The 142199-nt window shown below is 43.9% G+C and overlaps 4 protein-coding genes across 10 annotated transcripts; 2 read left to right on the top strand and 2 right to left on the bottom strand.

Moving 5' to 3' along the window:
* Positions 1-23213: 23213 nt before the first annotated feature.
* TMPRSS3 (transmembrane serine protease 3) lies at positions 23214-41387 on the bottom strand. The gene is made up of 13 exons (XM_063354868.1): positions 41370-41387; positions 40164-40308; positions 38110-38220; positions 37117-37233; positions 35386-35509; positions 34294-34419; positions 33520-33563; positions 32619-32784; positions 30887-31056; positions 29121-29216; positions 27815-27957; positions 26246-26398; positions 23214-23343 (listed from the first exon to the last, which is right to left on the bottom strand). The coding sequence occupies exons 1-13, from the start codon at positions 41385-41387 to the stop codon at positions 23323-23325; spliced, it is 1434 nt and encodes a 477-aa protein (XP_063210938.1). The 3' UTR covers positions 23214-23322.
* Positions 41388-43477: 2090 nt separating this feature from the next.
* Positions 43478-66721, top strand: UBASH3A (ubiquitin associated and SH3 domain containing A). Its single transcript, XM_063354756.1, has 14 exons — positions 43478-43603; positions 47061-47114; positions 48730-48916; positions 51228-51426; positions 52129-52298; positions 53199-53407; positions 54263-54389; positions 56350-56458; positions 57727-57849; positions 58640-58732; positions 59753-59897; positions 64070-64176; positions 64668-64774; positions 65665-66721. Exons 1-14 carry the CDS (start codon positions 43491-43493, stop codon positions 65800-65802), a joined length of 1881 nt encoding a protein of 626 aa, XP_063210826.1. The 5' UTR covers positions 43478-43490; the 3' UTR covers positions 65803-66721.
* Positions 66722-77179: 10458 nt separating this feature from the next.
* RSPH1 (radial spoke head component 1) lies at positions 77180-85029 on the bottom strand. Its single transcript, XM_063354637.1, has 9 exons — positions 84639-85029; positions 83974-84087; positions 83747-83852; positions 82481-82571; positions 82108-82243; positions 81734-81805; positions 79756-79972; positions 79180-79323; positions 77180-77345 (listed from the first exon to the last, which is right to left on the bottom strand). Exons 1-9 carry the CDS (start codon positions 84690-84692, stop codon positions 77296-77298), a joined length of 984 nt encoding a protein of 327 aa, XP_063210707.1. The 5' UTR covers positions 84693-85029; the 3' UTR covers positions 77180-77295.
* Positions 85030-95062: 10033 nt separating this feature from the next.
* On the top strand, positions 95063-133809 carry SLC37A1 (solute carrier family 37 member 1). 7 transcript variants are annotated; one of them, XM_063344895.1, is made up of 21 exons: positions 95063-95134; positions 96208-96272; positions 99271-99552; positions 101240-101321; positions 102161-102284; positions 104213-104291; positions 105165-105300; positions 106836-106912; positions 108717-108883; positions 109634-109671; positions 115263-115346; positions 118395-118526; positions 120135-120225; positions 121683-121745; positions 123484-123569; positions 124217-124265; positions 125883-125956; positions 127455-127533; positions 128100-128197; positions 130545-130597; positions 131218-133809. In XM_063344895.1, exons 3-21 carry the CDS (start codon positions 99497-99499, stop codon positions 131231-131233), a joined length of 1584 nt encoding a protein of 527 aa, XP_063200965.1. In that variant the 5' UTR covers positions 95063-95134; positions 96208-96272; positions 99271-99496; the 3' UTR covers positions 131234-133809. The 7 variants fall into 7 exon arrangements, with proteins under 7 accessions (XP_063200965.1, XP_063200975.1, XP_063200949.1 ...); XM_063344905.1 differs by lacking the exon at positions 95063-95134 and adding an exon at positions 95378-95514 and having other exon boundaries at positions 99276-99552; XM_063344879.1 differs by lacking the exon at positions 95063-95134 and adding an exon at positions 95378-95514.
* The last annotated feature ends 8390 nt before the right edge of the window (positions 133810-142199 follow it).

Raw genomic sequence — 142199 nt, 5'->3', positions numbered from 1 at the left:
CATGTTGTTTTTAGATATAGGTCTGTTGCAAAACACACTCGAAAATTTTGTTTCCCACATAGCAGGCAGGAGCTGTGCGGCAGCTTGGAGATATCCATGCAGACTGGTGTGAGCTGTGCCCCTTGTTGGGCACGGACCGGGGCTGGCTTTCCCTTTTTCTATCAGGGTGGCCCCCATTTCAGAAGCAATCAGCCAAGCCGTGCTTCACGGGGAAGCTTAAAGATACCACGTCGGGAGAAACACAGCTGGGCCTAGCTACAGTGCATGAGACTCAAGCTTGAAAGTGTGCATGTTGTTAAACGCAAGCTAAAATATGGGACGGGTGAGATTTTGGAAAAATTTAAACACTTGTTTATATACGTAAGCCCCCAGGGTCCAGCCAAAGGTTTTGCAGTTCTCCCCTTGCATGGTTGCTGCCTGGCTTACTTTTGCAAGCCATGCTATGGAGAAACCTGTTGCACAAAAACATCAGAGCAGGGGCAGATGTGTGTCACGAGGGAAAACAGGGGAGGCATTTAGAAGGTTTAGAGAGGAACTCTGTGTGTGACCCCCACCTACACCAAAGTTTGGCTATAGATTCCTGCAGCAGGCCGCGTCCCACCACACTTCTCGTCTCCCCAGGCTGCTAAACTTACCCTCAGTGGAACCAAAATCTGAACAGGTTTTGGAGGAAAAGGTCTGGAGAAGAAACTACAGAAAGAGGAAGAAGCCTTGAGCTGTAAAGTTAAAAAAAAAAAAAGAAGAAAGAAGAAAGTAGTAGGGATAAAGGGATAAAAGGTACTATACAGTCTCTGACTACCTGTGTTGTGTAGGGTGTGTTGATCCATGCGTATGGAGCAGTTGGGAAAACCCTGGCATTTCTGGTGTAAACGAGGGAGGAGGCTGTTAGCCTCCCATGTATTTTAACTAGAGGAGTTAGCACACAAAAGCCCTCAAATCAGGATGTTATCTGCCTAATAATGCTGTGGCTTCAAAAAAATTAATAGAGAAAACCATATGTGTTAATTCTGGGAATGGCCAGTTCAGAGTAACCATTGCGATTCACTGCTTTGACAAACATACCTCCCTGAGATACAATAACGCACGTGTCAAAACCAACTTTAATCTGACGTGTACAGACTCCTTCAGGAGTCATCTGAACAGAAGTGAAAATACCGGGAATATGTCATTTCTACAAACCACAGACAGTGATGGAGGAGGGCTTTTGTTACATTTCTGTGGCCAACATCCTTGCACAAGGTAAAATGAAAAAAATAATTACCTGAAGTTAATGAAATATATAACTCAGCGCTGAGTCAGACCACAAAGCCTGAATGTCAGCATCCAATACATTGCAAAAAGTTTTGGTTGCAACTGCGGAAGTCAGTGCCGATTTAGAAATACGGACCCAAGCCTATTATTTTTCCCAGTGCTTCTGGGTTGTCCAAGCAGCACGTGATACCTGCATTGCCAGCATTCGCCTTTTTTTTTTTTGTGAGCACCAAAAAAACACCAGAAAATGCTTATTGGTCCTCAGGTGAGGTGGGGACCAGCCTGTGGAGAAAAGGACGCGCTGGCTGTAACCAGCAAAGCAGGGAAAGATGCATTTCATTTATTTTCTAGACCTCATCATTTTTGCAGTGACCGAGAGAGGGAAGATCACGTTCAAGATGTGGCCATTGAAAGGTCTCTTTATCTAGTGATTGTGATGCATTCCAGTTTACCACGGCCCAAGCAATAAAAAATGCCCAAATCCTGATCTATTACGTTCTGAAAAGGGAAACATACAAACCAAGGCGACTTATTAAATGGAACTTAAAGGAAGAGTAAAATGAGTGAAACGTTCACAAACAGCAGGGTGCTATTTAAAGACACAATATAAGGGAGACAGAGCAAATATCTGCCATCAAACAAAAAATATGAAAAGGATGTCCTCAGGCACACGTATATACCCAGAATAATTAAATGGCAGAGTAATGGAAGCTACTAGAAGAAAAAAGACTTTTTTTTCAAAGCCAAAGAAAGAAAACAGAAAACTTCCCTGCCTGCAGGAAAGTAAAATCATAAAGAGGTAAACAGATAATTTCTTTTAAGATAGGAGACAAAGGTCAGCTATCACCACGGAGAGAAGAGGATTTTTGTTGTTCAACTTATTCATAATCGATTGGGAAAGGTTGGTGAATAATTAGGCGATGAATATGCTGATGATTCAGAATTATTTTTCATATTTTTCAAAAGTGCAGGTAACTGAGGACATGCAGAAATATCTTACAAGGCTAAGTGACTAGGTGATAAATGGCAAATGAAAGTCAGAGTGGGTAAGTGCAAAGTAAAGCTCATGGAGGAAGAGTAACCCAATTATACAAACACAAAGATGGGCTGCAAATTAGCTATTGTCACTCAGAGATCTTTGTATCACTGTGGACTGAATATTCAGAGTGTCAAAAAGGCAAATTGAGTTTCAGCAGTCATTAAGAAAGGGCCTGAGTACAAAGCAGCAAACATAATTTTGGTGCCATCGCGATCCCTGCCGCTCCCGTGCCTGCATTGCTCTGCAACGTTGTGGTTGCCCCAAGCTAAGAAGGAGAAAGTGTAATTAGAAGAGATGCTGAGAAGAGCCCTCTGGCTCATGGGAGCAATGAGCTATGAAATAAAGATTTTGAAGAGTGTCTTAGAAAGTAAGGTGCCACAGGATCAAAGGGGAAATTTTCTCCTGGATAAATACCGGGGTAACAAGCAGAGGGTGGGAGCCAGTGGATGGTTTTCACTGTGGGGACAGGCCATGAGGAGGCTCCTGCAGGGAGCTATGCTGGGACCTTTCCAGCTTAACAAACTCATAAACCATCTGGAAGGGGAGGCGAGAGGGTAAAATTTGTTGACAACACAGTATTTCTGTGGTGGCAAAGATACAAGCCAATTGCTCAGATGGATTGTGAAAAATTGAATGACTGCAGAATAAGATGGCAGATGATGCTTAATGTCCGTAAATATGAAGTGATGCACACCTGGGAAAGGAGCAATCCTACCTTTTCAAATAAAATGATGGGCCCTGAGCTGATTATGATCACTCAGGTACGTGCAAGTGCAACGCAAGTATGACATGAACATATGGAGGACAACAGTTTTATGAAAACGCCAGCTCAGTGCTTAGCAACCGCGAGAAAAGCAAATGGCAGATTAACAATTATTGGGATAGAAAATCACACAGATTCACACTGTTATGCCATCTTATAAACCCACCGTACTTCCACCTTTTTCAGGCTGTGTTCTCAATTTCCAGCCTGTAAAATGTCCCGTGACGGGGATGGCAGTGTGGGACAGCATCACACCAGGACTGACCGCGTACACGAGGTGTCTCCTGGCTGTGAGGTCTGCAACGGTCACAAGAGGCTGAGCTCATTGTCTCATCTAATATAAAAGTCTGACCGCCTGAGTGGCAGGTTTAAAGCATGTGAAGGAAGACAGTTCTTCTCCGAGCATGTGGGTACAATGCATTTCAGCTGTGGAGCTCCCTTCTGCAGAACGTTGTGCATGCTAGAACTTCACACAGATCTGAAAAGCAATTGGATGAACTCAGAAGGAAACTTGCTTGGGGCTGTTAAACCCCCAAACTATATATCTATCTCAGGAAATGTATAAACTGCACATCACTGGAGGTTGGAAGAGTATTCTGGGGGAGTATCACTGCCCATATGACTACTCTTGCTGCTCTTGAGGACAGGACATTGGCTGGCTGGGCTTCAGCTAATGTTACTCATCATTTCTCAGAATACAACAACCAGAAGGCATTCAATGAAATGATGAGGCAGGGGTTGTAAAAGAGAAGTATATGGGGCAGATGTGGTGCTTAGGGACATGGTTTAGTGGAGGTTTTGGCAGTGTTAGGTTGATGGTCGGACTCAATGGTCTTAAAGGTCTCTTCCAACATAGACAATTCTATGATTCTATGAATCTATGATTGTATTCTCCATACTCTTTCTTGAAGTTTTCCTGGAAGCACCTGTAACTGGCCATGTACGACATGGGGAACTGGGCTAGGGATGGCTTTGGCTTAGTCTGGCTGGTCCTATGATTTCATCATTGCATCTTTTGATTTTCATCTTTTTTTTTAGGAGCATCTTTTCACACTGTCCTTACTTGATGAGTTTAATCATCTGGTGAAAGTCTTGAGCTCAAAACCAAGATAATCTAGTTTCTTTTTAATACTGAATCTGGTAAAAATATCCCAGTTTGGAGAACGGAAAATGCCGTGATGAGTGGAGTTTCACAGATGCTTCTGAAACTCACCAAAACCCAAAGCAAACCCACCCCCTGTGGATCAGTTGTGATTACCCGAAGAAAGACCCCAATCTAGCACCGCTCATGAAGCTGGGAGGGTTTCTGAGTGTGTTGCCTCCCTTGGTGACTGTCAGGAGGGAGGGATGCTCGCAGGTGCAGGGAAGTGCATCGCCCATGGTGCCACCAGCAAGGGGTATGAGGAGGCCAACACCTCTCACCTGTGCCCGGGACAGGGGATGGGGGAGGCACTGAGGACCGGTCAGCAGCTCCAAACACTGACGCGCTGAGGGCAATGGCATGGAGCAGCTGATAAATATTGCCTGTATTGTATCATTTTAGCATAATTCACTCATTAATGTCAGAGCACTTGGTAACATAAATAGGAGCACGCAGGGGTAGGCAGCCATTAATCCTGCAAACTAAAGGTAAATGTTCCCCTTTTATTTTTCTTGCAGCTTCTTAGAGCGGACTGTGAACTCCGGTTTTCACCTTACATGTCAAGGACTGAATATTATTCAGGACAGATGAGGGAAAAAAAATAATCTGTAGTTCTCATTTCCTACTACGAGAACAGTGGGTGATCAAAACTTTGAAAACCAGGCAATGCAGGCAAAAGGGTCGTGAGGTTATTTTGGGCACAAATAGCTAAAGAGATAAATACAAATGAGCAATTCTTGAAATAGGAGAAGCAGGAAACCTGGGAAATAATAAGTGAGCCCAAGACATCATGTGGGAGGAAAAGGTCATTTCAGAGAAGTTTTGCCCTAGCCATTTCAAAAGCAGGTAGCAAAATGATACTGTCTAAACTGCTGTCTCTAAATAACGGTGAGGACGGCAGAAGGCAGAGAGGGAGGTACAGTGTGGCAGGGTCTGTAAAAAAAATTAGAGGGCAGAAAGTGACCTGGACTGTCTGAGCTGAGCTGCTAGCAAAAATTACCTGGTGTTGTGGCAGAGAGGAGTCAAGACAGTTGCTGCTTTTAGCAAGTTTCAGTCATTGCACTTTTCATTGCTGACAGTGAGTGGAGGGAATACTGGCCGGGAAGTGTTTCTTCTGTGCCAATTAGATGTGGTTAAAAATAGAGGGAGAAATATTAAGCTCTAATGTTAGCAAGAGTATACAAGGATTAATGGGAAAATTACTTCAGGGGAAAACCATCTCTCTATATAGTTAAATTCTTCAAAGGAGTTAACAAAATAATGAAAGAAAAAAGTAGAAAGTAGAAAGAAAAAAGTAGATGTTTCAAAAGAAAAAAGAAGGCTAGCTATAGAATTCCTCCGAAACCTTCCTTTTATGGATTTTAAAGAGAGTGAGCACATGAAGTGAACCGTGAAGTTTTGGCAAGAATCAGAAAAGGAGAAAAAATATTTTCCTCCTCTTGAAACTAAATAGTCTTAGTAAGAACATTTTTCTTCACTGCGTTTTTTATAATATGTTGCTGCGGGTGAGAGAACTGCAGAATCCACAAAGGTCTTTATCTCAGGTCTAGACGAACATGTTGGTGGTCTCCAGCTGGGATGAAGGATGCCACGGCAGATGAAATGACACCTGAGGCTGCCCTTGCTGTGTCCCAACACAGCTTACCCAACAAAAAGCTGATGCTTACCCAACCAAAGCTGATGCAACCTGCTGGACTACAGCTCAGGTGCAAGAACTAGATCAAATGCACTCAGCAGGATTAAAACATTGCTCACTACAGTTGGCTGGGATTTTTTTCAACATAAAGTTTTGTCAGGATGAGTAGATTGAAACAGAAACTTGATGCCTGCAAGGATTGCGTTGGCAAAACACCACCACGACAGTTCTCCCCGGTCTGAAGGTGTTTTGGGATGGATTAGACAGCAAGCAAGAGAGCTCTCTGTCAGCTCAACAAAAAGCCATTTGCAACAGTTCGTGGAAGGCAAAATCCATCCGGGGTTTTTGAAAAACCCCAAAATATCACAGTCGGTTCATGAACTCCTGAGTCAGGAATTCCCAGGAGCTGGGAGTGTACTAGACATGAATGCTTGCCCCCTTGTTGTGACCATGGAGGCTGGCGTCTAGGGCCAAAGGCAGCACAGCTCTGCTCATTCACACTTGTTGAGGAGGTGGCACCAGCTCAAGTCTTTTCCCCTTTCATATAACGCCCTATCGCAGATCTGTGAGATGAAGTGAGAGCTAAAGCCAGAAAAATCCTTTAATAGTGAGAACATACAGCCTTTGGGTGCAAATAAGAAAGCAATCAAATTTTGATGATAAAAGATACTGTTCACATTTTCTGTGTATGTCACACAGACAATACATAGCCCAGGAAGACGCTGTCATTGGATCACTGGATTAGATCCCTCATTTGTAGCACAATAAAGTAAATTATCAAACACATTTCTGTCCACAGTAGCAAAACAGCAACTGATTCATGCCCATAAATACAGGGAGGAAAATGTTAATATTGCAGTAAATCAAGCTGCTTCTCTCTCTATCACATTTTGCTTTTCAGAAGTGAGACCTGAATTGTCAATGTCTCTCTGCTAATGGAAAAATTCTAAAACCTAATTAAAAAGTCTCTATTCAATGGGCTGGGGAGAATTTATAGCAGTGAAACTGTCTGTGTCAGACAAATATGCTATTGATAGTCCTGTGGGAACTAATGATGAAGGGACTACAAATAAGAATAGAGAGAGAAAAAGGAAATGGGCAGTACGCTGGGCGCCGTTTCAGACAGCTGGGTGCTGGTGCATGGGGAGGCCGAGGAGGGGAGAAGGCTGGGGGCATGTGCTGGTGTCAGCGCTAACAAATGCCACTCTGGGAGAGGTTTTGGTGGGAGAATCGGAGGTGTCCTGTGGGCTTTCACCTTGTCTCAAGGAAGGGGCTGCATCTGTGGTTTTGGTTAACCAAAAGGGCAGGAAACCATCCCACTAGGCATCACTGTCTGGTAACATCACAGATCCCTCCCGAAGGGTGAAGACAAATACTGAAACACAGCACCAGACCATCCTGGGACACTCTGCTTTCTCCAGTGACATTTGGCCACCTCGACAGTCAGGAAACAGGTAGCTGTTTCCTGACAGCACGTGCCATAGCCTGGCTCAGCTCCAGCTCCATAGGAGGTTTTTGGGGAGTTCCAGGGGCTGCTGCTTCCCTGGGGCTACCCCAGGGCCACAGGGATGCTGGGGGTGACCTGCACCCTGGGCTGAAGGAGGACATCGTTGTAGATGGTGTGGACAATTCTGCTGGGCTCAGCTGTGTGCGTGCCTTTGGCCGTCCCCCACGGCCGCAGCACTTTGCAGCTGAGGGCATTGCAACGGCAGCACCCGTTGCGGATAGGAGGGCCAGCAAGGTTTAATTACATATAAACTGGAAGAGGAGTTTCTTGTTGCCGGAACACACTGTTACTCCTTTCTACAAATGCTGTTTCTGGGTTTTACTCTTGGGCTGGTTGGACTTTATTCGGAGAAGTTCAAAACCCCTTTATTCATCTCCTTGGCAACAAAAGAGAGCTTTAGAAATGTGGAGAACATGAGGCCCCTACAAGAAAAGGCCTGATTTCTCAATAACAAGCCAGGTGCCCTTACCTTCCTGACAAATGTCCTTCTCATTAGGCAATAGGATCAGCCACTTTCACCTAATGCGCATTTAATTGTTTGCATTAAGGAGGGCCACCTGCAAGGGCAGAAACTGAGAGAGGAACCATGTGAGTCAGAACGAAGCCTCAGAAGTTGGGAGACCCGGCCAGGTGCCCTCACCTGAAGTTTTCGGGGTTGGGGGTTTTTGTCTCATTCCTTCCTCCAGCCTGGACTGGATGTAAATTCCTGGCTCAGTCCCTTTGCTCTTTTAAAATACTTTTCTTTAGTGAAACCACATTAGTAGTAAGAAAAAGCTCTGCCAATAATGTAATTCAAATTATTTGTTGCCACCTATACAGCCCCTGGTGTTTGTGTTGGGATCGATTCAGAATAACTGTTATTTAGTAAATGCTTTGTTTGCCATTCTTAACTGTATCTTTATGTAAACTTTGATTAGATCATACCCTGCCCGGATACAGGAGCCAATGCGCCGGTCAGAAATTCTCAGTCAGAGGTTTGCTTCCCATGCTGTAACTAAACTTGGTCATTGTGACTGCATAATGTAATGAAATTGTTGCTACTTTAAAGACTAATTTGGTAGTTTCTTCGGTATCACCTTAGTCTCAGAGATTTTCTGTGTTCAAAACAAACGATCCCTATTGTTGGCCCTTGGGAAATGCAGGCCTGGAGATGCTGTGAAGCAGAGGCCCCAATGAGATAAATGCTAAAACGCTCCTGAAAAAATAGCTTCCAGACTGACTTCATACAGGAGATGCCATCAGGCAGCTGGGAGGTCCTGCAGAAGGAAACCTTGGCAATGAGGCTTGATCCTCTTCTGAAAGAGCCTGTCTGGCCACAGGGGGAGCCAGGAAGTTGAGCTTCACTGGCTTTAGATGGCCCCAGGGTCAGGGCTCCAGCTCGGTTCCCATTCATGTTATGTGGGTCATCCTAGTGCCAACAGGACTTTCTGTTACTGGCCTGACCTCATTCACTTCACCTTTTAAAAGAAAGAAAGAAAGAAAACAAGTTCATGTAGTTCTTGAAGAGACCAATTCCCATACTGTGGTCGTAGCAAAATGGGTGGATAAGGGTAGGATGAGGACAAACTGCTTTATATGCTTCATCTGTCACCTTTATGTTCCTCTATGATATAGAAATGCAGGTCACAGAATCACAGAATGGTTCGGGTTGGAAGGGACCTTAAAGATGATCTAGTTCCAACCCCCCTGCCATGGGCAGGGACACCTCCCACTAGACCAGGCTGCTCAAAGCCCCATCCAGTCTGGCCTTGAACACTGCCAGGGACGGGGCATCCACAACTTCCCTGGGCAACCTGTTCCAGTGCCTCACCACCCTCACAGTAAAGAATTTCTTCCTGATATCCAATCTAAATCTCCCCTCTTTCAGCTTGAAACTGTTATCCCTTGTTCTATGACTACCCTCCCTGATAAAGAGCCCCTCCCCATCTCTCCTGTAGGCCCCCTTCAGGTACTGGAAGGCCGCTATAAGGTCTCCCTGGAGCCTTCTCTTCTCCAGGCTGAACAACCCCAACTCTCTCAGCCTGTCCTCATAGCAGAGGTGCTCCAGCCCTCTGATCACCTTCGTGGCCCTCTGCTGGACCCGCTTCAACAGGTCCGTGTTCTTCTTGTGCTGAGGACTCCAGAGCTGGACGCAGTACTCCAGGTAGAGCCTCACCAGAGCGGAGTAGAGAGGCAGAATCACCTCCCTTGACCTGCTGCCCACGCGTCTTTTGATGCAGCCCAGGATGCGCTTGGATTTCTTGACATAGGCAGTAAAGCCCCTCTGCAAGAAAGGAGCACAAGGAAAACAGATTTCGGCAGGTGCTTTACCCCACTCTTAAACTTAGAATATGTCTTTCCTCTCCAGTCCTCCGTACAAAGCCTCCTGGGCCTAAAAGTTAGCAAAACTGCTTTTGAAGTTCTCTTCCACGGGCTGTAGGGTAGGGTTAATTATCCAGAGTCGAAATCATAGGAGCAAACCCCTTCTGAAAAGCAGGATGCTTGCAGGAGATGGAGTGGGACGGGGTCACGGTGTTTGTATTTGGCAGGTTCAACCCAGCGGCCAGCACACAGCTCTGCTGCCCCAGCCTTTGCCCAACACCGTGCAGCCTGCAAGAGAGCACAGCCAAGACCGCAGGCTCCCGACTTCTGGGGCTGTCAGCAGACCCATTTGCTCCTTGAGCTCTCTGAGCCTTTTTTCCCCCAATTCCCCTGAAAACACAAGTGTCCACAGGTCAAGCGGCAGAAGTTCAGCTCGAACTGAGCCACAGGGAGGGCAGAAGCGGCAGCAGCTGTTGCTGGACCCTCCTTGCCCATCCTTGCTTGCCCACAGCCCTGGGCCTGGGGCTGTCCCTGCCCCAGGAGAGCTGCTGCAGCTCCGCAGAGCCGCTCCTGCCTTGCCAGCCCGCAGGCCTGCACGAAATAATTGCAAACCCACGGTTTTTCCTCTCGTCAGCAATTTTGGGACAGGAAATATGAAGGGACTAATTACCGGAGATAGAGGTCTTTATTTTTACTTTATAAATTGAGCACATTTGGACCTGGGAAGCGCTGATCATCCCGAGCGCTGTGCCCTGCTTTGTGAATGAGCTTTGTGCTCCCTCTTCTGGCACACGGGCCGGGAGCGCAGGGGGAGGAAGAGGAGGGACGGTGGTGGTGGTCCCCTGCAGAAAGGCTGCTAAGGTGCTTGAGGGTGCCAGCAATGGAGGACCCTGCCTGCCCTGAGCCACTCTTGGCCCCGCTGCCGCCAGCCCAGCTCCCCCCATCCATCCCCACCCACCCGGAGGGGATTCGGCTCCTCTCCACAAGGGAAACCACTCGCTCCTCTTTTGACAGGAGCCTCCTGCCCCAGCTGCCGAGGTGCAGACCCCGGCGGGAGGGTCTTCTTAAGCAGAAACCCCACTGTGTGGGTTGTGCTGGGGAAATGACCCTCATGGTGTGCTTTCTTGTGGGTTTGGGCATGCCAGAGTCCCTGCGAGCTTTGCGTCAGGGCTCGATTTGGTTGTCTGCACCCCTAGTGCCGGCTGCAGTACCCCATGGTGCCTGTGACGCTCCTGGGTGCTGGTGGGTATCACACAGGACCTGGGGGAGTTGCTACAGGGCACCCAACACCCAGCTGTGAGTGACCCCGTCCAACTCTCAGCATCTCTTTCCCAGTCATGGTTCCTGCTCACAGGTGACCCAATGCTGCGTGTTTAAATGGTTCCTCTGATCCAAACACCAGTGGTCCCCAAGGGTCATCCTCCTGTTTCCCCTTTCCCCTCCCTCCCTCCACCACCAGCTGAGCACACCCCCGCCTGAGCCACCCCATAGTGCTCCATCTTGCTGCAAGAGAAAGAAATCGATTGTTACTGGTTAGTCCGTGTACTTCATGTCCTCGAGATACAATTATTTCCCTTTGGTTTGGTCCAGTGCGTGGATAACCCTCAGTTCCTCCTAGCACTTGCTCGTGCTCCACAGTTGCGGTCGCTTGGAGGAGGAGATCTCTGCTATTGGCATTTGCCTCCCCGGCATTCCCAAGTGCCTCCTCCCATACCACAGCCCTGGTAGATCAAGCATCCATGTTGCACCACACCACAGGCTGTCTCCTTGGCAGGTCCTGAAGAGAAGGTTGCATGTCACAGGGCCCTGGTGTCAGCAGAGGGGAGGGGAAGGAGCAGCCTCTCCTTGGCCCCCTGTTCATGTCAGGGCTGTACCTGCCCTTGCTGCGGTGCACGTTGGCAGGTAGCCAGCCATTTACCTATATGCCACATAACTGCTTTCCTTCAACCCGTGGTGGTGTGCTATCAACCAGAGAGCAACCGAGCTGCAGGTGGTGTGGTGTTTCATTGAGCCTGGGACTCATTCTGCAGGGTCCAGCATGGACCTTACAGTGCAGCAGCCCCAGTGCTGAGCCCTCAGCACAGCACAGGTCTGGAAAAAAGCCATGGCCACAAAGGTCTGTCATTAAAAACTGAGGAGAACTGGCAGCGCTTCTGGTGGATACTGACCACCTGGAGACAGGTCTGAAGCACCAGGGCACAACGTGAGATGGTTGGGTCAAAGCAACACATCTGTTGTAGAGTATTGTGATGACTCTGTGGCGCTTAGAAACCTGCGGTTTTCGCTTGCTTTTAGGTGCGCACCACATTAGATGCATTTTGTCTAAAGCAAAGAATAAGGTAAACGACATGTATATAAATCTATATGCCACACAAACATATACATACATATACATACATGCGTTTATATAAAAAAACCCAAAAGCATAAAATACATAAATATTTTTTCTTAACCAATCAATGCAGCCACTCCAGGGTTACATTCGATATTTGACCTGCCCAGCAAAATATCAAATGTAGCGGTGAACACAGAGGTGTTTTGCCTTCCACTATAAATAGGCCCAACAGGGGTCAATCCTTTAAGCAAAGTGCTACTTAGTGAAGTAGGTTATGGTCTTGGCCTGCTATCAGAAGCAGAATATGCTAATCTTCACAATTTAATAGCTTCTCGCTCTTCACGTTAGTCCCTAGCACCTGTCTGTGCATATGGCCGTAACACTGCTGTGCTGACTGACGTCCCTCTAAACGTCGCCCGAGGACCCTCCGAGGGGTGACGCTGCGCTGCTCTGCTGCCCTGTGGAAACAGCCTGCTGACAGCGGTGGCAAGTTGTTAACATCAGGCACTAAAAGCTGATTAGGTGTAAACATGAGGCAGGGGATGACTTAGCCGTAATGTGAGACCGATGCCACCAAAACTGTGGGCTATGTGTCAAGGACTGTTTGTGTCAAAAGCGAAGGGGGGTCATGTGCACCAGTGATGATGGTGGGGTGCCTCCAGCCGCCTCCGAAGCAAAGCCAAGCCTTTTCCCCTCCATCCACTGGAAATGCTCTGCTGCAGCCGTCTCGCTGAGGATGCCCCAGGGACCAGAGGTCAAGCCGGAGCTACTTGCGTGGTCCGGAGGTCTGAGTCACAACAGCCTCTTGCACCCTGCCTGGGCACTAACACCCTCAGCAGGAATCTTTCTTACAGATTTTGTAGAGTACAGCCCATACATATGTCGGGCCGCAACTGCGACCGCCCGAGAGACCCCCTGACTTACTTGATGGCTCTCCTCTGACAGAGGAGATGAAGGCACCTGCATAAAGAACATCTCTGAGCTCTGTACAGCAAGGATTATACAGGATGGTGCCATAGAAACTTATTTAAATAAATCTTACTTATATTATTAACAGTAGATTAACTAAACATTTAGAAAATCTCCTTTGCATCTGAATATTGGCTTGGTTATGGAGTTCATTTGGCTTGGAGAATGAAAATTGATTAAACCTTTTGTAAAGTAATCCTTTGGGGACGTTCTCAATGCCATTATATTCTTCCTGATGTCACGTACATAACGGAGTGAGGGGCACCCATACACTATCTAAAAGCAGCTGCGTATCTTCACTCCCTGAGTCTCTGCTAGTAGAATGGGGCTGCTCCCTTTGAGCTGCTGAATGGTTTAAACCCAAAAATAAATCTGCTTTTCATGAACTCAAGAAAGAAAAAAAAAAGTAAAGAAAAAAGATTTGCAGTAATTCCTGAACAGATTCAGAAAAATGTTAGTTTTGAGCTGCTCAAAAAACAGCGCTGCTGGGAAAGCAGACCTGCCTGCGGCTGCGGTACCACAGCTAGGAGAAACACAAATCACTGGTGTCCTGATCTCTCCTCTCCCAGCTTCTGACAGGAACAACATGGGAAGTGTCTTCATTTGCTGTGTCCGTCATGCTTTTCACGATCCCATACCAAATCATGTTTTACCTCTGCACGTAGCTTTGCAACTATGAGGATAATATTCTTTTAATGTCTAGTGTATCTTGATAATGAGCAAGCCCCCCATGAAAGATGTTACTTAGCAGCACCCCTTAATAGCGCAGGCTCATTTCAGGTGGCTTGATTTTACACCCGGTACAAGTGCTGGATGCTGATATGCAAACTCCTGCGCTTACTCTCTGGGGTGCTGCTGAGCCCCACAGCCAGCCGGGTGGTGAGAAGCCACAGCAACATCTTCTGCACAGCTGCCCTCCGTCTAAAGACTTCAGGCAGGATGTGTGTCCACAGCAAAAAAAGTCACTTTTGAGGCTTTTGTTTTGTATCAGTTGTGTTTGTCCAAACACTCCCATTTACATTTGCCTGAGGAGGAGCTTTTTGGCTCTTTTATTTTTTTTAGTCACTCTTGATTAACTTTTTGTTGGCGCATTTGGTGTCCTATAAACGGGCAGGTGGCTGACCCTGGGCAAAGGCCCATCGTTTGAACGATACCCCGTTCAGTGTCAGGCCTGTGGGGTAGGGAGGTTTGACCATCAAATCAGTCATTCTCACCACTGCTAGCCTGGCTCTCGTTTATCACCGGGTATGTGTTCTGCCAGTTGCTAAATAAGTTATCTTCAACACAGTGAATCACCAAGTCAATGCTTTTATGTATGTGTACAGCAATATTTTTTATTTACTTCTTAAATTATGCAGGTGACGGGGAGCCTTCAAATAATGCTCAGTCCAGGGACAAAATGAACAGGGGCTGCAAGTGCTGGGGAAAAAAGCAAGAAATGCGGTTTCTTCTTTAGTGAGGTACAGAAGCACAGAGCCAAATGGGAATGGATTTGCAGAGGGGCTTGTTATTACCCCTCCTTCCTTTTAACAGTGTCTGGTAGATATGAACTCCCAAGTAAATGGCGGGGGAGCAGTCGTGCAGCCCCTCTGCTCCTGGCTCTTGACACCTCGCTAGATAGCATACACAGCTTGTCTGTAGCACAGGGGAAAATTGAGATTGTGGGTCAGGTGGAGCTGCACTTCTCTCCTTCATGCTGCAAAAACATCATTAGCAAAACAGCCCGGAAGAAGTCAGGTTCCCGCGTGTGTCTGTGGTTTCTGTTGCTTCCCGTAACAGAGACTGAAAAAACGCCTTTAAGATATTGCGCTCGCTGCAGTTGCAGGGGCTCTCCACAGGGACTGATAAAGCCTCTGTCAGCATTGCAGAGCTGGGGACCTCCCTGCTGTAAAAGGGGTGCCACACGGTGGCTTGCTGCCCAGCGAATGCAGAGGGGTTACAGGGGCAGGTACAAGCCGCGTACAGGCAGCCCCGGGGTACAGGCAGCACTGAGTGAAGGCAGCCCTGGGGTATAGGCAGCCCTGGGGTATAGGCAGCCCTGGGTGCAAGAAGCCCTGGGGTACAGGCAGTTCTGGGTGCAAGAAGCCCTGGGCTACAAGCAGTCCTGGGTACAAGAAGCCCTGAGGTACGGGCAGTCCTGGCTGCAGGTAGCCCTGGGGTACAGGCAGCCTTGGGGTATAGGCAGCCCTGGGTGCAAGAAGCCCTGGGGTACAGGCAGCTCTGGGTGCAAGAAGCCCTGGGGTACAGGCAGTCCTGGCTGCAGGCAGCCCTGGGGTACAGGCAGCCTTGGGGTATAGGCAGCCCTGGGTGCAAGAAGCCCTGGGGTACAGGCAGCCCTGGCATATAGGCAGCCCTGGGTGCAGGCAGTCCTGGGGTACAGGCAGCCCTGGGTACAAGAAGCCCTGGGGTACAGGCAGTCCTGGCTGCAGGCAGCCCTGGGGTACAGGCAGTCCTGGTTACAGGCAGCCCTGGCTACAGGCAGCCCTGGGATACAGGCAGTCCTGGCTGCAGGCAGCCCTGGGGTGCAGGCAGCCTTGGGGTATAGGCAGCCCTGGGTGCAAGAAGCCCTGGGGTATAGGCAGCCCTGAGTACAGGCAGTCCTGGTTACAGGCAGCCCTGGGTGCAGGCAGCCCTGGCAGGGCTGCAGGAACCCTTCTTGGAGGGAAGCTGATGCTGTGGGCTGAGGGGTTCCCCTGGCTCCAGGTGGGCGCTGGCCTCCTGGGTCTCTCCCTGCTCTGTCGTAGTCTTCACACCTCAGCGTGTGTGTGTGATTTATGCGATTCCAGCAAGTGACAGATCCCCCGTGACACGCAGGTCTCCGTGAGGATGGGTCTCACAGTTTTGTCCCCGGTGCCTCCTGAAGGGATGCTGCCAGTGCTCAGAGGACATCTGGGAACAGCAATTGCCGCTCTTCCCTCCAGCTCACCCATGTCTCAGGCAGGGATGAGCAGCTTCAAGTCCCATGGGGGTTGGTGGTCATTTTACCAACCTACTGCAACATGAAGGGGAATTAATTAATGATCTGGAGCAGCATTTCTGAGCCTCCAGTCCCAGTCCGTTGGGGACCAGTGGGTGATCTGCACAGCAGCTGCCAACAAAAAAAGGAAAAAAACTCTCTATAAATATGAACACATCCCCATGCATATAGGTGGGTGATCAGAAAAAGGAAACTAGCATAAATAACAAAGCATCTCTACTTGTAAATAAAAAATCTTTTTGGGTGCATGGTGAGGGGTGGTCCCTGGCTTTGTTTAAAATTTGCCTTCAGACTGAAAAAGGTGGGAAATGCTGATCCCTGTGTAGCACACGTGCACTACATCTGTCATTACACAGCAGGCAGGGCTGCCAGCGATAAAGACCTTGTGTTTGCCGACATATAAACTGGGATGCTCCCAGTTTGCTCTGCCCGATGGTGACTGCCCGAAGCAGTGAGATGTGCTGTGCCTGTGCAGCCACTGACCTGGGCTTGGCTTTCTCTGTAGAGTCCAGTCTCCACTAAACACACTCTGTGGTGGTTCTCCTGGGCTGTGAACTGGGGGAGCGACAAGGTCCTGGAGGGATGCTGGAAATGAACCACAGCCATAAAGCTCTTAAACTTTTCCAAGGCTTTTTTTGTTTTGTTTTGTTGGTTTGCGGGCTTACGTTTATTTTCAAGCCCATCTGCCATTTTGAGGCTTCTTTGCTTACTCCCCTTCATCCAAGAAGACAAACATCCTGAAGGCTTGATTCCCCGAGGCTGAAGGATGAGGCGGCCCAAGGGCTTGGTTGCCCAAGGAAGGAGGGGTGCATGGTGCCTGGGGGTTGTGGCCACCAACGGGGGCTGCATGTGGCCCCTCTCCTTGGAGCAGGGGACTGGGCTCTGCCGTGCGTGGGACCATCAGGAATAGCATGAGGATACCCAAGGACTGACCAGGGCAGCGTGAGCAGAGGCTTTGCCCCAGGGGATGAGGAGTTGAGGAAGAGGAAAGACTGCTACCTTTGGGAGGGAATGAAGGCTTGAAGCTCTCCCATACCTTGGGGATACCTGTGGGGTTTTTCCTTTTTTTTTGCAAGCAGGCAGCACCTCTGCCCTCCTCCTGCCTGGCTTCCAGGTCCCCTAATGGCTCCTGAGCCTGTGGGACATTTTAAATAAACTTGAGGGAGAAACTGGAGGAGAAACTATTGAAACACTCCTACCAACTTCTGACAAGTTTTGGGCAAATTTGCAGCTGGGAAGAAGAAAGAGACCTGAACGACTCTTAGGGATCGGGGGGGTAGAGAAAGCAAAGGGCTTGTGAGGCAAGAAAGAGGTCTTGAGAGGTGGAGAGGATCTAGGGGTATTGCAGAGGAGGCACTATAAAAAGCAGGGATTATCGTGGTGTGGGTGGACATGGGGACGCACAGCCGCGGAGGGGCAGGGACACAGAGCCTGACCGTAGCCTCCAGCTGGCACGGCCGTGCCTTACTGCTGCAGCAGGGAGAAGGAGGAGGTGAAAAAAAACCTCAAGTAGGTGATCATCTTCCCCTTCACTCTTGCTGCAGCCACAGTGCAATGATGTAATTTCCTTCAGGAGAAGCTTAGCTTCCATTTTCTTACCAACTTTAAGGTTTGCTTAAAATTGAGCTATCTAATGGGTATCTGCACATGGCTGTAAGTGTCTAGCACTGGGTACCTGTACAGAAGTATTTTTATGTGACAGTTATATTTTTGCCCTGAGGCCTGTAAGTTGTGAGACCATTGTAGTCCTAGTAAAAGTGCTAGTAAAAGGGAAGGTTGCTAAATGACTAAATAAACTTCTTTCTTTCTGCCATTGTAGGGAAAAGGTTCTTTTCCACTGTTGTTGTCCAATTATAGCTTCAGTCTCAGCTGGGAACAGCCTAGCCAGGTGGTTGGAGATGTGGATAATATACTGCTCAACAGATCTCTCTGAATCAAAACCAGCTCTGCAGTAACAACTTACTGCTATTTCATTATAATTCTTTAATATTTTAAAAATATCAAATGTATCGCTTTTAAACCTATCGAAGCATGAGAAAGCCTGAGGCTGTGATTTCCAGGGAATCCCACAGCATGAGGAGCCAGCAGCACAAGCACGCAGCACAGCCACTCGGTGTGGGGACCCAGGGCCGGCACCCACCAGAGGAGACCTGGGGAGGCTTATGGATGCTCTGACCACGCTCCTGGGTGCCTGAGAGTCCCCTCCTCTGCTGGGGGAGTTGCACCTCCCCAGTAACCTCTCTTCAAATAGCCAAGAGTGCAACGGGGACCCTAACTGTGTTCACATTACCCACTTCTGGTGGCTGAGCCATGAACTGTTCAGTATTTATTTATTTATTTATTTTAAACAGAGGATGTAGGCAAAATTTTGATGTATGCTGCCATCTGCTGTGAGCTTAATACTATCATAAGCATTTCAAATTCGTTTCTGAGAGAGGTAATGCTACTGAGGGTAAGGGTGCCCAAGTAAATGATACGCGGCAGTCACACTAGTTTTATAAAAAGGATCTAAAACTCCCTTCCACTTGACCCTCTAAGCAAGCGTACTTCAAAAAGTGGGAAATCCGTAGGAAGGAATTACAATTTACTGCTGATTTTATTTTTAAGTGCAAATGATTTCCCCTGAGTGCTTTATGCTGTGGTGCTTGTTCTTTACTCTTCCATTCTCATTTTTCACTCCCTCGCTGCCCTCCCTCTCTCACCTGAAAGCTTCAGGAAGATGATTTATTTTAAGACCACACCTCAGAGAAGGAGGCCTCATTCCCACTATTGCCATTGGGAGTCACTTTAATTTAATTCAGCAAGAATTAAGCAAATCCTTTCTCGGGAAACCCACAGGCAGTCATCCAGCCACCGGAGTCCCAGCAGCCTGCCCTGCGCCAGGCTCAGCAGGGGACGGTCCTTGAAAAATGGGTGCACAGGGCAGCATCCCACTTGCTGCAGCTCATTTCCATTTATTTCGTCCTCTGCTAAAGGATTAAAGCAGTTGCTTCGGCCTTTTCTTCTAAGGATGCATTTTGCCAGGCTTTCTTCCAGCGTGCAGCCGTACCCAGCCCTGGCTATGGGGACACAAATATGGGTGCTGGCAGCCTCAGAGCAGAGGTCTAACGCGGGTGCCCGAGGCGAGGCCGGGCTCCTCGCTCCGCTGCCACTCCTGTGCCAGCATTTGCCTTGCGTAAACGCACTCCAGCGTTAGGAGATGGGGGATCATTAGTTTTTTTCCTCGCCTGTTGCGCTTTGCACATTTGTATTGCTCAGACTGGCAGCTACCAACGCGCTCTTCAGGAAAACAGATCAGTTTAAAGGGTCAATTTTCTTTTAATCAGGAAAAATTGGTCTGACTATTTTGTGCCACCCACAAGGCTGCATTTTCACCTCTCCTCTGCCAAATCTTGAAGCAAACTGTTCAAAATCCTACCCGTCCAACCGGTGTTGATGCTGTGGACACGACCTGCTGTCCTCTGCTGGGGCAGGAGCTCCACCAGCAAAAAAAAACGCGTGACAAAAGCAACAAAACAAACTCAGAAGCCTCTGCTCATGTAAAATACAAAAAAACAGAGATTAAAGGCAATGATCAAGTGTGCTCTTTCGGTTCAGATAAGAAACATTTCCTTGTACCTTCCCTAAAGTCAAACAGCTGAAGTAAGCTCCCTTCTACTTGTGCTTTATGTGATCTCAGACTCCTGCTGCCCACAAGCGTGATATTGCTTTTATTCGTTGAAGAAAAGAAATTTGATCTGCACATCTTAAAATGGTATTACACTCACAGAGATGCTGGAGGTAGGTTTGTCACCACAACAACAAGATTTACAGTGCAGCACTTAGAATATAAGATTTCAACCTGCTTTGTTCAGATGTAGAAGACTCTCAAAAAATTGGATGAGGCAAATCTATTTCTTTTTAAGTTTAATGTGCAGTTCTTGGATTTGTATTTACAGACTTATATAAAGGTATAGGGTTTATTATAGGGTTTGTTATATTTCAAACTGGAAGAGACTAGATTTAGATTAGATATTAGGATTTACTGTGAGGGTGGTGAGACACTGGGACAGGTTGCCCAGAGAAGCTGTGGATGCCCCATCCCTGGAGGTGTTCAAGGCCAGGCTGGATGGGGCTTTGAGCAGCCTGGTCTAGTGGGAGGTGTCCCTGCCCATGGCAGGGGGGCTGGAACTAGATGGTCTCTATGGTCCCTTCCAACCCAAACCATTCTGTGATTCTATGATTCAATGATTCTATGAATCTTACCAGTGAGAGAACCACTACAAGCAGAGCTGTGCAGCATCCCCTCCTCTGCGCAGTGATTGCTTCCTGGTGCAGGATGTGTTAGCACGTGAAAAGCATGTCACCTCTCAGGAAACACTTTGGCTTTCTCGGGCACCAAACCCATGCAGTAATTTTTTTTATGCTTATCTCTGTATCTTTACAGAAATTGCCTTTTTATTTATACATCTCAAGTGAAAAAAGATTCATTTCAGATGGGTCAAAGGAGAGTTCACCTGTGTGATGTTTTTGTTTTTTTTCAGGGAAAACTGCATATTGAATAAAATTCACATCTGGTTCGTCCAAACTTAGCAGCTTTGTCTCAGTTTCTGGGCTTAAATATCATGGTGATGGGAACAGGTGATGAATGGCAAAGGAATTTTTTTTCATGTGCTGGGCATTTCTTGTGAAGTTGTACATGGGATTCATTTTCTGAGAGTCTACTAGATGTTGACGGAAGTTAGCTCCACAGGCTGTGCATACAAGCAGGTTCCATTTCTAAGGGATACTATGGCTGTAACGTAATCCTGTGTTAATGCAACCATTTTAACCAGTGATCTGAGTTCACAAGCTAGAAACTGTTTCATCAGCCTCTTTAATAATGTAGCGGATATACCCTCCTCTAGTATAAAGATCTTAAACACTTCCAGGACGTTTACCGTGAAAGTCCTAATCAGCATTAGTTAAACTAGAGCTGCCTTCAGACCCATCAGGTTTGGGAGGCCTCTGTACATGCACATGCTGTATAGCTAATTATTATCTTCATTGAATAGAGAGAAGGAAATCCAAGGAAAAGGATAGGTTCGGTAACCTGTCATATAACCTCTTTGAAAAGTCACTTTATTGTCTACCAGTTTACTCCAGCTGTAGCACTGACTACCTGTAGAGACCATCTCATTGATCCCACCTCTCTGAATAAAACGCAATGCTCATCTCTACACAAAACCCTCCCCACAGCAAATGTGCTGAAACCCCACGTACCTTCACCCGGGCTAACACAAACAAATATGCTAATATTGAGATTATATTTATATATATTATTACTTCTGGCATGCATGTTAATGGCATAAGTTGGGAGAGGGACATCCAGCTTTATAGAGTGACTCTTTTGTATTCTGCCTATACCCAAGACAACGCAGCAAGGGGCATAACAGAAATCAGAAAAAAGATTTGCAGCTCAGTGAGCCTGGACTACGTCTACCCGTAAGCGACTATCATTGATCTGGGGGTCAATGTGGCTTCTTGTTGGGAAGAGTTCGCTAGCTTTCTACATTTTACATTGGATTTGTCTTTAATATAAAGGCAGACCACGATGGATACTTATTGTACAGAGTTTTTACGGAAATAGAAGGAGTTCAAAATTAATTTGCTTTCCGAAATATGAAATAACAACTCTGTGAGCTCAGAGAGCAGTGCCCTCCTCTCCAGACTGCTGATAATATTAAAACACGAGCCATGTTGGGCTGCAAAAATGTTATGATAATGAACAGTGAACATTAAAAATCCCCTGAAAATGTCTTAGTTACACAAGGTTTCAACATACTTTATTTTAATTCTGTCATGGTTCTGTCAAGTGAAATTTCTCATTTCATTCCAGTTCTTGTGTCAGCTTTGCAATAATGCTTCCTTCTTCTTTTTAGCAACGTGCTGTTTCTGGAAGTGTTGTTTCCATTGCACTGCAGTTTCTTTAGCCAGGGTGAACAGGTACTACCCAGTGTCCTCTGAGATCAAAGTTTGTATCCACGGAACAACGCGGAAGTTGACAGTTTATGCGGGTTTGCTGTTCTCTCGCGATTTTGACCGGACGGGTTGCAGTGAGGATGCAGTTCCAATTTCACCAGTGCTTAAGAAAGCTGCAAGAGCAGCAGTGGTGGATGACAGTGGCGATGCAGATACTGATTTGGAAGTGTACAGACTGCATCCAAAACCACATTTCAAGCAGATCAGCAGCACTTGATTGGATGATAAGATCAATTTTGTCTGATATTGAAAAGCTCTGGCAGTACTACCCATTATTCAGCCTACCTAGTTACTGGCAAGCAATTCTAAAATTGACAGCTTTCATCCCAGGAATTTTACAAAGGGCAAGCACAAAATGATCAGGCGTTTTCCAACCTAACAACATGAAGCTGTTATATTAAAATGGCTTGTAAGACAGGAAACCACAGCAGCACTTCAGATATTTTGTCCCCTGCCTGGCTGGCATCAGTTCATCTGCACCACTGATGTCACCAACAGGTACAAAGAGCGCAGGATCTATATCATCGCGTTCGCAGAGAAAGGGAGGGAAAGCAGGGAAGGCGGCTGAGCATGAGTGCCTTGGTGAAGTGTACTGCGTGATGTGAGCTTGGGGGTATTCGATGGCTGTTGCACCGCATGGTGCATCACAGACAGAGCAATGGTTTGGGCTCTCCAGCCTATTGAAAGGCAGTAAAGAAGCTCCTCTTCCCTTGAAGACTGTTCAGTAATCTCAGAATTTTTCAGTAAGGTTACATCTGTATGTTGCTCATTTCAGAGCTATCTACTGCAAGAAAACGCCTAAAAATTCATTTTTAGGGACTCTGTTCACAGCCACATGATAAAAGATTTGAATCCAGAAATTTTCTTCTAACAAGAGTTGAACATACTTGCCAAACGCTTGCCAAAATTGCCAACTGCTTGCTTCCTGCTTGCTTTATGGCTTCAAAGATAGCTGCTGCTATCTGTGCAACAGAGTGGACCTTATATGTGAACACTTTCAGGAAAAGTGTTTTTGTAGACTGGTTCTTGGAAGGTAAGTACTAAACTAATAGCTAGCAATCTGATCTGAAGCTGCTCTAGTCTTTTACTCATGGTGCCTGCAAAACTTTACTGCGATAGCATTCTGGGTTACCAGTCTTAGCACTTTTTCTACATGTGAAATTTGTAGCTGACAGTAAATACACATGCCCATCATCCAGCGTCCAACTGCCTCTTCCATCCGAAAGAGGGTGAATGTGCAACAGTTTTCATTAAGCACAGTTACCGGTACACAAAACAAATGGTAAAAAGTAGTCTGTGAAGGTACAAAGCTCAGAGCAGATGTCCAGAAGAATGTGATGGGTCCTTCTGTGGCGCTGGAGCGTGATGTGAGTTTTCAGAAGCCCAGCACGTCGCCACTCTCCTCAGGTCTGCAGTTCTTCTCTCTGGGAAGCAAAACCAGTTATGCATCTACTCAAACACTCATGTTGCCACCTATTGAACTCTGAAAAGGAATGACTTTTTTTCCCCCTCTGTACTAGTCACCAAAGGACTGTGGGGCTGCTGCAGCCAGTCCTGCCAGCTGAAGTTCTTCAGAAAAACACACCACCTTGACAAAAGAGGTGGAGTCCAATTTCCATCGCATGCACTGTGAACCCGAGCAAATGCCACCAGCTCCTCTCACCGCTTTAGTTCACTAGTTCTCAGCCTTGCATGAGCTGAGACAGGAACACGAGGCTTATAAAGACGTATGGTTATGGGGGATGGAGGAATATATTAGTAATAGTGGTAGATACTGCATGCATGGGACACTATGCAAAGCTAAGTAGGCTTTGAAGAGGTTTATTGTGTTTCCTCTTAGTTGTTCCATTGCTGGTTTCTTTTTTTTTTCTTCTTTTTCTGGGGTGGGAACTTTTCATGTCTATTCAGGAGTAATAGTTGAAGCATAATACTTCTCAGGCAGTAATATATGTCAGTCACTGTTACGCCCCTTAGTGCTATAAATTTTTTGCTTCGTCCGTAGTGGGAGAGCTGTCCAATATGAAGACAGCAGAAATTCTGTTCACAATGTAGGAGAAACATCAACTGCTTTTCACCACTTAGTGGAAAGCAATAAAAAACTTTTCTTTGCACTCACAGGAGAGAGCCTTTAGCAAAATATTTGTATTCTCCTTAAAAGTTGAGAGACAGAAGTGTTTTATTCAGGTTTCCAAACTGTAAATGGAAGATCAGAAAACACAAATGCCTCCTTTTCGATCATGTCTTGCATTAGATCATTGGCCCTGATGGGTGAGCTGTTAGAAAGCTAATTGCCAGAAAGAAAGCCTTTAAGGGCCTGCTGATGGCCAAATTCCTTTTCTTGCAATTTTGCATCTCTTAGATCAAAATTGATCTCTTTCCTAATTCCTTTGCTAAGCCTTAGCTATGAGAGTTAATTTTGTTTGGAGAAAGCACAGAAACTTCTGGAGAGACCAAAAGAACCCCAGTCCACCCCGGGTAATAGCAGGTAAAGAGCAGATCAGGACCGTTGTGCCACACTACAGATCTGCCAGGTGCAAGCCATTCCCTTGGTCTCATTTTCAAAGGCACAGTAGTTCTAATTTGTTTTGATTTGTTTCAGCGTCTGCTAAAAAGTGTCCATGTTTCTATGCTGCAGTTGAAAATCCTTTCTAAGAGGATAAATTTGATGAATTAATGTTTACATCTGAAGGATGTCCCTGAGAAAAATGGTAACATGTTAACGTTTAGCTAAACAAAGATTTAGCTGTATTTTTTCCCCCTTGATCACTTCTTTATAATGGAGATCTGTGCTTTCATTAGATATGAACTCCTCATCTGAAATGTCTGGGCTTTTGCATCTGCAAATTAATCACAATGATATATATATTTTGGGGGAAGAAAAAAAAGTAATATTAGAGAACTTAAAGATTTAGGAGTGTTATCCTGTCTTCTTTAGCTTTGTTGACTGACAGATAGGCATGTGACAGCATAAATCTTCACATGTAATATAGGTTGTGAAAACAGTGTGTGTCATACAGTATACAGATGGAGGTCTGAAGTGAAATTGCACACACAACCTTATTTGGGGCATTTCCTTGTCTGCGAACACTTGATATTGGCACTTTGGTTTGAGGAGGACATCTCACATATTTCACAAATAAGATAGGGGCAGCAGCGGTTTCATCAGGTGCCTTCATGGTGGCACAGGCGGCTGCTGGGGCTGGGGGGCTGTATTGCTATTCATTCATTCATTTATTCATTCATTCATTCATTCCAGCAAACCGGGTGCTGGAATAGCAGCGCTGGCACCACAGTCTGTGAGGACTTGGCTAGAGCAGGACTGAATGTATGCTTTGGTCCTTAAGGTGGCTTTGCCATGAAGCTAAAAAAATGACAATTAAGAGCTTGTGCATAGGTGTGTACCTGTGAGCTATGTGTCTAGGCTCCTACCAGGGCAGTGGAGGATGGCTCACTTGCCTTGCACATGCACCATCTAGTGCCACCTGAGGTGTCAAAGTGCACTTTGCCTGACCTCCAGTAGCTGGTCCAGAAGGCCTCCGATCTCCCATAGATCCTCTATCATATCTAGCTGAGCTGTTGCAGTGTATCGGAGACATCCCCATGGGGTGGATACAACCCAGGGCTAGCTGCAGATCCTTGCCTTTCTGCAGGGACACCCATGAGCCAGGCAGGACAGACTGGCGTCTCTAAAATGGCTCTAGATGCCTCTGCTCGAGCAACGGATTCCTGCCTGGGAGTCCACCTGAAGCACAAGGACTCTCCTGCACAGCTAAACCTGCTGAACCCAGCATCTCTCTGGCAGCGCTGGTCTACGAAGAGCGGGCCACCTTTGGGGCAGGTGAAGGTGGCTGCAGCGTCCCCCCACTTCCTTGCCTCTGCTCTCCTCTCCTTCTAGCCAACAGCGTCTCCCTCCCTCCCTCCCTAATTTCTTTGTCCCTGCACAGCTTCCACTCCCCAGGCTTTTTTGTAGCAGCCTCATGGCTTCAGGTAATGCCCCTTAGCATCAATTCCCTCGCCCTCCCCTCACCCCCCCACCTCCTTACTCAGCCCTTTCACGCTTCCCTGCTCTCTGCTCCGTGCCTCCAGCCCCGCTCCCCAGTCACTCACACGGTCCTCTCCCCTCCCTGTCCCTGCCCTCGTGCCCCCCACATCTTGTTAAGACCCCCCACACCTTGCCCTGCCTGGTCTGCACACGGACCTGCCCCCATCCCCAAACACGTCCTCGGGTCACACGCTACTCAGCTGCGACAAATATGAGCTAAACCCTGTGTGGCACAGGCAGACCAAAGCGACAACCCGAGGTGGAGAGACAGAGCAAAACCAGACCTCCATCTGCTCGTGTATCCAGTCCAGGAAGGAGGTGGTTCGGCTGTAGACGCCCGGCTTGTTCTTTTCTGCACAGCCCACACCGAAGCTGGTGGTCCCCACCAACTTCCAGACACTCATATCTTCGCATGCTAAAGGGCCCCCACTATCTCCCTGGAGATCAAAGAATTAAAACAAACATCAGTGCCGCAGAAATGGAGGCTGCTATTTCTGCTCTGTTCTATGTCCTGGGAAAAGCATAAGAGGATGGAGTCTTCTTAGAGATGTCTATTAGATCGTATTTTGCTTTCCCCAGTTACCGTACAACAGAAGCAACATTGAAGCTTGCTGTCAAACACCATTCAGGCGCTGGGGAGCGTGCCTCTCCTGCAGGCAGGACACCGCTAATCTGCAGTCTCCATGCCATGGGCTTGGTCTCTCCCAGCTGCTCCTCTCAGAAAGCGTCCGGCTATTGAGCTGAGCCGAGCCCAGGGTTGCAACAGCAAGCTTGCACCCCCCCTCCTTCCCTGCTTGCCCCTGCCTGCAGTCTCGCACGCTGCTTTTCTGGCCCTTCCCAGACACTTTGCTGAGCAGATTCGACTCATCAAGACTGACATCTAAGTACTGAAAACTCTCAATTTATTTTACCAGGGCAATTTCCTGCCCTATAAGCATCAAAGCCCAACACAATAACAGGAGAAAAAAAGGGAATTTGGAACGGGCCTCTCCCTTTGGCGAGTAGGGCTCATTTTGTCACGTGGAGCCACACGCTGAGCGTGATGCCTCTGGGCAGCTCTCCCAGGCACAGTGACATGCTGGTGCTGGGTACCTTCCTGGGGATGTTGTGCAAACAGGCGCTTAAATGAAGATCTGTGCAGCTAATGCCTTCGCTTTGTCTTGTCCCCCATGTAATTGGGACTGAGCAAACCTGGAAACATGAAGTTCCTCCCCAGCCCTTGCTCTTCATCCATGACTAGCTAGGTGAGTCCACATTAGTGTGTATGGGGATGAGACCTGGCACAAGGTGGGCGCCATCATGACTCAGACAATGATTTTGAATCATCACCGTCGTGTGATGTGAAGGATCTTCTGATCCACCACTGTTGGGAAACCCTCTCCCCCAGAGTCATTACCAACCCTCTCAGTTACTCAAACACCTCTCTCTTTCTTCCTTCCCCCTGCCTCACTCTACTTATTCCAAAATCACATGCTTCTGCTTCTCCCTTGATATATGCTTTGGCTGCTTTTCACCACAGGGTTTCTACACATTGCAGGTCTCCAGAGCTGCTCACAGTGCAGTGCAGAGGCCACAGCCAGGACAAAGAAAGGATGGCACCATGCTGTAGCACATGCAAGAAATCAAAAAATGTCTTAAGTAAATTTGGCTTCAGAAGTGGGTCCACAGAAGAAATGTAAGAAGGGAGTTGTAGCACATGAATGAGCGCACAGTCAGTGATTGATATTCACGGTAAACAGAGTAAATGGCACAAAATGAAATGTTTGCCTGGGAGTGCCTTCTGATAACTTATCACTCATGTTTTTCCATTGCTGCTGTTAATGAGCACAGTTGCAGTTTGGAAACTTCCATACCTGGCAGGTGTCTACCCCTCCCTTTAGGAACCCAGCACAAAGCATTGAAGGAGTTATGATCCCACCGTAGACATCCCTGTGATTGCAAATTGCATTAGATATCAGAGGAACACCTGCATAATTCATGGTGTCAGATGTATCACCTGTAAAAACAAAACAAAACAAAACAAAACAAAACAAGAAAAAACTCTATCCTTGAAACTAATCTGCAATTATAAACAGAAAACATTTTAATATATGAAGAATTGGCAAACAAGGGTTAAAGGAATACGCTTAAAATTACAACATACAAGTAAGGCAACGAGATGCCTCATCACTTACAGAATCCAGTAACTAACAACTCTGTAGAGCTGTGGATTACCACAGTATATCATATAAAGTTTATATTATATGTTTCTACTCAAACTAGACAGTCAATGAGAGTGACGAACTTAAAAGCTAGTTGGACACTGTCTTCAATACTAGCACCCAAATTTGTTTGAAATTTATCCCCTGTTCTGTCAATCAACAAAGTATCTGCAAATATCTCATTTATTTTATAAATATTTATTTTATTTTGTTCAGAGTCTGAATGAATCATTTCTACCAATAGGAGTATTCGCACACTGACTATTGCCAATTTATAGCTGACTTTTTATGTGGTAAACCTTGCTTTCATTTTTTTTCCCCACCTTTCGCTATTATCTGTAGGTCAGGTAACATACTGTTCTTGTTCTCTGAACAATGGGAACACGTTAAATGAGACAAATGAACAATGATTAAAAAAAAAATGACCTGAGAATTCAAGCATTTTCCTATGAAAGTGATTCAGTATATATTATTGACTAACATGACCTGAGTCATGGTAAAAAAAAAAAAAAGTAAATTCCTTTTTCTTTGTGATATTATTCACAGATGCAATTTCTACATCATCCCACCTGCCTGGAAATGCATACAGGCTTTCTCTGAAAAAAATGGATGGTTGATTCTTACATTCATGCTGTGTTTTCTGTGCTTGAAGTTACAAAGGACACAGCCTGTTCGACTGAGGCCGAGTACAATGCTCTGGATGGTGTTGCTGCCCACAAGTCATTTTCAACCTTTTCACAGAGTATAACCACCCATTCCTTGTGATAAGGGTTTGTACAGCACTTTTGCCTCCTTTGACCCCATGCAGTTCAATGTGAGCATAAAATTTAGCAATATGTCTTCTTTTTCCAGATATTCCAGAAAACTTAATGTTGAACAACGCTCTGACCAAATCCTGTATTTACTGTGTGTGAGACGTTTTCGTGTAGTGTAATCAACAGCAGACAATTTAAAATACCTCCTTCCACAGTTGCTCCCCATCCTGATACCCAACACATTTTTCCTTCTGGGAACTGTTCACCAAAATTAGGCAGACAAATTGGTTCTATGTGACCTATTAAAAAAAAAAAAAGAGAGAGAGAAAAAAAAGAGAGAATTGTTTTTAAGATTTATCAAAAAAAAAATCATATGCCTCAGTAAAACTTGAAGATTTGGCTTGCAGTGAACTTGTTAGGAACACCATCCACTCCCCACATGAATAGCCAGGCATCTCTGCAGCTCTTTTGTCTTATGGCCAAGGTTTGAAGGTTTGATACAATACCTACACCAGGCCTAATTAGTTTCAAGTATGAAGCAACAAAAGGAGGTGTTGGCATGTCAATAAATTGAAGAATGGGCAAACAAGAACCACACCACGTATGCAGCTGCTGGGCAGATCAGAGGAGACCCCACGGTGACCTGATTGGGACTAGAAATGGCCGTGGCTAACCACCGCGCGACTGTGTGGCACCTCCTACACCAGGAAACACCAGGTGTTTTCCAGCGGCACGTGCAAAGACCCGTGCGTGCCCATCTCTGCCCTCTTCTGAAAGGGCAACAAGATGTCTGGGGTGCTCTTTGCTTCCCATCCACCAGCTCATAGAGTTTCAGGACCTCTCTGTTGTGGGGCGCTGAATGCCGTGCAATATAATCAGTGTTTGATGCTCATGGGGACAAGCTGCAGCCTGTCAAGATGGCACATCGCAAAGGGAAGGAAGATAGGAGGCATTACCGGGCAATTCTTAGTGGCTCAGCTCTCCACGGTGCAATGATCCCAGCTCAAAGCACCAAGCCCCCAGCACAGAGCCTCCAAAGCCCCCCAGACTGCCCCCAGCGTCCCCCCGCCCGGGGCATAGCGGGTATCTGGCTCAGGTGCAGAGCCACTACTGTTCTTGACATCCTCCCAAAGTTATTCCCAAGCAAAAGAAAACAGCACTACCTGAGACATAAAACAGAACAAAATCAAGCTTCATTTTCATTCAAAGTGGAAGTTTAAAATATTTCAAGAGAATTGATTTAGGAACTGACGATCTAGATGCGTCAGAGAGAGCCAACTCCCCTTTGCAGAGAGCTCACAGTGATTAGGAGGTATTGGCAGGTGATCATTTAAATTCATACAATATTATTATACATTATTTCACTTCACTAACTGTGTCAGCTGTAGGTAGCATCCTGCTGAGAAAATAAAAGTGGTTTTAATTTAAGAGCGTCATTATATTTGAATTGCCTTTTCTTCTCTTTGAAATTTAAGCTTGATTTTCAGCTTTGGACACTGCTGGATCTCCCTATACTCACAGAACGGACATGATAAAAATCTCTGTGACCTCCAAGTAAAATGAGGTGGGGCGTTTATTTTAGATAGGAAAAATATTTAGAAAGAATAAAGCTAATGTTTGCCTATTATTAAATGCCTTTGGTAAGCCGATACCAGAAGGGACTGGGAACATTTTGCAGAGCCCTGTGACCCCCTGGATATCAAGTACAGAGGAGTTCCTGATACTGAGGCCAGGGTGGGTTTCTGTCGGTATAGTCCGAACGGGGTGGCTGCCTTGCCATCACAGCAGCAGGCTGGCTACATCTATGCTGCACATCTCATCGCTTTTAGAGACAGTGGGGATCCCCTCAATGGTCCTGGGTCAGGTGTAGGGCGCCAACAGAAATTTCCCTGTCTGTACTAGGAAAGACCCTCCACACTATTTGCTAGAAAGGTGAGAAAGTCAAGTGAAAGCTAACAGAAAAAATTACCATTGAGAGCAAGAGGTGCCGCCAGTTTCATCAGTGCTATATCATTTCCCATCGTCTTGGGTTTATAGTTTCGATGGTATATAATTTTTTCCACTGAATAGGGGTGAACCTGGGTGTCTTGCTGAGTCACAAAACCAACCTGCACACTCCATGAGCTCGGCAAGTACAGGCTGAAACAAAGAGGTCAGAAAGAGTGAAAAACCCTGAAGAAAACTCTCAGCTTTTCTAATTGTCTCCTGAGATTATGAACAACATAAAACTCTACACCCAAATAACTCCAGTCTGCTGTACTTGCTTACCTATCTACCAATATTGGCTATGTATTGCATCTAATTTCAAAAAATACAGAAAGGATGACTAATCTTAGCAACACACTGCTATTCACTGGTTTATTATCTGTGCAGCTTTTTACAAACATATGAGAGCTTTGCACTGGTCTACCTTGAAAAAACTGTCTGTCTTCCTATGTGACCCCACGGCAGTCGATGGTGCTGCCTGGCAGGCCTGTGCTCAACCATGTGGCTAGCTCAGAGGCACTCGTGGCAAGGCCGTTTTCAAAAGAGAGGCTTTCCGCCTGGAAGGTGCTTCTGCCCCCAGCTCATGAGCAGCCACATCGTTCAGCCTTCAGCTCATGAGCAGCTCCTCTTCTCCTGGCTTCGCCCCACCAGGCTAGCGGTGGGTTACCGACGGTGCTGGGAAAAGGCTCCAGGTGCTGGGAAAAGGCTCCAGGCGATGTGGGTTGTGTTGCCAGCTCCCATCCCCATCAGCCTTTGAACACACCACAACCAGCTGAGTTGTGCAGGACAGAAGTCCTAAGGACAGAAGTCCTAAAATGCTTGCTTTCTAAGTAATTCTTTTCACGGCGACACAGTGCTCTATATAAGATCTAGGAGGGGAATTTTTCTGTCCTGTCTCTTCTCTCCACTGGGTATAAAAGCGTGCTACAGGACTTGCTCAGAAGCAGGCATCTGTGCTGTGAGCACCTAAAAGTGGTCAGATAAATCCCATTTTATCTGTCTAAATGTCTTTGGTGAAAGTGGCCTGGAGTTTGTAAGAGTGAGAAGAGCTCTCCTGCGCTATTGGCAATGAAAAGCACCGCAAAACCGCACAGCTCATTATAAATAGGAGAGAAGGTTATGTTTATAATTACACAAAAGAGTTTAAATAACTGTTTAGCATCTATTTACAACTCAAAGACTACTTGAAACAGCATAAAAAGGAGCAGTGAGTATGTGGTAAAGGGCACCAAGCACAGTACAACTCACTGTCACTGATTCATCCTATCAGCTTGAAAAAGATGGTGTGATTCATTTTGGAGCTCCAGGGTACCAGAGCAGCTGAGTTCAAATTCCTCCTGAGCTGTTAACCCACATGAAACGGACAGAAATTGCAGATCGGGATACCTAAGATCTAGCACTTAAATGTTGTTTTAAGCTGATTTCCCAGGAAGCTGTGACGGCCCAGAATATCTGAAAACTGGGGCCCCTGATTTGGACCACTTCTTGGGGAGACCTTTTCTCAATAAAGACTCACACGCACCGTTGCAAGAAGAGAGAGAGAGGTCATTTAAATGTTATGGAGGAAGCCAGTGAAATAAGGAGAACCCAGCCTCTCCTGCAGTTTATTTTGAGAGAAAGCACAGTGCATTATCCCTACCCTGCAGTACCCCAACCACAGATCTCTGCAAGCGGCATCACTGGGACACCCTGAACAAGGCGATTTAGGGACTTACTCGTAGACACAGTGGGCGGCTGTGATGATCCAGCGTGGGGTGATGACGGACCCTCCGCAGAGGTGGTGCCCATGGAACTGCAGGCTGACCTGCCAGGGCCACTGCCGGGGGGAGGACGCATTGCCCCCCACGATCCGTGGCCCGTAGCTGGCCCGGGTACCACATGCTGCCGGAAAGCAAAGGTTATGGTCCATGAGGGAAACGCAGTCATCGTTTTGGTCACTTTCAGCCCTTCTGCTCCCAGCCTTGCTGAGGTCAGATGGTCTCTGCAGCAGGACTGTCCCCATCCCCATGGCCTACGTCTCCAGCTGTGGCTGCCACCAGAGGTTTCTCCTCCTCTCTCCTGTACCTGCAGCATCCTGCCTGGCAGCTGCTATGGGGGCTGTGGGGCTCACATCTTCTCCCCTGCAGACATAAGGCCCAGCTGATCTGTAAAACCCACTGCTCTGCCCTCCTAAAATGCATGGGGTGCCACATAGGTAGGCTGAAGCATCTCCTCTCCCTTAGTGATGTTTGTGCTGTTGGTTTTTGACTTTTCATATCCTGATTTGAAAACTAGCTGACATGGAGTAGCGTGGGATGAAAGTTCGAATGTTAAGAGAGAATTTCCCTTTCCCCACAAAGATGGCAAAGAGTTGGGATTACAGCATCAGTCCACGGACTCGACACTCACAATCCTTAAACGTCTGCTTCCTACTGTGATTCTCACCAAAACGCTCCTGCTACCTGATGCTCCCAATCTGCCCTCCCAGCCTATTCTCACCTCCTGAAATTTTACTTTGGTGTGATAAATTGATGGTAAGGTATGCCCATGAGTACACACAATTCCTCCCAAAGCTTGTTCTGCAGTGGATGAAGAAGGACAGTTTCTGATTGTATTTTCACGTTTCCCATTTCTTACCCAAGCATTTTAAGATGATCACATTGCCAGAAGCACATTCCTCTCTAAGATGAAAAGACAGTGCAGTATTAGTTCCAATTTAGGAATACTGTTATTTTTTTTTTTTTCAAAAGCAACAACTTATATATTGAAAGAGACACAAAGTCATGTAGTCATCCAATCTAGTTTGGGCATTTAGTGGAAATACCTAAATTAGGAGCATTTAGCTGAAATAACTTCAGTCAGTAGCTTAAACACCATTGGGAGCCTGCAGACCATATGCTGCCCTGCTGAAGAGTGGTTCACTCTTCTGCAAGGGGAGGCTGATCAGCAATTTTCAACATGTGATCTGTAGTCTCCTTGGATCCATATCTTGCTTCTCAGTGAAAGGTAACTAAGAAAAACAGGCAATTGTCGGGAGGAAGAAATGGACCATAAAGGGTTCATTATCCCCATTGGGAAATATCTAGGGATCTGTAAACTGAAACAATCTGCTCCACAATGGGAAAAGATAAGTGCCTGGTGTCTATCCATTTGTAAAAAAAAAGGGATCATGGGACAAATAGGCTTTTTAAATAGCTCATTTTAAAGCCTTTGTAGATTTTAATGGGCCTTGGATCAGGCTCTTCATATTCCAGCAAGACTGCTACTGAACCTTGGTGTATGATGCATAACAACACCAACCACTTATGAAGTACTACGTGCCTGAAAAAATAGTCAACTATCTCAAACTATTAGTAATTCTCCTTCTATTGATTGGTCTCTTTCAGTCAGGATGAACAAGCTGAGGCACACCTGAGGTTTGTTGCGTTGTGCAGGGATGTCGCTTGAGCAGCTGATAACCAGTGGCTGAGGGACACGAAATGTCTTTGAAACTGTTTTTCGACTGCAGCCACAGGCAGGTAACCTGAACTCACATAACTGCAAATAAACCATAAACACAGCTTCCTCAGACAGCATTTCAGTAATCCATTTAAATAATTCAGCGCTTCTGCTAATGAAAACCCAGTGTAGCAACCACAATAATCACATTCTGACACTTGATAAAGTAATCCTACCCTCCCCAAGAAATGCTTCTTATAACGTGTGTGTATTTTTGCCATAATCGCGTGGAAATCACACATTTTCAGAAGCACTAGCGAGCTCATTGTCTGTTTTTTCTAGGGTTATGTTTTGCAGCAGGGAGGATGAACAATTTGTAATTTTTTCTTGTCTTCTGTGTTGAACAATTGAGATGTATTTTACCCTAAAGGTAACAAGAATTTATTTAAAGAATCTTTATACTGCTAACTATACTATGCAGAAATCAGAATTACAGTATTGTAAGAAATAACAGAGCATCACTGCAAGTCACAACTTCAAACTCTTTCTCAAGTGTGTGAAAGTTTGTGAGAGAAATGGTGCTTTTCCAGTAATGGGATCAATCCAGTAAGAACCACCTCACCAGGTGCTTCTGTAATTGTGAGGTGGACCTTAATTCCTAATAGATGTAATGGCATGATTGTATATACAATTTTCCCATTGAGGAAGTAAAAGAAATGGAAAATGTTCATACGTTTTTAGTGCTTTTTTGACAGGCGGTAAGCTACAAGAGAGACAAGTACGATTCAGGCACCTGCACCCCATAGGGAAGATTTAACCAAACCATCGTACTTAGGCCTCATCCAGGATTTAGAGCAGTAATAAACGGTATTTGCAGTGCACAGGTATTCAGGACTATTTCTCACATCATCTCAAATCTCCTCAACCGTGTCATTCACAAGGATGGATTTTTAAGTCCTTTTTTCTTTCAATGCACAGACAAATAGAAGGTTTCACTGGAAAGATTGAAAACTTCACAGTTTGTTCAAAATGCCAAATAAAGTTTCTTCCATTTTTTGTTCATACCTTGAGAAACCCAGGTGTTTGCAGGTAGTATTTCCATACTCCGCTTTCCAGTCGTCAGAGCAGACTGTTCGCCAGGACCCAGAAGTGAACACTTGCAGCACCGCTTTCTTGCCACTCAACCGGACTTTGAGAGTCAGAGGAAGAAATCCCTGAGTGAGTTGTGAAGAAGAACCACCAGGTACACAACACTTACACATCTGTGTCTACGCACCACTGTGGCATCCACATTTCTTGGCTCACTGAGTTTTTACACAGAGTTTTTCTGTGCCCCCCTGCCTCCACATACACACACACACACACTTAAGGAAGGGAACCAAGGTACACCGAGCTAGAACAGCCAGGAGAAAAAAGCCTGTGCTCATGGGAATGGATATGGGATGGTACTCTAATATAGATGGAGAAGGCTGCCTTGCCCTCCAGTGAGCCTGGGCAAGTCTTGCTGATCGCAGTGAGTTGGAGCTGCAGATGTCTGGCACTGAGAAAACCTATGATCAAGGTAAGTGATGAAAGGTAGTTAGCACCTGTGCTGAGGTGGATGAGGTGGATGCGCTTGCCCCCCGCCGCCCCTGGGCTCCCATGGAGCTTCCTGCCCTCTTCCCTCTGCTGACATAGGGCTGGCACGTCTGGGCTGATGGGTGGGTAAAGGGCGGGGAGAGGAGAGATGCACAAGTTGGGAGCTGGCCTCCCAAGGACTCCCTTCCCGCGCCAGCCTGGCTTTGCTCAGCTCAGCCATTCCCCATGGGCAGATCTTCACGCCAGCCTGGCCGCAGGGCTGAGCCGCCCCGGGGAGCTACCACTGCTGCCAGCTGTGCTGAGATGCCTCCGGATGAGAGGCCGATGGTTAAGTCCTGCAGGAGGCCCAGGTACATAACCATCACCCACGGTTCCTTCATCCTGCATGTCGCCATGTCCTCCTTATCCCTGCACCTCACACCATGGTCCAGGAGGCACCTGGACCTGGGAAAAGGCATGTCTACATGGTCTTCCCAGGGAGAAGGGAGGCCATGTACATGGTCACTGCTGGACGAGGGTTTCCCACAGGCGCCCCTGGGCCAGTGTTATTACTTTGCAAAGGCAGACAAGAAAAGCACACGTGTTGCCCAATGGCTCCACAGAGGCCTGAAGATTCTTCCCTGGGGAAACCATGTCAAAGGTGGAAAGCATTGCATGGGGTTAGCTGCAGCCAAAAGCTCCTGGTTCTTCTCATTCCTGATTTCACACAGATGTAAAGCTGTGCTGCCTCCCTTGCCTGTAGGTACAGGAGTGAGAATTACAAGTACACTGATCTAAATATCAGTTCCTCTGCTTACTAATACTAGAGCCCTTTCCCTCCAGAGGCAGAAATCACCAAGTCATCTTCCATAGCACAGGACAGGGAGGGATGATTTAAAATGGCCCTGTGATGCCCAAAACCATTACAGAGAGAAACTCAGACATGGAGGCATACATTTCACAGTAGTGAAAATCATCAAGACTTTTAACGGAGAAACATGCCCGATATGTCAGTAGCAGTATTCAGCAAACATTAAATTTATCTTAAGAGCCATTTGATTTATCACACATTGTAAATCAATACCTCAGAGAGATTGTTCCTCTGAAGTCGTGATTTAGATAGTCCATCAGTCTCTATCTTTCTTGTCTCACCCAAACTCTCTACAACATGCATTTCTTGATAGCGTGCCAGATGCTACAGGAGGAATTAGGAGGGATTTATAATCAAATTTAAATTACCACATCCATACTCATCCTCCCCTTCTTTACAGTTGAAGACACCGTTGCACCTGGCTGATTTCTGGATACACTTAAAGGATGATCGGCAGCGAAACTTCCCAATGCAGTTGTATTGGACTAACAAGAATGAAAGAAAACAGGGTGATGAGCATACACTTGGATATTAATTTAACACTTCTGACTTCCATTATCTGGCCAGATTTCTGTCTTGCTAAAAGACACCTCCCGCACTCTAGGAACTTTTGAAACACAACCTGTAGGTTGCTACATGGTGCTGCTAAACTCATCCATTAGTAATGACTTGTAGGATGAGTCAGCCTTGCTCCCTGTGCTGGCTCCTTCCCAGCTCCCTCACCCCTGCTTACATTTCACCCCAGGGCGAGTTTCTGCCTGGTGCTTCAGCCCCTCAGCAGCAAGGCAAGGAGACCCTCGTAAAATAGGCCCAGTGCGCTCCCTCCCCAGGGGACACCTCAACCTCCTGCAAGTTTACCCCTGTTGCAGGTGTGAAGACACTGCTCCAGCATCAATATATTTGGCACCTAGACCTGGGCAGGTCACACTAAACTCATTCTGCATTTTCTCCTCCTTTGTAGAGGTTGGTTGTGACAGGGGGAAGTTCTTTAGTTCTTTGAAAAAAAACTTAAAGAAGTGAATTACAGGACAAAAATATAGTGTACGCTACTTGAATCTTCCCCTGGTTTCTAAACTCTTAGCTCACCACCCAAGAAGAATCAGGAAAGTTTGACTCGAGAAAGGTTTCTTGGTGCTGCAGGTTCCCAGTGTTGTAAATATTACACCAACCCTCTCATGAGCGCCAAATCTATTTTATCCCTACATGTAAGTAAAATTTAAAGCCATCACATCAACAAGATTTTTTTACTTCAGCAAACAAGCCACAGTAGCAGTTTAATTCCATTCTAAGTAAAAGGCTCATGAAAAATTAAGCATTTGAATGGTTAAGCGAGAACTTAATGAATAACTAATTGTACTCACCACCCAGGCCAATGGCGACTGTTAAGATTACTGCAAGGAATAAACCACAGATATATGGAAAGTATTTTAGGGAGATAAAAGCATGGCATATTGAAGGTGGTTCGATATCTCCTAGAAACCAAACAGAGAGAATAGCTTCTGTGAAGTTAAACCAGCTTGTGTTTGCAATGAAAAAGATTTATCTAAATTTAAACTAGATGGCAGTAGTAACCCCTGCATACACTTTGTGAGCTGACCAGACCCAAGTGCTCTCAGAGACCTGTGAGGTGTCTGAATCGTGCCCTTACAGAGCACCTGGCCTGTCCTCAATGCAATTGATAATATGTGCTCTACATTTTTATTTTCACGGGCCACATCACACTGAAAGCTTTAGAAGTATACAAACACCTCTCCTGAAAATGTGAGACCCTGAAGAAAAGTAAAATTCAGAGCTGGTTTATTTGTGTAATCAAACCTGTGTGTGCAGGGTACAGACATACTCTCTGAGGACTTCACAAAGCTGAAGAGGACTAGTATATTCTTTCAGTGAAAGTAGCAAAGAATGCACTAGTTTGAGTCTCCTCATTACGATCATTCCTGTCTGTGATGCCTCCTGATTCTTGTTGGTACCAAGCCCATGGTCCCAGTGCTCCCTCCAGCTGTAGCCCCAGCCGGATGCTGCTCTGAGCACTGCGTCTGGGACTATGAAAATCCCGGGATGAGGCCAGCAGCCACATAGCTCCACCTCGTGCACTGGGGAGCTAAGTCCCACGCGCAATGCATTCCTACAGAATCAGGGTAACAGAGACACGGGAACAATTAAGAGGAGCCTAAAGATTTGAACAGGAGCAGGGGTGCTGGAAAGAAGACAGTACTAGCTAGCAAAATAGGTATTCGAGACAAGAAGGAGGAAAGTTAGTGGTCCTTTTGGACTTGGAAGCAAGGTTAACTAACAATGATAGAAAGCTAAATTTGCAAAAAACCAAGACTCCCCCAAACCAGAAGATAGCTTCAAAAATGTGGGGAAAAAGGATCTAGCCAAAGTTTTGCTATAAAGACAAGGACTGAACTGAGAAATGGCTCAAGGTTGAGTTTTGAGTTATCAAGGAAAAAAATGCAACTAAAGTTAAAGTATACATCTGTAGTAACTGCTGAATACATTTCATGAGCTGGACCTGTCCTGCTCACCCATAACCTCCACAGCTGACCTCAACTTAGTGGTATTTTCATTCTGGAAGACAACAACAGATTCCACTGAAAATAATGAATGATTCACTTGTGTGACATGTATTCTGATTATTCTGATATTCGAAGGGCAAACTATGGGAAAATAGCATACACAGCTTGGTCATGGGTACACACAGGAACTGGCGGAACCTTGTCTTCAATTTTAATTCATGCAGCTCTTCACCCCCTGTCTTCAAGCGTTGAATTTAAGATCGGCAGGAATTTATAATCAGTCAAGGATGAGGAGTGTCTCCCAGTGCTTATAGACTCACAAGCAAATCTCGGCCTGCACAGATCCTTTCAGCAGCAGTTGAGTAACTGGTTTTGTGAACGGTGTCTGGTGTGCTAAAAATCTTACACAGCTCTAGTAGCTAATGGACTAGAAAATTAAATTACTCTAGCTTCATCCTTGATGCTCAGCCTGCCTCTGTTGAAGTTAATGGGTACTTTTGCCATGAAACTTATGGGAAGTAGCAGACATGCATGCTATTCCTCCAAGGCTGCTGTATTGTATATGCAGTTTTTTTAATGAACCAATTTCCAGGTTGATAAAATTTCAAATAAGCCATTCAAAGATGTGTCTGAAAAGCGTGGGCAAATGTATGCTATGTGGCTGAGGTGTGTGAATAATCTGGCTGTGAAAAATGCTTTCATACACAAGTCGACACAAGATGTCATCACCTGTTAATATGCCGGCAAACCTCACGGCCGGGGGAGTGAGGTTGCGTTTCTTCTTTCTCTAAGTGATTGCTTTCTCTGACTGAGTGGGCAAGCATAGTTTTGCAAGGTTAAAGACCTACATTAGCCATTTAGATAACAAAGGTCAAAAAGCTCTGCAGTATCCCTACCAGATCCATCTGCACTGGGGTCCACTTTTGCTTGTGGTATGAAGAAAAATCTTTTGAAGGAAAACTGAACTTCTGGTACTGGCGGTTCATCTTCCGTAATAGAGATGATTTCAAGACTTCCAGTAGTGGGATTTGTCTCTTGTACCTGGCTCAACACGGTGGGGAGAACATAATATTTAAACAAATTGGTTCTATCAACTCAAAAAAAAATCTGACTTCCTTCTCATGATATGAAGGGACAGGTAGTTTTGCTTCATACTTAAGTTTTTATTCCATTTTTTCGAATGCAATACAGACCCAATGTGAATCCACCGAGACACTCTCAAGAATGCAGTGTTTGCCCAAAAGAAACCACTTTGTAAAATGTTGTCTACTTCACGCTCATGAGAGGAGCTCTTATAATTAATTAGCCAGCAAAGTACCGGAGTTAAATTTTGTTCAAGCTTGTCTAAGCACCAAAGCTACTTGTAATGACTCACACTAGGAGTGTGAATCCATCCCTGCTCTTTAATTGCAACTGGAAACAAGAGAAAGACTAAAAAGCATATGACACCTGCATAGAACCTGACAGGATCCTCACGCACTGGCCCGCTGAATTTTAATTCAGAAAACCTTTGATCACTTTCTACGCTATGAAAAACAAGGAAAATGGGATACACTAGAATTCAGAATAAAGAGCTTTGAAATACTAATTTCTGACTCTGGTTCTACTGTCACTGGCAAAAGGAATCAGATTTTCAAACCCACGCTGGTGTGAAATAGGTCCAGGTTTGTTAAAGACAGAGGAGCTAATAAGCGGTAAAAGCAGTGTAGGCGTTGGCAGATTCAGTCCCAGAAAATGCTTACAATGACACATTTTAGGCAAAGAATACATGTTCTGTCTGTGACACTGTATCTTTAAGTCACCTGGAATATCTTTTCACCTTTCATCAAACAAGTGCATTAAGGTCTCTTTCATTTAATAAAACTTCATGTACATTTCAATGAACATAAATTAAATTTTACATACAATCTGCTAGCTTTGAGGCAAAGAAAAGGACAGCTTACTGTGCACAGTTTTTAAATATTAAAAAAAAAAGACTTCTAACTGATGTGTAAGTTGTTCATAAGGAAACAAAACATCGTTGTGAAGTGTACTACATGAAAGCTAAACACTGATGTGTCGGTTATTTAGAGGATACCACATGCTCCCAAAGCTTCACTCACCTCTTCCTGAGAAGTCATAGTTAAAAGCAAAACTGTTTTCTTTCTTCATTATCAAAAGAAACCACAAGGAAATTCCAAGGTTGCTAAGCCAGTCTGCCCTGGAAAGGTTTCCACTGAGCCGTCCGCGGCTGCCCAGTCAGTCATCTGCCACATACGGCATTACGGCAGCAGCCCATGTAATTCAAGCTGGCAAGGGGTATCGGGTGTCCCCGGATGGCATGGCTACAGAAAGGGGAAGATACAAATTCAGCAGGCTTTTTTAATTAGCCTAAGAGAGTCAGGTAATATTGTCGTATTTGCAAACCTTGCTGTAACCCCTCAGCAAAGGAGCACCGCGAACGGAGCACCACAAGCGCTTGCTCATCTTCTACCAAAAGTCGTGCAGTGGAGAAGAGTATCTGCTGCTGGCTGTGGGCGGCAGAAGGCAGAAGCCCCAGATGCTTCATCTCTTCAGCACACAAGGCCTGTAGGCTCACCGGGCTCTTCCTTCGCTTGGTTTGCCCTTTGGTGTGTGCTTGCAGAGAAGAGCACACTTGAAGAGGGCTTTTCAAAAAGACCCATGCTTTAGTTATAGAAAACTCTTACTATAATTAAATATTGTACAATTTTTTGGAAGCACCTTGCAAGCAGTGTCATGTATTTCTGAAGTATCAACTCATTTGTACTCTGGGATTTAGAAAATGAAAATGTGTGCTCAGCTTCATAAAATGCTCAAAAGTAGCAATAATTTGGTTTGGTTTTTATTACTAAGAAGAAGCATGACAGCCGAGAGTGCGGAAGGAAGAAGGAGGAGGAGAGATGAAGCAAAAAGCTATGGCAGGCAGTGTAAGTGAAACAAGGTTCCTGAGAGGCCAGGGGAGAAATAGAGGTTTTCTGTGACAAAACCCACCTCCTTGGAATGTGGCCGCGGTGAGGGAAGCTGTTTAGTCCCTTTGCTGTGCCTGGTGGAAACCGGTGCTTCCAAAGGACAGGACGCCAGGTCACATTCCTGTTAATCATTCACATCTAGGCTGTGGCATCAAAAGTTCTTCCTCATCTCTTATGCCACTTTTTCAGCAGGCTTCCTTGGAAACGGGAAACGCAGGAGGACATTAAAAGAAAAAAAGAAAAAAAGAAAAAAAAAAGAAAGTAAATGAGGATGTGTAAGAAATTTGCACTTCTTGACTTGCTCAAAGTACTTGATGCTCTTCCCACCGGGTTTCAGTGACAGATGATGGGAGAGGCAGCCAAAACTGGCTCCCCCCTTTGGCTTCAGCCAAGGGGGAGAAAGTGAGGGCTCATTTCAGGACACCAGCAGCTCAGGTGACCCTTTCAGTCCTCCCCAGGGAGCAGTGTTACTTTCAATGAGGACATTCCAGGTCAGGCAAAGTTGGCTCCAACAATTTCACCAGCTCTGGCCATGCTGGTAACCCAGGGGACCAGCCAGCACAGCTCTGCAAAGGCTCCCATGGTGGGACTGGCATCACCAGGATGGACAGGCGTGTGCCTTCTGCCACCCTGAGCTGCCCCAACCCCATCCTTAGGGCACAATGTCTAGATGGGACATTGAGTTTGACCTTGCACAGTTGGCTGGCTCATTGCCTTTGGCTGAGAAGACCAAAGCAGGAGCCATGTATGATAGGGACTGGAGGATATGAAAATTGAACCCAAAAGGAAAGAATTCAGCCTACAGACTAATGTCTTACATGCTGCAGTACATCTCTGCTCACCTCCCCCATGCTGCAGTAGCAACTCAGGTGGATTTCTTGGCTTTCAGAAGACAATTTAAAATGAAGAGCTAAGGAGACCCAGTCTTAGACCCTTCAGCAGGTTCACCCTCTCTGTGGTGTTTACCTTTGGACTGCTAGTCTTGTTCTGCTGGGACAGATGGAAAAAGCCTGCAGATACCTTCTGCTTTTATAGCCACCCTAAGACAAAAATTCGGAGATGCAGATGCTAAGAAAACAGGATGTAAGCTTTTGTCGGAAAAGATCGCAAGAGGTTTGAGGTTTTGTTTTTTGTTTTTTTTTTAGCTGCCTCTTTTTCTCTCTCAGTTTCTTATTCCCTCCCTCCCTCGCACCTTCCTCCCACCTCCCAGTTTCTGTCAGCAGCCAGCGCACTGTCAGGGGAAGAGCGGAGGAGATGGCGGTGGCCGAGACACAGCTGTACGCAAAGGTGTCCAACAAGCGCAGGAGCAAAAGCACCTCTGCACTCCTCGAGTCTCTCCTCGCCAAAGGATTCCCGGCTCATATTGCGTGAGTAATGTGTTCAGCTGCCTTTGCGCCCTAAGAGGCATCTTAAGATATAAGAGGTATTTCTCATGAGGTCTTGAAAGCAGGCAGCTTGGTCTATTCATCAAGAGAGCCTGCTGCTTCCTGGGAGTGGTGTCCCTGTACAGGGATCAGACCTGTCTTGCTTTGAATTTCTTGTAGAACGGTGTGTATTGCTCACATTGCAAAAACAAGCTGCTCTGCATTCATTTTTATAAATGCTGTGTATATCTGAAGACACGCACCCTTCCATGTCTTCAGGTTGAGAGGCTTCACAACGAATTACGAAGTTGATGTCTGAAGTTTGCTCTTGGGATATATTCTCTTTCATTTTTTCTGCTTATCGCTGTTATTATACGGGAGCTCAATGTGGTTGTAAGTTCTATCCAAAATTTTTTTCAGGCCTGGCAAAGATCTCTTACAGGATTTTGTCACTGGAAACAGTTTTAAAAGAATAAGCTTTCCTTAACAAGATGCCACATAATTCTGTCGCTTTTTCTTCCTGTCTTGAATCAGGATCCTGTTCCAAAAGAACATCCCAGCTGCAAAATATAATAGTGACGAACCAGACACTCTTCTTGGCAACCCCAGTGAATGAGAGAATAACTGGTGTCAGCATTTCCAACCAAGTTAATAAAAAAGAAACATCACGGTCACTCCTCCCCCAAACATTGCTCTGGTCAGAAAGGGAAGTTTTAGGGAGGATTTTCAAACTTCTGAAGGGCAAGTATGGACACTTCAGTTCAAACTGTTAAAAAAAAAAATCTTTTTATTTAAATGTCAAAAACTCTTCTTAAAAATATTTTAAAAAGGAGAGCAATATCTTTGCATTTTGACTCTTCATTGAAAACTGAGCAAGCTGAAAGAGCTCCATCCATAAGTGCTGTGTTGCTTTTCTAGGAACATCTCTGTTCAGTGGAGCAACTCCAGACACAATGGGCACAGCTTAAAAGGAAAATGTGGATCCCTTGTTCCCAATTATACCCAGTGTTATTTTAGCTGTGCAGCTGAAAACCCAGATTATCGTTTCTCTAATAATGCTATAAGTTTGGACACCCAAAGTAATGGCTAGTTTTTGAATTTTTAATCCTGTGTGATGTGATGTTCTTCAAATCCCCTTTGAAACCCTTGCTGCTGTTACTGAGTTGGCTTGCTGCTTCCCAGGTCAAAATCAAGAGGCAGTGGCAGAAGTACTATGCAAATTGACATAAAATGACAAAATATCCAAAAGTGCTTTATTTTTTAATTTATTTGCTTTTACTGACTTTAAGACCTTTAAAGTTTTGATTGTGTTTTTATAAAACCTTTTAGCTGTGTCTGCCATTCCTGGATTGAACCATAAACGACCGTAGTGAAAAGTTGTTCTTTTGAGATGTCCTGGCCTGAGAAAAACAAGGCTGGGTGGAAACATTACAAAATCTTCCACAATGTAGAACCAGCACACCAAAGCAACATTTCCCCAAAGAACAAAACCAAAACATATGAGGATCGAGCCAAGCATCAGACACACAAAATGGGCCTCCCCTTGTTCTTCGGCAGAGCGGAACTGTATCAGCAGTTTTCTGCTTTAGGGAAGAGGCAGTTTATTCTCGCTGTAACGACAGTATTTTTAACACATATTTTCAATGGTTTATTCCTACTCTCTATCTCAGAGAATTTGGTATACACAGAATTTATTCTACGTGTTATCTTTCAGTCTTCACCGCTCATCTTGGTAGCATAGGATGCCTAGTTACAGCCTAATAATCTCCGGACGCCAAGGGCTCTATGAACCCTGGTGGAAAGCATCCCGCAGCCAATGTATACGCTGAGACAAAAGGTGGGAAGAGGCACAGAGAGGAGCACAAGGGAGCAAGGAGGTAGTACTGAGCAGCGTGACAGTCCACGGTCTCAGGTCTCACTTGCCTTATCACATTCATGATCGTGTAGGCCCTGTGGTAAAGAAAAGCTGAAGTCAAGCTCCATTTGGCTTCAGGGCTGTTTGCACAGGGCTTGTCTCCAAGTGGGAGGAGTAGCAGGGCATGAAGAGATAAAACACTTGCTTTGAGGTGTAACAAGCGGTTGACAAAGTTTGGCATCATTGGCTGAGTAGCAGCAGACACTGACATTTCAACGGGATACAGCAGGAAAGGCTGCGTGGGAAGAACGACAAAAACACAGTTGTTCGCTCTTGATGTGGCAGAGAAGGGGGAGCCAGCAGAGGGGCAGAAAGAAAATGTGCAGGACTATTTAGTCACAGAGGACACAGGCTAGTTTTAGACCAGCTAGCTCATGGTTTTGCATCGAATTGGCCATGGTAGTTGATTTACTTCATGGAGAAGAAAGGTAAAGCTTGAGTGGAAAGATTCAAGTTAGCCCTCATCCACGTTGAGCCCCCACTGAAGAGTCAGGCAGTGTACACACAAGTACATTTCAATGTTTTTAACAAGCCCATATGTAGTTTTTGCACTAGAGAGAAGACAGAAGGCTGGGAGGAATCACCCAGGATGAGCCTGAGTCCTGCTGTTTAATGTACTCGTTGCGCTGCTGGTGGTTGCTCAGGTGTTGCAGGGATGAATGGAGGATAAAAATGTGGGGAGACTAAACAAATCAATGCCCTCAAGACCCAGTGTCCAGAAAGGATGGCCTCAAGACAGAAGGAAAGAGATGAGCAGATGCCAAGCAATTTAGCACGTTTTCCTCCATGTCCACTCTCTCTACCTCCCCTCCATGTCTCTTCTGAGAAGTTTGTACGTGGGTTACAGGGCTGGAAATGGGGTTAATGGGTGCAGCTGCTACTTCAATACTCGAATCCTTCACCCATCGCCTAGCATTTAGTCACAAAGACTTGTTGATATGAAGCGCATATTTGGCATTTTGAAAGCTCTAGTGAGACCGGGAAAGGCAAATCAAATCCGATCCCAGTGAATGTCAATTGTATTAACAGAGAGAAATGTGAGATATTGTCCCTCATCTTGGGCTGAAATGGTGGCTTAGATCTGGCTCTCTGATGGCCTGTGGGAGATCTTCAATACAGATTTTCAAACCCCAAAATGAGCGTGTTTTGCTTTGGTTATATGTATAGACTTGGGCCTGTCATCTTGAACCAGAACATTATCCTATGAGTCGAGCAAGCCCTGCGCTTTCAGTGCGTGGATGGATGGTTTGCCCAACCCCAAGGAAATCCATATAGTCCGTAAGGCTGCTTAGGAAACACCTCCAGAACACAAAGGAGGACATCCTATGTGGAGGACAGGTTACCAATCTTCAAGGAATTAAAGACTTGCAGTGTAAAAAACTGTCTGTAGGGCGTCAAGAATGTTAATATTTGCCAGGAATAACCTAGTCATTAAAGGTCCTGTCTGTGCTGGAAAATAGACTTGGTGACCACAGCGTGTCCATTCTTTACTTTCTAGGAGTTTTGTTTCTGTTATTCTGATTAATCCATTTTGGTTTTTTCTAGGCAAAAAGCCTTGGCTGCTACTGGACAAAAGACAATAGAAGATGCTGCAAAATGGTAAGTACCTGTAATTTCTAGAGTGCTTTCACATTAAGCCTGTCTAAAAATCCTCCTTCATGTGCTGATTCTGTCACTGAATTTTAAGTTAGCTACCATAAAAAGCCCTGCATCTGGGGTTTTGGGGTTTTTTGTTATTTTAGTTTACATGGAGAAAGAAATAATTGTATTTGTACTGGTTATTTGCAGAAGGTCTAGGGTAACTCAAAAAAACTGGGGAGGCAAAGACAGTCTTACATAAAAGCAGCTGCTTTCGCAGCAGTGATGTTAGTCAGTTCATGGGACAGGCTGCTCTGGGCAGACACTGCTCATCAGTTTTAAGCCTCCTGCTTATTTATGGCTCTGGCCACTGAGGTCCCCGCACTGCCTCTGCAAGGGCTTCCCAGGCTCCGAGCCAGGACTGTGGTCACGCACCGGGGCGCATGTGGAAAGGCGCTCGGAGGCACCCCTGGGGTGAATGTCCTCCCTGCCTTGGCACAGCGCTCGCACCTTGTGGTGGGCACCCATGGGCACCAGGCACAGGGCCCAAGGGGGTAACCTAGACTCTCTGTCCCTATGGAAAAGAGGAAGAGAACTGGGAAAATATCTGTAAACCCACGGTTGCACTTAAAAACGCATGCAATAACAACCTGGGGGGAAACGGCAATGGCTGAAGGCAAACAGCCCATCTTCTTCCCCTGAGAGAGGGTCATTATAAAATAAGCTGAAAGGCTGATGGTCAGAGGGAGGTATCATTAGAGTCAAAATCACATGTTAGTCTTGATCCGTACAAAATTTTTTCCTCTTTACCAAGACTTCCACAGAGTATTCGTATGTTGATTATTGATTTATTTGCTTTAATCCACTCTCAAATTAAACACAGTCTTTCCTTGCATTCTCTTCTGGGTTTTGTAGTGCTTTTTTTGGGGCTTGATTTCATTCTTTTTTCTTTCTTTCTTTCTTTTTTTTTTTTTTTTGCGAGAAGCCAGAGGAGACATTTGAGAACGGCAGACTCTTCCCAAATAAGTTTTTGTCAGGGATGCCACCACACTTTCCAACAATCACTCCCAATCCAACAGCTGTGAAGCCAAACATAAGCATGTGCAGAACAGAGTGGAGGATACCATCATGTGGGATATGAGTTTCTGATCTTTGTTTGTGCATTTTCTGATTTGTTTTGTTTGCTTTTACAAGGGCTGAATAAAAATCGTAGCTCTTTTTGGTTATTTTGTTAATCTTCAGTTATTTTTCATTTTGGCATTCTTCAACTTTTTCTACCATTGCTTCTTTTTCCTCCTCCAGCCCTCTGTTTCCTGTCATGAAAAAGAGGGAAAAATAACCCAAAAAACCCTAAAAAAAATCTTTTTTGTCGTCTTCCATTTTCAGTCATTGAAAGACGTGAAGGCACATAGTAAAATATAAAGTACAGAAAAAATAAGCAGGAGAAAAATCCATTCTCCATTAGTTAGCATTTCACAGCAAAAATTTCTAAGGAGCTTTTATTTTAGCTTTTCGTTTGTAAGAAAATAACAACCTTGTGTTTCCTTTTTCTGGTCTCTACTATGAATGCCTTCAACCACAGGAAACAAGAATAAGTGGTGCACATGCTTAGTCTGTGATACGCTCTTGATTTCAGGTTGCACTCCCACTGCAATGATCCTTCTCTGGATGACCCAATCCCTCAGGAGTATGCTCTTTACTTGTGTCCCACCGGCCATTTGCATAACCACCTGCAAGAGTTTTGGAAGGAGAGCAAGCGCCAGTGCGGGAAAAACAGAGCCCACGAGATTTTTCCACACATCACTCTCTGCGACTTCTTCACAGTAAGGCACAAAAGATTTGCAAGGGTCAAATATCAGCTACTGGTGAAAGTGGACCACCGGCAGTTTTCTTACACCAGAACTTCTGCTTGGTGATCAAACTAACATGACCTAGGTCTGGGCATGTTTGCTTAATATTTGAATGTTCAGCCTCTGCACAGGCACCCAGGGCTTTCTTCCCACCACCTGCTTTAGCTACCCACCTTAGGCCTTCTCATACCTAAAAACTGGATGCTGGGACCAATGGGATGCTTCAAGGGTAGCTGAGTGATACATCCACCTAGAGCAACCCCGTGCAGTTCAGGCTGCACATGGACCTACCTGTGGGAAGCACTGCTCCACACACACAGCTATCGCCAGACAAGAGAGACCATGCTCATTGCTGCACTGATCTAGGTTGTGAAACCTTCCTGCCCAGGGCAGCTGTGGCTGCCTTCAGCCAACTGTGCAACACTGACAGCATTATCATAGGATGTAGACAACTTTGGTATTATGCCTCAGGGAAACCCCTGCCTCCCCCCGAGAACCCCAGCCAGAAGGTCACAGCTATGGTGGCATGTCCCAGTCTTTAGCCTTTCTATTGAAGCTTGGATGTTGTGAAAAAGAGAGAAGGAGAATGCACAGGGATGGAAAGAGCAAGGGGAGCTGGGCTGGAGCCCAACAGTGCAATTGAGTCACTTTGTCAATAATTTAACAAGGAAGTTAGGCTCCTGAGCGGGAATCCGTGGGCTATTTTCTGGTTCTGGAGATGCTACTGTCCACCTAGCTGGGCTTCTGAATGACGGGTAACCCTCTAGAGAACTTCCCAGCAGAGCTGCTTCTCCTACATGGGTGAATGTGCCAGTATCAGCAAAGACCAACAAAGGTCTAGAAAAACTCTGGAGCCAACTGGTACGAAGTTTTCGCATGCTGATGGTGCTGCACATGAACGTCAGCTGCAGCTGAGGTGTGCTGAAACAGACACGAGCTAGAGCAGCTGGACAAAATGATTATGTTAATCAATCATACTTTCATGCTAAACCATGCTGCTAAGGATAGACAGTGAAAATAAGAGTATTTCATTGTAAAATATTGAATAGCAGGGTACCGTGTGGCTTTTAATCACAATTACACAGAAGAAAAATCATCAATTAATAACAAATGCCATGCTGTTGAAAGGTGTCAAGTTTAAAGGCCTGTCCCTGGAAGAGATGACTGAATTGCAACCCTCACCTCGTTCACCTCAGCCCTGTTTCAGGTAGCATATTCCTAGGGATAAATGCACCCTCTGGTGCTATTCTCTGCTCCTCGGCTGTCAGCAAGAGCTGACCTGGGCACTTCACAGGCAGAAAGCGAGACTCATTGACCTGGCTCCCACCTCCTTCTCCCGACCCAGCCCTCTCCTGTTTCCTGACTCCCCACGTCTCTTGCAGCTCCTGAACTTGTTGGCCCCAGAGGACCCTGCTGCACGGCATTTGGGTTGGTGCAGGATCCCACCCACACCTATCTCCCCACAGCCCAGTCTGCCCGGTGCTGCTCAGAGCATCTCTCCTCACCACGCCTGAGCCTTGCCAGGCAGCGGGTTGGTGTCTTAAGAAATGCTCGAGAGAAAGACGGTGTAAGCAGGTCTGAGCTCCTTTCTTCTCTCCTGCTCTTCCCCTTCAGCAGCTTCACCCAGTGTAAAGGCTAAACGGAGCTAATAGCTCTGTGCAGGAGAATAAAGCAGCGTGGAAATGGAGCGTCATCAGTGTTTCTGTCTTTGGCTGGACGGCACAAATTTCATCTTTGTCTCTTCACTGTTTACATCACTTAATTGATGCTTTTTGTGGAAGCATGGCTCTGTACAATCCCTTAATTTGCTGTCATTAGGGCATTAAGGAACATAATGACAAAGATGCCTCACGAATTTTGCTAGGTATGTCGCTCAGCATCTGAGATCTTGAAGTTTTAGCAAGAGTGATTTCGGGTGTCCGATAGCAATGGTGCAACTTCTTACTTAAAATTGAAGATGGAAATCTGGGGTGCCTGCCTCATTTCAGACAGGTTACTGTACACCTGTCAGATGGTAAAATCTTCTGGTTCTTTCCTACCCAATCTAGGTACACCGCCAGGTAGAAGGCTCCATCTCCTATTATAGCACCAGGATACTGTGATGATCAAACTGCCCAATATTACTGATTTTAATACCAGGAATTTCAGGCAAGTTCGTAGGTGTGTTGCCATTCTCAGGAAGTCTAATGCCCTCACTGTTTTATGATATTACTGTGTGACACAGGCTACAGTAGTGGCTGTTGAGCCAGTGGGTAAAGCCTGCTTTTCTTCTGTTTTCTTTCAGTGTGAAGACCAGAAAGTGGAATTATTGTATGACACCCTAAAGCGAGTCGGTGACAGCTTTTCACAGAGCTTTCCGCCATTCATTTCCCTATCACTACATTCATCCACCAGCTACCTTGGCTTTTTTGTTGGCGACAGCCATGCAAATATCCTCAAAGATTTTGCTCTGGCATTCTCGTCAGAGGCTTCAGCTCTGGCAGGTAGGACCAACATCAGAAAGAAAGTGGGTGGGTTGTTGCACAGATGCTTAGGTATGGTACTTGAAAGCATCGCCTGTGTCTCTGGGGAAGCTTAGCTCGTGTTTTATGCTAGCACACACCCTTTCCTTCTACAGATTTGAAAATAACATGGCTAGGGGAGCGTATTTTAGACTTTGAAGACTCAGTGCTTTTGTCTAGAAGCTGAAATGGTTGTCTGTGTAACTTGATAGGCCATTGATCGGGATATTCAAGATCGGAATACCCCAGATCCCCATCGCCATGCTGCTATGGCCCAGCCTGGAGGCCCAACTGCATCCCTGAGAAATAGGTCCTAATCTCCCCTCCAGTGACATCCAAGAGAAACTGCATCACCAGTGGTGACTGAAGGCACATAGTTCAGGAATAGCTTCATCTGGGAGCAAAGTGTTCAAAACATCTCAGACAGGGAGAGGAATTAAAAACCTGTTCATTTTTTTCCTCCCAGCTGAAACCAGGGAGCAAATCCAGTCCAGATTTGTGACTTATTTTGGCATGATTAAAACCACGACATTCTGCAAAACAGTTACTCAGCAAAACTATGATCTACTATACTGCTAATGACTATGATATTTCCTGTATCATGAAATGCATGTAGGACAAAACAAGAAGAGAGCTTTAAATGATCTTCACTTCCATGTTGTGACGTGATTGTTCTATTCCTAGATTGTCATGTGAAGCCCTGCCTAAAGCAGCTCCACCTTACCTTGGCTCACAAGTTTTATCCTCACCATCAGAAGACTTTGGAACAATTGGCCAAATGTATTAACCCAGGGGAGGCCTGCCAGTGGGTAGCTGCTCTCTACTCACGGGACATGCGTTTTGTGCATTACCAGGTACTGTCATCAGACTCACTTAATTTCGTGAGCCCATGGTCAGACTCTTTGCTACAGTCATCCTGCCTTTTTTTTTCTTTCAGAAAAGCAGTGCATGCACAGTACAGTGTTTCAAAAAATATGGTTGTTTCAAGTACCTCTTCGGGTTGAAAACATGTACTCATGAATCAGTAGAAGACACCTTTATGGTAGCCTGCTTGACCTTCATGTCAGCAAGGTCTAATTCCAAACTCCAGCAAAAAGCCCTAATCTTACCGTGGCATGACAAAATATGAGAGACAGAAAATGATGAGGTTTGAATATTTGCTAGAATTTGTCAGATCAAAAGATCAAAGCTTTGCAGTAAAATTCCATTTGGCAAAATTAGTTTTCTTGATTGTTCCAGCTATGATGAAAACTGCTGATTAAATATCAGTGAGAAGGGCACGGTTCTTGCTGATGATTTTCTGCTTAACAGACTCCTGGTTAAAACCAGTCAAGACTTTTCCAATTCTCATTTCCAGATTTAAATTATGGAACGATCAACATTTTTTGGTCAGATGAATATATCGCTTTGTCACAAGTCTCATATTGGATTTTGGTCACACTCAGGGGAGTTGCAAGTAATCACAAAAATAGCTGATAACACTTTTGCTATGTCTGCTTTCAAATCAGTCTGTACTGCTTACAGGAAAAAAGTATTTTTATGACAACTAAATGCCTATTTTTACACATACTGCAATTGTGGTAGTGCCTTTGTTTTTCTCTGCTGAAGTACCATTAAAGAGCACATTGCAGAGTGGAAAATACTACTGGTCACTGTGTCCACTAGAGAGTTGAGCAAGCAACCCCTGAACCGCTGTGGCACGTGCAGCAGCAAGCTCCGGCCATCAGCCTGACCCTGCGGCGTGTTCCCCCCAGACGCTGAGGGCCCTCTTCCAGTACAAGCCCCAGAACATTGACGAACTCATGATCAACACCGGGGACTTCATCTATGTTGACCCAACGCAGCAGTCCGATGTCAGCGAAGGCTGGGTGATTGGGACCTCGCATCGCACCGGCTGCAGGGGTTTTCTTCCCGAAAACTACACTGAGAGGGCCAACGAGTCAGACACGTGGGTTAAGCACAGGTAAGTTGGGGTTTCGTGGGGTCAGCCGCTTTTCCTGCTGGGGATCCGTGGCAGCGTTCCTCCTCACTGTGAGCTGTGGGCTGACAGGTGGGAGCTGGAGGTGGCGTGAGCAGAGGAGAGGGTGGTCGTGGGGCCCTGGGTGGGATGCTGAGACTTCTGGAAGAAAAGACATGGGACACACATCCACAGACACCCAGAGTTCATTAGTTCAGCTGCTCAAGGGATTACCTCTGCTCGTGAACAACGTGAACATCCTAATGAATTTTAAAAGACCACATTCTGCCGGGCAGGCTGAGCCTTCCGCCTGGCTCACTGCTTTCTTCTTTCTTCTTTTTTTCTTATTTCAAGAGCTTGCAAAGTTAAGTTGAAATGAAACCACACAAAGGTTACTCCACCACCTTGAGCCCACCCTCATCTTGTTGATTTACCCTGTATCAGCAGGCATCTGTCTGGCTTCCTGCACTTCGCTCTGCAGCTGACAGCGCAGCTGATGCTACTTGTAGATTAGAGCTGATTTTTCTAAGCAGGGAGGTGTAGGTGCACTTCTTACTGAGTCCTCAGAGACAGAGAGGAGGCAACCAGGTAGTATTTCCTGTTTGAAGCTCGCACTTTAGCAGGGTTACACCCAATATGTACCGTCAGTTCATATTATTTTAGCCTCGTTTTTACTGGGCAGATTCTAAATCAAGAACAAAGCAACGAAGTGGATTGTAAGTGTGAAAAAAAATATTGAATGGAACGTGAATCCAGACTTACACGTGCCTGTAGACAAAATCATGACTTAAAAAACCCTTCTATTTGTGTATGCGCCCATATTTTGTGTGTGTGTGTGTGTTGCTTCTGCTTTTTCTACAGGGAATATGTTTTTGTAACAGCTTCAAGATTATTCACTCAAACTGAAAATGAACCTAATGTAAAGCTGAACGGAGGAGTCTGTAATCCTAGTATGTCAAGGAGCGTAACCAATGTACTTTCTCTTCAGGTAATTGTTTTTTCCCTTTTCTTATCTTCACCATGTGCTTGTGCAGATATACTATTAATTAAAAGCGTTTAGTCAATTCAATAGTATCTTTGATTTTCTGTCTTACATTTTCATGTTAAGTTGTAATGCGCATATATACGCACACATTCATACCCTCATACTGTATGGTATAATATCTCATAAATATTTTGTAACCTATATGGTGTACATTACTCTTGCCTTCTTTCATAAAACTCTTTTCGTTCCTGTCGTAACAGCACTACATATGAGCGCTCTGCCCAGGTTTCTCTGTGTACAGCCTTACGGGGCAAGCTGTGCAGAGGTATGGCGACAAGCCCGACAAGTGAGACGCAGGCACAACTTCTGCTGACTTTCATATAGGTTCATAGCAGAGTAACTAGAGCAGAATTAGGCTCATTGCTCTTTGTTACTTTTATGCCCAGATTCCATGGATGTCACCTTGGGGGGTTTTGTGGTCCCAGATCTAAACACATGTAAATGTTTCATCATTTTTTGTATTTTTAGATACATAGCTAATGCAAATAACTGCATAGGACTGCAGCAAGGCAACAGCTAGCTGGAAAGGTTAGCAGCACTGACGGGATTACATTTTTGTCTCAGTTTCAAAGTCAACATGTATCAATTTTTTTCCCAGGTTTTCCACTGGTCTTCTGGTAGGAAGAGTAAAACAAATAAGGAATCTGTTTTTTTAGCTTCAGCACATTTGCTCCTGCATTGCCTTATTGGCTCTGATTGTCAGGGATGCCAAGCCAGTCCTTTCCAGCACACCAACATGCTGCAGAAACCCCTTTGTGCTTGCTGGCCCCACGGTCTCTCTTCTTGCTGTGCTGGGGAATAATCCCAAGTTCATTTGTGTTATCAGAGAAACTTGAGGGAATCTTGAGGGAATTTCCATCCTGGGGTCTCCCAGGACGCTGCGTGTACGACTGTAAGACAGAAACTTCTGCACAAGTCACACATCCTTCCACTGGCTCTTGGTTACTCTTGGCCTCTCTTATCTAGCTCAGATCTGTGGCAGAGCCACTGCTTGGCCTGAGGAACACGTTCTGCAGATGTGCACGTCTGCAGTCTAGGAGTTTCCCTGGCCTCTGGGTTCCTCCTAAGCAGAAGAGCAAGACCACAAAACCTTAGTTTTAAACACTGATCTTGTGGTGGTTGATTTGTGTTTCGAGGCAGAAATGCAATAGTGTTTAGCAGAATACATACCAAATCTCATGCCACTTCTTAAGAGTACCTTTCTCTGCTGCTGAAGATACACATCTTTAACCTCAGTGCTGCAGCAGTAACGCTGCAGTGGCTTACTCTTGAAAAAGTTTTAAAGCCTTTGACCCGTTCCTCCTTATCTTCTCATCTTTATTTAACATGCATTGTATACTAACCCCAAACTACTTAGAACTTCTTTGATATTCCATGCAATCTGACTGAAGAGCGGCCTCAGAGGAGATTTGGGTTCACTGTTGACTTGGCCACAAAGTTATGAAAATTGTAAAAGTAGTGTTTTCATTAGGAAAAGAACGATGAGCTTGGTGTTAGTCCTGGTGTAGAAAATAGCATTACCACTTAAATCTTAGCTAGTTTCCCTCTTTTGTTTATGCCAAGCATATGATATATATTAAAATTTTAATGTCTTTCCACACTGTATTTAAAAGATCTGTTATCAGAACTACCTTTCACTACTATAAACAGAGTTAAATCCTAATCTGTAGTCTGTGAAGGTCAGGAATCTCTTTCGTTTGCCTCAAGTGGAGAGCCGGTCAGGCTTACTATTGTCCTAAAGGTAGGCATCTATTATAGCAGCTCCTTTTTCCCCCACTCTATGCTTGTTATAAACCTCCTGGGACAGGTCTGCTGTTCCTTCCTCCATCAGGCAGCATCCAGGAATCCAGACTTTTCATGCAGGTTATCTATAATACTGTAATGAGAAACCCTCTTTACACAGCTGTCTCAGAATGCCACCCTGCGAAGAGGCGTGCTGGTGATGCGCCACGGGGAAAGAGTTGATCAGGTCTTTGGCAAATCTTGGCTTCAACAGTGCTTGACTGCAGATGGTGAGTAAGACAATGGAAGGATCTTAGCAAATCAGAACCAAAACCAATTAACCCCAGTAACGGGGGTACAAGAGGTTCCGTCTCCTATGTGTAAATGTAAACACTGACACAAAAGAGCGAATAACATTGCAAGTCAGGTACAGCACTGCTTTGACCTGCATGTTACCAGTATTTCATAATGTTCTAAAGTCCTTCATGTTTGTGTTGGATGATTTGGGACAACAACAGTAAGTCACTAGTAAAACCTGGGGAAGAAGAGCAACAGCAAACCATGGTGGAAATGAGATGTCAGCACTGACGTAAATTAAAAGCTGAATTTCTTGGCTCTCTCTCTCAAAAAAGTATGTCTTGAGGTGAAGAAAACTGACCCAGAACACGGAAATATATGTCATGAGTAAGGAGGAAAACAAGGAAGTGTGAGTTCAGAAGGGAGAGCTTTATGCCCAAAGTCTTCTTTGTTATGCTGGAGATCTCTGATATTAAGTGTGCAAAATTCACACTAGATAATGAGGGTGGCACCTTCTGGCTGCATAATCAATTGGTTGGTTTCATTTTTCTTCATTAGTAATATTGGGCTTTGTCATTTTGACAATAGTAAAAGAATATCGATATGGAGTGAATTTTTGTTTCATTTGAGCCCCACAAAGCTGAATTCTCATGGTTTCCCATCTTCTCTCTCCTCCCCCATTTTGATCCTTCAGAGCTTGCAGAAGAGGTGCTATTTTGTTAGGACAGGTGATTTCCCAAGCCAGTGTTGTGACCTTAAAACGTGATCTCTTTAAGCTAATAGCAGTCACCAGTTTTTTTTCATCAGGGAGACACTATGTCTGTAGTACTGAAATAATCCTGGACTCATCTGAGTGCAGGCACTGCCCTATGATCCCCCAAAACTGCTTAGTTATTACCTGTCTCCTTGGTGTGGTCTCAGCTGATGGCAGCTCCCCCTCACCCACGTGGTTTCCAGGCGAGGTCTGGGGAGAGCATAGCCCGTAGTCAGTCCCAGTGGACAGACAGTGTGGGTGTTTGAGGCGGAGGGATGAGACACTAGCTCCTTGGGCAGATGCCCTGCTTCACCATTTGCCCTCGTGGCCAGAGAACGGGGCCCGACCTGTTTCATTTGCCAGTCAAGATGATGTCACTCTGGGATGACTTTTCATAACCAGCCCTCCAACCGTTCTGAAGAAACGAAGCCATTCTAATAAAATGCCACCTGTGCATTCAGCTGCTGCCTCCCTTGTGCTGTGGCAAAATGTCCCACCTCGTTTCAGGAAAATACTACAGAGCAGATCTGAACTTCCCTTCCACCCTGCCGAAGCGGAAAGACAGCGTGAAGCACTTTGAATGCGATCCTCCTTTATCTTGCTGTGGTATTTTCCAATCAAAGCTTATAGGTAAGTTGGATAATATCCTACTGCGAATGTAAGGGTTTGTTTGGGAAGCAGGCTTTCATCGTCTGCAAAAGCTCATTCTGGCTTTGCAGTAGAAAACCTTCCTAGCAGCTCTCATTGTGATAACACTTCTCTGTGGGCAACCACTGCAAGATCTTGTTTAATGGTAAAATAGAGAGCGGGGCTGGTTGCTCATCTTTGAGACCCATTCTGCCAGTTCCTGGTGAAGAAAGTTAAGAGGAAGAAGCTGCAACACGACCTGTGCCCTGCTGCTTGTCTGCAAGGGACCAATGTCTTATGCAGTTGTCACTGAACAGGCAGTGAGGAGTGAAGGGGCTGGCCAGAGGATGCAGCTTCATGGTCAGCAGACTGTGGTCACCTCATCGTGCCTGACGGGTGGGTGGTATGGGTTAGTCTGACTCAATTCGCTCACCAGATGAAGTTGTTTCTGTGCCTGACTGTGACAATGCAAGTTTGGTGCAAATGCTTGTCTCTGATGATCCGGATATACGGAGACAGACAAATGCCTAACTGCTGTTTGCAGATTTGGAGCGAATCTTCCATAATAATCTCTCCAACCCTCATTTTACACTTGCTGTTGCAACTAGAATGAGCTTTTTAGTGAGCTCAGTCAGACAGCAGTGTGAAAAAACTGAATAGAAAGGGACTGTCAATGTATCCCGTGTCAACGAACCTGAGAAGCTCCAAGCTGTTTTTTGCAGGAAGTATTTTGTAGCAGTTTCTCATCTGTTGTGATTTGTAAAAGAGAACTCACTTTGCTGTTCCCATCCAGGGGAAGCTCTGCTGGACCAGGAGGTGACAGTCAGCTACGTGTACTCCTCACCCGCACTCCGCTGCGTACAGACAGCTCAACACGTGCTGCAGGGTAAGGCAGCAAAACTGGCCAGGTGCTTTTGCCACGTCGAAAATGTCTTCGTCAAACTTCTGTGAAGTCTCTGAGATGAGCAATTATGAAGATGTAAAAATTTGTGGTTATTTATGGTTACATTTAAGCAGGGAAGACGAGGTGTTCTTGTCTATCTGGTAATATAGGCAGTAATAAACCTGCTGCCATGTGTAAGGCCTGGAGAGTGCGATCCCATTGACTCTAGTCCTCGCTAGTTAAAATGGAATCTGATGTTATATCAGAGGCGCTTCACATCAGGTTGAATTCAACATTAGTAGCCGCTCATCAAATCACCACTGCCAGAAAATATTCTGAGCCAAAAAGCAAATGTTTCCAGTGCTCTGAAGGATATGTATGTCAATCAGGGAAGACAGCTTTCTCTCAAAACCATTTGCCTTTGCTTCAGTTCCTTCATACTGCAGAGCCTCTTTCCTTATCCCTCTCCCTCTCCCACTCTTTTTTCCTCTCCTGTCCCCTCCAAGAGGTTTGTCAGAGGTCCACAGTTCATTACCACATTTACATCAGTGCACGTCTTTTGGGAGCTAGTGCCACTGAGTAACCTCTCTTGAGAATAACCAACAAAATAATGTGTGTTTTAACAAGAGAATTCCATTTCTAACACTGTCAGACAATTTATTGCCCCACCTGAGGACCAGTGAGCAAAATACTTTATAAAGATGTTAAAAACATTTCCTGTCTAAAGTTTATTCAGATTGCAACATTACTCAGTCTTTTCTTCTATTCTCTGCTGTACCCTGCAGATCACAAGAGAGCTCCAGAAATAACAACAATAATGTAAGAATTTGTAATGCCTTAACATTAGTCAGACGAGAATACAATGTTGGCTTCATTTAATCAACACGATCTTCCTTTGTTCGATAATAAATAATTCTTTTTCATTAATGAAAACATTACAGCAAACAAGGTAGAATATACAGCACAAATGTAACACTTTGAGTGTGCCTTTCTCTTCTTAATAAACATTTCTTGTTCTTGCAGGGCTTAAATTAGATCAAAAAGTCAAAATCAGGGTGGAACCAGGACTGTTTGAATGGACCAAGTGGGAAGCAAGCAGAGTAATTCCTAACTTCATGACTGTCACAGAACTGGCGGAGGCCTCTTACAAAATAGACACAAGTTACAGGTAATTGCTCCATATCTACCTTTTAAAGCTGTACTTTTTTTCCCCGAGTTGCCTCTTCATATTTTTATTTGTCATATACCATTATGAACACTGCAAAAAATGGGCGATTCTGACCAAATTCAAGCCTGTGTGATCTGTTCCCAAAATATGCTGTCAGCTGTCTTGTCCCAAGAATCAAATTTGTTAGCTCCTCTGACACAGACACACACGCACGATTGGGAACGTGCTCGCACGTAGCATGTGGGTGCACCTGCACACACACAGACATCTGACACTTGTGCATGGGACCAGCCCTGCTTTGGTGTTGCCTTCAGATCCTCCAGTGCAGGCCCATGGTTTGTCAAACACAAGGATAGATGCATTATAGGCATTAGTGTCAGGGACCAGGAGTTTTTTTTTTACCTTTGGCTCATGTGAAACACGCTTTAGAATCACAGAATCATAGAATTGTCTAGGTTGGAAGGGACCTTTAAGTTCATCAAGCCCAACCGCAACATAGCACTGCCAAGTCCACCACTAAACCATGTCCCTAAGCATCGTGTCTACCCGCCTTTTAAACACCTCCAAGGATGGTGACGCAGCCACTTCCCTGGGGCAGCCTGTTCCAATGTTTGATACCCAGCCTTCACTGGGTTCAGTGAAGAAATTTTTCCCAATATCCAATCTAAACCTCCCCTGGTGTAACTTGAGGCCATTTCCTCTCATCCTATCTCTTGTTACTTGGGAGGAGAGACTGATCCCCACCTCACTAGAACCTCCTTTCAGGTAGTTGTAGAGGGCAATGATGTCTCCCCTCAGCCTCCTCTTCTCCAAGCTAAACAACCACAGCTCCCTCAGCCGCTCCTCATAAGACTTGTGCTCCAGAGCCCTCACCAGCCTCGTTGCTCTTCTCTGGACAAGCCCCAGCACCTCAATGTCTTTCTTGTAGTGAGGGGCCTGAAACTGAACACAGTATTTGAGGCACTCAGTGGTGCTGAGTACAGGGGGACAATCACTTCCCTAGTCCTGCTGGCCACATCATTTCTGATACAAGCCAGGATGCTGTTGGCCTTCTTGGCCACCTGGGCACAGTGCTGGCTCATATTCAGCTGGCTGTTGACCAACACCCTGGGTCCTTTTCCACTGGGCGGCTTTCCAGCCACTCATCCCCAAGCCTGTAGCACTGCATGGGGTTGCTGTGACTCAAGTGCAGGACCTGGCACTTGACCTTGTTGAACCTCATACAATTAGAAATTTAGAAATGTGAAGAACCACCTATCGCGTAAATAACATGCTGGTTTTCAGCAACGAAGAATTGTGACTTTAGAAAAGGTGAGTAAGCCCTTTGCTTAGGGCCTGCAGGGCAGCAGCAAGAGGTCTGCCCCATGGCAGAGGGTGAGCCCAGGCTGGGAAGTGGCAGGGAGCACAGCTCCATGCCTGAAATGTCACAGGTTGGTGTCACTGAAGCAACAGCTACAAGAGCTGCTGTCCTTCTGGTTTTGGGGGGCAGGCAGAACAGCAGTGTTTGACTAGAATTGATGTTTGCACCAAATTCTGTCAGGGAAGGGGGTTGTTTTGCTTTGAGTTGCCCAAAGATTAGTACTGTGTTGAGCAAGGACCCTTTGGGGCCCTCGCAACTTGGTGGTGATGCCTTTTCTGAGTGCTTGCAAACCACAGAAGGGCAGGAAATGATAAGCCTCCAATTCAATCTAGCTCCTCATCTTGCTCACAAACCAGGCTGCTCTGTGTTTGCAGTGCACAGCCAGATCCAGGAAATTACTCAGATAATAAAAGTGAGCATCTCTGGGGTTTCCCATATGCACAAGAAAGGGGGAAAGGAAACTTCTCACGTCTTAATGCATTTCTTACAACCAAGAAACTGGCTTAATTTGAAATTGTATGGAGGAATGAAATCCTTCATTTTCTTGGATCATAGTACTTTCTGGTGTGTTTTACCACCAACAGACTGTTTTCCCTAGGTTCTTTTGATAAAAAATCACTTGCCTCAAACTTCCACATAGAAAAAGGTGCAAATGAAGAGCAGTGGGAAGTTCAGAGGGGAAGCTTTGAAGCAGTACTAACTACAGGGTTTCAGATCCTTCACAGTTCACTCAGGTCCAGGCAAAAATAGGGTGGATGAGATATAAACTTGCACATATGATGCCAGTTTCTTCCCATCACATGCAGGGTTCAAAATCCTTGGGTCCCAGGAGCTGGTTTTACCATATTCACACACTGCAAATGACAACCTTCAACTAGGTTAAGTCCGTGATCATTCCCTGTCAGCAGTTGGGAACCCAACCCAAATTCTCCTGTTTCCGGTGCCTCTAAGAGGCAACGTGAGTGACGCTGAAATATTCACTGCCCATGCGTTGTGTGCTGAGACGAAATCACTTTGAGGTTCACTGCATCCAGTTGCAGACATCTAAGAACTGGGTGCCTAGCCTGTGATGGTTAGCTAGCAGCCTTCTTGTTGGTGGAAAGAAGGGGACTCCCAAGACAGCAATTTTCTGTCTTAGTCTATGTCAGACACTTAAGACAGTACAAATTGCCTTCTGAAGGGGCTTACTTGCCTCCTTTGACCTAGCCAGACAGTTGAGTTGTGGGCAGCTAAGGTTGGGTGGCATCAACCCTGCCTCTCTCTCCTCTCATGCCCTGGCAGAAGCAGAGGATTGGTAGGTTCTCACTGTCCAAGATCAGGATAAACTCTGCCTTTGCCATTCCTGCTGTTAAAGACTGACAGTCACGGTGTAAGCCACTTATTTCTTTCCTCTTCACCCTTTGCATGGAGGACAAGGCCTTCCTTTCCTCTTCATAACAGCTTTTTGCAAACTGTTATCACAGCCTTCTTCGGCCTTTCCTCTGAGCTGAACTCTTCCCATTCTCTCTTGTAGGCTGTGCTTTCTGGACCCCTGTTCACTGGTCCTTTCTGGATTTTCGCTTGTTAATCCTCATCTCACTTGCCTTGTAGCCCCCACAGCTGGACACAGCACTCCCACCAGGACCTTAGCCTGGTCTGGGCACTCCTGGTGCTATTTGGCCTGGAAACCACCTGGGCAAGTGCTGGGGATGCTCAGTTTTGCTGCAGGACAGCTGGTTAATAACAGGGTTAATACTGAAGGGACTGAGGTACCAACAGGACAGCACATTAAAAAAAAAATTGCAGCTCTGCCAAAAGGCAGACTAGTTTTGAATACCCCAATATAGACTTGTGTGACCTAGCCAGGATTAATATTAGCTATGATTAACAATCCAACATGAGCCTTTCACACGGTTTTACAACCTATTTTCTACTTCTGCCGCTTGTCCTGATTTAATACACCAAGGACTCACCTGGGAAAGTACACTGTGATACCACACCTTACTACAATATATTAATCTAATCTCACTCCTGCCTATTCACTGAATAAGGAGACAATCGAACTGGGGCAAGGGGGACAGTTGTTTGTAGAAAAAAAATTAACACCCTGTATTGTATCACAACACAGGGCTAACAATATTTGCCAGCCATAGCAGTGAATGCCTCCCATTCTGGAAGAAGATAGATTTAAGAGGGTGACATGAAAAAACAGAAGAAGGCTCAGACACTTAGGAGTGGTGCATTGTGATTAATGTCCTTGGAAACATTTTATTTGTTTTAACTCTAGGGTTTAAAGTCTTCTACTATCCATTTGTCCAGCTGATGCAGATATGCCATGTTTCTTGTTGATTTTGATTTGCTTGCTTTATTAAGGAGACTAACACTGAGGTAATCTTGAAAGCTTTCACATCGTCAGTGTCTTGCCCTTGGTTTGAACTTGGTCGGGATTGCTAGAGCTGGGCTACTCTGCAGGTCTGCAGCCCATACCTGGGCAGTGGTCCTTGCCAACAGAATTGCTCAAAGCACGAGCTTTTCTTAGGCATGAATCCTACTTTAAATAATCACCACTGTAAACTACAACTTTTATTAAAGCCTGGTTTTCCCTGCATCTGGCGCGTTATGAGGTATGAGATTTAGCCATAAGATTTAATAGAAATTACTGTGGGGGAAGCTAATGCTCCATGCAATCTGAGGTAGCAGTATGTCATCCGGGTCAGTAGATAAACCTATAGCCTTTTAACCAAGTAACGTTTCTCTGGTGGAGTCATTCAATAGTGCTAACAGTGTCCCCATATTCATATAGATTAACATATATTTGTGGTTTTATTGTCAGGGGTAACTTCCCACTCTCTTCTCTGGTGCCATCGGAAAGTTATGAAGAATACGTGAGCAGAAGCTCTGCGGTTATAAAACAGATCATCACTGCCTGCCCCAGCAAAGGTAAAGGTTTCAGATCTTTGTATGTTCTGTCAGACACTTTCAGTAACAGGAACAGGCAGAGATTTGCCAGCAGAAGCACATTTAACATGAGTTGTTGATACTGCACAGAGCTTAAGGCAGGCTCTTAGTCCTTGTCCTGGGTTACACTGAATCAAAGTCCATGCGATTTATGGAATAGACACAAGAAAGCAAAACTAAACAGAAGACAATAGAGTACTAAATTGTAATAGTATACTCTTTGTTGGGTCTTTCTACATTGGGATGTAGCTGAACATAATAGACTTTTCTTGAAAGCTTTTTTTTCCCTTTTCTTAGCAAATGCTTTCTCTCACTAGCTGGCGTGCCTACAGCATGCCAGATTTTTTCTGACCAACGCAATACATCCTGCCACAGAATCAGAGGTCTGCAAAGATGAACAGCTCTCATCTGCTGATGGGTAACCTGGCAGTGCTGCAGGTTACTACTTTGCTTTGCTTTCTCTGGCATATCAGGTGTCATCCTCATTGTGGGCCACGGCTCTTCCTTGGCATCTTTTACCCGACCTCTGATAGGACTCCCCGCCAGAGACAGCAGTGACTTTGCCCAGGCGGTACGAAAGGTAAGAAGATTTTTTTTCAGCAGGAAGCTTTCTTTTTGGTTTATTATACTTTTAATAAGGAGCCTGTTTACACAGCGAGAGATGCGTGTAATTGCATGCCAATACCAATGGCATTAGCTTTCTCATTACAAAAGGAATCTCATGTAGTTTTAGCAAAGCACTGGAGGTCAAGAGAAGGATTTTCTCCTGGTGAACAGTATGTGACTAGCAGCTAAGTCATTGGAGAAGATTTTCAGCTCCCCTGGAAAGTTAATGCTAGGTAATACCCACAGACAAGAGGTACATTTGGAAACCTCTCCATCTGGAGATAGCCTCCTTCCTTTAGAAACATGGCTAAGAGCCTTCCCTCTCCTCCCCATGGTGTTGTGAGTGTAACCTGCAGATGCGTTCAGTGAGTCACTCTTTAAGAAGCTGTGTGTTTTCCAAGTCACTGTAAGTTCACAGCTTCGGCGCTTAGCTACAGAATGAGGCGGAGAAGGGTTTTCTTGCCAGCTTCACAAGTGGGCCCTGTGCTTGAGACTTGGTGGCCAAGGTTTTATGTCTGTCTGTGTATTATCACCAGTGCCAGATTTCTTCACCCCAGTTTTCCTTTCCATCTTCCTTGTTATGACCAACCAGATAATTCAGCCATTAAATATATTTTTACTACCACTGTCTGCATAAGGAGTGAATATGTTCTGATCATCAAATTCAAGTATGAATGTGGGGTGATGACACAAGTTCAGCTTTCGCCCCGCAGGCCTCCAGTCTATTTTTAGTTCATTTCAGAAGTGGCAAGATGAACTCCTCCCAGAACAGTCTCAGGGTCGACTCTCTTCTGTAGCAAAGCCCCCTCTTTGATGTCAAAGCAACGACCCTGATAGTAATTCCGCTGGTAAATTCTTTCCTAGATCCCTTCACTGGGCATGTGTTTCTGCGAAGAGATTAAAGAGGAGAACAAGTGGCAGATGGTCAACCCACCAGTGAAGACATTAACTCATGGAGCAAATGCAGCATTTAACTGGAGAAATGGTATCGTGGAAGATTAGAAGGCTGGCTCTGCCTTTGCAGTTGTCAAAAATGAGCCAAAGACAGGTTATGGTTCAGCACAGTCCAGTGGTTCATCCAGAAGAATTACAGATGGTGGGAAATACCCTCTCTGAGTTGTCAAAGCAGAGGAAAACACTTCTAAGATTGGTGCCTGAATTTTGTATTCATTTCAGTGGCTGAGAAGAAGTAACCTAGGAATTGGCGTGCAAGTGAGCAATTAACTCACTTAGTGGTGGTGAAGAAAGTACCTTTTAACCTTTTCTGAGAGTACCAACATTGAATAAACACGGAACTATAAACTCCACTGCTAAAGACACTAAAGTAGACAATGTTGCATTTTCTAAGACCAAAATACATCCAGTGAGAATTGCTTTTTTTTTATGTGCTCGGGTATTTTCAGACAAGCAAAGAAACTGGAATGGAAAAAAAGTCATCTCCTATCCAAAGAGGAGACCAGCTCTACCTAAAGCCACTGGTCTTCCTGTTCATTCCGCCAGTTCCATGAGAGCAAATACCACACTGACTATTTACCTCTTCAACAAAGTGGTCCATTTTCTGTCACAACAGCTCCTCATTCAGCAATTCCCAAGTGATCCATATTGCAAAAGGGACTAAATGGTTCCTTTTTGAAGAAAACTGAACTTATCGCTTTACGGTTGCTGGGACAAAGAAAGATGTCCTGTGGTACTGTACTGGTGATGAAACCGTGACATGAGCAACTCTAACTGCTGAACACTTCCTGAGATGGCACTCGCAGGACAACAGCTTTGCTTTGTGCTGTCAAACTGTATAAATGGGGACACACCTACTGGACAGGTCACCCGAAAGGTCTCTGTAGCTTTTCTCTTGGTGATTTGTTTGATTAAGGGAATGTAGTCCTAAAAAATTGTGCACAAAAGAACATGCCTTTACACAGTCTGTTTTCCTTTGTATTTTTCCTTTCCAGTTATCCTGTCAGATAACTAACTCTGGGAAAGCACAAGTGTTTCTTTCAATGAGAGGAAAAGTGGAGGTTTCTCTTTCTCTCTTAACATGACTAAAAACGTTTTCATCTTCACTCTTCGTCTCCCTGCGCCTTCCTGACATATTCCTGCATACATGCCATTGGCCATCAATCAGGGCATGCGGTAGAGCCCATCCAACATTCAGCCTTTGGGGCTGAGGCATCTGACAAGCGCCCTTACCTGTGGGCGTGTGTCAAGGTCTGTTTGGATCCCTTTTGCCCAGATTAGTTTATCACGTTAATTCATTTATTCACCATTCAAGTCATAAGATTTCAGAACTGATAACCCGTAACTCTTTACATTGTGCACCTGTGAGCAAAAGAAAAGAATTAGTTACCTAGCTGATGGTGAGAGTGCCCATCCTTCCTCCTCCACCACGGTGCAGGCGTCCCCTGTATCACACTGGGAAGCAGGAAAGCCTCAGCAGTCCAGCTCCTGTTGGATCCACTTCAAAAGTTTTTTGGGTAAGCTGATGTTTTATACCCTCCAGCTTGGAGGTTTGGTCTATACCATTTCCAAAAGTTAGTGGATTCTGAAGAAACTGCCAGATAAAAGAGAATGGCTGCTGAAGACAGCAATTCGCAGGTGATCATGGCTGCACAATGGCCCTTTAGCTCTTCCTGGCCTACCTGCCTCTCGACCTCCCTACTTGGTGGTCTTGCTTTGACCTAAGGGTGCTGCTCCCAGCATACATCAGGCTTTAGCCTGATCTGGATTAGCCAAAATCTAAGCAGGAGTTGAGTGAACAGTCACAGTGTGAAGATTTCATATCGCAGTCTTGTGCCTGAAAATATTTGTTTTGACTTTCCAGCTCTGGTGACGTTGTTTGAGCTCTGCCAAAGTTGCTTGAGCCTTGGCTTTTCCAACAACACTGTAATTTTAAAGTGAAAATCAAAGGCCCCAGGTCCAAGACAGGAGCCCTTTAGCTAGCAAGCAATGCGAGGAAGGGTATAGGACTGCCTTGCTGGTTGCAGACCAAGCACACAAGATGGGTGGCTACAGACACAGTCTTGGAAAAAGGTAAAAACCCCAAGTGACATCACAGCCTCTTCTTTCTCTGGGGAAGCAGGATGACACTGCAGTGCTGAGAAGACCATGGCTTGGTTACTTCCCCGCATCTCACCCCGTCACACGCTTGCTGTCAGCTGAGAGGGGCAAGGGGCAGGCGTGGTGGGACGATTTTGCACTGAGCCCCAAAGGCAGTGGCATGGCTCCTCTGTGGTCTTCAGGGAGGGCTGCACATCAGAGGTCTAGCTGAAAAAGGGCCATACGATACAAGAAAACCAGCATAAAGGGGAAGAGCCCACTGATGAGGGAGGGAGCAACATCTCCGTGTTGCACTCATCCATGCTAACAGCAACCAGCAAGGGTGTCCCACCACACCACCAGCTCCTTCAGGCTGGGCTCAGTCCTGGTCATGGGGGCAAGCCCAACCTTCCGTTGGTTAAGGGTCTTTGGGTGCCCCATTTCCTTGCCAAGGATCCCATCCAAGCGGCAGGGGAGCGGGAAATGGGGACAGAAAATGGGGTGTGCGTTTCTCGTTCAAATTTTTGCTAGGGATACAGCTTCTGGATAGGCACCTGGCTCTGTTTTAACTTGTGGTAGCGGCTGTACTTGTTATGGTGCATGCTAATGTTGTCCTTCACCCCTGAAAAGTTGCCTTTTGCCCCCAGAGAGACAGCTGGAGGATTCTGCAGTCTGTGTCGCAGGCTTAGCCAATTTTCTTTCGATCTTTTAAGTTGCTCCAGCCTCAGGACTGATCCCTCCGTTCTACGTGAGAAGAAACACAGGCAAGTTGCAGGGACTGCATTTCTTCTCCAGTGGGGCACATGTCTATGCAACTGTACTGCATACAGGGAGGTCTTGCGCTTGGTGCCCCAGGCATGGAGGCTGGCTGGGGCAAAACTAAAGCCCAGGTGAGGATAAGGATGGGTGGAAGTGATGGTGGTGCTCCTGGTTCACGCAGGAAGGGAAAATGCCTACTGCTCAGATGAGACCCTGTGGGAGTCGGGTATTGATGGCACACTGCCGTCCTGGGAACGGAGCCAGGAGCAGATAAGGAAAGGCAGGTGAGACCTGTGCTCTCCTCATTACACAGCGCACCTGCCTGCGGGGCATGCAGTTGGCACCAACAAGAAAGAGAAAAAGGAAAGTTCCTGCAGGAAAAGGAGTCTTCAAAGCCATTTAAAAGTTTAGTCACTTCCAAAGCATTATTGGCATAATATTTCAAGTGCTTTCATGAGAAACTTTACCCTATCTTTTTAGAAATAAGGGCTTTTTTTTCTGTAATACTCATATTTTAATCCTAAATTGTACTGCAAATACCAGTTTGGGTTAAGAATCTGGGTCTTCTTCTAAAAGAGCAAAATAAACCACCGAATGACATCTCTCCCTTCACCCAATGGCATCGGAAGCATTATCAGGGTGGGTCTGTTGTGAAGAGTAACCTGTAAGGCCAGCATCATCTCCTTTCTTCGAACAGCTTTCCTACGCTGCTGCTGCCGTGTGCAACATAGCAACGAAATGCTTCCTTTTGCTCTGCCAAAATAATGTTACTAAAACCTCATTTACGACACTCTATTTTTGTTATTGTCCATCAAATTTCTATCCAAAGCAAATATGTGCAGGTTGCCCTAGAGGAAGGTGTGGAGAGGGGAGATGGACACAGCCAGGTAAAGTGCCTCTCTCTCTGGTAGGACCTTTCTCACAGGTGGTGGGGACATGGGGGGAGGATGCAACCAGCTTACCCAATCTTGGCATGTAATTAAAAGACCTGGACAGCATGAACAACACTATCTGCAAGCTGAATACACTTAATAGGCAGATCGCTAAGGCGCTTCAATCAAAATGCCACTATGCTTTTTTTTTTTTCTTTTCAATACAGATGCAATCCAATCAATTTAACTTTGGTGAATGCAATGAATTAGAGCATGCGGGAAAGAGGGTTGGGGGACTTAAATATTTCTCTTGCAATGATTTCTAATTCAGACAGTGCTGAGCAGGTGAGGACAAATGCTCCGTTGCAAAATACTTTCTTTAACTTATAAATGCTCCTGCGTTTCTACCATCCAAATCAATTGAACAGAAAGAACAGGCAGCAGAACTAGCGTCGAAACTGTATCTCAGTCTTAATGAAAGGGCAAGGGCAAACTCTTCTACTCACAAGGACCCCGCTTTCAGCTTTCCTGGGACCCCAAGTGAGCACAGGTTCACCTCTAAAGAACAACTTTTTAGGATCAGAGCTGAAATTATCTCTTTAACATACAAGGGTCCTAAGTTGTAAAATCTAATGCTTAGGAGAGAGTGAGAATTCCTAATGTGATGTGTTCATAATACAAAACTAATCAATGAACACAGGTGAAATGAGGAAAATGTCCTCAGAGGCTTTGAAGTTATTTTTTAATAAGCAAAAGAAACAGGAAATTCTTGTCCAGCTTCAATATTTTTTATGAATTTCAAAAAATAGGTGTTGCTTTACTCCGTTGCAATTTTCTTTAACTGGATCTGTTTAATTGCATGTACTTTAATAGATGCTTTCACTAATACCTACAGAATCTGAATGTTTTGTTTATATCTTAAAAACTGAAAATATATATTCTTTAGATAAAGACCTACAATGAAGTTAATCTATGGTGACACCTTGTGGGAAAACACAACCTTAGATTTACATGATTAAAGAAGATCTGGTGTGATTGAGGGATGGAGAAGAGGAACAGCATTTTTTGGGTTTCGAACAAGAATGCTCCTTTCACACACTTTGAACACATAGAAATGTATAATAATGTTTGTGACTACTTTTAGGTAGAACTGCTTGGAGAGTCACTTGAGTCCAGTTTTTCCAAAAAGCAGGACTAAAAAATGCTATGAATGTTTTGTTCCTGAGTTTTCCAAAGCTTTTTCCTTGTGCCAGCATTGATACTGGTGCAAAGTGAACGTTCAGTTCTGCTGACTCAGAACAGTAGGTATTTCTATTCACTTTGCACAATTTTAAATCATCAGGCGGGGAGTAAAGCAGTTGAGTAGATTTTTGGCTGTCTCCTGAGAGATTTGTTACTGAAATGCCTCGAAACAAAAAGAAATTTTTTTGAAAAGGCTGTATGCAGCTGTTTATTGTGAGTTCAGAAGGATGTATGGGTCTGGTCTTGATCTTTTAGTGCTTTCTTTAATGGGTGCTTAAAAATTGAAATGTTCATGACCCTCGAACTTGAGAACAGCACAAAAGCTTTGAACAAATGAAAGATTGTACTATGGGGAATAGGAAAGAATTAGTGAATCATTTAATTTTATGGTCCAGTTTTTGTGGAGATCACAAAGGGTCTGGAGAGCGCTTCAGGCCTCTTGATTCTAACACCTAGTTAGAAAAAAATCTTCGAGAAAAACTGTACAAAACCTCCAAATGGGGTCTCCCTGAGCTTCCCGGGTTCTCAGTGTGGATACCCAGGAGGCAGCATCTCCTACCTCTATAGGTGCAAGGGAAAAAAATAAAATCATATTGTTAAAAGCATTTAACCTGATCCACCTGAAAATGCCTCCTTAATGGAACTATTTGTGTAATTAAGTGTTTAGAAAACCAGGGCCTCAATCTGTCGCATTTTGGTGTTCAGATACTGCTGGGCTGGGAAGGGGGAAGCAAATAGAGATGCTACTAACACACATATGCTTTCTAATTCACAGCAGGAACTTCTGTTGCAAATGTGTTTATGAAAATTCATTAATCTAATTTTGACAGAACACATCTAAAATACAATGACCTCATTTCTCTCTTTTAAAGCTCAATTGTCCCTAAATTTGTCTGATGCTAAGATATCATTTTCCAGGTGTTCTGCCAGGTTTCTCTTGCCACCTGTGGGCTAGAAAGCTGAATAAATAACACACAGAATGGAAAATATATGTAATATAACCTATTATCCAGTACCAAGTTATTGAAAAGGACCCTGTCTTTACGAAAAATAGCAAGCTAGATGTACTTAAGAAATGGGGTTTTGTGGTCACACAGAACTTGCGTCAGGATGTTAAGACAAACTGGTGTTCAGTTTAAAACCATGTAGTACATCACTGCACTTGAGTAGGGTTCGGAAACTGCTCCAGCGCATGAGAGTAACCGTGTCATTTAAAAAAACCTCTAAAGAGTCTTTTGTGGAAATAGCTCTGCCAGTGAAAACCTCCGTGATTGTGTGGGTTGGCAAATGAATCACAAACAATTGCTCGCCTTCACAAGTGGAGCCAAGCTGTGTATTCCAGGCAGGAGAATAAGGAACACACATGTAAATCTCTTTTATGGCTTTGTTTCCCACTTTATGTACACAATAAAACTTCAGCCCCTGTGGTCATCTGTGCTTTTCTGCAGGGCTGAAATCACAGACACTCACATCTGCACTGTAGTTCTCCCTTCACTTGCCCACATGGGGGCAGAGATCCTTGTGTCCCTGTCACACCTGGAGAGATGCTCTTGGCACAGAGCAGCAGGCTACAGATAACCCCTTTGATGGGCCTGCAGGCTGAACAAGGCAGGTTACGAAAGACCCTTTCAAGGGGATGTCAAGTTTTGGGATACTGTACTGGTTTTGGCTGGTATGGAGTGAATGTTTTTCATAGTACCTTGTACGGTGCTATGTTTTGGATTTGTGACCAAAACAGTGTTGATAAGACAGGGATGTTTTAGTTATTGCTCAACAGTGATTAAATAGCGCCAAGGCCTTTTCTGCTTCTCACCCCACCCCACCAGCGAGTAGGCTGGGGATGAATGAGGGAGGGGACACATCTGGGATGGCTGACCCCAGATGACCAAAGGCATATCCCACACCATATGATGTTGTGCTCAGCAATAAAAGCTGAAGGAAGAAGGAGGAAGGAGGGGGGGTGTTTGGAGTTATGGCGTTTGTCTTCCCAAGTAATGCATGATGGAGCCCTGCTTTCCTGGAGATGGCTGAACACCTGCCTGCAGATGGGAAGAAGTGAATTAATTTCGTGTTTTGCTTTGCTTGCTCCCACAGCTTTTGCTTTACTTATTAAACTGTCTTCATCTCATCTCTCAAGTTTTCTCATTTTAACACCTTCCAGTTTTCTCACCCATCTCATTGTGAGGGAGTGAGCTCTAATACGCTCTAAAATGATCTTTCTTCATTACTGAAAAGTGAAAAGGCAGAAGGATGAGAGAGGTTTAGCATACCTTTATGCAACAAGTTTTGGCAGGGCCTCCTCCCTCTCCAAGAGAGGGATGAAAGAACTACTACTAACTAGTTTCCAAATTATCCTTAAGGTATTTCTGGAAAATAGAGTGACATGAAATGTCTCCTCCGACAAAAACACCGGTGGTTTCCGAAAGGAGCAAGCCATCTTCTTGGGAGCACTTTTTTGCACATTAGATAATTCCAGATGTTCTTAGCTGCTCTTGATTGTATTCCAGACAGGATGCATTTTTTGCAGGTATACCACTGGAGGTCACTCATGTACTAATAAACAGTACAGTACTGGCTGCTGCAGGGGAGAATGTAATTTCATAAATTATCCAAGAATGAACTCATCTTGAGCTGAAGATTACCTTAAAATGGAAACGAGTTGGGAAATATGTTGTGTGGATATTTCGCAAATTTACAATAGGATATACTAAAACTAGCAAATAAACTCATAATTTCTAGTTTTATATAAAAAGACAAAACCCCCAACAAAGCAAGCCAAGTTTGCTTTGATCAAGATCCAGTAATAATGGAAATGCAGCACTTCTCTTTGCCAAAGAAAATAAAAAGAGGAAAAGATAACCAGATCTAAAAATGCTGACTGAAGTGACAATTGGTGTGACAAGAAATTGCAAACAAAATGACATGTAAGATAGGAAGGGAAAGATTGCATGTGAATTTTCTTACTATGACATTTCTGATAGGAGAAAAATTGCAGGAAGAAGTAATGAACTCCACTTACATGACTCATTTTTTTTTTTATCTCTGCTTTCTGTTAATCCATTTTTATCACTACCTTTCAAACTTCTGGGCATACCTTTGCTGAAACTGTGAGTTGTCAAGAAAAGGAAGTTGTTAAAATGTTTTCCCTTTTTACCCTAAACTAAAAATTTAGTATAGATGCCCTGCTCCCAGGTGAAGAATAAAAAACCTGCAGGTCTTGTTTCAGCAATATCAGTACAACTTCTCTTATCCCAACTGGGCCAAAACGAGCTATTTTACTTCAAAAGCAAACTGCTACTGGCTGGGAACTCTCTACCTCGGGCTCCAGGCCCATCAACATTCATACCAATATTCCCACAGCTTGAGAGAGTCAATTGAAGTCAGACACATACATAAGTTAATAATTAAGGTATTCCTTACATATTATCAGGGAAAAAATGTTTCAGAGCAGTTTTATTCACCCACAGAAGAGGAGAAAAGTTTTGCCCGTGGCATTTAGCGCTTGTACAACACTTTGTGCAGCTCTGCCTTCCTCAGTACTTGTAACTTACTATTTATATAATGCCATTTGATTCTGGTGCCTTCTAGGGTCCTTCTGCAGCTGCTGTCTCCTGCTGGCTGCTCCCTGATTGACAGCTTCTTGATTTAAAAGGAGCTGCATGTTCAGGAGTTAGCTGCCTGCTGGTTAGGGGGTGCTGCACTGGTTTTTGCCTGCCGCACAGGGGTGCTTATTCAGCTGGGAGGTGGGAATACAGCAAGCAGAGCTTTTGGTGGTTTGTGTGGGTGGTGAGGAAAAGCAGAAACTCTCCTGCAAACAGTGCGGGACTGTGCAACACCAGTGTTGACGAGCTACTGAGTCTGATCTCCAGCACCAGTGAAGAAAGTACCCTTTGGCACATCAGTGGTGACAGCCTAGACAGGACTTGGGCAGGGGGATGTTGTGCCCAGGTGTCTCGCTGGGGCTGTGGGTGATGTGGTCCTCCCCTGTGGAAGGTGTGTAGTGGCCCAGGTCCTCTCTAAGGACCTGCAGAAGGAGGTTTTCAGACTCTTTGCCATTAAGGAGGGTAAATGGGATATCAGCAGCGTCTCCACAGAGGTGAGAGCCTGAGCCTGAGGTGGAGGGATGTCTAGGGGCTGTGCTGGATGGAGAGATGGATGAGGACTCCCCTGAGGGATGCTGCTGAAGTTCATGACTTCCGGCAGCAGGAAAATTGTTCCTCCTCCCTGCTCAGATCTGAATGCAGAGAGCTGGTATCAAGCCCCGATAGGCATGGGAGGGGAACAGATGCTGCTAAGGGAGGCTTCAGAGCCAGTTGTGCCCAGCTTGAGCATCAGCAGCAAGTAGTAGCAGTTGGAGATCCCCTTCTGCAGTGAATAAAGGAACACGTCTACTGACCAGACATGCTGTCATGGGAGGTTTGCTGTTCAATAGATGCCCAGATACTGAGTGTTATAGAGAGATGGCCAAGGGTCATCCAGTCCCCTGACTGTTACCCCTCATTGCTCATCAGTGGGACCATCAGTGATACTGATGAGGGACACCTGGAGCAAAACAAGTGTAACCCACACAATGTGCCCTTGATCCTCCATGGGAAGAGGTCAGGTAGGAGGGGACACAATCCTGAAAGGTAACAACTGGTCGCATGGCCGTTGCCATTGGTAGTGCTTTGGCCTTCATCACCACGGGTCCCTCTTGGAGGAACGAGGAGATCTAACAAAGTCGGGTAAGAGTATCTTTGCCAACAGGTTTGTAGATCTGGTGAGGAGAGACTTAAACTTGATACCTTGGAAGATGGTGATAACTGCTTACATTTAGTGAAGGAATGGAGTCCAGGAGTAGTAAGTAAGTGGGACAGGGAGGTGGGAGCAAGCTACCCCTTGGGCAAGATAAAAAAAGTCAAAAGGGAGCCTACCTTAAATATATGTATACAAATGCATCCAGCCTGGGAAACAAAAGGGAGGAACTAGAAACTGCTCTGTCTGCAGATGCAGAACTGTTACTTTATTGGAAAAACTGAAACATGGCGGGACAGCTCGCACAACTGGAGCTCTCCAATGAATGAAGGGCTCATTAGTAAAGACGGAAAGGGAAAATGAGAGGGAGAGTTTTCCTCTGTGTGAACAAGCAGCTTCTATGCATGGAACTCTTCTATGCTATGGACAACATGCTGGTTGAGAGCCTGTGGATCAGCGAGGGTGTTAAGTGTGGCATAGTGTTGGGAATTTGTTACAGATCCACTTCCTCACCCTGATGGCTGACAGGCTCCTTTAAACAGCTTAAGAAAGGCCACAAGGCAAACAAGAAATTTGGGACTGACCTGTAACACACACACACACACACACACAAAAAGTAGTAATACACAGAAAACACTGAATAAGTAGTAATATACAGAATATACTGAATTTTGTATCAGCAATCACGTGGCCAGCAGGACTACAGCAGTGATCATCCATCCGTACTCAGCAAGGGTGAGGCCGCACCTCAAATACAGTAGTTTTGGGCCCCTCACTACAAGAAAAACATTGAGGTGCTGAAGCGAGTCCAAAGATGGGCAACAAAGCTGGTGAAAGGTCTAGAGCACAAGCCTTAGAAGGAGCAGCTGGGGGAACAGGGGTTGTTCAGCCTGGAGAAAAGGAGGCTGACGGGAGACCTTATCGCTCTCTACAACTACCTGAAAGGAGGTTGTAGAGAGGTGGCGGTCAGTCTCTTCTCCCAAGTAACAAGAGATAAGACAAGAAGAAACATACTCAAGTTGCACCAGGGGAGGTTTAGACTGGCTATTAGGAAAATTTCTTCACTGAAAGGGTTATGAAGCATCGGAACACGCTGCCCAGGGTTGAGTCACCATCCCTGGAGGTATTTAAAAGGTATGTAGACGTGGCAGTCAGGGACATGGTTTACTGATGGACTTGGCAGTTAGGTTGACAATTGGACTCGATGATGCTAATGTTCCTTTCCAACCTAAACGATTCCATGATTCTATGAAAATGGAAGAAAAAACAGACTACAAAGGAAGAATTTAAATACACTGCAATGGTGTGTTAGGAAAGCAAAATTCAGTTTGCGTTCAAACTGGCACGGGGATATTTAGGGCAACAAGAAGAGCTTCTACAGCTACATGAACAATAAAAAAATAACCAAGGAACATGGAGGTCTGTAATCAGTGGTCTAGTGACAGGGGATACAGATAGAGGTGGGAAGCCCAACGCTGCCTTTGTCTTCAGAAGCAAGACCTCTAGGTCTCTGTGCCCAGAGGCAGGGTTCAAGGAAGAGAAGAACTACCAGTAGTGGGAGAAGATAGAGTTTGCTGCTGCAGACTTGTGAGGACAGAACTTCATGAATCCAGAACAATCCCGTACTGATTTCAACAACTGCCTACATGCTACATGGAATAAAGTTGTTGTGAGATTGTGCGCTCTGAAATCATAAAAGTTTGAGATACATATTCCAGACAGAACAGTGACAGAAATGTTTATTCAAAGTATCTTAACTCAGCCTTTTATGAATAAAAATATTGCAGGGTTACCATAATAAATGATTCACTCTGAAATTTCCTTTTTTTGGCTCTTTGTCTTTAGTTGTATCCAATTACTCTACTTCCTTTGATTCATCTTCCTTATCCTCTAAACCAGTAGTTTCTGTGGAGGTGAAGGAAAGACAGGACATAAAGATGCATTTTCTTATAAAACACTGGAAAGTAATACTAGAAACTTAAACCATAATTCTAGGACTATGCTGTCTACCTCAGTCATCTTTCCTATTGCCTTTCACTGCCAATACTTGAATTTAACTGTTATACATTGTTTGTCAGCTGCCAGACAGGCTCAGTACACACATATTGACTGCCAGCCAGCCCATATGTAACTCTGGAATAGCCAAAGAATGTCTCCCATTTAGACAAATATCATAAGAAACATGGAGCAAGAAAGATGGAATTCCTGTGTGGAAAAAAATTATGGTAATGGGACGGAGAATACAAGGCTGCAAGAAACCAGATTTTGTTACATCTGCTCTTCACAGTATGCATATTTTCTTCAAATCATTTCCTCTTACTATAGCTTAATCCTGCTAAACATAAAGAAAAAGGGAACAGTATGTTGCCTAATTAATTATGGATGTAGACCTATGCTGAAAAAATGTATAAAATCCAGCTCTTTGATTCTAGCAAACAAGAGCTGGAAGGAACTTCGAGAATATCTATCACATTCCTATGTTCTCACGAATTATAATCTACATCTATGCTGTCTCTGACAGATACTTGAGTCCACTTGTTCTTTTTAAAAAGAAAAATCAACACAAAAAAACAATGGGAATACCAGAACTGCTTCATTGTAGTAGGTCAGAAAATTTGTTAGAATCGAGTTCAGTCAAAAATGTTTATTTGAGTCCAAAAGAGTTTGAGACAAACCAGGCTCAATGAACTTTTGCCAAATCCAAAGCAGAGCTATGCAGGAAACCTGCTTAGATTCCTGGTGGATCTGATCCAAGGCCAGGGATCCTGTTAAGATGTCAGTCCTACACAATAGAGAAGCTAGCTGGCTAGTCTGCCCTGAAGCAGGAGTGCACCTTCAGAGGTGATGGGTAAAAAAATGAGAGCAAATAAGACTACGAAAATTCCTGGAGTTGACCTAAATGTTTAGTGTGTATCTCCAGGCATTTTCACATGATTTAATAGTCTTTCTGATCCCTATGGATAGTGCTTTGCTTTGATTTATTGTAAAAAGAACTGATTACAAATGGATAAATTTATCTTATGTTTTCATACATCAGATATGTAAGCTTGTAAATGTCAACACTTAATAAATACAAACACCACAATTGGGTGGAGGCCTATAGGCTAAATATGAGTAATCATAGATGCATCCTTTTGTGGCTTCTTAGTAATTTTGTATTTAAAACAGGCTTCTGAACTGCCTGGAAGAAAACCTGAGCATCTGAATTCCCAATCTCTTTGGTTTGTAAAAGAAACAAATCAAGCAGAGACTGTTCAAATCATAATGCATAACAACAACTAAAATTTGTTTCTTCAGATTTGTTTTGCCTGCTTTTTAATTTCGGTTGAGAGAATAAGAATACATAGTTCCATTCATGAGAGAAAAATGGAGTGCCCAAAACCCCCTGAATTTCACAGGGTCTGAAATTTTCTCTCTCCTTTTGTACAAAAAAAAAAAGAAGTTTGCAAATGCAATCACTTATAAACTCAGCTTTGCAAGTGCTGTCAACTGTACATGCACAGATAGTGCTGCACAGAAGTGTCACTTCTAATTTGTACTGTTACAGTATATGAACTTGACTACTTAAAACCAGTTTACATCTATAGAAGACTTGCCCCCCTTATGAAAGGTAGATTCCCATGGTCTCTTCAGCTTGAAATGGACCTCTCAGCAGTAGCACGCCTTCAGTTGACTGACATACATAATTCCAAACCCTGATTGCTAACTGAAGAATGAGCATGCATGCTTCATTCCTCACCTTGATCCTCCTGATCTGGGTTTTCTTCTTCTTCTCTGCTTCTCTCATCTTCCTCTCCTGCATCCCTTACTGGGCCAAAAACTTCACTGGATACTTCTTGAAGAGAAGGCTCATCATCCCTGCCCTCAGCAGACTCATCAGTGACTGAAATATGAGAAATTAGAAATAACAAAGAAAATTAATTTTTACAAATTTGCACTCGGCCATTGTTTTCATGCAGTAACTAATAACTCATACTGAAATCTGCAGTCTTTACTCAGTAGAAATCACACAAAATTTTCTGTAACGGTTTATAATCAAGTTTGTATAACAGACCATGATATAGACTAAAATGATTCACAGGCTTCCCAAGACAGTTATATCTCATTATGCTATGTGAGATAAAACAGAGAGAGAGAGAGAGAGAGCATTTTGGTTTGCAAACTGGCTTGGAAGCTCTGAACTTTCAACACGTGGTTGGGAAAACAGGGGAAAAAAACCCACAGAACCTCTTACACAACTTGGTATTAAACATGAAAAACACAGTTTCAGGAGATGGTCAAAGCATGGAGTTTCCAGCTGTCCAGAAGAACAAACCTGTAATTACTGGCATTTTTTCCATTTCAGTTACTGCTTCTGCTGCTCTTTCTTCCACTGCTTCTGCTGCTGCTGCCACCACTTGGGAGGATTCTCTGGGAGAAGGTGTTTTTTCCCCATGGGGAGTCCAGAGTGTTAATTTGGTAATTTCTGATGCTTTCCATTTTGGTGCCCCAAGAAATGAGGGTTCCTCCTCTTCTTCTACCTCTCCTTTATCCTAGAAGACAACTCATGAAATCCAGCATCTCGTCTTACGGATATTAAGGGAGTAACTAAGATGATGATTTTGTGTACTAAAACCTCTTTATCTGGGCTCAAAATGGCAATGACGTAGCTTTTAAAAGTATTTACAGGTGGAGGAACTTCAGCAGTCACAAATCTTGGAAGACAACTACACTTTGAACCTTGATGAAGTCAGTTGACTATTAATAATGACCAATGCTTGCTAGCTTGCTTTCTTAAAGCTAAAATTTTGTCTCTGCCTTGAACAGAATGGCTGTGAGGGACCTGCCAACTATGTCTCCTCCTATGCCTGTCTACAGTATAACAGCAGCAAATAAGACCTAATGCTCTGTCTGGTAGATGCTACACTGTCTCTCTCACACAGGAACGCAGTGGCGTTCCAGATCTTTCTGCCTCAGTCTTTGCTTAGGGTAGACCATGGAATGGATCTAGGAAGCAGTAAGGTACTACACAAAGCTTATGTTTTTGAAATCTGAAGGTAATTTTTTTTTATTTAAAAATTCATACTTTATTTTATCCAAATATGAGGGAGTCTTAGTAATGGAATCATTACCTGTATTTCAAGTTAATTTATTTTATTTTTTTAATAGGCCTTCAACTAAAGCAAAGAGGCAAAATTTAATCTTACTTTAGTGACAGCACCATCCCTTGCTTTACACAGTCACTACAGCATTCACATGAGAAGAAATTAGTGTTCCTGAGAGTAATGATTTTCAGAAGCCAAGTGCTTAACCTTGGATTCTTAAATTCACATTTAAACTCTCATACCAATGGCCTAATATTCCAAAATCAGCACATCCAACAATTCCCAACTGAACTGAGGATACTAGATACGCATCACTTTGGATACTCATATGAATCTGATACTTAATTTGAGCATCACTTGCTTTTAGACAAAAGAGCAAAACATTCTCCATGTTTTGCAAATCTCTATCACTAATGATAGGATATTTTTATTACTATTATTTTGTCCTTGTCTTAAGAAAAAATTATGGCATTGAAGAATTTTCAAAGAGCGTGAAATGAGAACTAACAACCTAGGTAGCAAACTATAAGCTAAAATGTGGCACATTTTCTTGAAACCAAAACAGTAATATGAAGGTACATTTCTTACTTATATAGCTATTTTGCACTATATTAATCAGAAATGTTTCAAAACATTCATGTGTGAAGGAGAAGGAAAAACAGGCCCTGATCCCAGCTGCTCCCTACATTTATTAGGAGCTGTGAATATTAAGCTCTTAACAGGACCAGAACAACAATGGGACATATTTCCAAAACATGAATCTGCTGGAAATTACCATTTGTACACAGAGCATCAAGCAATTCAGAAATATAAGAAGAAATATTTTTCATTGTTTTCTGGTGTTCACAACAAAGTGAAATACAGGCTAAATGTACAGACAAATACATCTACATTCTTCTGTAGTTTGAAACTTCAAATGTTTTGGGAAGGTCTTGATTCTTCTCAACTTTAAGCAGAAAGGACTCCTGTCTGCAAGTAGTGCAAAAATCAGACTTTGTACTTGTCAAAGTTTACACAGTAGAGAAGTTACAGAAAAAAGCAAAATGAAACCTCATTTAGTTCTTAAGAATGCACAAGTTTCTACCCTTTTTTGACAGGTTACACCTACTTTAACATCAGTATCTATAAGGCATTTTATAGATTACTCAACAATAGATTTCATTTACTGAGTTGTCTGATATGCAGTATAATTTGCACTATTTCTTTTACCTGCTCCGAATGTATGTATTCACCATGCTGTTCACATCCAATATCAAAGATATATTTGCCATGACCTACAGGCTGCATAAAGATACAAAAATGTTAGCAAAACTATAAAGTTAGTACATTCTAAGCACACAAATGTAAAATATGCTTTACTACAAAATTCACTCAATAGTCAGTAACTAGTTTGAAAGCAAAGTTGCAGAGAAATTTGGCATTCTGTCCTGCAGATTACTTTGGTTTCTTCTGTTACACCTATGGTACCAAAAATACTACAAAAGATCGTGAGCCTAGCTTCTTATTTTAAGTGGAAACAGATCATATTAAGGCAATTCCATGATAACTGTTCAGATGAATAAAGAGTATTGCAGTACACTTACATTTCCATTCAAAAACTTGCCCCTAAATCGATGGTTTAGGTAGATAAGTTCAGCTTCTCCTTCCTGGTTTCCATTTACCCAACCACCAACGTATATAGCTCCTGTGTCTTTATAGATATATCTACCTTGTCCGTGCCTAAGGAGAAAATAATAATTATGCTTTATATTACTGAATATTAAGAATGTAGAATATTGTTATACTTAAGGTATTACAGCTGTATTATTTAAGTAGCTGAAATGACTCAAGTTGGCCTAAATTGCCAAGGTCATCCACTAGCACTTGATTTGCTGCAGTCAGCCACACTTTGAAAATAACCTTTGCATTTTAATGCCAGTGGGTGACTTGAAACATCACTGCAAGAATGAAACAAACCTATTGTGATTAAACCATTCTCCAGTGTAGGTGTCTCCGTTTGCATATGTATACACTCCATGGCCATGTCTCTGGTCATTCACCCAGTCTCCTTTAATGAGAATACAATAAAAACAGTGAGATGTGGTATATTTCATTGCGTGATATAGCGGTCAGTTTGGGAAGTTATTATACATGAATTATTAGAGAAGGAAAAGGAATCTATGACATCATTGTGATTCCTTACCATTCCTTACACCATTCTTTACTCTAAACTCCCGTCTTTTTTCTTCTGTCTGCCCCTCACCGCACATACTTATGCAGCTGCCTGATCTTCCTTACACTCCAAACACGTTTTGTCCATCATGGTCTATCTCCATTATCTTAAGATGAACACAAGAAGCCATGGAACATGCTGCTCCTACCTTTACATTTGGTAATGTATTACAGTTTCATTAGATAATGTGACATCTCCACTCAAATAAAAAGGGGGACTACTTTGGTTTGACTCATTTGCTAAAATTGTCCTGTCAGTCAGGGGACATATATACTCAAAATGATGCTAGACTGTGTGTCTTAATTACACTTCTATTCAAACTTAAAAAAAAAAATAAAAAAAATATAAAATCACAGGTGGATACGCTCCTGCAAGGCAAGAATTGGGCTGCTCTTTCTGCTCTCTGCTTCTAGCCCTCACAATGTGAATGTTCTTTCTTGCCTAGCTTGGAAAGGAGGGGGTGGAAATATTGTGTCTTGAAGGCTAACCGATAGGCAGAAAGTTTTGAGTACTATACTGAAAAAAGGGAAACAATGTGAGTTTCAACTTCTTCAAATTTCAGAGGCATCCCAGTCCCTGAGTAAGTGCGCTAATCAGTAGAACATTTTTTAAGGATGAACCTAATAATGTTCTAAAATACTTTATACTGAACACAGTCAGTGGTTCTAATCATCATCCAGAAATATGTAATTATACTCTCTTCTACCAAGATTGCACTGATTTGTAAAAGATGTTTAATATTTCTCAGGACGTGGAACATCCCACTTGAAAGGAGGACGTGACAAGCATAAACTGCTACTAAACACCACAATTCTCACAGTAATTGACAGAAACCCACACTTCTTAAAGCTTGTAGTCAAAAAGGAATAAAACGAAAACATTTCATAGAAAATGCATCTCTTCAAAATAATATGCTCTCCAGTTCACTATCTCCTTGCATTCCAGACACGGGGAGGGAGCTGGGGTAATGTGTCCTTTCAGTTACAGAAATCCTTGCAGCTGGGCTTTACCTTCATATTTTGATCCATCTGGATAATAAAAAATGCCCCGGCCATGTTTTTTGTTTAGAAGATATTTTCCAATGTAGCAAGCACCATTTCTAAACCTGTAGGTCCCCTGAAACATATTTGGTATAGATAAAATACTTGTCAGTTCTCATTCTTGTTTCAATATAGTGCCCAAAATAACAGAACTGCTGAAACATAAGCACAACCACTGTCTTCCATCACTGTCTCACCTGTCCACTTCTGAAACCATGTTCATATTCTCCATCGTATATATCACCATTGGGTAGAAATGCTTTTCCACGTCCATGTCGCTCACCTTCTGAATTGCGTTCACCATCATACTCCTGATCAAATGTGGGGGGAAAAAAAAACCTGTTTAAGAGGGCTGTGCCTGACTGAATCTAACCTCCTTAGACACAGGAAAAGAGGTGTTTGCTCAAAGCTGCTCCAGTTCAGCTTTGAATCGGAGACTGCAGGAGCACCTGGCCAACAGATGTGCTGCTTATGTGCCACTTTCCTCGGATCCTGGCACCCAGGGGCTGACACAGTACTGGCAAGTATGGACGACTTCATCCAGCGGAGAAAGTCGGGCAGGTCCCAACTGGAACGGCACAGCCCCGCTTCCCAAACCCCCATCCCCACCGATGAAGCGCCTCGGGAGCTTCCCCGGGCTCGGCAGGGCCGGCACACGGTATTTAAGACTCCCTGAGCGGGAACGTTCACTCTGCCCTTCCCCGCCGGCACTCCCCCACCGCCTGCCCGAGCCGCCCGGGGCAGTCGGCCGCTTCCCTCCCCGTGACGGGCCCCCCGCCGCCGCCGGGGCCGGGAGACAGGGCAGGACCTCCCCCGCCCGTGCTGTTGAACCGCCAGCGGCAACCCGCCCGCCCCGGCGGACCCCCAAATCGGCCTCGGCCTCCTCGGCCTCCTCCTCCGAGCTCAGATCCGACATGGCCGCAGCGTCGCCGTCTCCCTGGCAACCACGGCGCGCGTGGCCGGGGGAGAAGGAGGGGGGCTCGCGCTGTCCCGGGTGCTGAGTGCAACGGCCGGCCCCGCCCCTCACGCGGGGGAGCGGGGGGAGCGGGGCCGTCCCGCCCGGCCGCCCTCTCCCCTCTGAGGGGAAGCGCCGGCGGCCGGCGCCGTGTGAGAGGAAGCGGCGAGCCCCGGCCGCCGCAGGAGGCCTCCCGGGAGGGGCGCGGCAGCCGCCAGAGGGCTGTCGTGTTAACAGACCCGCGGGGGAGGAAGAGGGGCGACGCGCCGCCTTCCCCCGGCGCTGGTCTCCCTTCTGCTCCTGGCGCCGAGCTGTTCCCGACCTCTACCTGCGGTGTCGTGAAACAGGCTGGTGGCATTTGAGGGGAGACACAAGAGCCCTCAGTCTTCTGACAGCTCCCAGTAGTTTGGCCGGTTTGGCCTGTAAACAACATTTTTTTTTTTTTTATTTTTTTTTTCCCGTCAGGTTTAATTATGTTCAGAAATTCCAGTCCACGGATCTCACCTTTTCATTTTATATCTTAACAGTTTCAGTGTGATGAGCTTCATTCACCCACTCGACTGACCAGACATGTTCCTTTCCCCACCTTTCGCAGCCTGCTGAATCCCACTGTAAATTCGGTACGCTCCTTGAACTGGCGCCAGAAGGCCAACAGCATTCAGCTCCAGTCTCTGAAATCCCACAGGATCCTCACAGCTGGCTTTCCCCGCCATTTTCCTCCGATGGTGCAGTGGGAGACAGAGGAACCACATGTATCCTCAAGAGAAACGTGCTTGGGCTGTCACCGGCACGCCTGGAGCACTGCCCTACTGCTAGCCATCGGGCTCTGCATTTCGGGGCGCTCTGAAGAGATTCCTCTCTTTTCTATGCAAAGCGCAGCGGAACGGTCTGTCTGGCTAATTTGGGGGGTCAGGACAGAGATGGGGAAATGCTCTGGCACTAATCACTTCTGGAGCTTAGGCACTGGAAGTCATCGAACCACCGTGTGATATGGCCTGGAATATCCTGTGTTTCTGCATAAATGGATGAAGGGAGAGTGCAAGTGACCTCTCCCGTTATTTTTTCTAGATTGCAGTGAACTGCTGTGGTGACAGGGGCACTGTGCAGTTCTAACAGAGTTACTAGTGAGACAGCAGAACGATGAGTCACTCAGGTTTTTACATAACTTAAATGTCTTCTGCTTTCACACATACAATGACTTTTACTTACACTAAAATTTTTTTCTTCTCCTTTTAATAACTATAATTCTCAATGATCTTAATGTGTAGGAAATGCTCTGTATTCTGACTTTTCTCCAAACCCCTCTGCTCAGTCAACTTCAACAGTTATCTACATAACTCTGGTGACAAGTTCAGCCCCCTCAGCCAGTCAAGAGCCTCCCATACTAATATGATTACAGCTAAGTCAATGCAAGGAGGCAAGAGAAGGGCTCTCCTTTCTCAAAAGGCCAAGAAGAGTGGGAGTAACTCACAAGGAAAAGGAGAGACAACAGTACATCATAGCCACTATATTAATCAGTAATAATACCCCAACCGGAAAAGACCTGCTTCATATTTTATGTCACAGTTTTTTATGTTTCATATGTGAGCTGCAGTATTCAAAAACAATCACTCTTTTAAAAGATCTTATGTGCCTCAATGGAAAGTAGTGTTTTCTTTACACAGGAAAATGTCCTAAAAATCTACCTTGGCTAAGGGAGATGATGGTGACTGCAATACGGCTCGTGCCTCCCTCCTGCAGATGTTGAAGGCGAGTTGTCTTGCTGAATGCAAGTGGCACTTCGCTTCTCTGCAAAGCATCATCATCACAGTGCTTGCAGGAGCTTGGCAGGACTCGGGGCCTGCCAGTGACACAGGAGTCAGGCAAATCACCTCACTGTCACTTTGCATGGGAATTTAATGGCCAAGATTTCAAGAGAGGAGCCATGCGTGAATATGCGTGGTGAAAAGCCATTAGCTAACTAAGCACTGGGCAGAGGAGGTGACGCTTCTGAAGTAGGCAGCAAAAGGAGTGGTAACTGGTTGGAAGACGTGGTGGAGGTCACCTTATACCCTAGGTCAAAGCTTCACCACCCAAACCAGAAGAAAAACAGGGTCACGTCTCCACAAAGATATACCATATATTCAGGTAATTTTCTTAGTTTTCACAGGTAGGAACCTAAATAGCCAGTATTTAGATAATAAATAAATAGTGTTTATTTATTATGATTGTCACTTATGTGGCATATGTGTCTTTTTGTTTTCAGTTGGGCAAAGGTGAAAATGAAAGAGAACTATTGCTCAATACCATCGTGTTCTTAGCTCACAGGAAGCATCTGGGCTTCCACATTAACACACAGTTACTAATTTGAGAGTGCTTTCTGTTTAAAACATTTAAGAACATTGAAATTAAATTTTGTTAGCTGGCAGAGTTTTAAGAAGTTATACATTTATTAACTCAAAATTGTATGGTTATTTCTCTTTCCTGGACATGCCCAGCGTTTAACTAGGGAAGCCTAATTTGCATAATGGCTGTACTTTTAGTAATAACTGCAGAGTGTGCAAACTACTGCTCTGATTGCTTACCTCCTGCAGAACTGGATATGAGTGCATGTTATCTGAAGCATAATCTGCTCATTTCCTCCTTTCTCACTCTTGATGATGCCTTAGTTTCTTTTTTCACCTAAGGATGGCTAAATTCTTTTATCTGCAATAAGGTAATGTTTCTAATTATAAAACCAGTTACTTAGTCTGTGAGCGACGTATTAATTCTAAGCAGACACTGCGGCTGAGAGTTGCATGGAAAAATACAGTCGGGACACATGTAGAGGTGCTCCCTGTTAAACTCGATGACGGAAATAACTGGATATGTCTTCTGGCTTCAAAGTTCATGTAGCCCAGGGTCACAGCTGTGACACAAACAGGACACAGTGACAAGCTGTCAGATACGCTCCCAATGATCACTAACTGCACTTGCTCTACGTATGTTTCAGAGTCCTAAAGGAGGAAAGGGTCTGAAGGAGGAACAGTTCACTTTTCTTGGGAAGCAGCCAGGAACTATTTATTTATGAAATGTAAACAGCTCTGAACCTAGAAGTGGCAGACAGCACAAACATCTGTGTGTTGGGATCATATAGTTTGACCTAAATGAGGGAGGCATCATTTAAAGTTTTCTATACCTGGAAAGTGTCTTGTGAGGACACTTACAGCTTGTACAGATGCATATAAGTAATGACAAGGAGGATATATTTTGTAGTTTCTGGGTTTCCAGTTGCATTTGGGTGTGTTTCAATGTCAGATTAAAGTTAAGCTTTACATACGTTACTATCGAAAGCAGGGCTGCTATCATCCTTATTTTCTTGCTCATTTTCCTTTTCCATCGAAGGGCCAACATAATACCATAAATATTCTGGTCCTGCTGATCTTGTATATAAATTTCATTTGGCAAAAGCCTGGAGAGGGTTAGCAGATGTGCTGATGATCTGCTTCTGCTCTTTCTGCTGGCTCAGCTGGCAGCTGCCGGCACCAACTGCTGGTCGCCCTGGCAGGAGAGGGCAGAAGCTGCCATAGCTGCGAGATGCCCTGGAGAAGTTCCTGGTTTGCAATTTGAGCAGAAGGTCTGTATGGAGAACGAGCTCCAGGGAAATCTGAAGCCGTTGCTACCAGAGGTGCTTGCAAATGGGAAAAGATAGTGACAGAGCAAAGCAAAAGGCTCGTAGGCACGGGACTCCGTCAGGTGCCTCCTGCGGGAGGCTGTCCTCTTATCCTGCGTTGCAGGTCCTCATTTTGAATTTAGCCAGAGAGCTCCTCTGTAGGGAGGAATGGCCAAAAGGCCTCTTTAGGGTCCGCTATGCTCCCGGATCTCTTTGGACTTCACCCTATGTTGGGGCGGGGGGGGGACACTTTTGGCAGGGCAGAGCTATTGCAGGGAAAATGCTGCTGTGCCAGGCCTGACCTCGGGGGCTCCTTTCCAGCACTGACCAAGCTTTGAAAACACATTGCAAAATGAACATAAGAAATGACAGTACCTATTTGTTCACCTCTACGCTGCAATCAGTGTCTGGCTTCAAAAGGGTGCTAAAAACACAGCAGAGTGCACACATTACCTCTGATGTGGTAAAGGTGGCACGCTTCTTAATTCACCCTAGGTGCACTTCGGTGTTCCTGCCCACCAGGAGCTCTGTCCTGCCATGCATCCTTCTCCCAGGGGCAATGCCTCAGTGAACCAGCTTCTCTCCACTCAGCCAGCGATGTGTCTCTAGGGAGCCACCTTTTTGAATTCTGCCATCAAAATTAATAGGGAGAGTGGAGGTAATGTGCCTGATTCACAGGTTGGTTTCCTCACTTTGCATACTCTTCAGTTGTTACCGACAGAGCTGGGTACGTTGTGAGGGCCAGTCCTTGGGCACTCAAGTCAGTTTGAGTTTTGCTCTGGGTTAAATCAGAGATGCAAATGACTGCTTATTGCTTTTGGTAGGGAAGACCTGGGCAAGAGTACGTCTTTTGACAGGAATTTAAAGAACATAAATCTGTTGGGAAATATTTTGTTATCTCTTGGAGGATAGTCATTTACATCTTTCTCCATATAAAAGCTAAAACCACAGTCTAGTGTACTGGTCAGTACCAGATACTAGCAAAGTGTAAACTGGAATTGTCAGAAAAAACTTAACGAATCAGCTTTCTTCCTCCTGAAAATTAATATAAACCAGGTTGATTTCATCAGCCTTTTGGAGGAAAATTCTGCATCAGGGAATCAAAATAAGGTCTAACGGGGAGTTCTTGTTTGGGAATATATATTTCAGGTCTTTTTATTATTCTGCAATGTATACTATCAGACACACTTAAGGAATTGAAAATATTTTCTTAGATTATGGGAGCAAACAGTGGGCAAAGTGAAATTTACTGTCATTAACATCAATATATTGGGTTTTTTTCGTTCAATTCAGAATGAAGCCAGATTCTGAAATGTCAAAGTCCTTTACAAAATGGAAACTTCTCTCCGCACAACTCTTTTTAAGCCCTTTACAGCAAAATGAAAGCTGCTTAGTATGTTTGCATGCCAAGTAAAGATAGCCTCTTTTTGTGCTCATAGCCAAGTCAGAAAAACAAGTAAATGACCTTTCTAGTCACTTGGTTTACAGCTGCCTCCTCCAAGTACAATTAACATTGGGATATCCCAAAGGCGGGATGATTAGGAAAAAAAAGTTTGTATGAAAGCCATTCTTGAAATACCAGCAATACTTTTTTTGCATCTTGGCTAAACACAACCTTTCAGTTCCCTCCTGCAAATTATCCAAGGGAAAGCATTCTGCTGTGTTTATACCCTGCCTCCCATTTCTCTGACCTTACTGCTCATTTTGAAATACAAAGCGCATTCCATTCTTCAGACATATGGGAAAATCATCAAGTTTTTCTTTTATATATGGTGTCTCCCTTTTCCACTAAAGTGCAATAGGGATATATACAGGTCACTTCTATTCCATTTAGGAAATTGTTGCTAATGTCTTTTCTCAAGACTTACATGATAGTCAGCATTACTACTACTGCTATCAAGAAAGCAGTTGACATTCATGAGATAAATCTTATGGTCAGTATAAGAATAAAGCAGTGATAATATTACATTTTTCTCTGCTTATCTCTTAAAGTGGGTTTTGTTTCATTAAATAAACCCCCAAACCTAAGCTTCTTTATTTAGGCATATCTTGTAATGACATAAAGTGAAAGCAGCCCAATCCTTTTGTCCATACCATCTAAAGTCCTAACCTGGTAACTCAGAATAAATTCAATAGAGAAGAATGAAACGATTGAGGTAGATGGCACTAATTTGCTGCCTCCTCATTCCTGTCAGCTTCAATACCTTTGCGCTTCATCTTCTCATACATGACTTGCAAGGCAATTGCTTTAGTGTAAGCTCTCTGTTCTGATCTGCATTCTATTTTACTGTGGTATTTGTAACTGTTCTGGTATTTGATTTCTATTAAAATATACCTCAGTCCTCCCTTCTTATATAACTACCTCCAGTGATGAAGTCTGCAAGCACGAAGAAATGAAATCTATCAGTAGTCTACCTGCCTATTTTGATCTGTGCACTCCTCAGCCATTGTTTCCATAGCCATTTCTTGCACTTCCACTCAGCTCTGCAGGCAATCTAAGAAGAGTAGAAATACAGGCAAAGTAACAAGAGAAACTCTTCCATTTCCTCCTGGAAGCAGAATTAAATTCTTCAAGATAAGTTCCTCAAAATAAATGTTCTTCTTTGTAATGAAAGATGATCTAGATGTTGTTCTGCAGATTCCTTTTATAATAATACAGCTTGGTTGGGGCTGTTTTGGTTTTTTTTAATTCTGCATTCTCAGTACATTCTTCGTTATTTTTCTGTGAGCAGGCGGCTGAAGGTATGAGCTGATCTGGATCTCTCACCAGGGAACCTCCATCCTAGCTGCAGGGGCCACTGATCCCTGTAGCAAAAGGTCATGCGCAGCAGCTTTGCCCAGGACTCCCTCCAGTAGATCCTACCCCAACAGACGCCACCATTGCTATAATCACTTTTTTTTATAGATGTTTCCTTAGACAGCATGAGGTGATTTAACAGCCCCACTGTCCACCCCTCTGGAAAGCCTTGGGGAGAGTCAGAGTAGCACAGTCATCACCACTGATCTGTTTTCTGAATGGAACCAGAGATCGAGAGGCAACTCACAGGGTTCAAATAAATGCCATTATTCCTAAATGTCTCCTATGTGTTTTTATGTAGGAGGCCTGGAGGCAGTTTTACTGCCCCTCCCTCTCCATGTTCCACATTCTATATGGTTTTTTCTTCATAAGGAGCCTTTACTACTCAGATACTGTCCTGGCCTGTCTTGGGAAAAGGCTGTGCTGGCACAGGGGTCTTGTCCGCTGGTCTCTTTTCCTAAAGCTACTGACTGGTGATTCTCACTAGCTTTCTGGCAAGCTAGACGCGATGAAAGTAGCAGTCTGGAAACCATGTAGTCATATTAGTGTGGCACCGTGCCGGCACTAAAATTCCTCATCAACAGGCAGGACATACTGTGCTAACTCATCTCGATAGCGCCCAGACCACAGCTGGCTGCCCTCCAGCCCTTCCTGAGCACGGACACAGCAGGGCTGTACCCTTCTCTTCCCACACGTACAGGCATAGCCTTTGCAGCCTCCTTCTGTTTTGGCTCTTTTGGATATTATTTTTTTTTTGTCTGCCAAAGCTCGATGGCAGGTTATATTTGGATGGCACCCAGTGTTGATATGAATTGCTTATACAATATCCCAGCTGCTCTGTTGGGAAAACAAAGCATGCAAAACTAATAAATGCAACTCAAATCTGCGATTATATCAGTTCTGAGAATCCTGATACCTGTGTGAAATAAAGTCTAAGTAAATATCGATTTTTATGTAGTAAAATACTATTTAACAACCCATTATTATGTAAAAAAGTTATGAACTTTTCTGATCCCGTAAGACAAAGAGATCACTCAGTGGCTAAACAGATTAGCCTCGTCCATCTGTGCAATTACGGATCATAAAATATACTTGTGCAGTTTACTGGAAAGAAAATAAACACATGAATCAGCTCAAGGACGCAATAGTCTGCATTCAGACCTCTGTTCAGCCAGCATCACCTCTTCAGCAAAGGAAAGACACTGCTGACATCCACGGACTGCAAAGTGTTTTGCTAAGTCAGGACTTGAGGAGTTAAGAGCACCACTCCTGTTCCCTGGACATAAAATTTAAGTGTCAGCCGGGAAATGAGATTATCTTTTCTGAGAGAAGGGCCAGCAGAAGCATGCATAAGCATCTGTCAACTCATACATCTTTACTTCTGTTTGGTTTTGCAGACGAGAACACACCCTTTTCTGTTTCCTCTAGTATCAACATTGCCAGAGGCTTAGAAAGCCAAGCTGCTGCCATGCTTGCTACCCAATACGACCATTTACTGGACTGTATCCTTCATTTGTACTCCCTTCTAGAAAGGAACTGGCAAACTATCCTTTCATGTGTTATATTAAATGATTTTTTTGTGTTCTGTTTTTTAACCATTTACTCCTGGCTGTAGATCCCATTTTATCTCCGAGGGACCTCTGGCCTTCCTTTGATACTCTGTGGAAACAGAGCTGTTGTGCAGCGAGCAGCACAAGGTCGTGCTGCTCCTTCCCTCTGTGTCCTCACTGATTTGAGGGCTTCTGGCAACTGCAGCTGCTGGGGACCAGCCCTGGCACATAAGAGAGAGCAGCTGTGCCAAGCGTGGCAGACAGCAGGTTCCAGTGATCTTAGAGGAAGGGATTAGGAGGGACCTTTATTTTAATGGGAGACGCAGCTTCTGATTTAAGTAGGAAAAATATCAGGGGGTTTTGTGGCTGTTCGGCTTGTGCTTTTTTGCAAGTTGCTTGTAATGGAAGATAGAAAGGTACTCAAGCAAAGATAAATTCTTTAAGGAATTTAAAAAGGGCCAAGCCAACATCAGTTTAAAGAATATGAGGATCCTGCATGATGATGATAGCTGCTGTGATAATTTGGGATGGCTAATCATGTATACACACAAGTGCACTGTGATGGGTCTGACCTTTTCTGCTGTAAAGAGACAAATCTTCATTTTTGTATCTCTGTGTGTGCGCCAATCAGAATGAATGGTGCCTAGGTGCTTTCCCGTGCTGGTGCAAAAGTGCAGCCACATGATTCATGCAGATCCCTTTTCCTAGAGGAGCATTCCCTGTCTAGCTTTGTCTCTGCTAAATGGTTGCTACAGCAGAAATGGCAAACATCACCATACATAGACGTTCTGCTCTGGCTGTAACCACCTCATCTACATCTGGTGTTAAGCATGTGCTTTTCCACCCCAGGGAGCAAATGCCCTCTCAGTAAGACCATGGCATTTCCATGATACATGTGCTCAGAAGAATAACGAGGCTTGAAGTATTTCCTTGATGGCTTCATGCACCATCACAGAGGGGACAGTAAATGTGGAGAGCTAAAGGGGCTGTGGGACATCTCTGTTTATGCTCCACCTCGAGGTGCTGAGAGTCACTAAACTTAGCCATGCTGCTCAGGACATCATCCATTTCAGCTGAGCTGGCGAGGGTTTGGGGCAGATGATTTTTCCTTTGGATTCACAAGGGACATGGGACTGTGCGCAGTTGCTTTTTGACAACACTGTCCCTTTCCTGAGACACTGGACGAAATGGTGGTTTGTCTTATACTGCGCAGGACAGTTCAGTAACAGCTGTGTGAGACCTTTTGATGCTGAGTCGTGGCTTTTGCTTTTATCTATGAACCAAAATCATCTCCTTAGATAAGATTGATACTAATCAAGAGCAGTGCATTAGCTTTTCAAGTAGGAACTTCGTAGCATTTGGGGAGATGAAGTGAAGACTCTTTTTTAACTTCTGATTCACTGTTTAACCTCTGATTCACCTCAGCTAGAAGGATGTCAGCCTGAGCAGGAGACATCATCTGCCGGTGAGAAGCTTAATAGCAGCAGGTTGTGCAACACCCAACTGCACTGCAGTGCTCTGGTGCAACTCCAAGGCCCCAGTTCTGCAAATGTTCTTATAAGGGAGAAGCGCTTGTTTGTTGACTGGGAGAAAGTGAAGGAAAGATGCCACCGGGGCCCTGGAGCAACGCCAAGCAGGTGTCTCAAGTGTTTGAAATGTGGGGCCTCAGTAATACCATTCTGGGAGCCAAAGAGTTTCTTTGATTAGTATTAGCAGCATAGAATCAAAGAATCGTCTGTGTTGGAAGGGACCTTTAAGATCATCGAGTCCAACCATCGACCTAATACTGACAAAACTACCACTAAACCATGTCCCTCAGCACCAAGTCTACCCGTCCTTTAAATACCTCCAGGGACAGGCAGGGCAAGACACAAAATAAAACTGAGCTTTTCAGTAAGTGCCTTAGGTGAGCTGCTTGTGCCAGGCAGGTGACACTCTACAGGGGACAACTGGTTATACAGATAAATTAAAACCTGCACCAGGTAAATGTTAGCAGCTATACAGTTTTGGATGAAATAAACAGCGTAGGGTTATGCGCGTGTGTGAGGTGGTCATGATAAAGAAATAAACCTGCAGCTGAAAGTACCCGTTTCTGTAAGTAACTAAGCTTTGAGATCTGTATGGTTGCCAAAAACTAAAAAGCACTGCAGGATCAGGAAACCAGAAGGCAAATAAAACAAATATATTATTTCATTTTTAAAGAAGCGCCACTGATTTTTTTTCCTCAGTTTTCGGGTGAGCTGCTGCGTGATTTCTTAACGTTTGCCGTTTGGCACCAGAAATACCCTTGCCTATTTCGGGCGGGCAGCCCGCTGTGAGCCACCTCCGCACGCCCACCGGGGACGGGGATCGCCCCGGCCATGCCGGGCCACGCAGAGGGCGCCGGGCCGCCGCTGCGGAGCGGGAGAGGCCGCCGGGGTGACAGGTGGGTCGGCGGGGACGACGGGCAGCGCCGGCTCAACCAGCGGCTCCGCTCTTCTCTCCACAGCCCCGCCGCCCCCTCACCGGCGAGGCCCGGGGAGCCGCGGCCGGCGGGGGAGGCCGGGCCGGGGGCAGCGGTTCCCCCTTGCAGGCTTCGGCGGCCCTTACAGAGGCGGCCCAGAGCCTCCGCGGGGCGCCCTCACCCTCCTCCTCCTCCTCCTCCTCCGCGGCGCGGCGGGGAGGGGCCCGGGCAGACCGGTCCCGCCGCGCAGCTCCCGCGGCCGGCCGGCGATCCGCAGCCGCGCCCGGCCGTCGGGCTCCGCGCAGGCCAGGCAGGAAGCAGGAAGCTACCGGCGGCGGGGAGGGCAAGAGCGGCGGACCCGGGTAGGGTAGGCTCAGCTCAGCTCGGCTCGGCTCTGCGGGCGGGAGGCGGCCGTGCACCTGCCGTGCCGGCGGCGGAGGCGGAGCGGGGGCGGCGACGCCGCTTCCCGCCTTGTGCGGCGGCGGTGGCGGCAGTGGCCCCTTTCCCCGCGGGGCTGCCCGGGGGCGCCGGCCCCGGCTCTCGGGAAGGCGGCTGCCGGGGCTCAGGCGTCCGCCTCCCCAGCTGCCGCCCCCGGCTCTCCGCTTTCTTTCCTTCACCCTTTGTCTCGCTTTCCCCCGCTTATTTCCCCGAGGCTGCGAGAGACCCCCTGCCGCCGCCCCGGCCGGCGGGGTCAGGCCCCGGTCCCGGGGAGGAGTGCTTTTGGGGGCACGCCCTTGGGTTTCGTTGGTAGCGGAGGGGAGTAATTGTGTGCTTTCCGTGTGAAATGGAAGGAGATAACGGCCATTTGAGGTCTATGGCCGGTGGATTTGGCAGCCCGTGGCTCAGGTGCCGGCGCTGCCGGGTGTCACCCACAGTCTGCCACTTGATCTGCCTGTGTCCAAAGGCCCTTCCGAGTCCTTGAGGACACCCTGGTGAGGGCTCGGGCTGTCTCTGCGTACGCAGGATTAACGTCAGCCCTCCCGGGGCAGGGGACAGGGTTGGCAGTACCCGGGGGTGGTAAAAGCCGGTGGCAATTGACTGTTTCCCTGAAACAGGGAGGGAGCTGCGTTTTTCGGCTAGCGCAGTGGGAAGCCTGAAGAAGCGATGCGAAGTTTGGAAGGTAAATATGGATTCGAAGTAAGTACTGGAATACTGCTGTACACGTTGCAGGGCAACAAGGAGGAAGCGAGAGTTATTTGTTGGCACTGTCAGGTAAAGGAGTTGCTGAAAATGAAAAGAATGTGAAACCGGTTTGAGTGATTGGAGTTTGTCCTTGGGCTTCGTTAGTAGAACAAAAATATAAAGGATGTATTGGTATACTACCAGTTTTGCGTTGTAGCCTGTTAATGTAATTTCTGAAGAATAGTTTGGTTTTAAAGTCTGGTTTAATCTACAGCAGGATGTGATCTTTATAACCTGTTATCACAAGTCTTATTGCCACAAGTTTCTTTGCTTTTGTGGAGGAAGTTTTATTTATTTTATTAAAAGCCCGTGAACGTTAGAGGAACTTATGGATATATGGTGACAGAGGTAAGCTGCTGATCAGTAAATGAGGCCTCGGGGGTCTCTGCCTGCAGCAGATGAAATCAGCCCCTGTCATATAGCGTTAGTTCCCTAAATGCTGCTCGTAGTCCAGTCGTCTTTGCTGGGGCCTTGTGACTCGGGATTTACGGCCAGGATACGCTGTTAGGAAACTGGTGTGAGTATGGTCTGTGCAGCAGGTGCACAGATGTGCAGCCTTGTGTGACCACTAGCATTGAAACCACCTTTTTGCAAGACGTGTGAAGTCTTTTTCTGCTTACACTAAAGCTGTTAAATAGTAACTTGCTAAACAATTACTTTTCTGTGATGACAATTGACGTGTCCCATTATATTTTAAGGGAACTGTTTAAAGAGATTTATGACATCGGATCTTTGTTCTTTGCTGGACTCTCACTTTTTTCCTAGTAGATACTTCTGTCTGCTCACCTAAAGTGGGGTCAGTTAAGTAATACTTTTGGTGTTTGGGATAAGTGTGAGAGAGGGGAAAGGGGGTTTGGGATCACCCTGAAACGGATCTGTTACTGCTGTAAGAAAAGTTCACCCCTATTCTGGGCTGCTTGTGCCCACCTCTTTTTCTTCCTACCTTTCTTATCCCACTGGAGCTATCCACAGCTCACTTCAACCTGACACAAAATTACTGACAGGCAGTTGTTGGTTTGAAATTAAGAGTTAGCTGACCTAACTAGCTGGCTGTGGCTGTAAGGGGCAGTCCCACCTTTAGTCCCTGCTGCTTTGGATTCATCTTATGTAGCAGTTTGGTGGCGACAGAGTGAGTTAATATTCTCTGTTGGACAAGCTGTTTTTCAGGGCATGTTTTCTGATGGATCAGCCACCCGTGAACCATGGCTGTATGACTACCAGGTCTCACACAGAGGGAGGCAGGGACCTGCAGCTGGGGGTGGGAGAGGGCAGGAGAGCATAGGGTTGCACTTTCCCTAACCTCTGCAGCCTCACAGAGAGGGCGGGAAGCTCGGGTTGGGTGGGAATGATTTTGGTGTTTGCTGATAATTGCACAACCAGATACCTGATTCAGGGCCTGGGGGAGGAGGTGGAACATGCCAAACGAGATTAGCAAGTCAATTCACTTTTAGGGGAGGAAGGTGTCAAGCTGAACCAGGCCACTGTGGAAAAATTAAAGGTATGACAAAAATGTGTTAACATAAGGGAGCAGATCCTTGATTTTTTGATGGGATACTCTGTTACATGAGGAGGTACTAGTTTTCCTCCTTTCTTGGGAAAAAAGCCTATGTGGATAGTGAAGCGTTCAAGTTGCCAGCTTTGACACAGCAGATACTGTTTGATGTTGTCATTCAGCTGGCTGAGGAGGAGTAGGCTTGCTTTCTGTAGTAAGATGGGGGAATAAAGATGAGAGGAGAGAGGTTCACACCTCTGCCTGCCCAGTGGCAGCCTCTGAAGTTCCCAGGCTAAGACAAGCCCTTCGTCTTGGCAAGTGTGCTTTCTTCAAAGGAGAGTTTGTTTTGGCTCACCTGCCGGGGTTTGCCAGGAGAGCTAGTCCTGTTATCCTACCAGCTTCCCATCCAGCCACATGGCAGTGGCTGGTGCTGGCGTTAAGCCCTCTAGCTGGGCTAAACAGGAGGGTAGGGGTTATGTTGCAGACCCCGGTGTGTTATTTGGCATCCCGCTGCGGTGACTCTACTGTTAGCGCACAGGGAGGCTTGGCTTGCACGCACGAGTTGCAGTCACACCTTTTGCCTACAGTGCCTGTTGTCGTGTCACTCAACAGTTGTCTCAGACTTGCTGCGAAGTAACAGTGCAGCTAGTCCCTCATGCAGTGCCTGTAATAAAGGGTACTGTGCATCTTTTTCTGTTGAGGGGCTTTGGCCCAAATTTGAATAAACAGGAGGAACTCTACAACATTTTAAAACCAACTGAACTGATGCTGCGACAGGCTCACCCTTCCGTGCATGTCACGTACAGTGTGAGCCTGCCTTCTCCCTTATGCTGGATGAGCTGGTGTAGGGAGCTCAAGCGGTGAAAAAACTTTTTTTTTTTTTCTCTTTTACAAATTTATCTGACGGTGTGGTGCTTTGTGCAGCACTGGTACTAGGAGAGGGAAATCAGGCTGGAAGAGGAAGTGCTGGTGAAGCCCTGCTGGCAGCATTGTTCAGCTGCCCCCACTCTCAAACTGAAGTCTCTATTCTGGGCTGAAAACACTACAGTTGTTTTTGAACGAATTTCAACCTCATTAATGTTTCTGATGTGTTAAAATAGATCTTTGTACAGTGGGGAATTGCCTATTTGTAGTCTTTCTGGAACAAAAGCAGAGTGCTTTGATGTCAGCTGGTTTTGGATCATGTTGTAAGTGCATCTTTTCCTATTGTCCCTACTGCTTTATACTATGCTGATTTCTCAAAATAGATTATACGTGATAAAATTCAGGAAAAGCTGCGATTTACATTGGCTTAAAGTTCTCCATTACATTTTTAATATCTAGAAGGATAGTTATGGTAGTTACTTGTTCCTGAAATAGATAATTGCTGATTCAAATATTATGATTAGAGAATATTATAATAACTCAATAAGAATATTTACTTATCAGCTTCTCTTATTTGAAGATCAGCAATTAACAAAAGCAGAGCAAAGAAATTTGCCACGTCGTGACTGAAGGTACATGAAGAAAACCTACAGGGCGATCAACTCAGCAGCATATCTTCCACGTTTGTTAGCAGCCTACCATTGCACAGCTTTGGGAGGATCTTTGTCACGCATTCTGAAGAACAGATAACGTTGTCACAAGTACATAATTGTGTTGCCTAAAACTTGATACCAGTTGCAGAGTAGATGGCTCAGCTTCCTCCTGGGATTCGCTTCATCACTTCATTTACACGAGATCAGTGGTAAGTCTTGAAGTATGGTGCTGATCTTTGGTTTGGACAATGTGAGTTTGTATCTGGGGAAGATGATGCTGTTGCCTTGTTCTGTTTTTGCTTTTTCATTGCTTAATATATACAGCAAGAAAATATAGTCAGTTGTCTAAAAAGTAAATATTGCTGACATGTAAAAAGTGAGATACTTTGTTAGGGGAACCCAGACAGACCCTTATTAGTCAAGTGTTCTAGAGAATAAAGCCTTTTGTCCTTTTCTTTGCAAGTTATGTATTTGAAGGGTTAAACTTCAGATTTTTATTTTCAAACTCTTTGGTGGGAGGGGGTGCTCAAGGTTAGCTTTCTTATCCTAACCAGAAGTGTATCTTCTCCTCCATGATTTGATGTGTAATATAGACTTACAGAGTTACAGTTTTAGTTCTTGCTACTGTAATATTAAAAAAAACCAAAACAAAACCAAAACCCTTTCCCTTTTGGAAAACTAATCCTGGAAGTTGGATGGCATCAGTTCTTGTGCTTTCTGAGATAGAATACTGAGCCAATTGTGTGTGAATAACAAAAAAATAACAAATGAAAGACGAAATACTTCCCATTTGAGCAATTTTATCACATGCTTTCTCTAGTAGAGCAGCAAGAACAAAGTCATTTCAGTTTTATCACTTGTGAGGATGCCTTCAATTACGGGGTGAATAACTCAACTGGCAGTATAACTTGCTCTTTTTTAATGTCAATGTGATTATGCCAGAACTATAAAACAAGACCCTTGTTATGATCATAGAATCTATGATCATAATCTATGATTCTATGATTCTGTAAAAGTTTATAAGGCAGAAAATGATTGAGAAAGGTTAATTAAAAATTAGGGACAACAGTAGGCTGTGTGATATCAGACCTTTGTATGTATGTCGTTAAAAGCACAGATCCCTAAAACGCTCTCCTCCTTAAGCAACTGAAACATATGCTGCAGGTAGAGAATAGAATAGATCAGATTATCTTTGTTTAACCCTTGCAGTGACAGGGAATTTGAGTTGTCCTCTTAATTCAGATGATCTGCAGAGAAAGACCCAAGTATGCCAATGAGGTACAAAGGAAAATTCCTTCCCAATCCCAAAGCTGGTTAATTATGTTCATGTGCTCCAGCTGACGGTACACACAGTCAGTGTCAGTCCCTTAGTCCATCTCCAGAAATGTCCGATTTCCTCTGTTACAGAGGAAGGCAAAAGTAAAGCAAAATCCTAAAAGCAGGAAGGAAAGAAAGAAGTAATAACCCACAGTAGCCAAACTGACAATTCACAGAGCTGTCATTTATGTCCAAATCCTGCCAGAAAACTGGAGGAGACAGTGAAATGTGAAATCTGGTTATCAGTATGTTTAATGTTGAACTGCCTTTTAATAGTCCACAAAGGAAGGTTGCAAACAAGGCAGATCAGCTCTGTGGACTCCAGAGCGCTGCCGTGTGGTCCTGCCCGTACCTGTGTGCCAACAGGCTCCCTCCCAAAGCCGGATCAGAGCAGATGTTGTAAAGCAGCAAAACTGCTAGGGTGGTTCTTCAGGCTGTTGGAGAACAAGAAAAAAGTTGTCTTCCACTATTCCAAGATTAACAATGACACGTGTAATGTTTTTATGTAACTTAGTGCTAAAAGTAAATCTGAAAAAAATAATTCTCAAATACTCTTTTTTTTTTTTTCTTATATTGTAGGTATAGAGCCTTCATTTTCTCTCTCACTTTCCTGTTGTATGCCAGCTTCCATTTATCAAGGAAACCTATTAGTATAGTTAAGGTAAGCAAGGTCGCGTCCTTGGTTAAACATCCTTCTACTCCTGTCAAACACGGAAGTAGTTGTCTCTTTAAGTATTTCCTTTTGTGAAAGGCCGTGTTAAACTTTAACTTGGAATGGTTTAAAAGATGAAAAACTGATAAAGCTCATACACGGTGACACTTGGTAAACTTCAGTGAGACCACACCTAGCATATTGCATATACATCTGATCTTTGGGCTTAAGACTTGAAGCAGCTATGCCTACACTTAATTCAAGTGAATTAATCTAATTATAGATATTTAAGAGTTTAGAGGTTTGCATTCATATGTTTAAGAAAAGTTGCTCATAACTGATGAGACAAATGTGATAAAATTCTATTGGCATGTACAGGGCTGTTCAAAGTACTGTTGAGCATCATAGTCATAGTTGTCTGCACACTTGGGACTCTGTTGCCAGTGGAGCTGGTGGCAAAATATTATCTAATTCTAGAGTTGTTAGGTTATAATCTTTGACCTGTATAACTTGCCAAACACAAATCAAATCCCTCAGGGCTGTATTGTATACAATGGATGAGTAACAATGGGCAAAGTAGCTTGATGTTAGTGAAGAATTTTGAAATTCTGCATTATCAGAAACATCAGCTCACTGTAACACGTTGTTTCTAACCACATAATTACTCTTTCATGTGATGGTGGCTTCATCCAGCAAAATACCGAGCCGTTAATAACAGCTAACAATTTTACTGATTTCAGTGGGTTTGACACAGGTTCATATAGAGCTAGAATTGTTAAATTTGTTGCTGTATGGGGATTAACAGCCACAAGTGTATTTTCCATTTTCAAATTTCCTTTCTGTATCAGGGAGAGCTGCATAAGCATTGCGCTGCTCCACATGAAGTTGAACTCAACTACAAAGAATATGCTGCTCGGATTCAGCCTGTCAAAAAGCTGTCTAATGTATCTCAGTGCGGTTGGGAACCATTTGGTAAGGGTTGTTTTCTTGGTTTTGTGGGGTTTTTTTGTTTTTTTTTCCTTTCGTAATAATGAGCTGATATTCATAATTAGGTTATTTGCCTCTCTTGCTATTTCTTCATGTGTGGGGGGATTCAGGAGATGTGTATGGGAGGGGTGTTTTGTTTTCCATGTTCTCACTGATGTTTTTTCCCAAAGAAAAGTTAAGTTGTGAACTTACCTTATGGTATCTTTCCTACTTAAATCACTTAAACAACTGACATTATTTTACCTGTTTATAGCTTTGAGATAGTTTCAGTACATCAGTTTTCAGTCAGAAAATGGGATTTGTCTTTAAATTGTCTATTAAGGAAAAAAAGGGTGAAGAATAAAATAAATCACTATAATTTTCTGCTGTTTTAACGCAAGGTCCAACAATCATTTAAAGGAAATTACTTGGTGTTTATCTAAATTGGAATTTTTCAGAGTCCTTATCTGCCAGAAAGAATATTTTTCTTCCCATTTTAATGGAGAAAAATGGGAGACTTTACTGCAGAATAGAGTTGACAATTTACTGAATAGCTTATGAACCTGGCCTTTCACTTAAATATTTTCCTACTTACAATTAAACTTGAATTTAATTGTATTTGAATTTAATAGAGGTTCTGAATCATTCCTTGACACTTTTATCACTACCAAGAACATCAGTGAAGTAGAATAGTCCATTCTGTCAATGTGCCAGTCTATTCCAGTCTATCTAGCCATCCGTTCTAATTATTCTTTAATTAGCAATTAAAAAAAAAAAGTCCTACTCTGTTCAAAGATAATTGAAGATCTGAGCTCTGGATTTTCTGTGGACAAAATTCTGTGTATTAACTGCCTGGTGTAAGGTAATCAGTCTACTGAAATGACTTAGTCCCACAGGTTTCCAAATGTATTGGGACGCAGTTAAACTTAGTTGTTGGGTCTTGTCCCTGGACAAGGGGAGACTGAGGTTGCTCGTCAAAAATACTAGTTAGCTTTCCTAATGCAGACTTCTGAGCTCCAGTGTCCTCCTTTTTCCATAAACACACAGATTATTGCAAAGCTACCCCCTTGGGATGACACTCCAGACTTCTTGTTTCAGCTCTCTTTTCGGGCAGGAAAGCTGGCCGGCTGGGAGTAACACTGAAAGAACGAATGCTCTAATAACTCTGACTCTTTATTCCCAAAGTCAATGGGAATTGTGGCGCCTTGCAAATACACAAACTGGCTTTCTTGGTATGAGCTCAGGTCTCTTTGAGACTAGACTTGGTGTTTCTGTCTGGGTGGAGTCCCTCCTGCTCCCTCCATCCTGCTGACAAGTTCCATTTAGTTGTCATTCTGGTCATTTGCTGTACAGAGCAGAGCCCTGGTTGGTTTTTTATAAACAGGACTTCTATCTCTGTGCCTTAGGAGTAGTTGGAAAATGAAATGCAAAAGGCTTTAACCATTTAAAAAAAATATATATATTAAGCTGATTCCTTAAAAACCTATATGATGGATCTATATGATGATTTTGACTGTTAGGACCTCACACGTTTGCAACACATCTTTCCACTTTTAACAAAGTCCATAAAAGTTTGGGGTTTCTTTTGTCTAAGGACTTATAAGAAAGGGGCACCTCATTAATAACTGATGTTTCTTCTCTTTCAAAATTCTGTTTTGAATAAGGTGGAATTAAGAATGGGCCTACCAATATTTTCCTAATGTGCTACAGACAAAATAATCAGTTGTAGAGGTGTTAGGGGTTTTTTTTTGTTTTGGTTTGGGTTTTTTGTTAAATAAAATGTGTTTTGCAAAATGGATACTTAAGTCTAAGAGTGCCCTTTGAAAATTAAAAGTCAGTGCATGTCCGCTTACATTTTTCTTGTAATATGTAAAAATGGTTGGGAAGTTACTGGTACATTTAAACTGACAGTTTGTTTTGATGATTATTCTTAGATAAGAACAACTACAAACAGTTACTGGGAGCACTGGATTACTCATTTCTGTGTGCGTATGCAATTGGAATGTATTTAAGGTAAATCTTACTCTCTTGGAAACCTGCTTCATGGCTTACTGTTAGTATATGAGGCTGTACCGCTTCTGAGATATTGTCCTTTCCTGCTCTAATGTTTCTGGTGAAGAGAGTGAGAACTTGGATGTAATTATCCCACCTCTGTGCTAGTTGCTGTGGAAGAAAATGCATCATCCTGAGTCCCCAGTGGTATCATAGCTTTTGGTTCATAGGAAGCTTCCCTACCCGCCCCTGTCCTGACTGTCTTGTGCAGGAATGCTTTACAACTGACAACTGAGCCTGTCGTTCCTTCATATTGCATACGAAGGACTATATGCTGGAATATATGTTGCCAAACTTTATCAGTCTCCAGCTTGCTCATGTAGACTACGCTGATTGTCCTGGCTTTCTCTGTAGTCAAAGGACAGAAGCACACACCTCCTAAAAATAATAACAAACCCATATTAAGATGTGCAGTATTAGCTACCATTTGGAGATGAATCTTTTTATTGACTAAAACCAGAACCTTCCTAACTAGAATCATTAGCAAGGGAGACAAGTCTCACTTTAAATTGCTGGAGACACGTCGCACCTTACAGGTCATTTGGAAAGTGACGATGTAAGTAAATAGCTTCCAACGTGCTCCAGGAGAGTATCTCCCCAAAAGATGGTTGTGCGGATGTCAGCACTTAGCAATTAGGGAGCATGAAATGTTTGTTGTTTTTTCCTGTCAAGTGCTAAAAATTGCTCACGTACTGCAGATGAACAGCAGTTACCAGTAAAGTTTCTCCTCAACCAGAATTAAACAACACAAAAATATTCTTTATTTGTGAAGGCTTGGGGTATGATCTGATTTTTAATCGTCACCTTTCTTTTTATTTCCTTCCACATTCCCAGTGGAATAATAGGAGAACGGCTGCCTATCCGGTACTATCTGACAGTCGGGATGCTTGCTAGTGGATTCTTCACTGCAATGTTTGGATTGGGTTATTTCTATAATATACATAATCTGTGGTTTTACATAATGGCCCAGGTAGGCACGATGTTATTTAGATACTCCGAGTTTCCATGGTGCTGTTTAGTGTTGTATTAGGGGTTTTTTCAGTTGCAAACAGTGATTAGTGGTTGGACGGGAGGATGTAAATGCTGGCATACGTTGTCATTGATGACAGGCAGAAATGATAGAGTGGATAGCCCCAGGTTTTATTTTTGAAAAATGTTTTTTTTGTGGAAGAAATCTTTGAAAACAAATTAAAGCGTTTCAGTCTGTGTCAAATCAGTGATCAAATCTTTGCAAGCTTAAATGTGGGTGAGTTTTAAAACAAATGTATTTACTTTTGTCAGTCTGCCAAGACCTGAGTGACGCATCCTGGCTTTCTCTGCAGGAAAATTACATTTATGCTGCTAATGATGAACAGTCTCCCACATTGGTGTGGCTGAGAACAGGCAGCTTCTGTAACGAGATTCATTGTGTGGGATTTTTCAGAGCGCTTGTAGATCTAATCAGGCGTCACAAGAATATTTAGCATCGACGTGATGTGGAATTTAGCTCAGGACCAGGATATAGTTAGCACTCGTGAGTCATTTTGGACAGGTCTGCGCCTTGCACTGCTGCTTCCTTTGTGTTATTGCAGCAGCACTTTCACCGCTGACACGTCTGCATGGCATTGTGCAACGCGGCATGCAGCGATACTAACTTGGGTACTGCAAGCTTTTATAACCATTTCACCAAGTCATCCATTTAACCGTGTCACTGCCCCAGCCCTCTTGGCTTATGTGGTTTCCAAGACAGGAGCTGGCTCCTTTAGGATTAAGCTAACTGTCTGTACCAGTGCCGCACTGCCTGGTGTGCTCACTGAGTTCTGTAATACCAAGGGTGGTCTCGCACCACCAGCCTAATTGGTTTTTGTTGGGTAGAGTGAGGTTGTTTCGTTGCATGTTCAAATGCTGGTTGTACGCGTGAATTATTGTGTTCTGATCTTTGTGTTAATGTGTAACTCTAGATAGGGAGCTTTTTAGGAGGTGAGATGAGCTAGGGTTATGGTCTGTGCAACATGGAGGCTGAAATAGCTCTTACTTCAGCCTGAGTATAGTAAGTTAAGTTTCTCTTCTCAGTTTATTTACAAGTGCCTGTTAAGCATTTTAAAGTTAGTATTCAAAGTTATGCAGCCTCCCCTAACATTTTCTTTTTTTCCACTTTGATTGCAAACATGCTTTGCTTTATGTTCAATTTGAGATAAGTAGTAGTATGTTGCTGTTTGGGCATGGGGAATTCATTTCTCTGTTCAGCGTAATGTGATTTTTGGTAAGCATGTGATCGATTTACAATTTTTTGTGGTTTAAATCATGAAATAATTGGAGAGATGTAGGCAGTGGGAGGAATCTTTGCAAAAAATTGTAACTTGTTTATCCTAGGAAAAGAATGCTTTGAAAACCCCCTACTCAATTTCTAAATTCAAAGCATTTGTTTAGGCTTCCTTTTCCCAATGCAGCACTCGGCAGGAATTGTGTAGGAACCTGACTTATTATAGGGTATGTTTATTTATTATTATTTTTATATACTTTCAGATAGCTAATGGGTTGGTGCAAACCACTGGCTGGCCGAGTGTCGTTACATGTATTGGCAACTGGTTTGGAAAAGGAAGGTAAATAATACGTAATCCAAAGTTTTGGAAGTACAAATCAACACGTTCTGGGCTGTAATATTATAGTCAAATTAAATATCTTTCTTTTGCTTCAGTGGTTTTTTTTGGGATGAAACAAGCAGTTAGGTAGATCCTTGAGAGGAATTTTCTTTGTTACACTGATTAGTTTGTATCAGTTTGAAATATTCTCTCTCATATCAAAACAGTGTTCTGTGGTAGCTCTTTAGTCTGATGTTTAATTTTTCAGATGAAATATTTCAGAACTGAATTAAGAATAATTCCTGCAAATATTAACAGTCTAAACCCACTTTTAATAAAGGCTGTTATTATGCCATTTTAATGTGGAATTTGTGTTTTCATTTGTGTTTCAAAGTAGTTGTCAGGGTGCAACTCTAAAAGTGTCTTTTTGTCTAATGTCTCTTTTTCTAACACACTTACAGAAACTTGAAAATTTAATTAAAAAAATAAAATAAGTATGACATCGGATTTAACTTTTTATCACTTTCTTTAAATCATCTTTTTTTTTTTTCACCCTTAATCCTATATAGAGATCACTCATTATGTCTATTGTCATATCATACAGGAGTTTTCCATAAATTTTGCATGCTAAATCCATTGGCTCTGATAATGGTTGATACAAGTAGTAATGCTGCTGTAGTGGCATCCATTGTAGACACATACCATTGAATGAAAATTATTGTCAATTGTCTCAAGAGAAGGACATGCAACAATAAAGTATATGCTTTCTATATAAAATCACGGGATAGTTAAGAAGATGTAGGCTCAAACTAGTTTTCCATAGTCCCTGCAGCCTTTTTGGTGAATGTTACAAAACAGAGAATGATAACCATCAGTCATACAGTACTGAACGAAATTGGTAAGTCTGTGCAAAATAAATAGGTTTATTCATATTTTGCTTTGTGCAAAAGCAACAGCCTTTACTTCTAGGAGGCTGCATAGTGGACTGGTGGGTAAGGCTCTGGTTTGAATGTCAGTGATCTGGTTCTTGTTTTCATTTTGCTACAAATTCTGTGAAACGTGAGCAGACCTCTTGGATCTTGTCTTCAGCCAAAAGAAAAGATTTGGTTTAGTTCAAATTAGGTTGCTCCAGGTAAACTCCAGCTGAGAGCAAGGCAGTTTTCCCATGACTTATGAGGAAAAAACCAAATTGCTAACTGTCATGATTTCAGTAGGATTTTTGTGGTTTAGGTTAGCTCAGCTGGAGCCTATTTACAGCAGCTCTAATCTGGGATTTCCAGGCAGACAGCAATTTGATGTGTCTGTTAGCCAAGCTTGTGCAGGTGTTATCTTCTACTAGTGCCTAGCAAGTCCACAACGTGATCAGAAAATACTGAATTTGCCCTACCTATCCTGTACAGATTGTTTTCTTCTGCATGATAAGTCTAACGTATCCTAAAAGCATGAGATTATCGGTGCAGTGTGTTTCCAGGAGGACTTTCATTCCCAGAAGCATCAGACTTAGTGTGCATATGCTATGCAACATCTGCATACTTGTTTCTATTAAAGAAACTCTACCCAGAAATAAGCAAACCCGAGTGGTGCCATCAAATGTAGGATGAGTTCTGTCATACACAGACTATTTAGAACACTTCTATTAATATTTGGGTTCCTTGAAATTGCCAGATGAAAGACTAGCATAAAGAAGTGGTCAGTTAAAGAACAATAAGATTGCAAATATTTCACTGACACCACAGATGAACAGTCACTTTTGATACGCTTTTCTCGATATAGTAATGCTTATTGTTGAAATAATAAGAAATGTTTGTGGTTTTTTTAAATGCAGGAGAGGTTTGATCATGGGAATCTGGAATTCGCACACTTCAGTGGGAAATATCTTGGGATCCTTAATTGCTGCTTACTGGGTGTCTACGTGTTGGGGTCTCTCCTTTGTGATGCCTGGTGTAATCATTGCTGTGATGGGAATTGTTTGTTTCCTGTTTCTTATTGAACGTAAGTGCTTTAATGGGATAGAACCATGGAGGGCTCATTATGGGTGAAGAACACCATCTGTTTAAGCTAAATGACCCAGTGCAAAGTATATTCCTCAAGCTATGCCAATACTTACAGAACTTCTAGGAAGTTCTAGAACACTAGATGGAGAAGAACCTGTGTATGTCTAAAGAGTTTATATGCTCAGACTCTGGCATGCCTGAGAGAGTAAGGCTTCAGAATTCGGTCCACTGCTCTGTCATTACTGCCCTGTCTCTATAAATTGTTCAAGTGTATCTTAGCAGCATGTCCCACCTGGCTGCAGTGTATATTCTGTGCTACCGCTGAAGCCATGCCATCTGTATTCTGTGCTGTGAAATACAGAAATCGGATGATAGAGCAAGTTTTGTGACTTTAAATTAGACATTAAAAAGGAATGCCTTGTCTTGTCCCTATGTAGACTCAGAGATATTAGTACGAATGCTTATTACTGTAACTGTCCTATCTCAGGAAGTAAAAAGTTCTGGGGATATAACTAGAATGCTGTAATGAGCTGGACTGCTAGAGTAGCACTTAATGTGGTCATAGGATGGGAAGGGTACCATGGAGCACCCTTTTCTTTCTCCCTAAAGATACAGTTACACATTTCTACCAGGACTACTTCTGTGTTGTCTGTACTGTTGGTGTATTGACAGTAAATTACACTGGTGTTTTAAGAGCTATTCATTATGCTTGTTTCCACTAGTAACTATGTGTGGTATTGTATTTCAGATCCTAAAGATATAAATTGCTCCTGCACACCATCCAGTGTAAGTGAATGCTTTTTCTATTTTGATTTTTGCCTCCTAATACATATGTTTATTATGATAGTTCTGGAAATCAGATAAGCTGCCTGGCCCTTTTGTTGCCAGGCTGTTATAACTAACCCTATACTTGAGGGAATGATTGGTCTTCTGTGCTTCGCTGGTAAACCAGTAGCTTACTTTCTGTCAAAGCAATGTGAATCAAGAGGTGGATGAGTTTGTCTTAACTAAAGTTTTGGAATAGATGATCTTACTACAGTAAACCAAGTAAAAACTGTTCATCTTTTTTTTTTTTGAGTTCTCTAACTTTCCTCCGGTCTTCCTGGGCACCTTCAGAGCATTTTGACCTATTCTCCTGCTCTTGCCTTCCTTGCTTAGGTATGGCATAATGAGATAGTTGCCAACCATATTGTGTGAAGGGTCTTGCTGTGTGAGAACCCTGTATTAGACACTGCAGAAAGTAAAGAGCAAACAGCCCTTTTGCTGACATAGTGTCAATGAACCATGCATCTGTGGGCTTGGGCATGGAAGGTGGGATGTTCCCTGGAATAGAGGAAAGCACAGTAGGAGCACGTGGCTAGGGAAAAGAGGAAGCAAGGGATGGATATGAAGCCGAGGTGAAGATATTGGCGCAATTAGTCTGTGTCAGTGAGTTTAGTCATGATATAATGTGGCCTATATTTAACCAAAATTGGCATTAATGAAGAGCTGTGAAAAGGAGAGAGAAACGATCTGTGCTTAATGGTATGGGTCACATGACAAATCTATGCTTTAGTTTTTGTGACATCACAGAATAATTTAGGTTGGAAGGGATAAGACCTCTGGACGTTGTATGGTCCTACCCTCTGCTCGTGGTAGGTCTAAATTTGACATAGGATCAAATTGCTTAGGGCTTGTCTGTCAAATTTTGAAATCCTCAAGGATGGAGATGCTGTTTATACATACATGATTTTTTTCTTTTTTTAATATACAGTGAGTTCTTAGACTGCATTGATCATATGTTTTACTGGCATCAAGGCAGTGCATCTTGCTATTTATGAGAGCTTAGACTTAAAGGACTTAAATTTCGGCAGCTTTACTAGATGTAAACATACTATTACCCATACAAACTGTGGAACGCATACTGCCTGGATCATGAGGGAAAACGCAACTCTCTTGGCGCAAGGGTTTGAAAATCCAGTATCAGAGATTGACCGCTCAAGGCATTGTTGAAGCAGGATTGAAGAGTGTGTCTGTGCAAATGTCTAAGCTTTCTTTGGGTTGCTGAACATTGTGTGTATGCGTCCTTGTGCCACTGTGGCAGCAAAACTCAACTTTTAATTGTATCTAAAATGAAAGCCTTTTCTTTAAGTCTTAGTATAAGGTTGTTCAAAACACAATTTTAAAAGTAGGTTGGAAGTAGTTAAGCTCTGGTACCAAGATGTTTGCCCAATGTTTTGGAGCAAAAGTTCGTAAGACATTTTATGTACTCAAAATTAAGTAATGCAGAAAGCCATGTCAATGGCCAAAAGATGTGCCTTAGAAAGCTTTAGCTACTATGTGAGGAGATGATTCCTTCCTTTCTTGCCTCGTGCAGCTCTGACCCAACAGGAGGGAGGCAGTCCAAATAGAATGAGAGAAAAATAACAAGCGAGGGAAGGGAACAACAGAGAGAGCATTAGGAAGATGGGCTGTGCATAACTTCCTGTAATAGAATGTCATTTGTAGCCCAGTTTCATTTAGGAGTGTGCTTGCAAGTTCATTTCTGTTTCATGTTCCATAGGACTCTGGTACGTGTTTGTCTCTAATGAAAACCTAGAGCAGCGTGTTGCTCCAGGCTCTTTCTCCTTTGGCTCCCAGGGATCTGTGGGCAACCGGGTCTGCCACATTTTCAACTAGTTTTTTGGAAGAATAGTAGGGGGAGATTGGCAAAGACGGTCTTAAGGTTTCCTGTGGGTGAGGGCAAATCTGGGCTGTTGGGGAAAGGTTTGGAGGGAAGGACCCAAGGGACATGTTTTCCATTGCTAGGGGATTACACGTGGAGATGGTCTGCACGTGTAGGTGTACGTGAACTGTACCTTTCAGTTGCAAGTCTCACAGGTAGATTGTACAGGGGTGATTGCTGTTTTTTTTACCACTCTCCCCAATAGTTTCAGATAGGTGGCTTTTCGAGTAGTAACTGAAGGCAACTTTTCTAGTGTGTGTTATTTCCTCTTTACCAGTTAATGAGGTTTTTCTCCTCATGCAAGTTACTCTTAGTAAAGCTTCTGAAAACTTTTAATGGTCTGTGAACTCCTGTTCTTAGTTTGTTACTGAGAGGTAAGGTGTGCTCACAATGCACTCTGTATTTTTCATTTAATTCTCTTTCATGTCTTAAAGGTAACTTCTGTCAAGTATGAGAATACTTTAAGTGACTCTTAGAGACTTCTACCATTTTTTTCCTTAGCTTTTATGTAGTTCAGAAATGCTCCCATGAACACTTCAGCTGCTGTTTATAATACCTAGAGCATTATGTTTACAGAATTTGCTGTTAAGCTTTATGGAAGTAAATGTTTGTTATTTGTTTCAAATACACTTTTACTGGAAAGCATAAATAAAGAGTTCTGCACAGCATGTTGCTCATATGTCTTAAGGAACCAGTATGGAAAAATTTGACATTCAGTATCCACTTGCCATGATATTTTTAACAAAAATACAGTATTTTAGGAGCTTTTTTCCCCTCCTTCCATTCACCACCTTTTTCCCCAGTCCCAGGAAGGGGCTAGCATTTGAATTAATCTCCTCTAGGACACCAAGAAGATCACTGCTCCAGGCACAGTCTCACTGTGTAGGGATGCATTTGACCTTCTGTTTCCCTGGAAACCTTGCTCTCCAGAGCAAAAGGCATAATTTCTTCCTTCCCTGTTCCTTATATTCACATCTTGTAGGAGATTTATAAAAGTGCTTCCCCACCTGCCTTGGACCCTTCAGTTTAAGATTTGCCATTGTCTTGGGAAGCTGTATGCCATTTGAATTGCTCAAATACCTCTCTTAGACCTGTGTGGTCTGCAAAGTACAATGGATTCTAAATCCTTAGTAATCGGGCTCACAGCTTCTGTTAGCTGCGGGCAGGGTGGTTTTAGAAGTTAAGGAAATTACTACGGTAAGAATAGAAGTTCAGGAAGATCTACAAATGCAGATGTGGTAGCAACCGTGTCTGATTTTAAAGAAAAAAATTATTGCTAATTGAGGGAAGGCTCATGTAATAAAATAGACTGTGTTTTTACTGGGAAGAAAATATTTCAGCCGTGTTGTTCAAGGCATAGAATTTACTGGCAGGGATAAAATGCTAGCTGTCCTTTTTTGCTCAGTCATTTCAGTGACAAACTGAACAACCTGTGTGCTTTTGCAGATAGTTAGAAATGTTTTTTCTAAGAAATTAAAGAAACACACACACTTGCTTTGCTCATAAGGCTGTAGTAGGTCTCTGGACAGATGCCTTGGTTAGGTGCAGGCAACTCTGCCAGCTGGTGCCAAAAGCCAAACCCCAGTGTGGAAGAATGAGGCCAGTTAAATTTAAGTACAACTAAAATAAATGTTCAACATGAGGGAAGGACTTAGGGTAGATTTATATTAAGATTTATAAATCAGATTCATCTCTGTGTGATATTGCTATCTTCAAATAATTTGGTCTACTGTTTATTTGCAGCATGATTGTGAGCCAAATATTTCCACACAGTTTGTAGTGGTGAGTAATCAGATTTCCCTGAGTTGTCCAGAAGCACAGGCGGCGAGCCAGGCACAGAGCCTCGAATACATGGATCTTCTTCACTCACCGATTTCTTGGGCTGTGCTTCATTTGCTTGTATTCACTTTGGCTCTGGTTTATAAATCTGAAATTTGTTTCAAAACAAATATTTGAGTACAATAAAGCGCTTTTAAATGCCAGCGTTGGAGGTGTAATCTATAACTTTACAAAAGGCTATACCTATGACAAAAGCAAGCGAGAAGTCAGTGTGCTTTCTTAAGCATTGGTGCACTTTCATAATGAAAGTTAAAGAGCAGATTTACAGGTATTTGTGAAATGTGATGATTTATAACTGGTTTTATTGCTTCTCATCTTTTCTCCCTGTACCTTTTTTTTTTTTTTTCCATAGGTAAGCATGTTAGTTGCAGCACATTCATACAGACCTGTCTTTATGTTCTAGGAACTTTCTTTAACCTGACTTTGCATTTCTAGGAAACTTAGCTCTCTTTAGCTCCTGGGGCAAAGTGTTTGTGCATTTGAAAGATACCAGGCTGCAGTTTTTATCTTCTGAAAAAGAGAAAGAAGTCTAAGTATTAAATGTGCAGCCTCTCAGTCTAGTCCTTTTCCCCAGACATTTCCTCCTTACCACAGTAAATCTTATTTTTGACAGTCAAATGAAAGTGTCTTTAATTTTTTTTTCTCTGCTGAGCTGCTGAATAAAGATGTAGATGACTTGTCTCTAGATAATGGATTTTCTTCCCCACAGATTATTGTAAATCACTTTTTTGACAGGAGCCTAATTTTCTGTAAGATAAAATTTAAAAATCTGTTTTATCAGATGCTGCGGTTTTGAGTGTTTATCCTTAAAATTTTTTTGCCTTCTTAGAAGGATTTGGTTGATGAATGGCAGTTTGCCTAAAGAATACTGCAATACATATTGTTGCATTTTTGTTGGGGAAGAATTGCATAGTGATTGATTTTGAATTAAAATGTTCAGTGTTTTATTATTTGTGGTGGTGGGGTTTGGGTTTTTATTTGGGGCAGAGTTTGGGGATTTTGTTTTATTTTGCTTTTTTAATGTGGCATCCAGGGTGTGATTAGAAACTGAAACAAATATCTCATCCCTGAGGAGTGCACAGTGCCTCTTGTGGTCTTAGCAATAGGTTGTCTGTACCTGACTGCAAACCTACTTTGAAGCTGTATATGTAATTTGGCGGACAAACCTTAATGTCCCTGACAAATCTTTTTTAAACCAAGGATCTCGGAATGACGTTTACCAATGAATGCAATTTTTGTTGTGAACTGATACACTAATGTGCTTGTTAATAAGTAAATATAACAAGTAGGCCCGTCTGGGGCCCAAAATACAGCTTGTCCTTCCTGCCCACAAGAGCACAGTCCCTTTCTGGGTTAGAAGAGTAGTGTGAGCATAAGCTAAAGGCATAAACTTTTATCTTAAAAGGGATAGGAAAATGAAGAATCAAGGTTTTCCTGAAACGAAACAAATTCTCTGTTGTTGTGAGGATCATCTTCTTATGAGAAAAAATCGTTTGCAATGTCAGTGAAAGTTCAGTAGAGGAAAAAGCAGATAAATATGTTAAGAATGGCGTGACTGTGCTCTGAATTCAGCACGCTGCTTCTGTATAAAACCAGTATGAAATTAGCCTTCAAATAAATTTGTGATTGCATTTTATGTACATTGCTGTAGGTCTGCAAAAGAAGTTTTAAAACCGAAAATACGCAGTTATTTAATGAAAGGCGCTTCATTTTGCGTTATGTTTATGTTACAATGCACAACGGTTTTTGTTGCAGAGAAATGATCAACACTAATGTAGTCCTTTAAAAAACAAGCAACAAAAGTATGTGTTTTTTTTGTTTTGTTTTTTTTCAGAGTTCTAAAACCATCCTGAATGGTGCATGTCGATTCAGAGTCCAGATGCCAACCTTAAATGCTAAGGAAATGAGCAAACCTCAGGTAAAATACAACGTATTGTTGTAAAATAGTATAGAAGACTTCCTAAAGCTCACATGGAATATTCCCATAGATTTACTATTGGTAAAGATTGCTCTTCATTTTATTATGCTGAAATCTACTTCCATCTTCATACAAAATGTAACTTCATACAAGAGAACTAAGCCTTATCTAACATAAATACTGCAAACTGAGCTGAATAAGTCAGCATGCCTACTCACTTGGTCTTAACTTGCGATCTTCATACAATTCCAGCAAAAGTAAAGCGCTGCAAAGTATTTTAAAGATAGCCATTTGAAATCTTTAAGCTACTTATACTGTGTTTGTCCCCTCCTTGCAGTCTCACTTCTCTCCCTTTTTAATGTAATAGGTGTATGTACTTAGAATATTACGCACGGAGACAGAGAGTTCTGAATGTGAGCAATTACTCACAGAAAGCCTGCTTAAAACTTGTGCAGGTAATTCTCACTGGAAACGGAATTCTGGATGTGCCCATGTGTTGGCAAAAAGACATTTTATCTTTTGATGGACATTAACTAAAAATTTCCATTTGAAATTTTGTATTTGTATTCAGTACACTTGGCACATCATATCCTGAGAGGGTAACTTTTTTTAACTTCTTTCAGTCTTTTACAGGAAAATAGAAGCTTTTGTTCTTTTCGTCCTCTGCCCATAAAATAATAATCAGCATTCACAGAGTATAATAATCAGTGTTGATGAAAAGGTTTTGAAATTTTTGTGAAGGAAACACTTTACTCATAATTTCAATCAGTCCAGCTTAAACCCTTTCTGTATGGAGTTTATTCATATTTGGTTTTAGCTGCCCAAGAATAGTCTGCAGCCTGAAAACCATTTGTCAGTATTATTTCACAACCAGCTGGAAGATAAGGGGAGAAGATCTAACAACATCAGCAGGCGTCTTTAGACCAGTCGTGAAGACAATTAAAATATAGTCAGGAAATTAGTAGACAAAGATTTCTCTTCTAACTCTGTTAGTAACTCTAATTGGCACCCTCGCTGTTGGCCTGCACTTGCCTGCAAGCGGGCAAGGAAGACATATCCCCCCCTTCACACTGACTGCTGCTCCCTTGTGAGCAGGACAGAGAGGCAACATGGACAACAAAGCATGAGAGCACTTGCTGGCAATCCTGTCAATATTCCCCCTTTTTTTAATTATTTTTTTTTCCCCTTCCACCCTGCCAGCTGGATTTTATGTTTGTAATATGGAGTACTAACAAGGCTTTCAAAATAAATTAATAAAAAATTAAAAATCATTGTTTGTCGCTGTTTGGGACCCCCTGATTTTCTGCTGGTGACAAAAGATAATCTTATTCCTGTCGAAGTGGAGTTGAAGTTGAACATCTTTCCTTCCTGCAGTGGTTGTGCTACAGTTATGCTGAGCTGATTATCGCAGTCAGCTTTTGTGCCTGCACAAACAACAGATGTTTTGGATTTATGAGCTGGTCTCCTCCAAGCACTCTGGAATGGCAGCCTTTACTGATTTTTCATTGACCTCTTCAGTTACTGTAAAAAGAAAGCAAATATTCAGGATATGCAGTGATTAGAAGCAGAATGTGGTTTTGGCTGCGTTACCTGAATACCTCTGTGTGTTCATTACTGCTTATATGAGGTTAGCCTCTTAAAAATTACACAAAATCGAGGGATAATGAATCCTTCCCCAGCGATCACGAGTCTGCCATATGCCTAATCACACTCTATGACTTGCTGACAAGGCTGCACAATGCTATCTCTGCCAAGCACAAAGTGCTTTCTTTATTTTATCATTTGGCTATGTAGAGTATAAAAATCCCATATTGTAGATAAAAGTTTCCTGCACGAGTTGCTAAATAAGTTATTTGGACTTCGGTCACTTCCACTTCAATATTTAACCCTCTCTTCTTAAATAGGCTTAGAGCTACCTGTCTGAGCAATGCACAGCATTACCTCAGACAATCCTGATCAGGTTTGCTGTGCAAATTGTGCAAAAGATTTTCACATAAGAAACTATCAAGACGTGTCTTCCTTTGAACCAGTGAGCTTGTTCTGCATAAACATCCCTTTTTTTCCTTTTTTTTTTTTGTTTTTATTGTTAGTAGCTGATGGTTTGAATTGCTACTGTTAAAAATAATTCAAGTTATGAAGTTGCTTCAGTAATGCAGAAAATAAATACTGATGATGATGCAGTGACTCATGTGCCATAGCATAGATTTACAGTGCTGTGTTAGAGGTCTCTAGATGTTTTCCCTGTCTTCTAGTTCCTGCTTCATCAGGGTGCACTGTCTCTTGTAAATCTTGGATCCTATCTGCCAACCCTGTACAAATGTTTTGGATGCTGTATGAGAGTTTCTAAAATAATACTAAGTGCCTAGGCTCAGGTGCCCAGATGGTTCCCTAGTGTTTTCTCCTAAATGCAGTTCTTTAAAAAAAAAATTTATTTAAAATCACTGAGTGTTAAATAGCAGGATTGAATTTGAATTTTTCCAGCACTTGATTTTTTTTTTTTTCTTTCTTCCTCCATCATCTTGCCAAATAGTAATCTGAAAGCTTTCATCTTCATAATAAGTACGGGAAATGGAATGATGTGCTGTTTGATCTTTACTAACCTATAGCCAAATATATATGTGAGGCTTAATTCTTAATAAGGCTTTATTCAAATGCACAAGAACTGGAAGAAAGAAGACGGTATGTAGAATACGTCCATAGTTACTAAGAGTATGCATCTAGGTAAGTTTCTCAGCGAGCAGGTGGAAGTGAGGATAGCTGTAGGTAAACTCCAGGCTTTTATAATTTGTGGATTGCAATGGTCAAATGAAACAGACATGAAAAAATAAGTGATTGCTTAGCATAAAGCGCTCAGTATCCATAATTCAATTGGAAAGATGGCCTGCATTTAAATTGGTGAAGAAGATTGATGTTACGGAGTCTGAAAAATGGGCTTAATATTTGTATAGAAGGAAGATAATAACATGCTTTTATACAGAAATGTGTTGTAATACTGAGTAGTACATTGTTCCTTTCTTTTTCATATGGTGTTGCTGGGGGAAATTGCAGGATCCAGAGATGGAGCATCTGCTTATTGACAGTGAAAACTGCAGTGTGTCACTGAACTCCAGCCCTGTGGCCACTGGGGAAGGTAGACACGGGACATCAGCTATCAGCTTCTTTGGGGCCTTGCGAATACCTGTGAGTACATCTGCTATTCTTGTCTGTTCCTCCAAGAATTAGGTTTTGCCTCAGAATCCTTATTACCATGAAGTTCTAGATGGAGTGGTAGATGACATTAACTTTGCATCACAGGCTTTGATTGGCATCTCTGGTGTATATAGGCTAAAGCAGATCCTGGTACACAGGACAAGGTGTGCCCTTCTCCGAGGAGAAGTGAAAAATCAGTACAAGAGTACTCTCTTCCCCAGTAAGCAGATGGCATAAGCTCATTGGTAGCATCTTAGAAACTACAAGCATCTAGGCTTCAGTGCCCATGTAAATGGCTTTTTTATTTTTTCTCCTCATTATAAGTAATATTAGAGCAGCCTATAATGTAGTGGTTCACTGGTCTTAGAAATGACACATGGATATTAAGAATGGAATAGCAAGCTGAGTCTGTAGGCACTGCTCTGCATCAGAACTTCCTTCCATGGCTTCCCTTTAACACACTTCAAAATTGTTTTTAAAAGCTTTAATTTAAAAATATTTTGTATGGTTTATATTGAGAAGTTTAAGATGGCCCAAACGTTTGCAGTGCTTGTAAAAGGAAAGAAAGGAAGTTTCTTTTAGGTCAGAGACAATTGGCCTTGATTGTCCTCTCAGCTTGAAGTCTAGCAGCTTCAATGGGATGCACAAGAAGAATTATATACAAACCGATTTGGACCAGGTATAAAGGTAGGGAAGGAAGTTCCCAGCACTGTATTCCTGCATGCTCTTGTTCTGTTCAGTCTGATCCTCTCTCTCAACTGTTTTTCCTGTGGCAAAGCGGAAATAATGGGTAGAAAAAAATTGCGGCTGACACCTGCAGTCTCTGTAACTCTGCAGTATTTTTCCTGCCTGTTGTTGGGAAGGGTCACAGCTGTATGTGAAGTAGAGCCAGCTGTGTATGCGTGTTGTCCATGCACGTAACTGCAGTGTTATAATACCAGCAATGTTAGAAATCCTGACTCGAACAAAAACAAATCAGATGGCGAGGGGAATGAAGGTAGGTTAATACGGTAGTTTAGTTGCAGCCCTGTTCAGTTAGCATACTTTTCATGTACCAGCGGGAAAGAGGATGGAACAAATTAGTTTTTTAAGTAGGTCTATGCCCTGTTTGTAACATACTCTTACCACATATTGATTTGAACTGTGTCATACTGGTTAACTGCCTGTTTGCAAAGAGTTAAACAATACGGGAGAGCTTGTAAACTCATCCGAAGGATTGATCTAAAGAACACAAAAATATGCCCATTTCTCTGGAATACACTCCAAACCTGCTATAATGCTATATCAAAAAACTCTTTACATGAGGAAAATGCGATGCAGGTCCCAAACAGTATCAAATCCTTCCTGCTCATTTTGGTGTTCTCTCAATTTTAGTGTTCAGTCAACTCAGTACAATTACGAGAAGAGAAAACAAAAAAACGAGGAAAAAAAAGTCTGCTCTGATTGTCAGGTTTGTGATCTCAGGGAGAGAATGCTTCTTGGGAATTCTTAAGAGAAAAAAGCCTAAATGCTTCTTAGAAACCATTTTCATAATGGTCTTTGAAAGCAAATAGCAGCCTCTATGAAGATACTAACTTCCTATTTCCTTTATTCTCTTAGGGAGTCATAGAGTTCTCCCTTTGTCTTCTGTTTGCAAAACTGGTGAGCTACACGTTCCTCTTCTGGCTTCCCCTCTATATCACAAATGTAGGTAAGTACCACAATAAGGGTATACAGAATTATGACTACAAAGTGTCTGGAAATAAGAGCTTGAAATAAATAAGAGAAGAAACATTACTGCTTCTGAAATAGGGTATTTTTGCGGTAGCAGGAGAGTTGTAAGTCACCAACTGACATATTTCTTGGTTTTATGAATTCAGTATTATGAGAGGGCATTTTTAAAACAAACAAACAAAAAGACTGTGGCTTTGGCTCTTGCAAACCAATCAAAAAAGTTTACTTTCTAATAATGTTTTCAAATGATCCAAGTGCCTTATTAAAACATATGCCAAAAATCTAAACAAGCTTCTTTATCTGTTCAGTACTGCTGTTTTGTTTTGTGCTGTAGAGTAGAGAGGCAGGAGTTCTCCTTAGCCAGAGAAATACATGTTCTTGTGAGTCATGATGTGACCTTTAAACGCCCAGCTAACAAAAAAGTTGTCCTGGACAAGTATGGTGGTAACAACCAGCAGGGAGAGACACACTGAACGCCCTATGAAAACACATAAAGCTGCAAATCCTATAGCTGAAGGCTGTTGTATGTAGACTCCAAATAACCAGTGCTCCTGCAAGACTGGGTACCTTGAAAGCAGTGGAGTTTTAATAGAAAGGCTAGGGATATTTACCACAGTACTGCCATCTGTGCTGTGGCAGATGTTGGTGACGTTATGGTAGTGCCACTGCCACCACTGTTTTAGCACATGCTGCTCTTTCAAATGTATTTCAGAGGCTTAAAAAAAAATAATACCAGGGGGTTTAGAAATTAGCTCCTTTTGAAACGTCACACTGAACACAGTGGGACTTAGTTGCCAAACTTTCTGATGTACTTCTAGAAGTGTACCCCGTAGCGTATCAGTAACTACATCAGACTAAATATAAGTATGTGCAAATAGTGGTTTACACTGCCCATGGCAAACAGTGGAGTTGAGGAAATCCCTGTCTCTTCATAGTCCTCGTAAACTGCATGTTGCATGTTGTGCCAGGCAAGGTGGCCAGACATAATTTAACGATGAATATTACTGGTCATGTGATGGAGGTTTCCAGGATGAGACTCTGGAAGTGATCCAGATGTATGCTAATCAGGCTTTTAGAGCAAAGAGCCTCACTTAGGAGCATTGGTTAACTGCTTATGAATCTGTGGCTGTTCACAAATAGGAATATTGTTAGTCCGAACTTTAACAATCAGCAGCTCTGTTGCTTGGACTGTATCTATAGTTAAAGTGGTAAAGTGTCCTGCCATGGGTGTAATTGCGTTCAAAAGACGGTATCCTTGAATAACCAGTTCTAATATATTTTTATTTGTCTCATACAATGACACCTTATGGTAGCTTATTCCTGTGAACAAGCAGTACTTCTGTAAGATGCCTTTACGTAGCATGACAAGACTGTGGTGAGTTTTTTACATTTTTTAGTCTGGAAATGAGACAAATGTTTTACTTCCCTCACTAGAGCATCTTGATGCCAAAAGAGCCGGGGACCTTTCTACGCTGTTTGATGTGGGTGGAATCTTTGGTAAGTTTTAATATTAATATTTCATCCTTAATCAGACCAACTTAGGAAAAGCTGTAGTGTGCACAGCTTACATATATTATTAATCCTTGTGCTTTATGTACTCTGAAGAAGAGTGGCAGTAAAGGTAGTAAGCTGAGAGCTAGGTTAGACATTGAAAACCTAGTAAAATGTCTTTAAATTGAACACAGAACCAATGATGTTGTCCAGTACAGATTGTGAGAGCCAGATATTATGGAATCTTTTAGCTCCATCAGCTCTGGCCCATGGCTCTTGGCCACTCCACCTGTCAGAGTATTTTTGTTTTGTCACTCTAACATAAAAAAAACTATCCCAGCTGTACAGTTGTGTATTTTTTGTGGGCACAAAGGTGAGCGCCCACAGCTATTTTTCCTTGATGCATTATGTAGCTGTATGTGATAAAATTGGGAGATCGTAATAATAATAAGGATGAGACTATTCCTTTGTAATTTGTGAGGCAATTACAGAATAATTAAATTTTTATGTCAGTGCAGACAGTATAGCTCACAATAAAGCAAGCATAATCATCTTGATGCCCAGCTGATTTGTGTGACCTGCTGTTCCCCTCCACCTCCCCCAGTTCCCTTATGGAAACAAGCCCTGTATCAAACTATTGAAAAATGATGCTCACGATGGGGAAGTTTCACTGGATCAAGAGCTATGTAGACCCTTGTAGTTCGAGATGCAGGTGTTAAGGTGTGTTGCAGTTACTGTTCCAGTCTTCTGCTGGATGCGACTTCTGCCATTTCACGCTGTTCTTTTCATCACAGATAGCTGGAAGCCGGAGTTAGTAGTAGCTTAGAGATGTGGGTGAGTTCTTTCAGCAGCATCTTATTCCACTGTGAATGCAAGCTTAACAAGGTGCCAGTGCTGCTTGGACTTTATGACTTTAAGTTTAAATTGAAGTCAGATACAAACACTTTGGAGATGGGTGTATCTGGGAAAGGAGAGGCAGGCCTAGCAATGTTTGGGAATCTGGAGAATCCAGTGAACTTCCTTTCCTTCTCCCCTTACCAAGTTCCCTTTATATCATTTTGGCAGCTCCTTCCCTCAGGCCTTCCAGCCCCCTTCTGCCATATGCTCTGATGAGTACTTCTGTGTACAGTCGTTGCCAAACACAAGGAGCAGGGAAAATTAAAGAGCCTGAGTGTCTGCCTGGAAAAAACCCCGAAATGTTTCATTTGCCCCAGGATCTAGAATAGCTCATTTCCCCTGGTTGCAGTGAGACACAGAGAGAGCGCTCGAGAGCCAAGTTTATTGTTGCATGTGAGGAGTTGAGACCAGTGAATAGCTGGGCACAGCTGGATTCCAGGGTGCCAGCAGTGGAGCCACGTGACACCTGGCAAAAAGGCTTTATGCATTCAAAAGCAGCAGAACAATGATTTCTAAATATTTCTTCCATCTCTATTCCACCCCCACCCCTGTCATCTTGGTTATTCAGTTAGAATAAACAATGAGGAAGAACAACTGTCTGCTTCTGTTATCCTTCAAGTCAAAACCGGTTGGGTTAATAAGGATCTTGCTAAGTGCAAATTATCTTGTCAGTCACATGCTTTGTGTTGCTGTGTAGAACTGTACGTTAAAAGTTATATCGTGTTTTTTTTAATCTGGGTTGGGTTTCATTAAGTATAGCTGATATCTTCTGTGTAAAACATGGACAGAGTGCTTTCTTCACACACTTTTTTTTTTTTTTTTTTTTTTTTTTTTTCTTCCCTCTCAGGTGGAATTTTGGCAGGCCTGATTTCAGACAGGCTGGAGAAGAGGGCATCAACCTGCGGAATGATGTTATTGCTTGCAGCACCCACAGTAAGAATTTGCCCCTCTCTTACAGCTGTGGCTGAGACTTTGACAGCATTCCTTGGGAAGTCCTGCAAACAGCATCTTCTAACTTGGATATAAAGAGTTCAGGCCAGGTTAAAAGCTGGCATGGAAAGTTGAGCATGTGAGCAAGTATAGACATTGAGGCTGCCTTTACTAAACAAGCAAACAAGCCTAATATATTGCTTGCTGTAGGATCATATGGAAAGTTTATCATTCTCTTGTAAAACTTGATGTTGAGTTCTTAGCCAGAATTTTAGCTGCTCAAGGGCTAAAATTTCTGTGCTATTGCTGTTGGAATACTGGCAGTTGGACACATGAGATGCATTTTTCTTTAATTCTTTTGTGAATAGTATTCTGTGCTGTGTTCGAGCTGGTGATTTGAGAGTTTAAAACTGAGTGGTCTCATAAAACAGCCCTTTCTTCTGAAAGGTCATATTGGGGAATAGGAGCATATCCCTTATCTCCCTCCTCTGTCCAATCAAAGAAATATCCTGCTGTGGTCTGAAAAGATTTAGTAAAACCTAGAACTAGCTTTCACATGATACCATTTTGTAGTTAACGTGGGGAAAATAGAGAACCTAGGTTTAGTCCCTATGCTGGTATTCAACATGTTTGATTTTTCGTCTTCACAGTTGTACATGTTCTCTGCAGTCAGTAAAATGGGCCTTGAGGCTACTGTAGGTGAGTATTTTTAAATTATTTTTTGCCTGGCTTTCTGTGAACTTTTCACTTATCCTTTGGTGCTCTTTCCTTTTCCTCCTCCCCTGCCCCACTTCTTTTTCTTTTATTTTCTCCCTGAGAGAAGGAAGTCTGGAATCAAATTCCCTAGACTTTGCTTTCCAGGCTTTTTACAGGGTAAGGAAAGAGGCTAGGAAATAAGTTAAGGGGTGGCATGAGAACAGTGATTCACTTAACATTATTGGTCTTCTTTCTGGAGCTTGTTGTGTCAGCACAAGTTTTATTATATTCCAAACGCCCAGTGTCAAAGGTGTTTAAAAGCTACTTATGGTACTTTCGATGGCAACATTAAATTTACTTGTACAAGCTGAATTCACTTGTGGGTTTCTACCTGTTACCTCAAAACAGAAGTTGAAACACAAGTGCTGACAGTAGGCCCCCAGGTTCTTGGTGCTGTACAAGCAGAGAAGAGGCTTATGGGTGGCTCCCTGTGAGCATCCCCTGCTCTTACGGACAGTTTGGTCAGACTTTCCCCTTTCTCTGACCTACCAGGATCAGTAAAGGCCCTGGGAAGTGCCTTTTGACTCCACCCTGTCTCCTCACATTTGAGAATTCACACCACGGAGTAAGCATTGCGGGGAGATACTAATGTATGTTCCTTTTCCTCCTTGCCCAATTCTGTAACGGGGTGAGGGAAGTCAAAGAGAGATTAAACCATTTGAGAACCACAGGCTATGATCCGTTCAACCATTTGAGAACCACAGGCTATGATCCATTCAACAAAAGCAAGTGTAGGGTCCTGCACCTGGGAAGGAAGAATGCCAAACACCAGTATAGGTTAGGGGCGGACATGCTGGGAAGCAGCTCTCAGGAGAAGGACCTGGGGGTCCTGGTAGACAGCAAATTATCCATGAGCCAGCAGTGTGCCCTTGTCGCCAAGAAGGCCAATGGCATCCTGGGCTGCATAGGGAAGACTGTGGCCAGTAGGTCGAGGGAGGTCATTCTCCCCCTCTACTCTGCACTGGTGAGGCCACAACTGGAGTACTGTGTCCAGTTTTGGGCTCCCCAGTTCAAGAGGGACAGGGAACTACTGGAGCGAGTCCAGCGTAGGGCAACCAAGATGATTATGGGACTGGAGCACCTCCCTTATGAGGAAAGGCTGAAAGAGCTGGGACTCTTTAGCCTGGAGAGGAGAAGGTTGAGGGGGGACCTGATTAATGTTTACAAGTATCTAAAGGGTGGGTTTATGGAGGACGGAGCCAGGCTCTTTTCAATGGTTCCCAGCGACAGGACAAGGGGCAATGGGCACAAGCTAGAACATAGGAAGTTCCGTTCAAATACACGGAAAAACTTCTTTACAGTGAGGGTGACAGAGCACTGGAACAGGCTGCCCAGGGAGGTTGTGGAGTCCCCTTCTCTGGAGATTTTCAAGACCCGCCTGGATGCAGCCCTGAGGGATGTGCTTTAGGCAATCCTGCTCTAGCAGGGGAGTTGGACTAGATGATCTCTAGAGGTCCCTTCCAACTCTGAAGATTCCGTGATTCCGTGATGTCTCCTGTTGTTATGGTTAACAGTCTTTCAGGCAACTCACATTTTCCATTTTTGTCCAACTTGCAACAGTGATGCTGCTTATCAGTGGTGCCCTGGTAAATGGCCCTTATGCGCTGATCACCACTGCTGTCTCTGCTGACTTGGTGAGTTTGGCTTCCCCTCTGCTTCCAGCATAGCAGCTTTGGCCTCCAGAGAGAGCCCTTTGAGTTCTGCAGGGTTATCAGTGAAGGGGCTGCATTGTCCCAAAGCAAAGGGATAAGGAGCTGGATAGGCAGTGCTGAACTTGGCCATGGAGATTGTTTTGGAGTTCGTGCATTAGTACAAATGAGCATCATGCTTGTGAGAATCTTCTAAATTATTCTTGCCTACTAACGAGACAGGCCAAATCTTGTAGATGACAGCCCAAAATGAATGTGAAGGTTGCATGCAAGGCCAAGTCTCTGTACAGGTGCCTTCTCTCCTTTTATACTTTGCATCATTAAATGCGGGGAGGGACTGTGTCTGTGTGAGAGATGAGTTAGAGACTGAATTCGTTTCAGTGCAGAAAGCTATACCTGGCACATACCCTTACTTTTGTCCATGCTACCCTCTGCCCTTTCTTGTACTGTTACTCTGGTTGCCAGCACAGGTCAGTCAGTCATAAATGCTGTGTGAAGACATTGACTCTGGTACCTTTCACTAGCTAGACTTCAGAAGGTTGCTTTCAAAGGTGCTGGTTCCTTAAGGCATAAGTCCTTAAGTTCCAGAGGCAAAAGTCCTCTAACAAAAAGCACTCTAAATATAGGAAAAGGAGCAGGACAGAAATCTCCAGACTTCCTCCGGAGCACTGTCCTTGGCCTGGAGGTCTTGGCAAGACAAAGGTGGCCACTACATGTTGCCTGTTTTTTAGCCTTAGCCTGTTTGAAGGGGCTGCTAGCTAGGAAGTGGGGCCTGACATCGCAAGATCCCTACCTAGCCCTTGGGAAGAGGGTTGAAAATGCCCACCAATTCCTCAGATGTCAGCAGTCAAGCGTCTGACACAAGTAAATATATATCACTGATTACCTGACTCGATTCTCTTTAGTGTACTGGAGGTAAAGGACTGTCTCTTTTTAGCAGTTCTCAGAACCATTCAGTTTTTCTGTCGTTCTACTAAGTCACTCCCTTTATCAGCTGTTTTTTTCTGAAGACCTGCCTTCTAAAATTGGGGCTGAACAGATCAAGAATTCTCTGAATTGGCATTTCAGTATATATCTGTAATTCTGGTAGTCTAGTGTTCCTGTCACACCAGTGATTTTTTTGTTGTTGTTTTTCTTCAGAGCTTTGTTGTATTAGCAGGGGAAAAGATGGCCATGGAAACAGGCTTGCAGTATAATGCAACGCTTAAGTGCCGTCCTTGTTGCTTGAATCCACAGTGTGTAGAACAGAAAGCTTCTTGGCTCCTGTGGTCTAAATGACATGATTTAAAAAAGGAGAATGCTCTAGGCAACAAGTTGATGGGGTAGAAGGCTTCTCTAAGTAGTGATAAAAGGGTTTGAGCCAGGACACTTAAGGCAACTTCACAATGTACATCTGATACGGAGGGTTGTGAACTAGATGCCACTGTAAGGACTTTTCTAAGTTCGGCTCAGAATGGTTCTAAGCAGCCTTTGTCGCTTTAAGGGTACCCATAAAAGCCTGAAAGGAAATGCAAGAGCCTTGTCCACAGTGACAGCGATCATCGATGGAACAGGATCTGTAGGTAAGCCCGAGCTGTAAGGTAGCCTGCCTTAGCTGTGGGAGGTTAAAACGAAGGATCTTTGAGAACCTAGGCTCTCTCCAGTTCACATTTTGCTAGGACTCGGTAAAGCTTCGGGGATGGGGAATAGAGCAAACAGCCTTAAACCTGTCTAGTGGTCCCACACCTGAGGGAGGGAGGAAGGAAGAGGGTGGTAGACTGATACTGGACACAGCAAAAGGAGATGCCATTGGGCTGTTTCTGAGATCAGGGATGTTTTATTCCTGCCCTCTGCACTAGTATGTGGAAGGGAAGATTGAGTAGCGTTCAGCTTAATACTGGGTGGGCATTTTGTTGAGCCAAAGGCAAGCATTTCTCAAACTTGTAGTCTTCCAGCTTCCCCTGAGTTAGGTTTCCCGTTGGCTTGCAGATGTACCAGGAATGTTTTGCACTTTCTGGGACCTTTTAATACATAAGGTAATACTGAATTAACTAGGTGGAGAAATTGATATTCTAATTCAGAATAACTATCTTTCAGCTTACTAAATCTTAGATTGCATCATTCTGACAATATCAATATTATATTTTAGGTGCAGCTTTGGGACCTCTCTTAGCTGGTCTTATTTCCCCATCTGGTTGGAACAACGTGTTTTACATGCTTATGGTGGCAGATGCGTGTGCCTTGCTAGTAAGTCTAAAAACACTATTTAGTTGCTATGTATTTCCTTTGTGCTAAACTATCTTAAAATGCAAATTCTCCCATTTGCAATTTCAGTACTCCATAAGAAACTTCCAGTTGTGTAGGAAGTTTTCAATTAAAGAGCAAATTTGCTCATTGTGAAATTCTCATCTAATTTTAATCAAAAGTGCAGATAAGTTCTGATGCACCTAAATTCCTGAGCAAATGCACATCTGTTAATTGCCGGCTGAGCAGATTATAGCAGGCATAATTGTAAGTGAACCTTCATATGTGGACCTAGAAAATGCCTCAGATTCCACTCACAGAGGAATTCGTTCCGTTTTCTTTAAAGCCAGTTTAGCGAAGCGGTAACAAATGTTTTGCTACATTGCTATATTGCCAAAATCACCGCGATAATGAAGCTGTTGAAAGTTAATACACCACATTCTCCAGGTGGGCCCTAAAACTGCTGTACTAGGTTAGATGAAAACTGGCATCCTAACTTTTGACAGTAACCAGGAGCATATGTTCAGGGGAAGGGAATGCAATACACGTGGTGGCTTGGTACAAAGCACATCCATTTTCCTTTTTTCTGCTGTTTGAGATCCTGTCTAGGAAGATGTGAAAAGGTTTTGTGTTTGGCTGGGTTTTTTCCCCCACTTCTGACTTGCCCTGCTTTGCTTTTAAAGACCAAAGAAGACATGAGATGAGGCAGGGCAACTCTTACTGTGCCTTTGAAGTCAGTCTTGCTGCGCCCACCTGTAAGTTAGCCTGTAGGTTACGTTTTTGAGTTTGCCACACGTTTTCCTGGCAGGCATCTGTACCAGCCTTGTTCTCCAGCAGAGCGGAATACAGCTATGACTACCTCAGAGGCGTCCTGAATGTCACCTGTTTATCCTCTCCTTTTGAAGTCCTGGGTAGGAGTGCTCGTGGAAGGGCAGGGTGACTGTGAAACACTTCAGAAATACTCCTTCCTCTGTACTGGCTGTGCTCAGACAAAACCCTCTGCCTGCACGGTGCTGCACCGAGCTCTGTGCCCCTGCAGAGCTAATGCTGAGTGTGTCAGACCACTCTTTCCTGACAGAAGAAAAGCAAAGTCTTGCTTTGAGTTACGATTGAGGCTTTTTCTTCTAAATTTCAAGTTAAACCCAAAATTTTAAAGTAAATTTTTCCACATTTAAGATGTGAAATCCCTGGAAATTAAGTAAATAAACTAAGTGAGTTAATAGTTGAAGTGTGCTGCCACTGGAGTCAGCAGCTCTATAAATCCTTATTTGTGGTGTTTTCAGTATGAGGTTATTCCATGCTGCAGAGTTAGTTTTGGGAGATTGTTGTAGTTTTCCCAAGTAGACTTAAAGCTCTACTTTTTCCATTTATAGTTATTTATTAAAACCAAATGAAAAAATCCCACATTTTTTTTCAGCGTCAGTTAAACTGCCTTTGTAAAGCTCTGCTTTTGAGAGGGTTGACTCTGTGCTGCTGTAATAAATCCTGGGTTTTGTAACTTTTGTTCTATGTTTCCCGTTATTTGCAGCACAGCATATTGGTGCCTGTGTTCAACTGTTATTTCTTCAAAGATATCTGGAGAGGCTTTAGCCTCTTGCGTGGTATTCAGCTCTGTCACGCTTGGCCACTCGCATACCTTTGAAATGTTAGGTTTAACTTCTAAACCCACCAATACTTATAATAATGAAGAAACTTCTATTTATAACAGTAAGTCTCTGAGGATAAGGAAGCCCTTAAAAGTGAGAAACCCTGGAAATTCGAATTCTGTCTTTAATTTACGTGTGAATTGACAAATTTTATTTGTAAAATCACTTTCTTGGGTACTTTTACCCAAAAGGTACACCTTTTAAAGTGCACTTGAAGGTCCTGATCCTGCATGCGCAAGTAAACATGGCTGACTTCAGTCATCTTGACTAATTGTGGGATTAAAGCTTTTCACACACATGGAGCTGTTTTTCAGAGTAGCAGCTAAAATATTTTTAAGCTCCAAAATTTCCGTCTGCCATGTATTCTTGAAGTCTTGGGTTCCCTCTGCTGGTTTCTTTACACATGTGCTGGTAAAGTAACTTCAAAAAGCCATTCTGTTTTTTACAAAGAAATTGATCTCTCAAGGGCAAAAAGGAAATTATTTTCCTCTTGCCTATTAATTGTGGGAACTCCTCTTCCAAACAATGAGCATCTGTAAATGTTTGTTTTTTTTTTTTTTTTTTTTTGTTAACCGAGTTTAGCATTACAAGGTAATGCTTCAAACAAGGAAGTCTTTGAATAACGGTGTATATCTTATCCTGAAGCTTAGTTTATTTATGTATCTGTATAGATATTAACACAGATACTGTGACTGTTTTTACAGTTCTTACTCCGTCTTATTCAGAAGGAACTTCGGTGTAACGCAGATCATACCCTGTAAGTGTTATGCATGGTTATTGCTCTTTAATAACAGTTTAAAAACACGTTACTAAGCCTCTGCCTCATAATACCTCGGTGTAGACTGAACGCGTTAAGGTTTCTGTGTGTCCATTTCTGTCTGGTTTAATTTTGCTTCAAAAGAGTAATCTTGTCTTGATGTTTTCAAATCATGAACATTTTTCTTAAGAACATCTTATTTTGAAAAGCATTTGAAAACAGGTTTCTCTCACACAGTCTCTTAGTTATTGTTTATTTTTTCCCAAATATGTCATCTTCCTGGTTTTTCATCATGGAGCATCCAGGTGGGGATAAGAAACTTGCTCTGTGGTTTTTTTTTAACAGTTTCAAATGTAACTTTTTCCAAAATGTTTCCTTTAAGGAAAGGGTGACTCTGACTTCACAGTGTTTTTAATTGAGGAAAAAATAATCCACTGAATCAATACAGTTACAGTTGCGTAATCAAGATCTAAATTGGGCCCCTCGGCTGTAGTTTTGGAGAAGTAAAATGGACAGAGAATAGAAAAACGCGTAGCAAGGGATGGATCCTGCATTTTGAAGTTCGTGGCTGTTATGCCTCACACCTCAACTTTTCCTGTCTGATTGCTGTTCTTTCCCAGGTTTAAAGAACACTGAGCTAACAGACCGGATTTGGAATATGGACTGCGTAACGGATCAGAGCTCTTCCCTGAAAAAAAACTTAATGGAATGCATTATTCTATATTTAAGAGGTTCTGTTTGGTGAAGAATTTTGCACGTTTACTGGAAGCAATGTGAGAAACGCAACTGGTAAATCCCTGAAGCTCTTATTTTTGCACATGAATAAGTACCTCAGGATGGCAACTATTCAGCAGATGAAGAGACAGGAATTGTGGGAAGGTTTTAGCAGCGCGCCTCAACTGAGCCAAAGAGAAATACCAAGTGCCTTTTTATTTCTTTTGATAGGATGTTTTTAATTAAAATGCGGAACTGTGTGTTTTCCAAAACCAAGTCAAAACTTGGAGCAGAAGGAAGTTGAAATAATAACAGACAGTCTAGCAGTGAAATGTCCCAGTGTCAGTGAGCACAGTATGTATCCCTTATGTCATCTTGCGCACATCGAGGGCATTGCTTTATAGAGGACAATACTGCTGATTATTAAGATGCGCTGCTGTTAGTATTTGGAAGCTGCTCAGACAATGATAACCTCACCGTATTATTAGTTTTTAACTACAGCACTACTTCTAATCCCAAGGACAACATCCAGCCTTTTGGTAGGTAATGAAATGGAATTTACTGTTGCGGTGTACCGCAGTTAGCAGTTTTCACAGGCTCTCTGGATGAATGTTAGTCCTCAATTAGGATGGTGCAAAAAAAGAGTCCTAAGCAACCAAAAGTAGATTATAAGACAGAATTTCCAGTGGGGGGGCTCAAATGATTTTCAGGGCATTATAAAGTAGTGGTGCGAACGTCATGTAATTGTTGTGCTGTTCCTTTAGGCTGGGTTGAAATGAGAAGTTGTTCCTTTGGGGTGGTAGAGAACTGTGAGCTGCCGTACTTTAGTACTACAGGATTGAAGAGATGAGCTGCTTTAGAGCCCACTGCCACAGTGATCTCTGGCTACTCCCTGGTTTCGGTGCCGGTGGGTGCATGTGGAAGTCATAGTCAGATCAGGGCCTTAATAACCAGAAATCTTTCAAGTGGCTAATTCAAGTGGCACTGAATTCCAGATTCAGAGCCAAAAAATATCAGAAAAGAAAAATGACCTAGCTGGTAGGTTGTAAGAGAACATTTCAGTAACTAGCGTTACCCAGCAAATAGACGGTTTAATGTCTTCAAAACATATCATTTCTTTGTACAGCTGTCGCCTTTGCGAAACAGATAGTTTCTGTGATTTCTTTTTTAAAGATGTACAAAGTAAAAAGGAATTTTTTTTGTATGAGGTGTTTATACTTAGATCATGAAGGCTAGATAATTTAAACTGTGTATTATTCTCAACTGTATTTATTAAAGCTCTAGGCATATGTCTTGTTCTGAACTGTGCTCTAAGTTTTGTGAAACAATGCAGTAGTCTTTACACTTGATTAACAAAACAGCACTCTCTAAAATAGTCCTGGAAGACACGGAGAAATGTTCTCATCGGCTGCTAGTGTTGTCCATGTGCTGGCACAACACTTAATTCCCAGGACTGTTTTGTAATTTTTCAGTCTCTGATCAGTTATTTTACTGGTTTGATTCACCACGTGCATTATGCTTGACTTGAACAGCAGAAGGACGTGTTCATTTTTAACTGTTTTGCCGAACAGAGATACAGGGAAGACCTCAGTCCCACAAAGACGCAGGGAGGGTACCAAAGTCCTTGCAAGTGAATGCTCTACGTAGACCATGCCCCTGCAGTTACCCAGATGAATGGTTGACTTCACGCATTTTGAGTAAACCTGTTGAGACCAGTGGGGATACTCAACGTGTGTGTTTGTAAATCTGTGCTGTGTTTGGACTTTAGGCTGTAGTTAAACGTGACAAAGTTCTGCAGCAATGTTACTTGAAAGGACTTCCATCTTGGTGGCATGGCATGCTGGCTCTTGCTTGGCCAGGCTGACTCTGGGGGACTGCTCGCCAGACCAGGGGACTGATTTAGCCTCTGATAGGGGAAAAATAACATTGCAACCCCAAAACAGCTGTACTGGCACAACTTCAATGGCTGTGTGAGGAGGGGGAGGGATGGAGGACTTTCTAGCTGAAGACGTCAGTCCCTTCCCCGCAAAAAAGGTATGTAGAGCTACATACTAGTTTATCGAGATAATTTAAAGTCTTAAACTCCGCTGCGCTCAGATTTTGAGAGGCTGTTCCCTATGGGCTGGAGTCTTAGGTTAAAATGCTTTCATCTGTATTTAACAGTTACAGGTTGTAAAGATATTTAACTGTGTTTTGGATTTTACGTGTGGGGCTGCTGCTGTTATTTATTTATTTATTTGAATAGCTTTTGCACTGCAGTGATTTGGGTATGGGATGACGACAATGTTGGAGGTGCCAGGCTGAGTCCTTCCTTCCACCAGTGGCAGGAGGGAGGTAGGACTCCTGGTGTGTCAACGTCTCCTTCCTTGCTGATGTGCGGCATTTCAGTTCGTCCCAGCTATGAATTTGTTGGAGAAAAAGATGGAAGGTTTTGCTTTTCTTTCTTAACAACCCTAAAGGTCTCCCACGTTGTGAATAAACTGTGTGTTTTGTTAGTATTGAGTGTCGATATCCATTAATCTGGAAATGAGTGAGACTGACAAAATTTTGTGTGTAGAAATGTGAGTGACCAGTAGGTAGAGCCAAATTTAAGTATGACTGCAGGGTTTGTTTGTTGTTTTTTAATGCTGGTTATTGTGAATTTTATTCATTTACCATCCTGTCTTGAATAAAAATAGATTCCTCTTTAAAACGAGAAATGTTGATTACGTCCTCTTTTACATCTCCATGAAGAAATGCACTATATATTGCTTGGAAGGATAGACAACCCTGCTGGGACAGTGCTCCTATCTCTTGTGAGAGTAATGAAAATGGTTCATTAGGAGAACAAATTAGAACCTTTATTTGGAAAACAGTGCCCTCCTCAACTTGAACATGTGATTTTTATTTTTTTTTTTCATTTTGTGGGATTGTGGGTTGTGCAACATCAGTATTTCCAATCAGCTGCATCAGATGGGTATATTCTGCCTCCTTATTTCAGTCTAGTAGAAAGGAGGGCACTCACCTCAGTCAGGGACTGAGTCCAGCTCCTGCAGCATATTTTTAAGGTGACTTCTTTTGTTGCCTGCTTCGCTTCCCCTTCAATTTATATGGAATTGAAATTGAAAAGCTTCATCTTTTCACTCTACCTCTCATCATCTTGAACATTTATTCTCTTGATTCTGTTATGATGTTTGATGGGATCTGCGTGCCTCTACCAGAGATGCAATGTCCAAAACGGCAGAAGTGCTGGGGAAAAACTGCTTGGAAAGCCAAACAATTTCTGGTTAGAAAAGGTGCCTGAGGGCCTTGGACAGAATTTCTCATCAAAATGTGCCCAAAGTGTCTCCCAGGAATAGGCAAATAATAGCTGGAGCGTCTTATAAAAGAAGGGAGACTTGGATCCAAGTTTCCGTTCCGCCTGATTTGGAGCAGGAACCTCCAGCAGAGTTCTTGCGCCATCATGAGTGCCCTGGCTGTTGCTGGACACGCTGCAGTGGCGGTTTGTCTCCGTTGTGGGTAGGAAGGGTTTATAGCGTGGGGAAAAGATGAATAGGTAGCAGGGGTGGTGGTGGTGTATTCACAGCTCACTTTGAGGCTTCTTATGCCTCTAAGTTGAGCTGCTAACCTGCTCCGTGCACTGATACACCTATTCCTGCGTGTTTCGCCAGCTGGGAAATTGCAGAAGCGATTTAGCCATCTGCTTCAGGAGGTTATTCCGTGTGTTTCTGGCATAATATCCTTAGAATAACAATGGAAGTCCTCCATGTGTGTTTGTGCCAATGTCACACTGCCTCAGATTTTGGCTGACCTCATCATGTTTACGCTCAGGAATCTGTTTGGTCGCTGCTGGTAGGTTTCTCCAAGTGACTGATGTGTGGGGTTGTTTATGTGAGAAGTGCTGCTCCAAATTAGGTAGACAGAAGATGGTATAAATGAAATCAGAGGATGTTTAGAGCTGTTGGAGGCAACTCTTCTTCATAGGGAATTAATTTGAGGAAGATTGTTTACAATCCTATCAAATGATGAGGCCCAGCATTGGTAACGGTGGTGTTCTCTGGTCTGAATGAAGTTTTATGGCCTGCATATTATACAGGAGGCTAGATTAGATTATTTCATAATTTGTCCCAACCTCAGAGTGTATCTCCTACGATGTTCTGATTGCTGAACTATGTCACTTTCACCTTACAGCAAACCTGTTCTGATTTTTGTCTGCTAAACTAGCCACGCGATGGTATGGACTCTTCCTCCTGCCCTCCGCTCGCAGGCTGCCGTGCCTGTGCAGGGACCGCAGACGGTTCGCTGGGAGCATCTGCGTGCTCTGCGGCTTTGGTAACCTTGAACTGCATTTTCTGCCAGGCTGAGTTAAAAATCTGTCATCCTTAAAGCTAGGGAGGGAGAAGGAGAAGATTTAAGTGCTGGTATGCTTCAGCCTCACATCCAGTGGCCTTAACGTTGTGTTATATGTCACGCTGCCTCAGAGTTTATTAAACGCGATTGCTATAAAATCTTTCTTCCCTTTTTTTGTTTCCCTCCTTTTGTTTAGTTTCCAGTTTGGAACAAGGAGAGAATTAGTTAACATCACCAGCTGATGCTTGGGGTTTATTTTTTCCCTCTGTATTTCTCTCTCAGTGTAGTATATACCAGTTACCCTGCTCTGCAGAGAAACTCTGTAAATTGTGAATACAAGAGCCAAACTTTCTTTAGGCGTATTTCAGGGATTGTCTCCTGCTTCATTGTCTGCTTGTCTCCTGTATCGGGAGATTAGCTGTCAAAAAGGTGTTGACATTCTCTTTTGATGCTGTACTTAACTGGAGGATTCTAAGGATGTTTTCTTCACTTCATGATGATACTGGGGGTAGGGCTTCTCTCCCTCCTCCTGTTACGAAAGCAGCTGACAAACACTTAGCCGCATTTCCACAATGCTCCGTCTGGTCCAGTTTGTTTCAGGCGGAGGAGGCCGCTAAACTGACTTCACTTGTACTGCCATGTAAGTAGAAACATTGAAATGCTGTTAAAAAGCTGATGCACCAGGTAATGTGTCTCACTTAGATGGGATTCCAAAACATTTCCTTCCTGGTGGTTGATTACAATCTTCAGGCCAAGCTTTTCCAGCCGTTCAGAAATGGAAGGCATTTAAGCACTGTTTTCATGAATGATTTACGCTGCAACTTCACGTCATAAGGGACTGTCTTTCTGGCTGAGAGTTGATATGTGTGTTCTCTGGTATGCAATAAAGGTACGTACACACACATCCGTGGAATATCCTTGCTTGTGGCTGTTAAATACCTATCCAGATGTAAATAAATACAAATGAGTCTGGGGTCTTGTTGTGGTGTTTTGGTTTTGGGGTTTTTTTGTCTGTCTTTTATGTCTATCTGCATGTTAGTGAGGTTTTAAAACAAGGAAAAAAGGCAAAGGGAAGGAAAGTACCCATTAACGTAAGTCAGCAAGAAGGCCGCAGTCAAGAGCTTGAACAGATTTGATCTGAAAAAGAGCAAGAGCCTTTTTGTATGAAAAATTGGCTACAGGTAAAGAAAGGAAGGGCAAAGACAGAAAGGTGATTCAATTTTGGAAATGAAAAGAAAGAGGAGGACATCAAGTGATGACACATAATTAAAATGCAGGGTGTAATTGGGATACTGTAGAAATGTGAATGTGGGATGGAGTAATGGTAAAAACGCAAAGATGGCAAAGCCGTCTGAGTTGGCTGGGAAACCAGAGAGAGAGGTGAAAATCGGGTGTTGGGATTAAAAAAGGGGGAAGGGTAAGAGCCACCTCACCCCAAGGTCCTGTGTGCTGAGCGGCGTTTCTGGAGCGAGGGGGCTGCTCACCCCGTCTGTCTCTGGTGGGCACTGGGCTTGGGTTCAGGAGGGCCAGGGGGGCTCCGAGGGATGTATCCAAGGGGAGAGGGCTGCCGTGGCTGGATGTGGAGCTGGTCAGCTGCTGGGTCCTTTCTCCCGTGAGGTAAACAGATGCTTTGGCCTGAACAACCTTCCAATTTTTCAATTACGTGAGCGTTCATTTGAAGCTTGGCGTTTTTGTGCCCACATCTGTAACCTTTTTTTTTTTTTTCTTCTGGGACTAACTGGTTCCTGTGCTCGTAAGAAACGCCTGGGAGAGTTGGTCCCATCCCAGTGCTGGAGCGATCGAGGGTTTCTGCAGGTCCCCGCGGAGCTGTCGCAGGGCTTGCATCCAGCAGTGTTCAGTTGATTTTTCGCTTTTTGCCAGCAGCACATTCCTTTGCCCATGTGGTGGCAGGTTGGGCACAGGGCTAGATGAGCAGCTGGTGCAAAACTTGAGGGGGGCTGAAATTTTGGAGGTCCCTTCTAGGCAAGGTGCAGGGCTGTCCCTGTAGAGCCTGGTTTGAGTTGCTTCCACCATCTTCAGGTTGCCGTAGTTATTTGAATCTGGGCTTGGGACGAGAGGCAGTGCTTCAAAACTAAACGTCTTAGAACCTAAATTACTCTGATATTTGCGTTTATCATACTAATTGATTTTTCTGCTCTAATCACATTTATAGTGTGCTTTTAAAAATACAACAGAAAAACTTGAACTAAAACTTACTTCTCATCTTTCCGCACCTGTAGAGGTCACTTTCTTACATGAACCTGGCCCTGAACTTGTAAGGTTTCTCCCAACATTGCAGGATGTGGATTTCATATTTGTTAGAAAATCGGCTTTTTGTGGCCTGCCATCTATGACCGAGTTATTTTTTTGTTTGTTTGTTACGCGTAAAGATTCACGGAAGGCAAAACCTTGGCGAGGTGGTATTGGATAGGTGAACTGGGGCAGAGCGGGGTGAGGGAAGTTGTTCAGCCTTTCCCAACTGTGAGTACTTTGGCAATTGTACGCACAGGCCGCAGCGAAGGTGTAATCCCTTCCAGCCTTTACTCCGAGGAACTGATTGCCCTTTCGCTTGCGTAGCTCAGGAGCAAGCATTTGGAGAATCCAAAAACTTTATTTAAAGTCCTTGCCCCCTTGGGCCCTGCAGTTTTTTTAGTTTGTCTGATACCCAAATCCTTAACAGGTGGCCTGAATTTCTTAGGTTATTCAGAAACCAGCAGCAGCTCCACGCGTTGAGGTCAGAACTCAAAGCAGCAGCCTGAGTTCATGCGCTAAATCAAGAGGGATACAGATGCACACACACGAATTGCAGCGCAAATTGGGGACAAGCTGAAAGGGCTGGATTTCACTGCCCTATAGGTACGGGGAGACTAGCTCAAAAGAGAAGGGACAAAAGGATCGGTAACTCCTGAATTCTCACCTTCTCATTTTTGTCATGCGAAGGGCAGTCGGTGTAGGCAGCCTGTGTAGCCGAGTGACGTACAGGTAAAACCTGTGGAAGGAGTGGGTTTCTTCTGACTGTTCTGCCAAACAGAGTGATGTTATTTCTGCAGCAGAGGATGGAGTATTGTATGTGAATCTGAGTCATCCTGTTTCGCCGCAGGCCACGTGAGACTTCAGCTTAATAAGTACAGCCGGTTCTGAATCTATTCTTAAATCGCTCTGATCGTCTGGTAGGAAACAGCTGAACACTGCGTTGTTCCGTGGCAGAATTTGCAGGTTCCGTTTGATACCGATAGGTGTAACCGCGGCACCCGATTTAGCCATCCCTGTTAGAAGTCTTTATAAAGCTTCCTCCCCCTTTTTCCTTTGGTTGCAGCTTTCCAGTTATGTGAAAGGAAGAAAGCACGTTAATAAAAGAACAGAGGAGCGCACAAAAAAATGTATCAAAAGCACATTTTCTCTCCCAAATAGAAGAAAGAGCTGAAATGGCATGCAAGGTCACCTGTGCTGGGATGACCATCACCCCACTGAAGCGTGCGTGTGTTCAGCTCAACGCCAGCCCCTCACTTTCCTCTTGGCTGGGTTAGGGGTTTGGAAGGTAAGAAAGTTTGCTCACCTGCTTGGCGCTGAGGGGACTCCACTACCCCAGCGGGTCTGCCTGGCCGCTTGCAAAATGGTGCGGTTGCTGAAAGCAGAGAGAAATCTTGAGAAACCTTCTGGTTTCCGTGCTGTGATTTTTTTTTTACAGCGGCAGTTCTCAAAACAGGGGTCACCAGCCCAGAAAGGCAGAACTGGGCTGACTGACGAAACTGGGGTGCAGATGCCTGAGAATCTGCATTTTAGGGCTGATATTATCTGTATTAGAGCTACATCAGACAAACTTCCCATACGCATCACACTTTGCCCATAGGCAAATCGCGAGACTCTAAACCCAGATTTCAGCAAATAATTGTTTGAGGAGGATGAAATCCCTCTCCAGCAAAGCACCTAGAAACGGTGAGTAAATGAAATCCCCTGAACATTTGGAGTAGAACTAACAGCTCTAGTTCTGGAAACAATTTTCACTGTCATTTGAAATGAGACCTCTTGGTAGAAAGGTTACAGATGATGTAAGTCATACAGTAATGGGGAAAACAAAGCTCCTGTATTTGCCTGCTTGAAATCCTCTAGTAAAACAATGCATTTGTCGAAGCAGCATCTAAATGTCATTTCTGTCTGTCATCGGAAAGGAAATGTTATTCCTAAGCACAGACTGGTTCCTACACACAGTTTTTTCAGCTTTCCCAGGCCCATAAAAGCAGGCAAAATGGATGATTAGCAGCTCCCGCGTGTTCACCTTACGCGTCCCTGTAAACCTCAGGAACTGCCTCCTGCCTTGTTTTTGCTGTCTCTCTCTTTCAAGCACAGTTGACATTGTCCACGTAAATGGGTTCTGCTGAGAACAACAACAAAAACAACAAAAAAACCCATGATAAACTGTCTCACTAGTCTTTTTGTTTTTAGGCCAAAAAAATTGATCTAGTAAGCACTCGGGTGCTGTGTGACTTTCCAACAAGTTTAGTATTCTGTGGCACAAGTCTATTTTCAAGCAAGTTTGTCCAAGTAATTACTTTGTGAATTACAGTTCGATTCACCCGGAATCGAATCCTGGATCATTTCGGAGCCTGCAGCCTTTGCCGGGCTCTGCCTGTGCAGGTGTCCAGGCTGTCGGCGGCCGCACACACTCCCCGGGGGGATGCGCTGGCTGGTAGAGGCTGGGCCGGGATGCCAAGGGCAGGATGCTTCCATAAAGTGATCCGCGGTGATGGATTTTGTGTCTCAGAAGGACTCGGCCAAGCTTAAACCTCCTCTGTTTTAGAATACGAAGCAGAGCCAGGCGTTGAAGCGGGCAGGCTCTCCAGCAATTGCCTTAAAAGAAACAAGGAGCAGATGCACCCGGAGAGCAGCAGCGGCAGCGCTGGGGAGAAACGGGACTCCAAAGGCACAAGAAGAGTGTGCAGCTCCTCTCAGGGAGTGGTGGGATGTCTTAATCTTGTAGGCGGTTTGGATGTCCTCATGGGAGGACTCCGTGGAAATTCCTACAAATAATATTCAGCAAGGCAGAAACAGCTCATAATGGTGATGTTTAGCGTACTGCAATGTGATGTGATAGGACACTAGCAATATTTAGTTCCTGGTAGCCACCACGTGTCTCTGGGGATGTGTGTGTCGGGGGTTTATGCTGATAATGCCATACCTTAAGGATTTATAGACTCATGCAGAGACGTGTGTGCACGCAAAGCAGGCACACCTCCCAACAGCAGCTCTTCAGCAACAGGCGCAGTTCTTCAAATAAAACTCCGGTCTCGGTCGCTCACTCTGGGAACGTCGTGTGATCGGGCTGGAGGAGGGGAGGGGGATGTGTAATAGACAAGTAGACCAAAAGCACCATTTTATTAAGAGAAAGTGATGTGTTGCCTTCGGCCCTCCCCCTAGCACTGGCGAGGGTCAGGCACTCATAAGCTCCAAAGTAAGCAGGGCTCGGAATCTCTGCAGGAATCCTGTGTTGTTGGTGAGTGATTCTGGATCCGTGGCTTTCCTGCTGCCCATGGGCACCATTTTCTTGGGCAGAGGGGTGGCGCGGGGCTGATTGCGCTGGTGGCAGGAGAGACGGATGGCAAACGGTGGGGAGCCTGCGCCCCTTGGATAAAACGGGGCAGGGTGAGAGTGTGGAGCCCCCCCAGCCATCACAGGTGAAGACACCGGGGCAAATAGTGGGGAGCAGAGCAGTGGTCAGAGGGGATGATGATGGAAGAGCAGCAGGAGAAACCCAAAAAAAGAATAAAAATGCAGGGATAAGGCATGGGGTTGGAAAGAAGAGCTGGGGACAACGCTGTGCCCCTTTTAGTGGGGGGCTGCTGGGTTTTTACTTTATTTCTGTGTGTTTACTTTATTTCTGTTTGTTCTTGGTCTTCTCAGGTTTTTGTCCAAAAACGTGTTTGCTGCCTATGGGAAGCTTTTAGACGGTGGCTGAGAGCCAACAGTGCATTTTCATCAAATGTTTGGGCAGAGGGGGAAATCCAAGGAGGGGAAAACCTTCACATCCAGTGTCCAGGTTGTGTGGAAGCAGCTGAAGGTGGGAGGATAAGGATTTAAAAAAAAAATAAAAAAAAATCCAGGTGAATCCAGTGAAGTCCATTCAAAGCAGCAGGAAAAAGAAGGAAGAAAGGAGGAAGAGGAGGATGAAAGACTAGGAAGGAGACATGGCCTCAGCTGTATTGGAGTGTGATGGGAGAGGATGCAGCCGCTAACAAAGCCCCTCTGGAAGAAGTTTCCCACTAAAACCCAGCAGCTGTCACGCTGGGAGCTCTCGAGGACAGCCGTGAGTGTTGTCCCGGGTGATGGTCCCCTGAGCTGATCTCCTCAAATTTGAGGCTAAATATGTGTTGTAGAGCTGGCCTCAACGTGGTGACGTTGGGCCCTTCCCTGTGCAGGAGCGAGGAAGGGAAGCTCTGGCCTGAGCTTGTTTTCTTTACCTCTTGCAATATCTTAGACTTGAATGTTCACATCTCAAGACCAGTGTTACTGGTCCCAGGGTTCGCCTGGGGCCACCTCTAAGAAAGGGAGGGTGCAGGAGGGC

This window comes from Chroicocephalus ridibundus, chromosome 1 (genome assembly GCF_963924245.1).
Source record: "Chroicocephalus ridibundus chromosome 1, bChrRid1.1, whole genome shotgun sequence".
Lineage (NCBI taxonomy): Eukaryota > Metazoa > Chordata > Aves > Charadriiformes > Laridae > Chroicocephalus > Chroicocephalus ridibundus.
Note: the sequence above shows the minus strand (reverse complement) of the source record. Positions and strands in the feature narration are given on the sequence as shown.

Excerpts from the sequence above, each read along its gene's own strand:
- UBASH3A (XM_063354756.1), top strand. The coding sequence starts at position 43,491 with ATGGCGGTGGCCGAGACACAGCTGTACGCAAAGGTGTCCAACAAGCGC. Across the intron at positions 53,408-54,262 it reads GACACGTGGGTTAAGCACAG|GGAATATGTTTTTGTAACAG; the intron begins GTAAGTTGGGGT and ends CTTTTTCTACAG. Across the intron at positions 64,775-65,664 it reads TTGCCCAGGCGGTACGAAAG|ATCCCTTCACTGGGCATGTG; the intron begins GTAAGAAGATTT and ends ATTCTTTCCTAG.
- RSPH1 (XM_063354637.1), bottom strand. The coding sequence starts at position 84,692 with ATGTCGGATCTGAGCTCGGAGGAGGAGGCCGAGGAGGCCGAGGCCGAT. Across the intron at positions 84,088-84,638 it reads AGGCCGAGGCCGATTTGGGG|GAGTATGATGGTGAACGCAA; the intron begins GTCCGCCGGGGC and ends ACATTTGATCAG. Across the intron at positions 77,346-79,179 it reads CCCAGATCAGGAGGATCAAG|AAACTACTGGTTTAGAGGAT; the intron begins GTGAGGAATGAA and ends TCACCTCCACAG.
- SLC37A1 (XM_063344895.1), top strand. The coding sequence starts at position 99,497 with ATGGCTCAGCTTCCTCCTGGGATTCGCTTCATCACTTCATTTACACGA. Across the intron at positions 108,884-109,633 it reads TTTCCTGTTTCTTATTGAAC|ATCCTAAAGATATAAATTGC; the intron begins GTAAGTGCTTTA and ends ATTGTATTTCAG. Across the intron at positions 124,266-125,882 it reads GGGCCTTGAGGCTACTGTAG|TGATGCTGCTTATCAGTGGT; the intron begins GTGAGTATTTTT and ends AACTTGCAACAG.
- TMPRSS3 (XM_063354868.1), bottom strand. Across the intron at positions 32,785-33,519 it reads GATCATCTTAAAATGCTTGG|CATGTGGTACCCGGGCCAGC; the intron begins GTAAGAAATGGG and ends GCTTTCCGGCAG. Across the intron at positions 29,217-30,886 it reads GGCACCTCTTGCTCTCAATG|GTCACATAGAACCAATTTGT; the intron begins GTAATTTTTTCT and ends TTTTTTTAATAG.